Source organism: Uloborus diversus, chromosome 1 (assembly GCF_026930045.1).
Source record: "Uloborus diversus isolate 005 chromosome 1, Udiv.v.3.1, whole genome shotgun sequence".
NCBI lineage: Eukaryota > Metazoa > Arthropoda > Arachnida > Araneae > Uloboridae > Uloborus > Uloborus diversus.
In genome coordinates, this window is record NC_072731.1 from 230,775,777 (window position 1) to 230,919,955 (window position 144,179).

At 31.7% G+C, this 144,179-nt stretch overlaps 5 protein-coding genes across 6 annotated transcripts in view; 2 read left to right on the plus strand and 3 right to left on the minus strand.

The window, feature by feature from the left end:
• LOC129225765 (casein kinase II subunit beta) overlaps positions 1 to 5,645 on the minus strand; it is a 14,971-nt gene extending 9,326 nt beyond the window's left edge. Inside the window, exons 1-3 of one of the 2 annotated variants that reach the window (XM_054860274.1) lie at positions 5,520 to 5,645; positions 5,313 to 5,420; positions 3,729 to 3,829 (exon numbers count right to left, since the gene is read on the minus strand). In XM_054860274.1, the coding sequence (XP_054716249.1) occupies positions 3,729 to 3,800 (72 nt within the window). In that variant the 5' untranslated portion in view covers positions 3,801 to 3,829; positions 5,313 to 5,420; positions 5,520 to 5,645. The remainder of the gene's footprint in view (positions 1 to 3,728; positions 3,830 to 5,312; positions 5,421 to 5,519) is intronic. The other variant, XM_054860282.1, reaches the window with a different exon arrangement.
• A 6,769-nt stretch (positions 5,646 to 12,414) lies between these two features.
• On the plus strand, positions 12,415 to 20,384 carry LOC129225782 (DNA polymerase epsilon subunit 3-like). The gene is made up of 5 exons (XM_054860294.1): positions 12,415 to 12,579; positions 15,033 to 15,110; positions 15,237 to 15,322; positions 15,563 to 15,681; positions 18,725 to 20,384. The coding sequence occupies exons 2-5, from the start codon at positions 15,045 to 15,047 to the stop codon at positions 18,913 to 18,915; spliced, it is 462 nt and encodes a 153-aa protein (XP_054716269.1). The 5' UTR covers positions 12,415 to 12,579; positions 15,033 to 15,044; the 3' UTR covers positions 18,916 to 20,384.
• A 4,230-nt stretch (positions 20,385 to 24,614) lies between these two features.
• Positions 24,615 to 73,217, minus strand: LOC129225792 (E3 ubiquitin-protein ligase LRSAM1-like). Its single transcript, XM_054860305.1, has 25 exons — positions 73,151 to 73,217; positions 73,009 to 73,062; positions 72,859 to 72,903; positions 72,413 to 72,487; positions 68,692 to 68,760; positions 68,487 to 68,571; positions 67,207 to 67,374; positions 64,492 to 64,539; positions 62,669 to 62,766; positions 60,172 to 60,201; positions 56,716 to 56,838; positions 55,417 to 55,504; positions 50,005 to 50,101; positions 47,634 to 47,704; positions 44,867 to 44,954; positions 44,119 to 44,206; positions 43,942 to 44,016; positions 38,855 to 38,935; positions 36,825 to 36,920; positions 34,766 to 34,864; positions 34,049 to 34,180; positions 30,497 to 30,585; positions 30,054 to 30,249; positions 28,851 to 29,960; positions 24,615 to 27,753 (listed from the first exon to the last, which is right to left on the minus strand). Exons 1-24 carry the CDS (start codon positions 73,214 to 73,216, stop codon positions 29,838 to 29,840), a joined length of 2,184 nt encoding a protein of 727 aa, XP_054716280.1. The 5' UTR covers position 73,217; the 3' UTR covers positions 24,615 to 27,753; positions 28,851 to 29,837.
• A 14,266-nt stretch (positions 73,218 to 87,483) lies between these two features.
• On the plus strand, positions 87,484 to 136,240 carry LOC129219214 (cytosolic phospholipase A2-like). Its single transcript, XM_054853541.1, has 16 exons — positions 87,484 to 87,604; positions 89,424 to 89,570; positions 90,565 to 90,680; positions 90,762 to 90,799; positions 91,778 to 91,910; positions 92,724 to 92,860; positions 97,258 to 97,480; positions 101,876 to 101,990; positions 103,467 to 103,604; positions 104,797 to 104,967; positions 110,792 to 110,876; positions 114,994 to 115,169; positions 120,399 to 120,580; positions 121,959 to 122,151; positions 123,578 to 123,784; positions 136,124 to 136,240. The coding sequence occupies exons 1-16, from the start codon at positions 87,484 to 87,486 to the stop codon at positions 136,195 to 136,197; spliced, it is 2,256 nt and encodes a 751-aa protein (XP_054709516.1). The 3' UTR covers positions 136,198 to 136,240.
• A 5,875-nt stretch (positions 136,241 to 142,115) lies between these two features.
• Positions 142,116 to 144,179, minus strand: part of LOC129225803 (nuclear hormone receptor FTZ-F1 beta-like) — a 46,185-nt gene continuing 44,121 nt past the window's right edge. Inside the window, 1 exon segment of the mRNA XM_054860316.1 lies at positions 142,116 to 142,529. Coding sequence (XP_054716291.1) covers positions 142,285 to 142,529 — 245 coding nt within the window. The 3' untranslated portion in view covers positions 142,116 to 142,284.

Sequence of the window (144,179 nt, forward strand, 5' to 3'; positions counted from 1 at the left end):
AATATTTTTTTTTTCTAGGGTATAAAAACTGTTACATTATATGATAAAAATATATATTTTAAACTTATGAATAATATATATATACATAAAAATGCAATTTGCTTTCAAACCTAACTCTTGCATTGTACGTAATTATATTACACGTTAATTATTTCAAGTAAAAATGTAATCTCCATGATACATTATTCCATTCATTTTCTCTCTTAATATAAAGAGTTTGAGTAGTTGTACAACCCAAATTAAAAATGATAGAATAGCTTAACTGTTTGAAAAAAACTTGTCCCCGAGTCAGAAAAATGAACGCATACAAATTAAAAAGAATAAAACATGTTATTCAGGAACGGGTAAATCAATTTTAACAACTTAGCAGATATTATTTTAATAACTAATGGATCATTAACACATTGTAATATTTACTTGATTTTTTATGTAGGTCAAAAAATTTAGAACTATCCATCCCGGTAGCAGAAACTGCGAGACGCGCGTCGCAGATTTTTCGAAGGCCTGCAGATAATTTTACCAAAGAACAATAAAAAAAAAAAAGAACTAAAAAAAAAAATAAATAAATAAAAGAAAAAAAAAATCAACTTGGCAAAGATTGTTTGGAGATCGCTTTTTGAGCGATGGATGCTTCAGCATTTCAGCTAGAAACATAGTCGCCATATTTGGTCATTCACAAAATCAAAGTAGAAAAGTGCAAAGATTTTCAAAAACAAAGATGAATTGGATGCTTTATTCTTCTGCCAAGAAATGAAAATACCTTAAAATGTGCTGCAAATCATTTTTTTTTAAATAATTTTCTTGAGAAATAAAAAATTTCATGTGAAATTTTCACCTTATCCTCATTTTTTTGGACGCAAAAGCGCTAAAACTGTTCAATTAAAATTTAGTTTCATGAGGATTTTTATTTTTAAAATATTTTTTTGCAACAAATTCAGAAATTTATATCTTTTTAGCGTAGTCGCCATGTTTGGTCATTCCCGAGATGCTGGTACGCAAGACTCATGAAGTGCCTACGTTTTCAAAAACGGAATAGGATGTTTATTGCAATGCAAACTGTTGAAAATTATGCAAAATGTGCCATTTTTTCGGATAATTCTTTATTATTGTCGTTAAAAATGCAAAATTTTATCTTCAGAATATTATCTTATCTTTATTGCTTTAGAGGCTAATGTGCTAAAAACTGACTATTTCACCTAAATTGTAGTTTTTTAAGGATTTTGAGTTTATTACTACTTTTACATAACAAATTCAAATATCTATTTATAACCATGAATTTTTCGCTTAGACGCCATGTTTGGCAATTCGCAAGATGGAAATAAACGATACTCTATTACTTACCCAAGTTTCCAAAAACAGAATTGGATGTTTACCTCAACACTAACTATTGAAGATAACATAAAATGTTCAATAAATCATTTTTTTTTTCTTTTTATAAAATATTTTTTTGAAAAATGCGAATTATTATCTGCACAGTTGTATTTGATCCTCAATGATATACTTTGCTATATTTTCTCATTCATATGCTTTGCTATAAGCTAAATATTTCATCTAAAGTGCAGTTTCCTGCCAACTTCTCATTTAATAACTTAAAAAATTTAAAAACCTATTTCAACGCAAATTTTCCACATTAAAATCAATATGTCTCGAATAATCGTTTTTCATAGTGTGTAGAGTTCTATTTATTTTTATGAAAGTAGTGAAGGCTGCAGCCTCCCCCCCCCCCCCTTTTAATGCTTTAAAACTCAGCGACAGTGGTGGCCACTAAGTTTTTCGGGTCTAGTGGCCACTGGCCAGTTGGAAAATTGTCTAAGTCTTGACCTTCACAAAGGACTTGTGCATCAAGTCCTTTGGGACATGAGAGACATTAAGGACATGAAAACTTAAAATAAAATTAATAAAAATGCTGCAGATTATTTTCAACTACCGAAAATAGTGTCGCAGACTGGCTAGAAAGTTTCTGCTACTGGGCTATCCATTCATTCAATGTGAATTTTAAAAAAGTAGCGAAAATACTTGCATACCTGTTAACAAATGGTTTGTCACAAGCATGAAGCTTGACGCCCGGATAATTTTATGCTCTTTTAAAAGCCTCTTATCGCTCAAAGTGGATGGTCAAGGTGATAAATATGGGAAAAACAAAGTTGCATACTTTATCATTGCTTAATGTTAGAAAAAAACAATCCAACTCAATTCAAATGAATGTTTTACAATCTACGGTATGCAAGATTTTAAAAGACTGACCAACTAAAGATAGAACTGACCAACTACAGAGGAATTGAAGCGAATGAGGTAGAAAAATTGTAACAACTGGCAGAGATGAACCCAAATTACAGTGAACCGTTCAAAATAATAGTTGAAAAATGTTTCTGACGTCCATAAATGATGGAAAGAATCTACAGTTATTGTATCCATGCCAACTACATTTCGAGTTTTACATAAACTGCAGTTGCCAATAGTGGATCTACGAACTAAGACCAAAGATAAACATGAAGCAGAAATGTTCATGACACTCCTGAAGCAAAGAGAAGCTCATTCAGGGGTAACAAGGTTGGAAAAGTATTATATTCCGTGATGAATCTTTTTTTTTTTAAATATCTGTGAACAAAAAAGGTGTTCGGGTTTGGCGTTTAAAAAGTAAAACCTATGAGAAACCTTGTGTAAGATGTTCTCTCAAATTTGAGACATCCTTTATGTTGTGTGGGTGCATGAGGGGCTGCTGGAATTGGGCGATTGTATTTATCTTAAAATAAAACACTGTGTGACTTCCACTGTTTATCAATAATACTGCATGATACTTCATCTGAGGCACAGCAGTGACACATTTTATCTTTCAGCAAGATTCTACTCTGCGTCACATCTCTAAATCAACTCGTAGATTTTAAACAGAAAGAAGAATTATGGTATTAAAACTGGTCAAGTAACTCTACCGATCTCAATACGATAAAAAATTTGTGGTGATGTCAAATCGACCGGCGGCTCTAGACCAAGTGCCCTCCAACAAAATTTAACTAGTTGCCTCATTGAAGAGGGTATGAAACTATGTCAGAAGCGGTGAATGTAAATAGGTGGTAGAATCCGTGTGTGAAGGAGTTAGAGAATTGAATACAGCAAAAAATGAAGCATTCAAGTATTAATATTGTGTTTTTTTTAATCTTTTCTCCCCTTTAATTTGAATATTTTAATTTTTTGACTCAATTCAAACTCTCATCACTACAAACTTTTGGATTATTCTGTCTAAGATTATTTTTAATTAAGTATATTTGAAAAGAAATGTACACTTTAAGGTCTAAGAAAAGTGACATGTTCATTTAAATACCTAATTTGCACTTACATTTGGTTAGAATAAACTTTTTTCCAAAAAAAAAAAAAATGAAAAGCATTATATTATTTTAAATTTGGGTTGTATTTTTTTATTTTTCTAGTTTTTTTTCAATGAGCCGAATTTTCGATAACTCAATTTTTTCGTTTTCCCTGCAACTTTGACTTATTGAAGTTTCACTATATTTGGACAATGCGATTTGGGCACATGTTAATCTTTTTTGAGGTAAAACTCTGACTACTTTAACATTAAAAAGACTTTTAAGGAATATAGGGCTCAGGCACTTTTTTCATTTTAAGTCCTGGATAAAATGAGTGGATGTATTTACCCATCAAAGTTTAACTTTTGGAAGTGAGTATAGTATATATAAACAAGTTTAATGCAATACATGAATCAATATACTTACTTCACAAAAAAATTCATTTCCCCTCAATCCACAAAACCAAGAGATCCATGACACTTCCTCAGAAGAACTCATTTCTTCACTCCCCGGGGAATCAATTTTTGCTGAATTATTGAAAAAAATACAATTAGAATTTGTAGAAAATATTAAACTAGTTTTTATTATAAATAAGACGAATAACAAGCAAAATTCAGTTCTTGGAAACAAATGTTAGATTTCTTTTTCTTTTTAAAATATTTTATTAAACTTTTCACTCAACTCTTGTATCACTGAAAAAAAAAAATGTATCAATCAATTTCACTGCAGTTTATACTTAAAACAGCCAGAAATTCATGCTTTTGGATGTTGATCCAACCAGGGCACATGCCACTTAATATTTTCATGGGAGGGGTGCAGGATCTGTCCATTATGAAAAACAAATATGCCAATTTTTTGGATGTATATCTTCTTGTTTTGCACAATGAAAAATTCAAATGCAATAAAATATCACTGATTTGTTTTTGTCAAAAAATATATTTATTAAATATGTATAAAATACTTAATCAGGGTTCACATTTGAACACAGGATTGTACAATTTCTGCAATATTTTTCTCAAATCCCACTCAAAAAAAATCCATTTGCACGCTGTTCCTATAAATTCCACTCAACATTTTGTCAAGCTCAAGATAAAAAATCCCACCTTGGAATTTTACTTCGTGTGAACCCTGTTAATTAAATTAAAAAATCTTTCAAACATAATTTGTAAGCTACCTAACGTCTACAAATTAAATTCTCAAAATTTGTTACATAAAACTCCACAAGCTGCCAGTAATATGGAAGAAAACTTAACTTGCAACCCCGTTAAATTCAAAACATTCTCAATTATTCGCTTCCTAAACACTGGTCCTATTAAGACTTTTGTGTATGTTTATTTTTCTCTCTCTTTGTGTGTGTGGGGGGGGGGGGGATCTATCATTTGTAATAAACTTCTTTTAAGATATAAAATGTGATGGTGACTATAAAAAATAAATTAGCCTAGGAAACATAATTCTTTACCAGCCAAAATTGGTGAATCTGAAACGGCAAAGGATACACTTTAGTCTGACAGCAAGTGGATGGAAAATACAGTTTTTTTTCCACCACTCCCTCTCTCATGCAATTTTTTCCGAGCATCGGGTATGAATCATTTGAATGTACCTTTATATCAGAGACTTATCATTTCTTTAAAAAAAACTTTAATTATTACAATAGTGTTTTGAGATTAAACTGGCAACAAAGCTTTTTACAACTATGCAGTAAGGTTTTTGAGCGACTCCAAAAGGAATGGAAAAAAGTGTCACCAATATGAAAACTAATAATTTAAACAATAAACGGAGTTTGGACATTTTTCGCAAGTGGTTACTGCTTGAATAAAAGATGTATGCAAAACTGTTAAATGAAAGTTGATTACAAAAAGCCCTTGGTTACTAAAATAATTGAATACAAGCTCGTACACTACAAGCTCATAGCTACATATGTAAATTATTAGCTATAAAACCTTTTAGAGCAGAAATGTAAATTCAAACGCTAAGTACATTACAGGTAGGAAGAGTAAAAATATATCACACCTGTTTTGAGGAAACAATATTTTAAAGGAATGATCGTCAGTCTCCTTAATGCACCAAACCAAAGGTACTCTTTTTATTTTCGAGGGATACGTCTATTTAGATATGTGGCTGCAGAGAAGTGTAGAAAGACAGGTTAACTTTTAAATGAAGAAATACACAGCATGCTTTTCACTTTAAGGGAAGACGTTTATTTTTTTATTTTCTTACCAGCGTTATGCCAAAGTTTTTTCTAAATTCCAGAAAAAACAAGCGATGAACAACAATGACTACCAAAATGAGAGATCCATCATGTATGTTGCCACCGGAGTAAAATTCAGTGTTTCGGTGACGCAAAAAGCTGCAAAAAAGGGTATTTAAAGGGGTAAAATACCAGAGGTTTAAAAAAAAAACTTTCCGTTAAGAATAAACTATGATATTTACCTGAAAATCTACTTAAATGTGAAATTTTTAAGTAGCTCCTTTAAAGGGTTTCGTTTTTCGTATAACTGTAGACCGTACAGAAAATAACAATAACGTGAAGTTTCTAGGGTGCGTTCAGAGTAACGGCACGAGGCACTCGTGACACTCGGGTCATGTCCCAAAGCGTCCAGAGTAGCAGCTCGAAGAGCCCGAATGTCCCAGGTGCTGTCCAGAGTAGTGGCCCGAGTCACTCGGGACAGAGCGCAAGCAGCCCAAGAAATTTAGCTGGGCAGATAGGTCACGTGTTTGGGACATTCGCAGAGGATGATGTTCATTGGCTGAAAATTATCCCTCTTATTTATCAACTTTTCACACATTCGAGTTCGAAAATAGAGAAGTTTGTGATGGTTTATGCTGCGATCGTTAATTATTATTTTCGAATGAAGAAGATTTTGTCGCTCATATTTGTTTAGAAAGAAATGATGGAACTTTTGAGTGGAAAAACTCAGTGTATGCACTCATTTATTAGTATTTACGCAGCTCCATAATGAGAAAATTGACAAAATTTCTGCGACGTAATACTGACAACGTAGCTTTTCTTAAAAGCCGATAAAAAAAGTAAATGCATAGTTATGCTATCACCAAGAAAGAAGCTCTTATTTAATTCAAAATCGAAAAAGGTTTTTAAAAAAATTTTTGCTTTTCAGTTTGAAGTAGTAATTAGAATTTTTAGTACTGTTCATTTATGTTATTTTGTGTACAGTCCTTTTTTATTTTCAAGACAGCATCTTTTTTTTTATGTGAAGTAACACAACAAAGGACTACTGCATCAAACTAACCTTGTTATGGAAATATCAATTACAAAATGGGCAGCAAAAGAGTATGCTAGTATACTTTAAAATCTGCATACGCTGTTGCTGACCTTTTTTGTTCTATATGCTACTGAATGCTGTGACTGGTAGGTGAGAATAGCTCTTGTCCAATGTAATTTCAATTATGGTGTTTTAATGTGCTACTATTAAAATAAGTCTTATTTGTTTGTGAACTGTAATGACTAGGATATCTTGATATTGTTTGCTGTTTTGGTTAAAAAAACTCCATTAACGAATGAAATTACTTGTTTTTAGTTGCATGTTTTCAACTTCAAAGCCGATGGATTTCATTGGAAATTAAGAACAATTTTAAGTGCCACCTCAAACAGAGCAAGATAGAATTAAAACCAGTTGCAAACTTAAATATCTTTAAAATTTTCTGTAAAAAACCACTGTACTTCTCCCAAGTCTTATATTGTGGGCCACAGCAAGAATATCAAGTAGAAAGTGAATAGAGTTCCGCAATGAGTCCCGCATGTTATTATTAACTGGGGGAAAACTTGAAATTTGCAACCAACATTTGTTGCTTATCATAAAAGTGTAGTAACTAGTGATACATAAATTTGTTCAAATATAACAATTGTCTGTAAACTTTCAAAATTTTTCTATCAACGGCATTCGCCTGTTCCTTTATACTGTCTGGGTCTGACTCAATTATTCAAAACTCTTTTATATCAAACCTCATTTTCCTTGAGTTTTACTTAGGTATTGTTTATTACACTTTATAATTCTGATTATAGGAAAATTGACGGTTAATTAAATCAAAGAGTAAGATGAAGAGTGCCACTTGATGATTAGCCATATTCTACAAATGCTCAAATGAGAAATGCATTGAGTGCTGAAACATAAACTCAGCGGCAGATAGAAGGGGAGGGTCATGGGCCTCATGATCCCCCCTAAACCGTCCATATTGAGTTCAAACACTGAATAAAATGAAAACGATTTCAGATGTCTTTTCAATTCATTAAATATTTTTGAAATTTCTCTTTTCAGTGCTTAAATTCAGTGCTATATTAATTTGCAACTTTTATGCCAATTAGGAGCCCTATTCCTGACCGATCTTGTGCTTTTTATCGATACCCATGCATTTTTAGAACTTTTTTGTGCCCAAAACCGTAGATGCATTCTCCGTAAAATGGTAATCTGTATAAACAACTGCACAGACTACAGCAATATTCTGATGACATAAAAACTATGAGTTGATTTATAAAGGAGTTTCTGAAAAATTCTAGACAACATTTGACAATTTTTTAAAAATTATGTGTGTTTTTAATATTAATATTCTAAACATAAGATGAGCTTCCTCATTTTATTTTGAAAAACTACTGTTAATTCTTAAAACACAGTTGATTTAAAATGTGAATTTTGGTGATTTCATGATATGTTTCATATTAATTGGTTAGTTTTCCAAATCATTGTCTATGTAATTGCATAAGTGGAGACTACCATATGTATATACGTGTATACTAACATGTATCTGGTTTTGTGATTTGTAAATGACAAAAGTACTATGCATTGCAAAATTAAATTGATAAAATGGTATTTGAAAACTCTAAGCTTTACTTATTGTATGCCATACATAAACATATATATATAACTGAACTCCAATTATCCAAACTTCAAATTACCGATTCGCTTTAAGAATTTGATAAAAAAATTTCAAGTGAGTTTATTAAAGCACTTGTTGCAATTCACAAAATAATGATTCTGAAGAGGCATGCAATATCCTTCCCTCCTGGACAGCAATTGTTAGTACGCTGCCTTTCTACTGGATTAATTGAAAGCTCTTTCTTTTTCCCCCATTTCAACCTTCGCACAGTACTGATTAAAATGTACCCCCTTTTTCAGAAAAGTCTAGATATCTGAAAGGGGTCCGGTCCCAATCAATTCGGATAATTGGAGATGCTCTCCAATTTTTTTAAAAATTAAAATGAAATGTCCTATAATGTTGTGACCCCATAAGAACCTTTTGGGGTCACGACCCACAGGTTGGGAACCCCTGTTTTAAATCAACTATATGTCCTTATTTATTATATCAAACATTTTAAACAATGCATATTTCTAATTACCAGTATAGTTTCAAAGAAATCTTGAGCATAAAATGAAAATTTAATATCGTAAAACGTAAAGGATGGTACAGTTTTAACTTTAAGTAAAACTTGGTTTGCTGCAATTTGGCATAGTAACGAATTTGGTTATCCTGCAGATGTGTCCATGGTTACACTAAAAATATATTTAAGGGTGCTAGCGTTCCGTCTAAGTGATACAAATCTGGCTTTTGAAAATGTCCAAAGATGGAAGCAGGACTAAGAAAATTACTCTTGCCAAGGTGAATAAATTAGGTGGTCAGTGGATTAATTTGAGAGATATATATGATAAAGGTTCATTTTCAGGTATAATTGCAAAATGAACTGAAAGCAAATTCGTCTATGAGAATAACTGGACAAACAATCAAATAGCTGGTATTTTTTGCTAAATAAACAATGTACAATGCTGGCATACATTCAAGTATACTGCGGTGTGCATGTAAAGGGCAGTAACTACAAATTTTCCCGTTTTTTGCATTTTTGTTATTGGTTATCCACAAGCTCGCTTCCTGTCCAGCCATGGATTGCATGGAATTTTCAAATGTCCAAATAAGACAAATCTATGCGATGAGGGGGAAAAGTAAAAATTTGATGCCTGTATTCTGCTCATTTGAATGAGACTCTGCTTCTACAAAAGCCGACATCGGTAAAAAATAATAGATTCGTCCATTTCTGGATGTTTGTCTTTCCATACAATCCGTGGTCAGACAGTACTTGGTTTCCGCTGAAAAAAACATCTAATTCCAACATTTTCCTATAAGTATTAAATTCATCACACATTTCTTCAAATGTCTCAAAAACTCATTTCTGCAGATACTGCCGTTTACTTGCACACGGCAATACAATAGTTTATGTACCTGCGTTCAATTTATGGGTTGTTTTGTCTAATCCGTATTTGTATTAATTTGGATCAAAGAGGTTCTACTGTTTAAAGCCATAAATAAAGGGTGGCAAAATATTAACATCAGCAACTTAACAATGAAGTTTTGTAGAAGCTAAATACAGACTTAACAGTTAATTTTTGTAGAAGTTGGGGATGTGGAAAATGATTTTCGCTGTTTTTTAAAATGCTGCTCTCGCTCATTTTCATTCAGTTAAAAGTATATCGACATTCAAAAAAAATAAACAGCAATAGATTGAATTTGTCTTGTTGCAAAGGCCCCAGCTTGTTCCCCCATGATCCGGCACTGTATATTTATATAGAAGTGGATATTTCAGGGGCCTAGTTCCCCTACTCTTTTAATTTCCTTAACTAGCGTCTCCCACTTTTCTCCAAGACTACTAAATGCTACAACAGAAATCGGAATATGAATTTAACAGAGTTTCATCAAACTTTTCAAGTTTTTGTTTTGCAAACATTAATTAATATTTTAATTTAAAAGAGTAAAATGTGTTAGTTTTTTTTAAAAATAGGACCCTTAATTATCTCCCCAGTCAGATCAGCAGAGTAGGCTAGTGCATTGTGTGTGTTGTTTGTGCCCCTACCCTCCATTAAAAATTTGTCACTCACTACACAACTGCATGGCATGCAAGTCAAGTATCCATTTTTTATCAAAACTTCTTTTATTTTTATTTGCTGCGAAACATTGTAAAAGATAAGTGGCAAGATAGTGCACATTAGTGCAGCACTGAGTACTTGGTATATACTCAGTACTCGAACCAATTTCGACTCTTAATTCTGCCAATATCATGTAGTTAAAATTTAATATTTATGAGTATGCCTGAAAACAATGAGTTTTAATTGCAGAAAAATATTCAAATATAGTTACTGTTACTTGAATCATAGAATATGGCTACTTTGTGTAGGGAAGATCAACCAGTGAATAAACACCTCAGACGTTTTGTAAAAAAATAAGGTTTTAAAATTTTTTAAGTAAATTGGCAGTGGTAACTTTCTTATACCCATCTCCAGAAGGAAAATGACAAAACAATGCTGTGTTTGTCCACTGGTTGGGGTGTTCATTTTCTGGGTCGGAACATTTTTTTTTTTCATTTCAACCCCCCCCCCCCCTCCCAAAAAAAACCTTGATGCAGAACCATAAAAATTCTCATTTTTTTAAAAAAAAATAAATATATCATTTGATGTGATTTTATTGTCATGGTAGCTGATACAGTGCAATTCCGTTACATTGAACTTTAAAGGGCCCTAAGTAATATTCGTTGTAACGGGAATTTCGTTTGTAATGGAATTCTAGAAAAAGGACTGCGAACGTATTTTATTGAAATGAGTATTTCATTGTAGTGGCATTTGTTGTAACGAAATTTCACTGCACTACATTTTTTACAAAATAAATACATCATTTGATATGATTTTTCTGTCATGTTGCTAATACAGTGAAATCTTGTTACATTAAACTTTAAACGAGCCAGAATAATATTCGTTGTAATGGGAATTTTGTTTTTATTGAATTCTAGTAATGTAATGGCAATTAAATGAGGACTGAAAATGTATTTTGTTGAGACGGTATTTCATTGTAGTGGTATTCGTTGTAAAGGGGTTTCACTGTATGACAATGAGTTTAAAATAAGTATAAATATAAGAAGATTTAACCTTTTGTATGAAACTTTTTTTAAAATTATTTCATGAGATATCTACTGATGGGAAAATTATAAAACAAAACAATTACATCTGTAAGATTTATTGAAAGCCTGTAGCTATATATTGTACTGTTATATATAAAGTAATGTTGAATGAACATTACATAGGTATGTGATTGAAATTGAGATGAATTTTGGAAACTTAGCAATTATAGGTTTTAAAAAAAATGGAAACACTGAATGGTAGCATTTTTTAAAAGTTGGCTGAATCGTTTATCACTTCATCTGCAAAGAAGCCAATTAAAAGTCACTATTTTTTCAAATTTAGCAATATTTTTTTCATTTGCATCACCGTCAAAATTAGAGCTACATACTACTTTATAGTTTTTTTTAATGCAAGTTTCACAAATACATAGTAACCAGCTTTTGTGGCTGGTTAATCAGTTCTTCTTCTAGGTCGTCACAATTATTTTGTATTTCATCATAAACATTTCTTCGTCAGAGTTGCTTTTCATTATAAAATAATCACCCTTAGGAGGGGACCTACTTATCCCTTACAGGGAAAATATTTGCAAAATCCCATTGCAGTACGTACTTTAGGCTAAACTGCACGAAAAAAAGTTCAATGAACATAAAAAAAATAATTAAAAATAACCAAGAAACATAGAAAAATGTGTTCTTGAATCCGCTAAAAAATATTCCGCGTTAAGTTCTAAGACCTAGAAAAAAGTTCCATGAAGTCCAAATATATGCAAAACCATCAATCACTGTGATGAAATGTGACATGATCAGTGTTACATATTTTCTAATCCACCAGTAAGTTCATTGTACCATTCTTCCCAACTCTTTTAACACTTTCGCGACCGATTCGAAAGTGACATCTGAAGTCTGTATTCAGCATTTCAGGAAATTTTCTCGCAGTAGCCCTGAACTCTGGGGACGTCAGTTCTTCTCCTTGATCCATGTATAATTACAATTTCATCCTCAGTCGATAAGCTTTCTTCAGAATCGCTATTATCTTCTAGTAATTGCAGCGCTATCAACATAACACTATTTCCCTTCGTTGTCCGCCATGTTGTTTTCCCCCCAATGGCCCAAGCGCTGTCCAGAGCACAACTGCTCGGGCTCTGCCCCATCCGATTTTTATGACGTCATGATTGGGACACTTGGTCGCCTCGTGCCGTTACTCTGAACGCACCCCTAGTTTTTGCGAAATTTAAAACATAGAATTTTATTGTTTATTAGATTAAAAGTATGTTTGTTCATGATAAATAAATAATTTTTCTTATGGTTGTTTATTGTACTTGATTTCTGATTTTTTATGTACAATTGTCTGGGAAGCAAGAAGTTTTACGTAAGAAGAAAAAATACGTGAGTACAACTTTCTATCTGAAATATCTTCGCTGTGGATTTCTCACTGCTTTGTATTCTGTTCACGTTCGTGTGATGTAAATACTCTCTATGGGGGAAAAAATGTTGAGATTAACGTGGGCAGAGGCGGCGATTGGGAATTATAAGTGCGGGGGCTAGAAATTTTTGGAAGCTGAAAACTTTACTTTTGGCTTTCTTAGGGTGATTTTAGAGGGATATTTCGATAATTGGGAATCTGGCGCGGTCGACTCATGTTTGGCGTAAATAATTTTATTTTGGTAACCCTGCTGATTTATAGTAACCCTATGTGAATAGATGTTTCTGATCTCTTTGCAAAGAAAAATACCTCTTGCGCAGGCGCTGAACCCAAAAATTGACGCCAATGAAGAAAGATCGCCAGATTCCCAACTATCGAAATATCCCCGATTTTGGGGAAGGGGGGCCTTTAAAAACTTTTACCCAAAAAATTTTCGAAGAAGCTGACGTATCCAAAGAAACAACTTTGGTGGGTAACTTCCCGAAAATAATCAAGCAACTAGACTCTTAAAAAAGAAAATTTAGGGCATCTTTAGCAAACTGAGGGCAAGGCGTTCTGGGGTTGTCTTCCGAAAATTTTGCAGAGTTGAATCATTTTAAAAACGCTATTTTTGGATATCTTTTAACGACTATATGAGGAAAGAATGAGTTCGGAGGTTTTCCCCGGTAAATCTTTTGGAACTGATAAAGCCTGTCTAAAAGATCAATTTCACACTTCCTTGGGTGACTTTAAAGGAAAATGCGGAGGACTACTTCCGATTTTGTTTCTTAATTGGAGGTTTAAAAACCCATTTTTACTGATAATAGGGAGAAGCGGGTTCACTTCCCAGAAAAAATTCCGAAGTTGGAATCGTACAATAACACAAATTTAGGCCCTCTTTGAAGATACAAGAAAAAGGGAGCATGTTTACTGGTTCTTCTCTAGAAATTTTTCGAAACCAAAGTCTAAAAAATGTTGTTTTAAGCTATCGTCGGGTGATCTGCTCATATTTTTTTTTCAAATTAAAATCTTAAAACGTTCAGGCGATATTTGATGATAAAAAATGCGCGTGCAATCGCCCCCTCCCCTTGTCTCCCCGAATCGCCACCACTGAGGTGGGTTGTGAAAATGCAATGCCTTTACACTTTTTGAGAGAAATTGTAAAATGAATCCCATCAAATGCACAGAAATGCATGTCTTACTTCCACTCTAAATAGTTGTGAGATCTCATGCAAAATCAAGTCAGTTGTTTTAGTTGTTATCTTGGAAATCATTTATTATATTACTTTCGTCATAAACTGCTTTCTAATATGAGTTACATCCTTTCTCTTCTTCCCAACTCATCACAACCATAACTCAAAATTGATGCGAAAGAATAAGATAAATATTTCTTCAATTTTGCCATTTGAAAAATGCGTACTTGCATTTTTTTAAGCAACCAACAAATTGCTTTATTGCTCTCTCTTGATCGCAGTTAATGTTCCCTAGATTTTCAGATCTGGGCTCTTTGCGAGCTCCACTGTTCACTAGCACTTCCAAGAGCAAGACCACTCCTCTGGTTCTGAGCCTCCGCTAGCAGCATCATCCACTGGCACCCGCTAATCCTGGACAGTGACCTTCATGTCCTACACGCCACCACCACAGAGGAGGGACATGTTTATTACTCTCACTTGAGGCCCCTGGATCAGAGGACATGGACACACTGCTCAGAAGGAGGGACATGCACATGTTATGTGCTGGTTGCTGTTTTTATCTAAAGAGGATTGTGTAAAGTGGAGAGGGTCAGGTTTTTAAAAAACGTCGATTTTGGGGGACAGGAGCCATTTGTAGAAAGAAGAAATCCCACAACCCACAAGTAGGGTCCTATCTCGACATGATTGCAAAAAACATAATTTTAATTCAAGATGTCAAAATACAAATTGCTATTTTATACATTATATTTTCTATTTAAAGTTTTTTTTTTCCTTTTTTTTTCTGAGCTTCATATACAGTATAATCCCGATTTAACAATTGTCAAGGGTCTGTAAAAAGTCTTTAAATCAAGGACTATATATATTCAATGCGGACAAGTGAAGTGTATCATTGAATTGAGGAAATCAATAAATTGGATATCGTTAAATCAAAGTTACTGTATGTCCAATTTATTAAAAATTGCACCTAGAGTTTTCTTTTTGACACCTGAAAAATTTGTTTATGGCATCATCATGATGCCTAGATTTGAATTTTTATTTCTAATCCTGATTTCAAGTCATAAATTTTCATAAAAGACTAAAATGTTCATAACGAGGACTATCTTTTTAAAAAAATACGTTATAAGTCAAAAAATCTAAATTTTGTGTGAAAGTGCACAATTTTTCATTGCTTCAAAAATTTCTTACGGTTCTCTTTATTTACTTATAAATTAGTACTAACGGATGTATATTATGTTGTATTTCAGAAAACAATAAAAATGGCCCAAAAACCTGAAGACTTTAATTTGCCAGTTTCAGCTATATCAAAAATTGTAAAAGATGCTGTAAGTATTGTTATTTTGTACAAATATGCTCAGACATGATAACTATTAATTTTTATTAGCTTTTCTCTTTCTTTTCTTTTGTGAACCAGAGCCACTTGCTAATGTGAAATTTTACTTTTCTTAAAGATCCCTGAAGGTGTTCGTGTAACCGATGGAGCAAAAATTGCATTATCAAAAGCTGCAAGTGTATTTGTACTTTTTGCTACATCAAGGTATGCTAGTGACATTAAATTTACTTTATTAAAACTTAAATATTTCCTGCTGCCTTTGAATGTTATACTTTTATATTGTGCTAATAAAGCTGAATTGAATTTGTATACTTCTTTGTAAAGAGCCTAACTACTGTAAATTATGTTCATGAAATGAAATAACTGTTTATTACTTCTTATCTCTTAATTTTTCAACTTGATTATTGACTGGAATTATTTACTCTAGAAACTTAATTCTTTCAGTGCTAACAGTCTTTCTCAAGATGCTAATAGGAAGAGATTACTTGCTAAAGATGTTTTTGATGCTTTGAAGGATCTTGACATGGATTTTTTAATTCCTCCTTTGCATAATTCTTTGCTAGGTTAGTACAACTTATGAGATTTAGAAGTCTTAACTTGAAAAGTTCATAAAACCATGAAAATTGATGTAAAGATCTAAAAAACTTTTTTAAAAAATAATTTTAAACTTATGTTATATTTATGTCAAGAGATTGAGCAGAAATACACAAAAAAAAAAATTATACCCACAATGTAAATTTTCTCGTACATGTGAACTGACACAATGTATAAAAATTGTAAGAACGAAAAAGCAAGCCTGAACTTGGCTTCATAGAATAAAAAAATCTAGATACAATTTTAGTGAAAATCTCTACATAGTATAAAATGAAGTCCCCAAAAAGCGTCTGTGTGTTTGAACTCGCAAAACTCGAGAACTACCCGGCCGATTGTGCTGAAATTTTCAGTTTGTTCCTTTAAGTCCTGAAAAGATTTGCAGACCAGTTAGAATAAAATTCGATGAATAGTTCTTTTTTTATTCTAATTTACTTCTAATTTTTACATAAATTGTCAAATATGGGGGTAAAAAATTACTTGCACATACAGGGTGGCGACAGGAATTCTGAAAAAAAGTTCCCTGACTTTTCCCTGATTTCCCTGATTAAGTTCACCAAATTTCCCTGATTTACGCTACCAATGATAATGGTTTTCTTTCTTTACTCTACTTGAAATCCATTGTATGTTTGTATAAAATGCAGTATTTTAAACGTTTTAAGTTGTGTAAAGTTGCTAAACTAAAGATATATTTTAAAAAGATGCTACTTTTTTAATAAAATGGTTAAAAAAACATATCAAGTCAATTTTTTCGGAGAAAAAAAAACTTATTAAATTTTTCTAGATGGAAAGATTATAGAAAATTAAGAAAAAAAAACTTTACTTCCAGAAATCACTTAGCATAAGAATTTTAAGAAACTATTAAAATTACTCTTAAAAACATATGTGTATTTAAGATAGAACTAAAAAGTAATTGAAATTATTTTGAACTAAGTTTTCAAACAGTATAATAATTATTGCAAGAATAACGAGTAATAGTGAAAGAATAGAAGTAATGTAGTCATTCTTATATAACTAATCGACATATTGATGAAAAACAGATGAAACCATTTGACATCCATTCATAGTTAGCTTTTCTCTAATCAAGAACATAGGTTTTAATGAATGAATACAGCATTTTAACAATAAAAAATAAAGATATTTACTTAAGTACACGAGTTAATTCCATTTCAAATGATTTCAGTATGTAACGAAAAAAAATATTAGATTACTTTTGTAACAAAGAACTTTGAAATGCAAGAAAACAAAAAGAAAAAAACAATTAGTTAATTTCAAAATATATAAAAGAAGAATACAACTTAGTTATAAAATTAAAGAATCACTTAAGTCTGAAGAAAAGAAAACCTTTATCATCTGCGGCGACAACAAATAGTATAACGGCAAAAAAACGAAGTTTTTTTTTATTGAAAGTTCAACTTTAGCAATTAAATTACAAACACGAAGAAGTAATAACTTTTAAACTTTTATAGTATTAATTCAAAAACCAAAGATTTCTTATTGAAATCGTGATTACAGTACACTAATTACTTCGAGACAATGGAATAAAGGCCAAGGAGCTAAGGCATTAATGAAGGCTTCCTCTTTGCCTGTATGATTGTTTATTTTATGTAGCAGTGAAAGCGTAAAAGGAAATTTCAAGCTAAGTAAAATAAACAACCTAACAGACACAGAAGCAATCTTAGGAAGTTCATCCTGTGGTTAATAAGTAAGATTCAATACTTTGACGTTGAGGGAAAAAGATGCACAAATATGCGGCAGTGTATAATCGCATCTCATTTTACTTTTTCTTTTGAACAGATAATTGACGGAAAATGCGTAGGGAATTAGAGTACTTAATTTTGTAAAGCAAAAAAAAAAAAATTTTCTTCATAAAATCAAATTTCCCTGATTTTTTGTTATTTTTTCAAAATTCCCTGACTTTTCCCTGATTAATAAAGTTCCCTGACTTTTCCCTGATCTTCCTCATTTCCCTGATCTGTCGCCACTCTGACATATTAATATTACATATCGTTAGAAAGGGTAGAATTTTCCGCGTTCTACGCAGTTTGTTTCAATGCTCTAACTTTATTACGACGGGAGTTATTTGCGTTTTTAGCTCGAATTTTTTTAGGCTTAGCTGAAATTTAGGTACTACTTTCTACATTAAATAAATCAATAAAAAGTGAAAGAATTGTCCCACAGTTTTCTTTTTGACGCCATTGGACAAATCAACCTTTTTTACTCCAGATCTAACTCGACCTATGGTCGAAAAAATAAGCTTTTATCTCAAAAGGAAAAAAGTTACAAGCCTTTTTAAATCAAGTTTAAGGAATCACGATTCCATTCAAATTGTGAACCATTTTCTTTCGCATTTTAATTCCTTAATCTTATTTTATTTTGTGTTTCCATGGTTACGCATTTTAGATCATCTTTCTGGATTTAATTTCTTAAAGTATTTTAATATCTGTCGTCATTGTTTGGAAGGGAAATCATGATGGTTTTTTTTTAGTTATTTTTACGCCTGATAGTTGAATATACGTCACTTGACGCAATTTTTATTTTCAAGGTAGACCGGGCAAAGCCGGGCAAATCAGCTAGTGAATAATAACCGTAACATTTTATGTGTTAATGAAGTTTATACAGAATTTACCTTTTTGAGTGTACAAAAAAAAAAAAAAAAACTAGTCAATCATACTTGAAAAAAAATCTACAGTAATGATTGAAAAATTCCAAGTGTTTGAAATTCAATTTAGTGATGTGAGAAATGTTTTTTTTCTAACTGCATAGTTACAGAAAATTTAAAAGCATGCACAGTATAAGCAGCACACAAATAGATCAACCTTTATAAAACTCATAACTTACCTGAAGAAAGGATGATAATAGAGAAACTAATTAAGAGAGCTAGTTTGTATCCTGTAATTAACATATTATAGAGGTTCTTACTGATAGAGTAAGATCGTTGAATTTTCATTCATTGCCTAAACAATGCAGTGCTTATAAAATATTTAGTTCTTAGAGATTTTTTTTTTTACATAGCTTATCGTCAATGTTTGGAGACAAAAAAACAAGTGAAAGAAAATAAAAGAAAATCTAATCAAAAAGAAGATGAAGCAGAAGATATTGAAGTTGAAGTTATTGAACAACCCGAACTTATCGATGTTGCTTCAGATTCTGAAAGTGAAAATGAAGATGATGTGAATGTTGTTTCAGACAGTAGTGATGAATAAAATTATAAGCAGCTACAGTACTGATATATTTTCCATTATGAAAATACTTTACAGCATGTAAATTCATTACACATTTCGAATCACAGCAAATAATTTTTCATAAATATTTTTTTTTCATGGACCAAATCATCGCTACAGCAGTCTTATATGATTGTTTATAAATGGAGTATTTTTGGAATTTAAAAAGAATTTCGTAGTTTTACAATAAGTAAACTTTTCTTCAATGTAACACACTATTAATGAACTGTAGGCGCCGCTTAATGTGATCACGGTAAATGTTATCAGAATGACGAAGTTCCGGAACACTTGTACACTAACATGTGTTTCAAAAATCGGATATTGTGATTAGCGTCGTCGTTTATTGTTATCACGTTTTCATGAACTTTGAAATTTTTCCCTTTTTTTGTTCCTCAATCAACAGAAATACAAAGGCAAACATTGACATGCAGCTTCTGGGAAAATAAGCTCCCGTCTTATCAACAAAGCAGAAGAATTTTTCTCCCTGTCCAGTTACACTAAAAACTTCACTCTAAACGTGAAATACACCACCAGCTCAGTTAATTCCAGCCGAGGACTGCAGTTTCGTGCTTATTAGCACTCATTAGCCCGGCACAGAAGTGACTGAGCTGGAGGTGAAAAACCTAAACGGTCAAACATTTTAGCCATAGAGAAAAAGTGGCATGATTTAACTTTTACGGGAAAAATTTAAAACACTTTGAGAATTTAACCATGATGAGTCAAAGCAGTACAACTAAAAATTTCTTAGCCATTACTTTGTAAGTTACAAAAAAAAAAAAAAAAATGTGATGAGATTAAAAACAAAGTGAAGCTGAATGAAAATTTAAACAAGCGAAACCGTGCTAGAAAAGATGGTGAAGTTCAGTCTGCTTTGAAACTGTAGTTTCCGAATGCCAGAGTAAAGGGTGTGTGAGTAAACGTTCTGTTCATGCAGAAAAAATTTTACTTTAAAAACTTTTTTTCTTATTTTTAAAATGGGCAAAAAAGAATTTGTTACATCGGACGAATCAATGGAAAAAGGAAACTATTCCATTCTGCTACTTTATAATTTTAAACTGCGTTTAATTGAGTCATTGTAATTTTAATTTGTAGTTGTAAAAATAAATACTTCTTAACTGATTAAATCTTCATTTTGAGCATCCTGGATTCTTTTCGACTATTGTTATCAATCGGTTATTGTTATCAAATTATATTTGTCCCCAAGTGATCACATTAAGTGGCGCCTTCTGTACTGTATAAGATGATTTTCCTGTTGTAGAAAATATTGCAATAGCATTTTCTGAAAAAGCTTCTTCTATTTTCTGTATATATATTAAGGTGCATATTTTCTTCATTGCCTTTTTTCTGTTAACATACAAAAAATGATCTTTGTAAAATATTAGAAAAAAAATGTACCTGTTCATTCTTCGTCTAAAATTCATCTGTTATTATGTGTATTTTTCAATTATTAAATCATCATCTTTCTAGAATGTAGAAATGTATTCTTTCATAAAAATGCAAGCCTTCAAGCATAAACAATCCTAGTCCTTTAAGAACCAGTAGGTTCTTGAGTTTACAATGATTAGTTAAAGTGAAACTTCTTTTTCTGTGTAAATACAGTAGAAGACCGTTATAACACACACTTTGGAACCAGAGCTTTTGCGTTATACAGGTTATTGCATTATATAGATCATATCACAAATTTTGAAACTAATACTCGGAATATATCTATATATTAGCACTTCAAAATGCATTTTATCTGCAATGAGTATTAAAGCACCAATATTACTATTAGTCATTCACAAATAAAATGTTCCAGAATCAAAAGAAAGTGCGTTATCCTGCTCTTCTGCTAGCTTCATGGTTCGCATAACAGCTGTATTTTCAAGAGCCATCTGGTATTTTCTGTTAACTATGAGTACTAATTTTCAATTTAAAAGCTTTAAAACTAAGATGGCAAGATGAAAAACTTTCAAGATTTAATTTGCCTAGCACTTTTTATGTTTGCAAAGCAAAACAGAGGGATTTTTTAAACTTCAAAACCTATTCTTTACATCTGAAAAGTTGTGCGGTTTATAGAGAATTTTTTGTTATATATGTCGGCGTTATAACGGTCTTCTACTGTATGTCAATATTCTCTGATTCCCTGCTCACATAGTGATAAATATTTTAAACTTTTTTATTTAACCTAAAGGTCTTGGTATGGGTTGTCCTTAGTGTTCAAACAAAAATTCTTAAATGCACAATTCTTATTCAACAGATTACTGCTGTCAAATGTTTTTTCAGTAGGCAATTTCTAATCCTGTTGATGTTACCTAACGTGATATAGGAGTTAGGGAAGCTCTCAAGTTTAAATTAAACATATCTCAAAGCAAGAGTTTTACTTGACCGTAACTTGAATGTTGACAATAATTTAAAATTAACATAGCACATTTACCCAGTTTTAAGATAATTTTTATTTAAAAGTTTGAAAAGATGCAGGCACTCATCTAACTTCAGATCATAAATTTTGTTTTGTCCTATATGTTTATCATATTGCTCCCTTTAGTCTTGATCACAGTAGCAGCAAGGTATTCCTTCAGCATATGATAATGCTTCAATGCAATACTTAAAAGTTCATAACTTTACATGTACAGTCTATTTTTGTAGGTTTGTTCAAAGGTGCTTTAAAACTTTGTACTTTCTTTTTAAATATATATATATATTTTAATAATTAACATTTTAAAACAAACTGTGCTATAATAAACTTAAAACTCACGAAAATCTATCTGATCAGGAAAAGCTTTTAGAGACATTTGATAATATTTTTCTGCCATATAATTTAAAAAAAAAAAAAAAAAAAAAAAACACAAAAAGTTACATAATATTCATGTAATAATTTCCCATTTCTTGCAAAAAACATGTAGTCTCTATAGTGTAGTATAAAATGAATCAAAATATTAAGATTTTATGGATTTATTTTCAATATACAAGTATTTAACAATGCAATATGTTAAATCGCATAAAAATACTAAGAACTTCATGTGACATAATATAAGAAAACAATAATATTTATCACAATTATATTACATAAAACTTGGTTCACTGGTATCAATTTTGGTTTTTAACAACAATAATAAACATGTTATGAAAGAACTCGATATTTAACATAGAAAAATTTGAATATATATTTTAAATGGTGAATATATTTGTATACAAATAAATCATTTTATTTTCTTATGTTAACTGAATGACTAAGAATCAATTGTTTTAACTTCTCTGATCATTTTTATCTGAATAATTGCTTTGAGGTTTTCTCAAAGCAATTAGTCGTGCATACAGTAAGTGAATGTAAAAGTGTTATAAGCTTCAGATTAAAAAAATCCAATTGATCAACTAGCCGAATTTGATAGCTCTCATTTTTATGAGAATGAATGTGAACCTACTTTTGGCAGCTGTGCAGATGTCAATAATTGAAATCATTAGTTTTAACAGGTTGGGATATAACTTGTACATATCAAACCATCTGAAAAGTGCAATAGTACAAAATGTTATTTTAAAATGCCTATAAATGTATTAAAATAAGTTATGAAATGAATTTAAATCAGCAATGAAATTCTGCGCTTTACAACATACATTTCAAATTCGCTCAATAGATATTTTCAGGTACCCTATAACAGTTTATTTTATAGTAATTCTGCATTCAACATATTCCTTGTTTTTTCATACTTTGCATTTAAAATTGTAATGTTATATCTAGTAACAATGGGAGGGATGTACCAAAAAAATATTTCTTAGTTTTGTTTTATAGAAAAGTCATTAAAACAAAAATATTTAAAAACATTTCTAAGAAAAAATATAAACTTATATATCTTTGCCAAATTTCAAGACTTGACAGCACGTTATATCAGACTTTATCAGAATTGTGAGTAGGCTGTGTCAAATCATAAGTTCTTTTTTAAAACTTTTATTTCTATACGATTGTAATGATTTTGATGTTTGATAAGAAAAAGTATTCGCTTTTATACTAATACAAGTTTTATAAACAAACAATATCTGAAGGAAAACACTTTGTACAAATAATTAAGAAATATTTAGTTGCAAATAAAGTAGCAACTGGCAAGACGTAAAATTATTCTACAACAAGCTCATTTAACAGATGAACATAATATTGCTGCTGTGGGATAGTAAAGGGCAGTACCTACAGAAATGAATATTTGAATAAAATATTTTGGATACCGAAATTAGACATTATTTTCAGCGGAAGCCAAATGAGCAAGCTTGTACAATAAAGCTAAAATACAATAGATAACAAAAATGCAAAAAATAAAAGATTTGCAGATACTAAATCTAAATTTTCCTACAGCAGTATGACTGCAAATTTACAATTGAATATCTTAATGAATATTTAGTAATACAATATGAATAAACAAGTAAAATGTAAAGGAACTACAGTTCAACTGAAGTCATTATGCTTCATAACAAGGCTTATTTTTGAAATAGGATTACTAAAAATGGGTGGGGGAATGAAGTAGCAATCATTGTTCTGCAGAGAAAAGTGTTTATTCTGTGCCATAAGCTGCAAGGCATATTTTGCTTTTGGGCTTAAGGTTTTTAAATATTCCATTTTTTGATGGACTAGTGTTAATGTCCTAGAATTTTCATTCCCCCTTTCATTTTTATTTTACTGGTTCAGTGCCCATCTTATTGTAAAGATTTGAGAGTAAGCATTTTCTCTGCTTCAACAAGTAACTGTAGAGCAAAAGCAAAACCCTTGCAATGCATTTGACTTCCGCCCAAGTATTTTTTCTTGAAATAAAAAAGATGTTGACAATTGAGGAGTTTACTTTCAAAACGGATTATATCCACTTTTTCAAAAAAAGCCCTTTTTTTTTGTTTTCAGAATCTGTAATTTAAATCCTATTGACCCATGAATTTCTTTCTTCTCAAAGTGGTTTATATATACTATTAAAAAATGCGTAAACATTGGTTTTATCGCCTAAACGGTGTATATCCATCCCCTTATTTCTCGGCAGGTCTTTTACAGCAAAGTGGAACCTATCACTTATTTGCTGATATCCACTCATTTACTTTCATATCAAAAGGGCACATATCCAAATTTCAATTGCCATTTCTAATTCGAAAGTAGTTCACATAACAGAGCGAGGCACTGGCTGAGCATTTTCACTCATGCATGATACCCGTTCGTATTAAGAGATCCCAGCACCTTGCACCCAGTGCAAGTCTTATCATTTAGGCAAGTGTGACCTCAAATTGTGATTACTAAATTAATATTAAATAATTGATATTAATATTAAATTGTGATTAATTAATGATTAGTTGTGATTAATTGAAAAACTGTGATAAAAATTATGATCTATTAATACCTACAACATTGTTATTTGAATTGGCTTGGGTGGTTTCATTGTTCATACTTAATTGGATCGAAGGTCCTTTTTTTTTTTTTCGAAATGTTCAATGAAAAGAATAAAGTAAGTAGAAAGGAATAAAGTAGAGTAAAAAATATATATATATTTAAAAATGTTGAATATTTTGTTTCAGTTTTAAAGTTTATTTCTGAAGAAAATGCATGTTTTTTTTTTTTTTTTGCAAAAGGGATGATATCCAGTGTTTTACACCAAAAGAGAACATATCGAAAATAAAATTGGCAATTTAGGTCTGATAAAATTGAGGAAAAATTCCTAGACTTATACCAATAGTTACTTGTTATTCTATCAAAACACTGAAAAATTTGAAACTTCGTTAGTGTTTGTTCGAAAACGTTTTTTTTTCGTTTTGCCAAAATAATATAAAACTGGATATAATCCGTTTTGAAAGTAAACTCCTGAATTATCTAGCTAATGAGCATTATCCCCTCTTCAAAGGCTACAAGATGCTCCATCACAAAATATAGTCAAAAAATGCAAAACATATATGAACCCTTATCTTCAAGCAAATTGTTTTTGAAAAATTAAGAAATTTTGCTTTAAAAAGATTTTGTGCTGTTGCAGATTTGTTTGTTACAGTAGCTGCATTGAAACTGGCGTAAATGAATGTTAACAATACAAAAACTTACTCTGCAAACTATTCACTGTATAGATTACACTAGAATAGATTTGAGATAAATATGAAAATAATATCATAGAAGACTTATTAACAATAGCCTGAGCAGAAACCACTAGCAAGGACAAAGGGGTAAAAGGGGCAGCTTTAGATGGAGGGAAAAGTACTTCACAAAAACCTTTTAGTCATTAATACTGTAAAACTTGAGGGGGGTCACATGCATTTATTTCCCTGAAATATAAAGAGTTTGGAATGCACAAATAAAGAGCATTTTAAAAGAAGTTACACATCACTGGACTGGAAAGAAAACAATATTAAGAAGAACAGTTCTGCTACTTTTTTTCCGTCATAGGTACTGCACTTGGCACATTTCCAATTTTGGTTTTTCATTACACTTTACCCCTCATGTTTGGTCAAAGTTACGTAGAAACCTTTTTGTTTGGTAACACCAAGGACTATTTATTCTTTTTAATGGAATTTTAAACAAAAGAAGCCATTAAACAAGACTAAAACTTCCATTAAGATGAAAAATAAGCCAGCTAATAATAAAATTAATCCATAAAAAAGCAAAATAATCTGGTCATTAAATAACATGAAATGTTCTATCAAAATAATCTGTGAGCGAAATAAAGCAACACATTAAAAACTTCATCAACATAAATTTCAAACGTGGTGGGGACCTAAATGAAATTTCTCTGTTTTCGCCAGTTTAGAACATAAACAAGTCGCAAGTGCCATTAAAACGAGTGCAGTACCTGTAACAAAAAAGAACAAAATTTCTAAATGGTTGGGGGACATGATGTATAAAAAGGCACAGTTTAACAGGATTTTACTATACGCTATCTCAACTTTGCATACTATTTCTAATTGATTTTTTTTTTACATTGGCACTTGAATAGAATTAAAAAAAGTTTCATGCTGTACAAAAGTTATTATAAAATACTAATCAAAAGTTTGCCTTACAACAAATTACTGTGGGATTTAGAGGAATTAATTATGAAAAGAGCATTTCAGTTTTGCTAATTTCTTAATATTTCATATAAATTGATGATATACAAAAGACGACCCTCGTTTTACTCGGGTTTATTTTAGGCGGTTTCGATTATACGCGGTTTAAGATTTGACACCTTTATTTTATTTAACGTGGATGAGTTTCGGTTTTATGCGGATGCAGCAGTGCAAACAGATAAAATTTTCCCCTCTTTCAAAATCCAAACTCCTAAAGATTGCAGATTACACATAATAAACTGCATTTTGAAGTGCTAATAATCGAGCTTGGGCCACTGGAGACATTTTATGCAATCAGTTCTAGAGCTCTTTCCACAAGTAAAGTTATTAAACTCACACAGTTCAGAACTCACTGGAAGAAGAGCTTTTAGGAATGCCAAAGGAAGCTAAAACCAATGAGGATACCGACGTTGACGCACAAATCAAAAAAGTTTGCATTGAAAATTTTGAGCCATTCCTAGATAATAGAAATGATCTTTCTGATTTGTTAGGGAAGGAAGATTATTATGGAAATGATGCAAGTGATCATGGATGCGTTAATGCTCTGCGAAGAATTACAGAGAAAAATTCTTAATGACTGCCAAAAGACTATCATAGCCAGCTTCTCTTTATAAACAGAACACGAAATTAATATATGTTTTCTTTATGAATGTTGTGCATAAAAGTCGATATAAGTACACATTAAACTTATTATGCAATTAGTCATCACTAGAATGAAGTATTTTGTTATCTACGGAACCAAATCCCTATTTTAACACTAGTATTAGGTCTCAATTTACGTGGTTTCGATTTACGCGGCATTTCCATGGAATGTAACCCCCGCGCAAAATGAGGGTCTACTGTATATCTGTTAGTGAGCATTAGGACACTACTCTACTTGAGCATATTGCAAATCCCTTATCCTTTATCTCTTTTATTTGACTTCATGATAGAAAATTTTTCTAATCACAAAAATGAAGAATTCAGTCAATAATTTCCTGTTGGGTTTTTCCTTTGATTTTCATACTTTATTTTTAAAATAATTTTACAGCAACATTTTTAAAAGAAGTGTACATTTTTCAAATTGCCATATAGGGGAATGTTTTCCTTTAAGAGTTAATTATTTCTAGCATTTACATTTACCAGGTTACATTTTTAAATATGCACAAGCAGTCCTCTTTGATGTACAAAACTCTTTCTTTATTCCATCATGTTTTATTTTGTTCCATGCCTTCACAACTCTGTGTTATAATGGATTTTGTTCATTTTGATTGTAAAGGAAAGAGGATAACTGCTAGTTTTCTGACTTATAAACTTTTTCTTTTAATTTGTGAAGAATGTATAGCATTTCAGTTTCAACCCATTAGACAGGGCACATTTTTTTTTTTCAAATAATAGGTAAAATAAAGGTATTTCTTTCACTTTTAAATTCTTGGAATGTTTCAAACAAAAACAATGTAATCTTTATTTCCTTGAGTAGTATGGAATGTGCCTCAGTCTACTAGTTTTATGAGTAATTTTGCTGAATGATTCTCTTTTTAGTTGTACGGTCACAATTCATTTACCGTCAATATTTTTTTGATTAAAAAAAGTGCCTGAAGCCTTCAACCCTTTTTAATGAGTTTAAAACTATCTAGAATAATAATATTGTTTAAGAATTTAAATAATTCAGGAACAAAAATGTGCTTGTTTTTAGAGTTTAATTTAAAATAACATTTAAACATTCAAACAAAATATATTGTTCAATTTTGCAGAGCAGAAAACACATTGACTTTATTTTCTCTAATTTAGAACAGTTATGGCACTATATCCCTTTCCGGCGCGGTGGTCACAAAGAAGGACACCAATTTTAAAAATTTCTTTAAAAAAAAGTTTTTTCTTTAAAACTCCAAAAATCGCTGCGTTAGTTGCTTTTTTTTCTCTTTAATGCACACAGATGGCAGCACAATTAAATATGACTCTTTTTGTTGGCTTAATTTCTTGTTTAAAATACCTCGATTTTCAAGCTCAAATACAATATTTTTTTCAAGATTTTAAAATTTACACCATAAACTAAATTAGTCAACCATTTTCCCTCAGGAATCCTGAGCTAATCAATCATAATTTTGCAAAAGATTCGAGTTCTTTTTGAATGCATAAACAAAGTTTCTTTCCAGGTGTCCCCAAATGTGGACACCGCCTGTCTAGAGCATTGATCTCACTGTTGTGGGTGAAAGATGTAATTTGATACATTTCAGAAAAGGAGGACCAAAAGAATAGTTTACAATGGGCTTTTGTAAATTTATTTTGGGTTCTTGACCCAGAACAGGTGAATTTGAATGTCCATGACTGTACACATTTGAGATCTGCTTTTCCTACCAGACAGTTGTGTACTTTTTTTATTATCAGCTTTGATATTATTTTTTCTGTAAATGGTATTATACAGTCGTATTTTTTCATTTAATATTTTATAGCACAAAAGGAATGCACATAAAGCAAGAACAATGTGCCAAAAATATTTTTAACATTTTAAGTTGCTTATTTAGATAATTTTGTATAATCTATATGAACTTTCTTGAATTTTACTTCATCTTTATCTTGGAATTTTTATAGTAAAAATATTGAATTTTGTGTTCTAAATGTTCTTAATGGCATGAATTATTGAAATAATTAGTAAAAATGCTTAAGAGCTTAAAATATTTGAAATTACTCCAATTGTCATACGAGGTAAACATAACCACTTCAGAAAACAATTTCTGCTCTAGGAGGGCGGTGGTCACAAACGGGGACACCACCCCCCAGCTGGAGGGGGTGAATTTAAAAAAATTTTGACTGTAAAATCTATGTCCAGATAACCAATTTATCCCATCCATTGTGTTTTTTAATTATATTTCTAAAATTTTAATGACCCGCGCCTGTAAGGGATATACGACTGATAGCTGATATTTAATTATCTCAGCAAGTTTTAGGATTTTTTACTTTAAGTCATGGCCCCCACATGGAGGAGCCTACGGGCCCAGCAACAATGGGGCCAGGGGTGAGATTAAAACTTATTTTGTACATATCTATTTCTAAGCAGGCCCATCATTTAAAATTTTTCCAGGAGGAGGTGTTAAAGGGCATATACTCAATGCATATTATACCGAAAAACAACTAAAAAACACGCCCACTTATATGGAATTAGTTTTCAAAGTCAGGGGAGGGTCAATTTCCCCCTCCTGACCCCCCTAAATGTCAGGCCTGTTTCAAAGCTTGACAGAACTTGAAGGGATGGCAAGATCAAGCCCTGTAATAAATGTACTTAAGCCATACTTTAACTTGGGCCATACTTTAAATAGCAATCAACCTTGACCTGAACATACTATTAAATTTTGAAAATATATTGGTGTAAACTACATCACTGCAAAATAATTTTATCAATGTAATAAATCATAATTTGTTCCTTTGTATTGAACTTAAATTTCTTAGTTTTTTTTTTTTTTTTGTGAGATGCTCTGCTTGCATAATGCAATACAAAGGTGCCGTTCACAATATGCGTAATTCAATCACCAACATTAGCTTGATATGAGAATATTCAGAAGCATACCTATGGTATTTGGCACCCATGGCAGAAAAATCAGTTTTTTTTTTCCTTGTAATCGGCATTACTCACTGCTTAACTCTGGGGCTACTTTGTAGTGCATGACTAGAAATCTCGTTCAATATGCTATTGAAGTTGAAATTCAAAGGACAGTTAATTATACCAAGTGCATAGCAAGAAGTGTGCTTTTTGGATCCGCTTTCAAGCAGCCCTTAGGGCATCTGCTCTACCTGCCATACCCTAGATAGGCTGCTAGAGACATTCTTTGCATATATAAACTTGAAGGCACATAGCTGTGATTTATTTCTCCATTTTATGGCAAAAGGCTGTTTAAAACTTAGCACATAGTGAGTATGAACCTCGAAGCGACAGCAGTGCGGCACATAGGACATAGTGAAATTGTACTTGAACAATTTTGGCAGCAGCACACATGTCCACATGGCAAGAAGACAGCAGTACTCTAGAAAAAAGAATATAAGATGCTGAAACTATTACATTTTTTCTTTTCAATGATTCTCTAATGGTAAACTGGAAGAAGTAATAAATACATTACTTGTACATCCATGCAAACGACACATTCAGCTTGACGCCAAAGCTTAATTTCACTATCAGGAGATAACAAAGGTGCAGATGGTTGAACCCCTTCAAGAAATTCTGCCGCAGATGGTGTTGATGATTCTGAAAGCTCCGGTGAACTTGGATCAGAAACAGGCGGTGCCGATGGTTCGGGAGTGATACCTTCTTTAAACCTGAAAGAATTACATAAGAGCAGTTGATTTTAAGAGTTTTAAAACATACATTGCGACTTCAAAATTCTACCTTTTTTTTAAATGAAAGCTCAATTTAATAAAGTTTAAAATTTGCATTGCCACAGGTTTGAATTAAAAATATTTTATTTACAACTCTGTAATATTCTTGTACAATAATATTTTGCTATATCTACAATAGTTAGAAATAAAACTTTTGTTCCCGTAGTAACAAAATCATTACACTTACAATGGAAAATCACCTCTTTCGTTCTTTCTCTGAATTCCTTGTGTTTCTCCTAAGATCCTCAAACATGCCGATTCATCAAGGACACCTATCTGCAAAATAAAACACTGAAAGTTCAATTAAAATGCAAAATTAGAGAAAGAGGAGCATCCATCACGAAAACATAAGCCTAAATTTTTAATTTTCGCCAAGGTAGAAAGAAAATAAGTTGCTAAGCCAAGTGTGCAAGCCACTTTCTGGAACGGAAGAGTGCCTAACACACTGATGTCCTTATTCTATTAAAAATTGGTAGGTATTTTTAAAGGAATCGTTAATACTTATTTAGGAACTGTTGTATTCCTTCTGATGGGTATGTTAGGGACTGTTTCTCGCACTCTAATGAAAATTTTTAGAGCTTTTCTAATCCCTTTAATAGGGCTTTTCAAAAACTGTATTCAAAAGAGGACTTACAGGATCTGTTGACGCTATTTTGGGCATTACCTTTTCTCTAAACTGGTAATTTTTAATGTATTTCTCTTACAGGGTCATGTAGTACATGATGTACAGAGAGCAATCAACATAGACAGCGCAGTCCCAGATACGATATGATGTGGTTCTGGATTTTTAAGGGACATCATGATTTTATTTTTTAACTGTTGAACTTTTTGGAATGGATATTTTTAGGAACAGCCGGTGCAACACCGGGTGCAATTTTTAGGGATTGCTTCCCTTAATTTTATGATAAATTAAACTCAAAATATTTCCGTTTTCATGTAAGGATCCGTGTTAAACATATGTCATGTGACATAGGTGCTTTCTTTTTCCTCCCAAAAAACATTATCGGCTCCGTTAAATATGAGCAATCTTGCCAAGCAACCACGTTTTTGTATTCACAGCTCTAGAGCTTGAATTAAGAAACTAGTCAAAGATGTAAAACATTGCAACTTGGAGCAGACAAAACAGATATCCCCCCCCCCCTGTAAAGTTTGGCAAGATTACATTTCAATTTAACATTTTATTCATGAAATATAAATACAGTGACTGCAGCAACAGTAGTCTCACAGGTATTTCCCATTAAATTTTATCACAGGCAAAGCCATGGCAGGTAACCCTAGTCTTACTATACTATAAAAACCGAAAAATGGTGTCACAGCAGGCGATAATTTTTTTTTAATGTAATGACATAGGAAAAGTCTGACAGGACTTTAAAATTTCACGCAAAGGCTGAAATAGATTAAATGCTATAGTTTTCAATAGATTGAAATAATACTAGAGGAGCACTTTTGTACAATGAGTTTGCATGATATCTTTGTACCGTCAAAACAAGTGTTTGCAGATTCCAGCAAATTTGTGCATGAAAAGTTGTATTATTATTTTTAATTATATGTGACTTCAATTAAAAAAAATTTCCTATGCAATTTTGTTGCATTAGAAAATTACCATTATTAATGAGGTAATTAATAGCAGTAAAATTAATGTATTCAACAAACTGTTGAAGCTATGCAATGCTGTTGAAAGAATAGGCAATATTGAACCTATTACAGAAAAAGGTTCCAATATTTGGTTTTTCTTATAGTTGATTTTTCTCTATCCTAATATAACTACATGTTTTGCATTTCTTCAACTGTTATAAACTGTTTTCTAATTTCTTATTTTACTAACCAGGAAACATCACGATCAAGGAAATTCAAAAAAATTCCAAATTGGTGGCATTCGAAAGAGCATTGGAAAACATGTTTATGGCACTGAAACTACGTGCCCTCGTGACCACGTTATCGAAATATGAGGTCTTAAAAATTGCCGAAATTTTTAAGTAAAGTCGCCAAATTTAGCGAGTTTTGTTCAGAAATGGAAGGTACGGCGCAAATTCATCATCTGCATCTGACAAGACATTTCACTTCCATATTTGGTCACCACCAAAGCGCGTGAGAAATATCGCATTAATTCTTTACTCGGGGTGACAACCATGGCGCGGGGTGTCGTGGCACAGACTGCGGCATTGAAATTTTTAGGGGCTTGTGTTCCGGGATATTAACGTGCAACTGTATAGGGGAAAACGCCACAGCCCGAAATATTTGTTTTATTTTATTGTAAAAACAATGGAATTTTTTGTTATTCTTAAAACTGTCTGTTAAAAAACTGATGTTTAAAACTTTTATGCTTCTGCGGGTGAAATATTTCCACTGAAAGAGTTCATTCGATGATGAAACTGTTTTGAAAAAAATATGATAACCGTAGAGAAACGGTAAACACACTTTAAAGTCTTTTTTTTTTTTTTTTTTTGAAAAGTCGTAAATCTGAAGTTTTCAACAGTATCTAAATACGAAGAAAACGACATTTTTAAAGATTTCAAACCATGTTCTCAAATTTAAAAAAACTATTTCTGTCAGTTATTTCCAGTGTGTTTTTCGTTATGTGTATCGTTTCCAAGTTATGTGTAAACCCTCTAACAAGTCAAAAAAAAAACTGTATTGATTTTTATTTTGCTCGTATTTGAATTCCCTTTTAACGTGAAACATAATTGGTAAAAGTGACTTCAGTATTTTTAAAAATGACTAAATAACATGCAATATGATGTGCATTTACGTTATAGCAACTTTCAGTTGCAGTGACAGACTTTTTCGAACTACAGGGGTTGTTGTAATGAACGTCGACTATAAAATTTTTGATAAGAATCTGTTATGAAGTAATTTCCGACATCGTTAGTTTTGCTGTGCAAATTTTTGACATTTACTATATCCGTTGTTTTCTTTTTTTTAATGATTATTTTTTTCGATTTTAAATTAAACATTTTCGCTAGCAGTGGTCAGACAATAAAACTTCATGAATGATAATAACTTTTGAAAAAATAAATAAGAGCTGGGATACTACAATCCATGATCATGTTCTTTCAACATCAAAAACTATCCATTTTATTTTCAATATATAAGCTTTAATAAGCATGTTTTTTTTTTTTACTTATTCATATTAATTCTCGTACATAATTATTAATTACTTACAGCACATTTCATTACAAGAGTATAAACTTAAATTAGTTAAGTAAAACACACTTGAAATGCACTTAAATTCTGAAATGCATTATTATCACGATTACAAAGTTAAATCCTACGTTCAATTTCGTTATAAAGTTGTAGCTCCTCTGGATAAAGCTCTCTAATTTCCATTTCACAGGCTTCATAGTTACTTTTTAATTTTACCCACACAAGTAAAGGGTTAATTCGAAACATCGTTTACGCGCTTTGCAGATGACCAGAAATGGAAATGAGAGTCTTGCTAGACGCAGGCGATGAAATCACGTGGTATTTTCCATTTCTTGCCAAGTCTTTAAATTTGGCGAATTTTCGTAAGATTTCGACAGATTTTGACCCCCCATATCTCAAAAACAAAAGGACGAGGGCACACAATATTTGGGTCAAATTTTTTTCTAAAGATACTCTTTCGAATGCGACCATTTTTAACTTTTTTCATGATTACTGAACTCGTGATGTTTCCTGGTAAGCAGATCAGCAAAAAAAAAAAAAAAAACTTATCCAGAATTAGAGAGAAATCTACATATATTCAAAGAAATTTACGCACATTTTTTAAGTCTTGAGCAGTAAAGGTAAGCAATTCAGAAAAGGTAATCCTTTTGACAGCAAATAAAGGCAAGTAATCCACTGCCAAAGCATTCATTAAGGCTCTTTTAACATCTGGATCCATTTCCAATTCCTAGTTTTAAAAAAATAAAATAGAAATAACTAACAATACTGCTTATAAATACAGTTTTCTCACATATATTTCAGAGAAAAATAATATTTTTGTAATGCTTCTTTAAAACACTTTAAAACTATATTAGCATATAATATAAGGACTACTTTTCATTGCAATATTTTTATCATGCGATATTAACTGCAAATAGTAATTAAAATTAACACACCAAACATAAACAAAACACATTTAAATAGAAATATTGAAATGTGTCGTTTGAATTTTATCATTAAATTTTTCTATTAGCAGATAAAAATTCATTACGATGTTGTAATAAGGTAGATGAAAATAAAATTCTCAATTGTTTTTGAGAGCATGCATGATCACAAAAAATCTCTTATACTCATAGTTAAAAACAATATAGAAATCTGGAGTTCATGTATTTGGCAACATTGGCATTTCTGTAGCTTAAATTGGATTTCATTAATTTTCTGAATGCTTAAAAATAAATTACAGCAATATTTTTCTATGTTTAGCATTAAAAGTATCTGTATAGCATCAAATGTATAGATAACTTTAACAAATCGCAAAAATTCAAGTACTTACAGCATCCACAACACCTTTAGGTTTACTATCTAGAAGTTTTTGATACTGAATCAGCCAAAAATCTTTCATTTCATCAGCTCTCTTCAATTCCATTTGTTGCTATAAAATAGGAAAAAACTACAAGTTTGGATCCATAAATATTAAAACTATCCCAGTGAATGAATTTTTAGTAAAGAACAAATAGCAAAACTTTTTATAGTAAGTTTTTACAGTAAACTCTCGAATAGGGTGGCAAGGTAAATGCAGATAAGCCAAAACCAGGGATAATCTGGATAATAGGTAAAAAACAATGCTTAGAGTATACAATAAAAACGAGCTGATGTGTGCCTCACATGACTTCCTTTTACTCCAATTTAATGTCATTTTCCCATTATTGATAATTTTAATAGTTGATTCTCTAAATATCACCAACAATGGCCAAATTGAAACCAGATTTAAAAAAAAAGAAAAATTAATTTGAATTTTGTCATCTTGAATTCAAATTATGTTTTTCGCAATCACAAGTGTGTGTGTTTGTATGTGTGTGGGGGGGGGGGGGTATGTGTATGAGTGTAGGCATGTGTGTTTGTGTCTGTGTGCAGTCATGAGTGTGTGGGTAGTTGTGTGTATGAGTGTTTGTGTGCGTGGGGGCTGGATATGTGTATGTGTGTGTGTGTGTAAGCATATGTGTTTGTGTCTGTGTGCAGGCATGAATGTGTGGGCAGTTGTGTGTATTTGTGTGTATGTGTAGGTGTCTATATGCATGCGTGTGTGTTTGTGTATGTGTGTATGGTGGTGTATGTGTATGTGTGTAGGGGTATGTGTGTGTATGGTGGTGTTTGTGTATTTGTGTGTATGTGTAGGTGTCTATATGCATGCGTGTGTGTATGTGTTTGTGTATGTGTGTATGGTGGTGTATGTGTATGTGTGTAGGGGTATGTGTGTGCATGGTGGTGCTTGTGTATGTGTTTGTGTGTGTTGGTGCGTGTATGTATGTATATGTGTTTGTGTTTGGTGGTGTTTGGTATGTGTGTGTATGTGTTTGTGTGTGTGTTGGTGCGTGTATGTATGTATATGTGTTTGTGTATGGTGGTGTTTGGTATGTGTGTGTATGTGTTTGTGTGTGTGTTGGTGCATGTATGTATGCGTGTGTGTGTAGGATATGGACGCAACCTGGAGACGGTTTTCGCTAGAGGAGCAGCATCGTGAGGCCGGCCGACGCGACGGGTGGTGCTGGCAGAGGGTGGCGCCGCGCCGGTGGGAAAAATGATAGCACGCCAAAAACAGTCAAATGAAAGCAATAAGCAATCGTGATTGCTCAAAAAAAAAATCGCCAAATTTGTCACCAAGTTGGCGACCAAAAGACTGGCGATATATCGCCAAATGTACACCAAATTGTAACACCATTCGAGTATACATCGAAGTTAAAAATGATTTCCAACCAAAAAGGGCAAAAGACCAATTTAGAAACACCCAAATGCAACCAAAAGGGGAGGTGCACAACCCACTAGGAGTCTACATACTAAATTTCAACTTTCTAGGACACACCTTTCTAGAGTTATGGAACATACATCCACACATACATATGTACATACAGACGTCACGAAAAAACTCGTTGTATACATACATACGTATATACAGACATCACGAGAAAACTCGTTGTAACTAACTCAAGAATCCTCAAATTGGATATTTCGCGTGTCTATACGTTCTTAGGCACTTATCCACGTGTGGTCGAGTTGAAAAAAAAAAAAAAAAAACTCATCGTTCATTCGGGGTGAGTAAAACAGAAATTAAGATTGATTTTTGAGTGAAAATTTTTTTGCGAATACAATACTTCCTTTTTGTAAAAGGAAGTAAAAATATAAATACTCACACATACATTTAAATTATAACTAAAAACATTGCTACAGTGCATCTACTAATATTGAATATGAAAATATATGTAAAATCTAAAAGCGAACAACTATACAATCAGTAAAGTTTTTAGAAAAAATTGTGAAAAGACCCGGGGATAATCGGACAGCGATAATTGGGAGTTTACTGTAGACTAAATAAATAAGAAAAAAGGTTCAATTACAAGTCTATCTCGTAGTTGTTTTTCTCGTTGCTCTTTTGCAGACAGAAGCTCCGTTAACAAGTATGCTAGAGCTGTTCTGTGTTCTGCCAAGGAATTCTAAAAAAGAATATTTCACAAAAACTATTATGAAGGAATAAAAATCATTTCTATTTAACATAAAGAACTTTAAACTGAAACTAACATGTCTTCTAATCAGTAAAAATACTTTTTTACAGATGAATAACGAAACAATTAATAGAAGTAAAATAAAAATACCAAAGAGTTAAAAAAGCAAAATCCTTTCCCCTGACCTGTATACAAAATTTCAGTTTGAAAGCCTTAGTTTGAGTTTGCCTAGGTGCAAAAACATTCCACTAAGGCAAAGTAGTTATATTTTAATTTTCCGAATGTTGAATTCAATTAAGTCAACTCTTTGCATAAATATTCTTCACTTCGATTTTTACAAAAATTTCATTATTTTATGTGAATTATTGATAAACTTTAAGCAGATACGGAAATAAATTACATTTTCATAACAAGAGGTAATGGCATTTTTGGTGTGTAATTTCTTCATAGAGACCTAAATTCACCAACTTTTCAGAAACTGATTTGTATGAAAAAGCATTTCATGAAACTTTCTGCACATTATTGAAGAAAAATATTCCAATGTGTATATTGGTTTCGGAAAAGGAATTGCACCCATTGTTTAAACCCAACTTAAAAAAAAATTTCTACCTTATTTGCTGGTCTCCCCCCCCCCCTCAAAGCACATCAAGCATGATATTGGTTGCTGTATGCTACAGTTAAGAAAGCTGTTATATAGAAGCAGATGAATTTTCCTGACAATTTAAACTAGTATGTTGTGGCCATTACGAAACTTTCTTCTATATTTTTCTTTTTTTTTTCTGATCCCTCCCCATGCTTGACGAGGAAGCAATACTCCCAACAAAAACAAAATTACACATGAAAAAACTTGACGACCATCCCAATGTCTGCATTATTGCAAAAGCAAAGCAAGAGCAAAAATTGAAAGTTATTTTAAAAGCCTTGCTTGAATTAATTACAAATATTTTATTTGTTAACAAACATAAGATGGAAACAGTTAAAAATTTTAAATCATTGAGATAATATTTCCGATCATTTCCATACAATTAAAATCACGAGAAATACGCAGACGACAATCTATTACGATTTATCTTTCTTAGTGTTGCACTAATAAAGCTATTTTTATTCGCTAAAAAATAATGATAATAAAAATAAATCAGCACCTCTTGGCGCGATTGGCGCCAAAATTGAACCAAAGCCTGTTTACCTATGGATTCACATATATTCCAAATTTCAACCAAAACGTAGCATTACTTTTTGAGATAGGGCACTCACAATGGAAAAAAAGAATGGGCGATTGCGCTACCCCCTTTTTAGCTGTTGACACCAATATAAAATCAGCTTTTATACCCACTAAGGGCTACTTGCCGATCAATTTTTCTTTCATTCCGTTCATTATTTCTTGAGATACAGCAGTCACAATTGACGACAAAAAACGTTCTATAGCTCAACCCCCGTTTGAGTTATTGACACCAAAATTGAATCAGCACCTGTTTCTGTTACTGGCAACATATGGACCAAATTTTGTTTGATTCCGCCAGTTACTTCCTGAGGAATAGCAATCACGCGTAACTCAAAAAACGTCCCATAGCTCCACCCCCCTTGGAGGAATTCGCGCCAAAAACCAATGGGCACAAGTTCACATAGGGGCACATATGTGTACCAAGTTTCGTTCGATTTCATGCGGTAGTTTTTGCTGTAGAGCGGCCACAAAAAATTGGTCACACAGACGTGACACACATACACACACACACAGACAGACAGACATTTTCCAAAAATAGTCGAAATGGACTCAGCACACCTCAAAACGTTTGAATCCGTCAAAATTCGAAAATTTGCACGAATCCAATACTTTCTTCTATATATTAGATATAGAAGAAAGTAAAAATATAGTTGCTTTTTGTTTGAAAACTTCATAGTAAAAACACAAACAAAATTATACTCACCACTTCTGAATCAATTTTTAAATTCCTCTTTTTAATTTCTGCATGCGTAAGCCCAGAGAGTTCCTTTTCAATTAAATGAATCTATGAAGAAAAAACAATTTGCACTATGGTTAAAAAACAAGTATATTGGAACTTAAATAATTTTTAATGTGAACAAAAACAAAGGTTAAAACTAATGAATATGTAAAACATCTGCTTTAGTGCATCCATTCCTGGAGTTTTCTGTCTATGTCATGAAGAAAACATGCAGGTTTTATTCTTTATGTCTTGCCTTTTCTATCCAAACCTCACTTACTTACCGAATTTAAATTGAAAGAGACTTTGTTTATGAACTGCAAGCAAGCAAATTATAGTTCAAATGAGTTTTGAGAACAGATGTGACACTCATGGTTAAATAGTCTGTCATTAAAACCACTGGTCTAGAGCATTTTAAATAATGTTTATACAATTTCTTTAAACAGTTAACAATGTATGCATTATTTATCAGCACAGAATTTACAAGTATTTTTCTGTTTCAATCTTTTGAAAAACTGCAAGAATGGATCGGACAACATTCCTAAACTTAGGAACAAAAGTTGTTTCGATATCTACATAGTGTTTTTCTTCCTTCTTTTTTTTTTTGTTTTTTTTTTCTTTAAACCCTGTTTAGAACGAAATGCTTGACAAAAATATTACTTTTTTCAACCTGATTACATTGTAAGTCATTAAAAAGTAAAGATATGATTTAAAACAATCAATTATATCACACAAAAAATTGATTATTACAAATTTAAATTCAAAGACAGCATGGGTGTCCATATGCAAAATTTCAAGTGGGGGAGGAGGGCTCAGATATTTTCCTTATGGTTTAGCAGGATATTTTTCCCATGGAAACAAATTTCAGTACAGATTAGAGTTACTAAAACTTGACATTTTTAACAACTTATTCATTAACGGCTGAAGAAAAAATGTTTTTACATTTTTGCAAAGAAAAAAGTACTAATAGCAAGGAAGTTCTAATTTCTAAGGGGGGGGGGGAGCTTGAGCCCTCACTTGCCCCCTATATGGGTGCCTATGAAAGGCATCTCTTTCAGAATTTAGAATAATTTTCACTATTATACACATATTTTAAACAGTTGTACTGAGTTATTTTCTAATTCCCAAATTTTCGATTATCGTGGCTTTAATCATTTTTAACTTATTGGGTTTTTTCTTCGTTACAAATGACACTAAAACTATAATTTTTATTTCAAATACAAATGTAACTACCAGTATCAGGCTTTTGACCCAGCTAGGCTGGTTCTAGTCGGCTTATTGACCAACAGCTTCTATCACCATTAATAGAGTGGTTTGAAAATGGGCGCACCCTCTTTTTATTTTCAGCATTATGTCAGTTATGGTTCAATATTTCTCCCACACAGATGCCTTAAAGTCTTAAAATTCTTAAACAACAGTGAAACATTGTCTATGCCATCACATAATTGAATTCTGTGCAATGTTCTCCAAGATGTTTAGAGTAATTTCAGGGATTCATATATGTTTTACCACATAACATTTGCAATACTATGGTGCCGAATTCATTTGTGTTACGACATACACAGTGTACTACCAACGTTTATGACTCTTCATAATATTTAAAAAAGAGAAGGGGTGTACATCCACTCTCAGACCACTCTGAACCAGTGGCGTAGCTACACTTTCTGCCGCCCGGGGTGGTTCCTCAGTTTGACGCCTTTTTGATGGGAAATAGTTAACACATTAAAAAGTGTAAAGTTTTTTAATGAGATTTTTATAAAGAAAAAAATAAAAAAAAAAAATTCCTTCTTATTTTTCCTGTAGAAGAAAGAAAAAAGAATTCAGAGTTCCATCGAAAATTTCCAAAAGTTAAGTCAAAATTCGGAATTTTAGGCAATTTTTAGTAACGGTTTATAGAAAAAGGCTTTGAGCTCCCTCCAGATTTTTTTTTTTTTCCAAAATTAAAATCAGTTTTATGCTTTCTTTGGTGACATTAAGGGGGATTGGGAGTTCGCAAGGAAATTTTCCGAAATTGAAAACTTAAAAAAGCAGTTTTAGGCTGTTTGGATACGTGAAAACCTGGGGAAGGTTCAGCGGCGCTGTCCAGAAAGCTTTTCAACAGAACTGAAAAAGCACGTAAATGTAGGCTGTATCTAGTGGTGACTAGACAAAGACGGGATTTTCCTCCCGAAATATTTTCAAACTTGAAATCAATTTTAGTCTACCTTTGATGACATTAAAATAAAATACGGAACGCACGCGAGCACTTGTGAAATTTTCCGATGCCGAAGTTTCAAAGACGGAATTAGTAGGCTATCTTTGACCGCATAACGTTGACAAATATTTCCAAAATTGTTGGGAAGTCAGATGGTTTTCCATAGGCGGATTTAGGACTGAGTTCCTGGGGGGGGGGGGCAGGATTTTTTTTTTTTTTTTTTTGGAGCAACATTTTTAATTCCAACCCCCCCCCCCCCCATGTTTTTGTCTGTTTTCTGCAATGCGTAAGGCCATTCTTTACTTTTTATGTGTTGTTTTCATTACTGTGTGTAATCATGCTGTCCTTTTTAAATTGACCTTAAAAGAGAGGGGGCTGCTATTAAGAGAGTAACGCAGTGCTCCCTTTTAAGTGGGATATGGAATATCTCCAGCTTTAGGGGGCCAGGGGGTTACTCCCCCGGAGGAAATTATCTAAAATGGATATAAAATTCTGCATTTTGAAGTCTTATAAGGGTTAATTGGAAATAATAGGCAAATAATTTTTTTTTAAGATATACGCTTTAAAAGTGCTTTGTGATGCAAGTTAATACTTTAAAAGAAATGGTGCACAGATTTAGAGAATAGGTATCAAGAGAGTAACATACTACCCATTTGAACAATTCTTAATTTATACACTTGATAAGAAATAAAATTGAAGCACACTTTGCTTAGGAGTTTCAAAGACTAGTCTAATTATTTTCAAGGTTTGGTTGGTTAGATTGGGTTTTTCATTCAAGAGCCCTTGTAGGCTATACTGCGCCAATTCTTTTCAGGGATTATAGAACCTATCAATAATTTGCACTTTCCAGCCTCTGAAATTGAGTAGTAGACTATACACTTGTACAGTAGTGTTCAATCTTTGTAAGAAATGGCTATTTTAAGTTTAAAAGAAAAAATAAACTTTAATTTCCTATTCAAAAAAGAAAAAATCATGATTTTTTTTTGTAAGATTTTGGAAGATGTTTTACTATATAAACTCTTCCCAAAACTGGGGAGCATTGTCCCCTTTGCCCCCCCCCTATAAATCCACCCATGCTCTTCTGAACTATTCAAAAACGAAAAAATAATGATTTTTTTTTTTAATTTTTGGAAGATGTGTTGTCACTACATAAAGTCCTCCCAAAACTGGGGGGCATTGGCCCCCTCTGACTCTCCATAAATCCGCCCATGTGGTTTTCCCGTCTCCCTATGAAACTTTTTGAAAAGGACATCCTAAAAACACGACTTTAAGCAATATATATGCAACATTCACACTGCGTCCGCACATCCCGTCACCGACGTACTTTTCTCCCTAAAATCAGTTTTCGGCCGGCGTTGCCATGAGAGCAAACTGTATTGTACGGGACCCGTCAACGGAACTAGAATCTAGATATCTGACGTCCGTAGAGATGGGAATCACATTCATTGGTCTCCACAAGATTCTCTCTATTGTGTGAGCACTTAACGGGCGTCCGTAATATGAATGCTTCTCCCCTTTCGGAAAACGTTCGTTTGTCCACTTGATGTAATTAACGTGATGTGCGGACGATGTTTGAATTTTAGACGTCGTCCGTACGGCACGTGAGCTCCACTTCTTTCTCCCTAAAACCAGTTTTTAATCGGCTTTGCTATGACAGCAAGCCGTATTGTACGGGACCCGTCAACGTGACGAGAATCTAGATAACTGACGTGTCTGACGTCCGTAGAGTTGGGAGTCGCATTTCATTGGTCTCCACGAGATGAGCGCGCTTTCGCTATTGGATGAAAGTATCGACATGTGCTTTACGCGCGTTCACAATATATGAATGCTTCTCCCTTTTCGGAAAACGTTTGTCTGTCCGCTTTACGTGGCAAACGTGATGTGCGGACGATGTTTGAATTACGCCTTAGCCGTGTTTGATGGACAACATCATGAGAGAGAGTTCAGAGGGGGTTTCCCATCCAAAATCTTTTTCGATACTGTTGCTCATTTTAATCTCTTCATCACTGAGAAAAGAAGGCTTTTCGATCTTCCCTTAGAAATTTCTAAAAACGAGATTTGGAACCAACTGTGATGACGTTAGGTTCGTGCACATTTGGGGTCCCTACCTTAGAATTTTTCTGAAATTTAAGCTTCAGAAACCCAACGTTAAGCTATTTTTGGAGATATTGGATGCGATGGGGATTTTAAAGTTAGAAGTTGATGTCCTTAATACGCACATTAAACTATCTTTAACCACGTAAAAGGGTGAGGGCTTGACCGCACTCAGGAATCTGTTGGTATGGAAATTTTAAGAACTCAATATTACAGGCTAAAAGATGAGATGTAAAGGGATAGGTTGGGCGGTTATCCTTTGGAAATGTTTCGAGACTCAAGGCCTAAAACTACACTTTTGGGCTGTTTGGAAACGTTAAGGGATAGGAAGGATCTTCCGGTTGCTCTTCACGAAAAATGTGACACCACCCTCAGTCTGCAGCTTCAGACGAAGGAAGAGAAAAAGCAAACAATATAATGCTGAGATGTCCACAAGAAAAGCACATGTTTTCTATTTGAGTAATTTTATTATCATAGTCGTACCACAACTTCAGAATTAAAAGACCTTTTTTTTGACTCCAAAAAAAAAGATCAAAAGCATGATTTACTTATTGGGAAAATGCGTTATAATTTTTCGCATCGAAAGTGTGAAATTGCCGCTCCTCACAAAGTGCCGCCCGGGGGGGGATCGCCCCCTCCGCCCCTCCCTAGCTACGCCACTGCTCTGAACATTCTTAAAATAGGAAAAACTCTTTTTTTATTTAGTTTTGACTAATATTTTTATCTGCTGCTACTCAAGGTGAATCAAAGAAATGTTGCCAGATCGTTTTTATAAAAAAAATACCTGGTGAATAATATCTTGATGCCTCAAGTCTTTTTGCAATTGAAGAGCTTCAAACGCTTCTTTTTGATATTGTTCCTACATAAAAGAACAGAAATGTGAAAACTCTTGGAAGAACTTGAAATTTTGAAGATCAATCAAATGTTTTTAATGTTTTTAAATAGATAAAGTTCATGGTACCTGCTCCAAAAGGCTGTTTATAAGAATCTGTTGATCAATTTCTCTTTCTTGGAAAATATTTAATAATTTCAAGTTGCTCTCATTTTCACTGAAATAAGTATAATACTCTTAGGTAAAATTTTTGCCTGAATTTCATACAGCTAAGATTCTATAACGGTATACAAAATGAAAATTCATCATTTTTAAGAAGTTTTTAGAAAAAAACTTTGCTAGTTATAATACGGTTGCAACCAATTTAAAAAATATCAAACATGCATGAAACAGAAATTTAATTTTTTTTTCTCTCTAGAACTGCATATACACACCGGTGGTATTGATTTAAGACCTTTCTCTTTTTACAAAGCCCTTGCAAAGTAAGAAAGAGAGGTTGCTGAATTTGGTTGTGTATTAAACTTGCTGTTCCGCTTTTATCTTGATTTATGAAAGAAGCGCTGCACACGCACATTCATGTGCGTGTGCAGCATCCAGAAAAGTAGTACGATGTTACAATGAACTAAAATAATTTTGAGCATATCAGTGGCAATATGGCTTAAAACTCCTTAATGTGGTGGAGCAATGATTATTCAAACTCTAAATTAAATGAACTAACTTAAACATCTAAACTTTATTTACTTTCCTTTTTTTCTTTTCTTGAGATTTAGCACAGAGAAGTAAAGAAAACACTTATCCAAACTGAGATCTTGACAGATTAGGACAATTAGTGCGCTACGGTAGTCTTAAAATGAAAAGAAAGAAAGAAACAACTTACTTATTCTGAAGTTCAGCTGCAATACTGTCCTTTTCTATTTCATACTTCCGGTGCTTTTCTTCTTGCCGAAGCATTTCTGTCATTGCCTCTATTAAGATAATTTGGAAAATATGTGAGTATACATTTTGCTATATTGTAAAGTATATGTTTCAATTGTAAATCATATTGGAAGAGTATATTTTTCTTTCACAACTTTAGTAAATGTACGAAAAAACCACATGCACTTTTACTATTTTCAGTAATTATTTTTGCTAATTATGAATGTAATAATTTTATATGTCCATCCATATATGTTATTAATAAATTCTGAGTAAAAAATACTAGAAATTATATCCTATAAAAAGAAAATTTCTAGTACTTTTGTAGTTTTTTTTTTTTTTTTTTTTGAACAAATTTTTTCAATGAACATTTCAAAACTTGATAAATGTCTATCCGTCATTAAAAAAAAGAAAGAAAGAAAGAAAAAAGCTGTTACAGCAGTGATTCGATTATTTACACATTTAAAAAGAGTGAAAAGTTACTTTTTAGGGGGAAAATAACTGTTAAACATCTTAATAAATAGTATTTCTGGAAAAAAAAATGTGAAGGGAACTCCAGACCTGAAAGAAAGTTTCAAAATGCTCACTGTCTAAAGTGTAAACAATCACTTTCTTTGATTCCAGCAATTATGTGTGTGATACTTCTATGGCAGCTTTTCTTTACTAAAAATAAAGCTGAAAGTCAGTCTGGATGTCTGTGACGCGCATAGCACCTAGACCGTTCCGCCGATTTTCATGAAATTTGGCAAAGTTAGCTTGTAGCATGGGGGTGTGCAACTCTAAGCGATTTTTTGAAAATTCGATTTTGTTCATTTTTTATTCCAATTTTAAGAACATTTTCAAGATCAAAATTATCATAAGATGGACGAGTAAATTATCAAGTTATCATAACGTGGAACCGTAACATGGTCAAGCCCGTTGGGGAGAAAATTCACCATCCATTATTTGTAAATATACAGGCGAACCAAAAGATCTTCTAATTTTCTACTACGGGCAAAGCCGTACGGGTAACACTAGTTTGAAATAAATCTAATATGCTTATAACTATGTTATAAACATAAAAAAGAAAAAGAAAATAAAGAAGGAAAAGATAAAAAAGAAATGCGTGAAGAGAAAATTGATATGTGTGCATTTTGGTTAGGATTATCTACTATTTTGATGCTTTCACGCAAAGCTGAATTAATATTCAATAATTTAGAAATTAAATGTTTCAACTATAGTTGGGAAAAATCTAACCTGACAGCATTGTAAAGGCTAGGCAGATCCTAACAACAGCATTATGACATTTCCAGGTAAGGTTTGCCTAAACCAGGGCTTCACAAACTGTGGTCTGCGGACCCCTTGGGAGTCCGCCGACCCTTAGTAAGGGGTCCGCGACAAACTTCGGGAAAACAGTTCAAAAAACGATGATACTTAAATAATACTTTTGCATTCGAAAACCCGAGTTTTTACCTTCAAAGTATGAAGTTGTCGATTGAGCACTACTTCCCAACATCTGGGGGTAAAATGCTGCAAGATCATGCATGGGTGGTAAAACCGTTTTCTGCTTTGACAAAACAGTGCAGTCTTTTGTCATGTGAATTAGAATATTTGATAGACAAAACTTCAGACGGCACCTTTAAATCTACCTTCTAGAATACTTTCCCCAAGGGTCAAACATATCTCGGGGGGACAGACAGGCCAGCGAAGGGACAAAGCGAGTGACAAAAAAAAAAAAAAATTTGACAGTTAATTATTTTAGAACAGTATTATTTCACAGAAACTGTTACAGTGAACTTTCCTACAAACAGTCAAATTTATCTGGAGACTAAAAATTTACACGTCTCCTAAGATTTTACAATTTTTGTCTTTCTCTGCTCCCCCATTTTTAACATCGTCTCGAAACAAAATCGCCATTCGTTCTTCGAAAAAGCAAAGTGTGTTCTTCCTTTTGCTGCAACTTACCGATGTGAATCCGGATTTTCACTGTATGCAGGCACCAAATGGAATACCGAAGCTGTCTACATTGCTGATCCCGATATTCTACTCTAGATATCAAAAGTTAAACCCAATGAAATAAAATTGTGCAAGGTAAAAAAATCTAACTCTTCCCATTACGTTGATGCTCACGCTTGAATTTCAATCTTTTCGTTTTCTAGTGGTTTCTGCCTGTTCAATTTGATTTTTCACTCAAGAATTTGATTAAAGTTAAGTGTTTTAAACTATCTACCCTTTTTAAAATTAGTGATGGTTAATTTAATTAGGTTCCATCAACTACACGTATCTATACATTGTAATAACAGGGGTCCACACTGAACATTGGTCAACGAAAGGGTTCCGCTCGCTATAAACTTTGGGAAGACCTGTTCTAAACTGTAGTTATGATAGTTTTTGCATGTGCAATAGCCTGACAACTATGTACTAGAACTTTTTGCTATAGGGTCAATTGTTTTTAATTTTACTTTTCTTGATATTTTTTATTAACATTCATTTCTTCTGATGTTTTTCCGTTTTCCAGTTCCATAATAAAACCTATTTTTAAAAAGCAAATACAGGGGTGCCTCCCCCCCCCCCTAAGAGCAATGCTGTGCTGCATCCTTCTCAAATACTGCAAAGTACTGCTGCCGTGAATGAGACCGCACAAAAAGAACCTAAAAAAAACTCTAAAACTTTAAATGATGCAGTCTGTGTAGTCTCCTTCTTGGGCACCCTTAGTAAATAAATTTTGAGCAAAGAGAACATATACACACCTAAAACTTCTTTCTTTCGCAACTGTTCCAATTCTTCCTGCTTGACTGTGAACATTTCCTCATTTTCTAACCTAATTCAAGGTTTGAAGAAGATGAAAAACAAAAATCTCAATTAATTTTCGGCATTTGCATTGTAGTAAAATATTTTCATAAAATATCTCAAAATAAAGCCATCCTTAAAATAAATAAATACCTTTGTGCTGAAAAGTAAAGTATGAAATAACAACATCAAAAAGCACAAATTGCAGATTACTGCAGACACGTGTTTCGGCGTTACAAGGAATGCCTTTTTCAATGCAAAAGAAATGAGCTTATGGATGAAAAGACATCCGACAAAAGCCCGAGTCAGATAAGCAAACAGCTTAAAAGATGAAAATAGTGGATTAACCAAACACCAATGAGAATATTATAAATCAATAAAGAACCAATAGAAATGCAAACAAAGGGCAAGAGCTCTCTCACAGGTACAATAAAACCAAAAGAAAAGAATTTAATTGGACAAAGATTAAGCCACAAAGCTAAAACAAAATGAAAATGTCAATAACGGTGAACGGCAAGAAAAGAAAAAGCTGAATGGAAGAAAAACATCAGGAAATAAAACAAACAAAAACAAAAAATTTTGGAAATGGAAAAATAAAGATAAATATAAAATAAGGGGGAAATGTGCTGAAGCAAATATTTTTAACCTACAAATTAATATTATTCTCCAGGTTGCTTTAAAAAACTGACGTGTATTTATTACATGAAGAAAGCCTAGACTTGAGATAGCAGCCACTAATTTAGTAATGCAGTAGCATCAATGTAAATATTAAAAGATGACTAGGGAGCCCCCCCCCCCTTCCCTAAGTTTAAACCTTCGCTACATTATTTTTTATAACATTGAATTTACTGTCATGAAATGAATATTTTTAAATTGCAATGAATTTTTTACTTTATTTATCTCTGGTAAGCTTTGGCTTAGATGGCTCTTGCAGGGGGGGGGGGGGGGACAAGGGAAGCAACTGCCCCCTGACTTTCAAAAGTAAAAGGGCCTTGCCCCTTTCCTTTTTAAGGGTTAAAAATTATTGATCGATTGGAAAATGATTTTTATAGGGTGGATTAATTTATTTCACGAAAGTAAAAAACTAATTATTCCAAATAAATGGACTTTCCTCATCTCATTTGATAAAACTGGAACTTTAACTTGGAAGGGTAAAGTCTACAGTGGCCATCCATCCCAATTTTTGAGGTCATATTCCACTTTTAATGAAGGTCATAGCATTAGTAATGTTAAAAGCCTTTAACCTAACCCAATTTTCTAAAAAAAAAAAAAAACCTTCAGGGGCCACGCCCCCTAACCCCGCACACTTCTTTTGACCATCCCCCCTTTTGGTGCACCAGCATCCTATGAGCATTTGTATATTTGGATTGGCATATGAAAGTATGCCAATGATTTTTTGTTTATTGTACCTTTCATTTTAAATGCAACTATAACTACAGTGAAACCTGTGTATAATGATACTGTATATAACAATAAACCTGTCTATAACAATATTTTCCTTGGTCCCAGCAAAATGTTAGCATGAATAATCAAACTGTCTATAACAATAACCTGTCTATAACAATACTTTTTTAGGTCCCAACAGTATTATTGTAGACAGATTTTCCTGTACAATACATTTATACTATCCAGAATTGCAGCAAAATAACAATAAATGATTTATTTACTACTGAAATGGAGTATGTAGCGATTATCATACAATTTTTTAAAATTTAAATTTAACATTGATTTGGAAAAAATCAATTATCTATGTAATGAAATGAAGCAAAAAAAAAATTAAGCTTGTGGACTCCAACCCCCCCCCCCCCCCTCTTTTTCTTTACTAGCCCTATGTTTTCTGTGAGTATCAATGGCATGGAAAGCTTTCTTTTCTCTAGCTGAAATTACCAATTTCTTATTAAGGAATAAAGAAGGGGTGAGGGTAGGCATTACACAGTACAGTTCAATTCATTCATACCCAATTATCTGAATTTCTCAATTTCTAAATTTAATTATAGTAAAAAGCTGAATTAAAGAGTATTAAACATCTAAAAGGAACACACAAAAAAAAATCACTGACTATGTAGTATGTATGTATATTTCTGTAGAAATATTACCATGATTTTCATGCAGTATTTTATTTCAGATTTACATATAGTAACAGCCTTTTTCAATCACAAATAATATGCTTTTTTGATTCCTAACAATATCCAAACATCTGAAATCTACCATATCCAAAAAGGATGTATTCCAAATAACTCATTTTGATAGAGTTATGCTGAAAAAACTGTGGAACATTAGATAACTTTGGTAGAAGAAATAATTCATGTATGATATGATGAATATAATTACCTGTCTTTTTCCAAAACTGCTAACATTTTATCAATATTTTTTGTTCGATCGTTCAAAATCATAAGTTGTTCTATCAATTGTGCTGAGTGATTTTCAACTGAAAATAACAAAAAATATTTAAATAAAATGAAATTGAAGGTACTCAATCTTTACACACAAAAACTAAGAACATACATAGATAAATAGAAATTTATCAGAAGCTCAATCCATTTGCAAGGGTATGATATTTTTACACACATATTTACTTTATTTCTTGAATTAAAAAGTTTGACTCGTAATTCTCACATATTCGAAGATAAAGAACCATTATGTATCATGATATAAAGTTTCAACGTTCATTTTTTTTTTTTTGGCATTAAAAAAAATAATGATTTGTACCTGTTGTGGGTGTGACCAACACAATGCGTACAAATCGTTAATTTTCTGACAAAAGGAAACTTTTTAGAAAGTTAATGCTACACAAAGCACAGTGAACTCCCAATAACTCGAAGCTTTAAAGGACTGGCTGAAACCTTCGAGTAATCGGTAGCTTGAGTTATAGGAAGTTCCTTTCCCAGCCTTTTCAAGAATAATTTTTTATTTTCTTTTTCTGGAACAGTGCATTATAGTTTGGATAAAATCATTAGTAGTAGAGCACTAAGTAAAAATATTTTAACAGAGAGTAAATTTTATTAAGATACTTCGAAAAAAGAATTCTTTTCAAGTTCAAGTGTTTTTTTTTATCATTTATTCATTTGTCTCTTGCACATTCGATACTTTTTGTACGCAAATGTTAGAGCACCTGCTGACATTCTATTTTGTAAATTTAAAAAATTTAGTCTGTCATTACAATCCACTGGTTTTTACCGTTTTTGTTGAGCATGATAATTGAGCCCGTGCCAAAAAGTTCCACTTGTGAATGCAATGCATTAAGATGAAAGCATGTGAATGCTTCAGTTTTCTCTTTATGATTGCAAAATTCAACTGAACTTGATGGAAACATTATATGGAGCATATGAGAGCATTTGAAAAACCGTATTTTTGTTAAATTTTCTATGTTTAGTTTCTTTACTATTTGAGTGCAACGAATAGCATGCCGAAACTCGCATTTTCTTCGCCGAAAATGCGAGTGACACAATAAGTGCAATGGCACTGCTGTTTGTTGCTATAATGAGGTACATAGTAAAAAAAATTTTAGAATTAAAAAATTAAAATTTGCACTCTATGTAAAAAAGGAATTCAGAGGCAGAAAACCTCTCTTGTTAAAAGTGAGCATAAAGACATTTTTGTTGGTTAATGTTACCGTTTATGTAACAATTAGAGTTAATTGTAGACGTTTCTATTATTTTTCAAAAAAAAAAAACTATGCATTTTATTTCGCACTTTTAGCATAAGGAAAAGAAAATTCTTCAGCACTCAAACGATTAGTGTACACAATGTATCCTTATCAAACAACTAGATTTTTCTGGAAGAAAAAAGATCATTATGTAATCTGAGACATTTTCTATAAAAGGTATTTTTAAAAATCATTTTTTTTATTGACTGATTTAGTGTTACAGTTTAATGTACTGTTGTGACAGAAAATTTTAAACTTTACTACCCCATTCGGACAAAGTTTCCATGAGAAAAATTAATTTCAGCACTTAGAGATCAATGCAGAAGGAAATTAAATACTGAACCTAAAATAAGAGTAAAACTGTCAGACAAGACATTTGAGCTAAACTTTGAAATTCTTTCTTCCACATCCATTCCATTAAAAAAATTTTCAAAGTTTGCTAAAACTAAAAGAATTATCCTTGGGTTTGTGTGTGTTTCGTTACATTTGTTTTGTAATAGTTTTTTAGCTATCATTTTAGCTTGTAGCAAATCATCTTACCTTGTATTCAGTAAGTTACAGCCTTATGGCTAGGGCCAAGGCAAAAATACATGAAATACACTGCCAGCTCAGTCAATTCCAGCCGAGGACTGCAGTTTTGTGCCTATTAGCACTCATCAGCCCAGCATAGGAGTGCTAATAAGCACCAAACTGCAGTCCTCGGCTGGAATTGACTGAGCTGGTGGTGTTCATGTGTCTTACCTTGTAGCAATGTTTGTACTTCTATATTTTGCAATTATTGTTTTCGTTTCTCAATCAAAAAAAAAAAAAAAAAATCTCAAAAATTTTACTATGTCTGGGAGGAGGGGTGTGCTTGTCACTTAGTGCACAAGGGGTTTGCCAAACTCGTACAGATTTTGAAAGGGGTTCACAAGGCAAAAAAGGTTGGGAACCACTGGTCTAAACTTTGGTTTTTAAGGCTTCAATTTCAAAAAAAAATTCTGTTGAAGCACTCGCAAAAATTACCAAAGAAAGGCCACTAAACCTCTCCTCCCACGGACATTACCGAAGATGTTCTAAAATCTGCATTTTAAAGCTAACTTCAAAATGTTTTGGGGGAGGCATGTTTCTCTGCATAATCTCTCATGAAAATCATATTTCTTGGACTTTGATTGCAAACAATTTTGTCTGGGGAATCTCTTTCAGTTGTTTAACGTTACCAAAGAGAACTTTAGAATGTGTTATAAAAAGGGAAAGCTCCTAAATTTCCATCTCCTTCCCATAAACTCACCCAAAGAAATTTTGTAATGATGTTTATAAAGTCTTATTGTCAAAAATTTGAGAGCCGCGTGAATCTCTTCTCTTCTCACCCAGCGTCATCAATCATAGACCTTATAACCTCGAAAAATTTCCGAGTTAGAGCAGTCACCTTCTCCCCTAATATGTCAACATGTATCCCAAAATTGCGTTTTTAAAACTTCAATGACAAAATTTTCCGGGGTCAGCCCTAAATGCGTTTTTAAGGCTTAAAAAATTTCTAGGGGAGTGTCCACAAACGAAACCCTTTTCCTTGTGTTATTACCAAATTTACCCTGAAATTGCATTTAAAAAAAATGTCTTTTGAAATTGCGTCTGAAATGAGATACCGAACCCAGTGTCAGTTTGGCATGTATTTCAAAATACTAAAAATACTCATAGGTCTGCTCCTCCCTTACAAACAATAATTTAGGCGCTCCTGACCTTCAAAGCTCATGAAAAGTGATTGGTGGTACATATTACTATTTCATGTTCCAACTTGAGGGCCAACTAAAGGTCCTCTCTTCATGTCATTGGTATTTTTCACAATTGTGACATTTGCAACACCACACATCATTTTCTGTACCAACAAAACTTATTTATTATTGAATTTTGATTAAATGATATTATAATAATAGATTTAAATTTCTGAGGAAACATTTGCTCACATTTAAACATTTTGATAAAGCAACTTTAACTCTTGGTAATTCAGTAAAATTACTGTTCAAAAGAAAAAATTAAAACAACCAATAATTCTGCCTACCTCTCCCCTCCTGAATTTTTTTTCATTTTTTTTTTTGTTTTGCCCCCCCCCCCCCCCCCACCATTACCACATGTCTCTAACAATGCGCAAAATGCTTCAAAAACCATAGCAACACATGACTTTTTCGTAATTTTGTCGAAAATTTAAGCTCTCCCCCCGAAACAAAACACTGACTGTTTCCTTGCTTACCAGGAAACATCACGATCAAGGAAATTCAAAAAAATTCCAAATTGGTGGCATTCGAAAGAGCATTGGAAAACATGTTTATGGCACTGAAACTACGTGCCCTCGTGACCACGTTATCGAAATATGAGGTCTTAAAAATTGCCGAAATTTTTAGTAAAGTCGCCAAATTTAGCGAGTTTTGTTCAGAAATGGAAGGTACGGCGCGAATTCAACATCCGCATCTGACAAGATATTTCACTTCCATATTTGGTCACCACGAAAGGGCGTCAGAAATATCGCATTAATTCTTTACTGGGGTGGCTACCATGGCGCGGGGTGTCGTGGCACAGATTGCGGCATTGAAATTTTTAGGGGCTTGTGTTCCGGGATATTAACGTGCAACTGTATAGGGGAAAACGCCACAGCCCGAAATATTTGTTTTATTTTATTGTAAAAACAATGGATTTCTTTGTTATTCTTAAGACTGTTAAAAAACTGATGTTTAAAACTTGTATGCTTCTGCGGGTGAAATATTTCCACTGAAAGAGTTTATTCGATGATGAAACTGTTTTGAAAAAAATATGATAACCGTAGAGAAACGGTAAACACACTTTAAAGTCTTTTTTTTTTTTTTTTGAAAAGTCGTAAATCTGAAGTCTTCAACAGTATCTAAATACGAAGAAAACGACATTTTTAAAGATTTCAAACCATGTTCTCAAATTAAAAAAAAAAACGATTTTTGTCAGTTATTTTCAGTGTGTTTTTCGTTATGTGTATCGTTTTCAAGTTATGTGTAAACCCTCTAACAAGTCTGATAAAAAAAAACTGTATTAATTTTTATTTTGCTCGAATTTGAATTCCCTTTTAACGTGAAACATAATTGGTAAAAGGGACTTCAGTATTTTCAAAAATGACTAAATAACATGCAATATGATGTGCATTTACGTTATAGCGACTTTCAGTTGCAGTGACAGACTTTTTCGAACTACAGGGGTTGTTGTAATGAACGTCGACTATAAAATTTTTGATAAGAATCTGTTATGAAGTAATTTCCGACATCGTTGGTTTTGCTGTGCAAATTTTTGACATTTACTATCCGTTGTTTTCTTCTTTTTAATTATTATTTTTTTCGATTTTAAATTAAACATTTTCGCTAGCAGTGGTCAGACAATAGAACTTCATTAATGATAATAACTTTTGAAAAAATAAATAAGAGCTGGGATACTACAATCCATGATCATGTTCTTTCAACATCAAAAACTATCCATTTTATTTTCAATATATAAGCTTTAATAAGCATGTTTTTTTTACTTATTCATATTAATTCTCGTACAGAATTATTAATTACTTACAACACATTTCATTACAAGAGTACAAACTTAAATTAGTTAAGTAAAACACACTTGAAATGCACTTAAATTCTGAAATGCATTATTATCACGATTACAAAGTTAAATCCTACGTTCAATTTCGTTATAAAGTTGTAGCTCCTCTGGATAAAGCTCTCTAGTTTCCATTTCACAGGCTTCATAGTTACTTTTTAATTTTGCCCACACAAGTAAAGGGTTAATTCGAAACATCGTTTACGCGCTTTGCAGATGACCAGAAATGGAAATGAGAGTCTTGCTAGACGCAGGCGATGAAATCACGTGGTATTTTCCATTTCTTGCCAAGTCTTTAAATTTGGCGAATTTTCGTAAGATTTCGACAGACTTTGACCCCCCATATCTCAAAAACAAAAGGACGAGGGCACACAATATTTGGGTCAAATTTTTTTCTAAAGATACTCTTTCGAATGCGACCATTTTTAACTTTTTTCATGATTACTGAACTCGTGATGTTTCCTGGTTAGAACTACACCACTGCTAATCATTATAAATAGAATTTAGCATACCATTTGCAAGGATTGACAGCAGGTTTTGCTTTTCTTTTTCCTTTTTATTTTGTAATAGCATTATTTCTCCTTCCATTCTCTCTTGTTCCTACAAAATTAACATACAAACTGAAATAATGATTTTTATAACCATAAAAAGATAACCATATCACATACAAGCAATTAAAGTGAAATGCAGCCCTTGAAAAAATTTTGTCACATTAAATAATTTTTATATAAATCAGTAGAAGTATACGACAAAAATAACTATTCTAAAGCTAATGCAATTTTAACGTAAGGTGAAAATAGGCAATTTTAAGTAATTTAAAGTGGTATTTTTACCTAAAGATAGTTCTTAGACTTAGATAAAATGAAAAGCTTTCTGCAAACAGAAATCCTAACTGGAAAATTTTCTGCAAATAATTATTTTGCCTAATTTACCCTTGAATAAAGAATTAAATTTATATTCAAATATGGAAGAGACAAAAAAAAAGTGCTTAAAATACACCGCCAGCTCAGTTATTCCATCTGAGGACTGCAGCTTCGTGCTTTTTAGCACTCATCAGCCCGGAATAGGAATCACATGAGTTGGAGGCGAAAAAACTCTTAAGGGAGTCAAGAGAGCCAAACAAACTGGTAGCTAATGCAGAATTAGCAAACCAGATGAGCGACCACAGCAATGGTGGGGTTCAACTCAAAGATTGATGGCAAAGCTAAGGTATATACCTATTCCGGGCTGATGAGTGCTAAAAAGCACGAAACTGCAGTCCTCGGATGGAATAACTGAGCTGGCGGTGTATTTTAAGTATGTCTGCCTTAGCCCTGGCTTAAGGGCGGTAACTTAATATAAAAAAAGGGCTTTAAATCATTTAATTTTTTTTTACAATAACATATAGTTTGTGCTTACTTTTCACCAACTGAAGAAAACTGCCAAAACCATTATTTTTTCACACATGTGCTTTAAAAGACCTTCGAAAAAAGGCTTCAACAGAAATAAACTGGGGTTTTTTAAAAATTTCCTTATATATATATGTTTTTTTTTTTTTCGTTTTTTAAATTAACGTTAGCAGTTTAAAATAAAATTTCTGCAGAGCCAAAAATTTTCTGCGAACGCCGTTCACCTATGTTATGCAAGACTAGTGACAGCATAGGAAGGAAAAATGTCATTTCTTGCAATTTTAATTGAAATTAGTGACCTCTTAAAATTGGAATTTTTAAAATGACAAAAGGAGAAAAAAAAAGACAGTTGAAAAAATGATGTGATGGGAATTATGGAACACAATCCAATATAAATTTGGAGTACAAGGGGAAAAGATGAACCTGCACAATGTCTTCGAGTAGTTTTTGTCTCCTTGAACTTGCATTTACAGATGATGTAGACTGAACGGCAGAATTTTCTTTAAGAGCTTCTTCCATAAGAATGAGATCTTTTTGACGCTGCTCCTATTTAATAAAATTGCTTCAATTTTAAATGAAATAATCAAAAATCAAGATTTTAAAAAATAGATTAAAAACTGAGTCTTAAAAACAACAAAGCACCAAAACATAAATTAAGAAACTTATTTGATTATTTTAGTGCAGAAAAATTAAGAAATGAACAAGGGTAAGATTAAATAAATAACAAATACATAAATAAAAAAATGTAAGACAATATAATTTCAAATCTATATCTCTGTAGTGGAAATGTACATGATTTTTAAGCTGATAAGGAAAAATGTTTTATGCACTTAAAACATCTTGTTACACATTTGTTAAAAAAATTTTTTTTTTTTTTTTTGCTCAAAAAAAGCTGAGCTAAATACTTCACTGAAAAAAAGAAGAAAAATCAATTAATTAAACTTTGTGACAGAAATGAAGATAAAATATTTTCAATGCAAAAGAAACTGGAATCTTAAAAAAAATAGCACAACAATCTATTTTTTCAATGAAAAAAGTAACTGAATGTGAAAAGTTCAATGGAAATTTATTTATATTACGCTTGTCCAAAAATAAAAAATATAGCCATTTGCAAGGGAAAGGGGGAGAAATGTAGATATACTTCTAAAATATCAAACATCAGCTTCAAGCCCCATCAAATGGCGCTTTGAATTTTTTCAGGAAGCAATACGAAAATGAATCGTTAATAGTTTTGAGTATCCTCTACTGAGTATCTTTTCTACACTATTTTCTTTTAGTTCTTTACATGTTGCTTGAAAGACTGCTTGAACTTCGTTAACAGTTTTTTAAGGTAAATGTTAAAAAGCATCCATGTTTTGAGTAATATGAATTATATGTAATCATCGAGAGCATTAGTATTTTAGATGTAGTATGTACGGTGAAAAACAAGCTAAAAGCGATGGTCTAGCTTTATTTATGCTAGCAAATATTATGCTAACAAAAAACTAAACTCAACTCTAGATGTAATGTTAAAATTGCTGATCACTTTCAATAGTGGAAAAATGTTAAAAAATAGTTTTGAAAAAGTTAAAAATTAAAATATTGTTAAACAAATTATACTTGAAACACATGAGATATGGAAGAAAATTGCTAAAACGTTGGATACATCTGTAGAATAAATACAGTCGGACCTCCATAGATCAAAGTAGCAAATTGCCGGGGGAAAATTTAAAATATAGAAATTTCGAGGTATAGAAACTATCTTAGTTTATCATAAAAATCTCCTAATACATTATAATTAAAGCTAATTTTCGTGTGAAACCAATTTCTAAAATAAAGGAACATCAGATTAAATAAAAGTTAATAATTAAAAAATTAAATGTAAAAAATGTACTGCATAGTTTCTAAAAACCAACTGTAATGTTGTTTTATGTTTCTTTGTGAAAGTTTTCTATAAGTTTCAGTATATTTATTACAGCTTTCCGATTTCTCATTATAGCAGGTACTCTGCTTGCAAAAATACTAAATTTACAAGAAATGTCATTTTTGCGCCTTCAGACATATTTATTCTTCGGCAATGCAACTTGATCTGCAACATAAGGGGATTTTCATTTTGACAATGTAATCGAAAGAAAAGTAAAAAATCTACTTAACTTGAATGATTTTCACTGAAGCTAAAAAGACTAGGAAATATAATCAGCAGACAATAGGGATAGCTTCAAACTGATTGTACTGTATTACTGGTTGCAACTAAGATTTAAAATAAACTTGTAGGAATTTAAGAACTCCAGAACGGAACAACCCCCTATCTACACACCCCTCAACCCGATTCCTTGTGAGTTTCCTAGCCACCTTTAGTAAACATAAATTTCTCTTCAAACCTTCATTTTTCATGAGACAAACAGCCTAAAGTGGAAAAAAAAGTCTATGAATGTCTCAAATTTTTTTTCGATACATAGAGATTTTGTCGATAAATAGAAACAATTTTTCGATGTAATGGACATGGAAATTCACTGGAATTTCGATACATAGAAAATTTTGATGTGTGAAAGTTTGATCTATGGAGGTTTGACCTTGTAACAAAGAACAGTTAGCTATGTAGGAAAAACTACACATGCAACTAAATTTTGAAAATCATTTTATAGAACACTAAAGTGTTGAAATGGGATAATAAAATGTGTTAACAAACTCAATTTTTAAACACATAAGCTTTAAAAGACGAAATAATAATAAAGTAATAATAAATTTTAGAAATGAAGACATTATAGTTGGAACAGTGACTGAGAAGTTTGTATACTTTTCAATACATTAAAAGACTACTTAAATTGAATTTGTAAAGAATAAAGCTCAATGCAAGCAATCCATCAAATTATTTTGTCCTAAAGCATAATGAATAATTGAAGTAAACAGTCAAATTTTTATACGTCAAAAAGAAAATTAAAAAAAAATATTAAGCAAATACTATACTAAAAACTTTTTTCAATAATAATAATTAAAAATATATATATGAAAGATTCAGATGCAAATAACACTCATTCAGGATTTGCAACTGTTGGTTTTACACAAAGAGAAAAATTAAAGGTTAGCAATTTAATAAAGAAAATGATCATTAAACAAAAATAAAAATTAAAAATTGAAAAAACTCATTACTACTGATACGACAACATAATTGTATGCCAAAAATAACTCTTTCTTTTGCATAGAAAGTAAAAAACTTAAAAATTATTTTAAAACAAATATACTAATATTTTAGCATAATATATTTTTAAAAAGCAATTGAAAGAAAATCTTTGAAATCATACACAGAAAATGATCAAAGCTTGATTTTATGACTAGTTTAAATAAACATTAATATAAAGTAATGGTTAACTATAACACACAATTTGAGATTAAATTATGAACAAGATTACTGAGAATTGCAAAAACAATTTTCTTTTTAATGTTGATCCATAGTAAGATGATACGACATTAGTGTTATGTACAAAATACATAACACGTTATTTTACAAAATACGAAAAATAAAATATTGTGTCAAAAATATTCACTGGGTAAAAATTTATCTATTAAGACATGCTTCACTATACTTAATCTCAGTAGCAGTGAAAATTGGTACAATAATATTTTCATCTGTGTAAGCTTCAATTTTAATTAGTGAAAACGTATAGAAATAAATTTTTGCAAAAAATTTTTGTAAAACATTAAACACAAAGAAAATATAAAACAATTTCTTTCTCATGCAACTAATTTAAAAAAACACTCGTAAGAAAAAATACTAGCATGCCTCAAAATCATCATGTCTTAATTTGTTCATGCAAAAGCAAGCAAAAATCCTATTTAGAATCAAAACATTTTGAGCAATTATTTAAAAAATAAAACCAAAATATATAAGCTGCTACATGCCTTTGCTCTTTGGTACTGAAGATAAGGTGCCTACAATGATAGTAAAATAATGTCAGCAAAATTAGTCATGAAAATTTTACAAATTATTTTAAAAACACATGCAAGTGTGTTGGTTTCACAATGAGCAAGTGCGTAGCGTAGTTGTAAAAAAAGTAAAATTATTTTTTATGACACTTGTTTATACATTTAAAAACAAAATAACAAGAATGAAAAAAATAGGGAAAAAATCTGCAAACTAAATTAAAATAAGAACATAAAGCAAATCCATTTTTAAAGTGATATTAAATAAGATACCACAAAAAATAAAATGATGACATCATTATAAATTCTTCAAAAAATAAATAACTAAATAAAATAAATAACTATAATATTAATAACAAAATAAGTTAGCAAAAAATGGAATTAAACTACGTACTTTAACTTACAATTTTAATAGTAATATTATTAAGAAAAATAACGCACAATGAAACATAGATACAGCACATATTACAACAGGGAAATACTAAAAAAAAGTAAGACACTTAAAAATTGTATAACTATCAGTTATGTTTTTACAAGTTTTAGAAATTGAACTAATTAAAGTTAAAAACCTGCAGAAAAATACAGTAGCACCTTTAATAATAAAAGTTTTTAAAATAATTTTTTGTAACACAAAACAAAAGCCTTTGGTATCAAGCTTCCAGTTTGTCTCGATTTGTGAAACTTAGTTCCATTTAGTTATTCATACAAAGTTCTTTGACTAATGACTCTCTCAGTAAAAATATTGGATATTTTACCACTTCAATCAGGCAAGAAAAAATTACATTTCAATAGGAACTCATTTCACATAGCTTGAGTTAGTTTCTATTTTGTACTGTCACAACTGATTTTCAAGAAATTTATATTAGTTGCATAATGTTTGAAATATACTGAATAGTAATAAACCTAAAACCAAACTTTAAAACCATTTAACTCTAAACTCAGTAAGCTTTAGAGCATAGAATTAATGTACTACAAAAAATTGAAATGCTTTCATTATTTATGAATTTGTATGCATAGCACAGTAGCAAATACAAACAGCATTTTTATTTGTGAAAAAAAAAGCTTAAAATTCATTCTCTTGGAAATGGTCACTTTTTTGCTCACCAGGAGCAGTCTTGTAAATTTTTATATTAATACAGTGATCTCTCGCTTATATACGCGATCTCTGTTATACGCGTTTTTCACTTATGCGCGTTTTTCTCACGGGCCCGGCCAGCGATATAGGAAAACAATGTTAACTCTTGTTCATTTATACGCGAAACCTAAAGTGCACCTTTCACTTATGCGCGATAAAAATTTTTCAAGTTTTAGTTAAATCGCCTATCCACGCTTTGCTTATCGAAAGATTTGTACCCTTCTTGATGTCTCTTGGAATGCTTTTACACACCTTTATTCCAATGTTCAAAATGTTTCCAAGAACGCAATTGGGGGTGCAGTTAGTCTTGTGATTGACATCGAGAGGGGAGAACGGGTTACATGCGAAAAGGTTGACGTTCCTAAAAGTCGTGGTCAAGCGGAAAGCATTGACATAGCGTATCGAGGATCTTTTGTATCCTCACAAACTATGACACTGATCACGCGACAGTTTTTAGGTTTCGTGGAATTCGCTTACATACTGTACAGTGTATAAAAAATGACAAAACATACAACTTCAAATTTTACATTTTTATTAAATTACAATGCATAAATGGAAATTATGTGCGTATTTATTCATTAGTATCAGTAGTGTACTATTAGTATTACTATAACTGTTGATAACTTACTGTATTTAAGCTTATTTTTGGGGTGTTTCATTTATGCGCGAATCTCACTTGTACGCGAAAATTTCGCTGTCCCCTTTGGTCGCGTATAAGTGAGAGGTCACTGTACATGAATATTTTAGCCTTGACATGGTTTGTAAGAAAATTTTGAATTTTTTTTTCAAGGAGTATTTAAGGACTTTTTAAGTATAAAATAAGATTCATCAAGGACTTTTTAAAGCTACTTAAAAGTGTGCACTTTTCACAATAGATAAATTAGTGCTGATTTTGTTTCAGTTCAAATAAAAGTTTCAGTATTAGAAAAAAACCTTTTACACTACACAATAAAAGCTTCAAAATCAATCTCTAATAGTGGGCAGTAAGATGAAACCGACTACCCACTAAACTAAAATAATAATAAAAGTGTAATATTTAAAATTAATAACAAATGTAGTACAATGCTGTGATCTAAAATAATTTGTATCACTAAGTACTATATAATTACCTAAGCAATATCAATATATTTTCATCAGCATACTAGATTATTTGTATTTGTTTTAGAGTTTTTCCCAATAGAAACTACATAATTATAAACATATAAAACCTACATGCACACATATACATGCAATATATACATATATCGACGCACATACTAAAATATACATTTTACCGTTTAACAAAGAATAATTAAAACTTCAGAACTAACAAAATATAATAAAGAATTCGATAAACTTTACAGATAAATCTGATGATTCACTATCAGGATTTGAGCTTTCATCATCAGTTTGCTTTTGTGGCACTTCATATTTTATCGCAGAATACTCTTTTCCCATTTCTGAAGGGGAAAAAATAAAAGATATATATATGTGTGTATATGTATCATATCTACATACATATACATGTAGTCACTGTAAAAGTCTAAAATCTGGTAAATGTTGACATTAGCTAGTGAATATCAACATTTACATACCAAAGATAGTAACAAAAGTACAAAAATTTTCTGGTGAATGACCGGTGAAAATCGACATTCTCCACTTTCAGTCTTTCACAGCAACATATAGACATAATATATCATTAAACAGTAAACACTCGATTATCGGCCATTGGATTATCCACGGGTCTTTTCATTTTTTTAAAAACTTATGATTGTGTTATTGTTTATTTTTACCTCTTAAGTATATTTTTTACATTCAATGTTAGTAAATGCAATGTAGCAATGGTTTTTGCTAGGATTTAAATGTAAGTGTGAGTGTTATTCATATTTTTTGGCTATTCTGTCGTGTGCGGGTAAAGGGCAGTAACTGCAAATTTTTCATTTTTTACTTTTTTGCATTTTTGTCCTCTATTGTACGTTGGCTTTATTGTACAAGCTTGTTTATTTGGCTTCCGCTGAAAAAAGGCGCGAAAAAAGCGTCTAATTCCAAGGTTTCCTTATGGGTAATATTGAAGGCGACACACGTTTCTTCAAATATCTCGAAAACTCATTTCTGCAGATACTGCCGTTTACCTGCACACGAGAGTATCGTCTTTTACCTATTTTTCGGATTATCCATGGTCTTAACTTATCTGAGGTTCTCATGCGACCCTATTACATGGATAATTGAGAGTTTATTGTACATACTGAAAATCAAAAGAATTGATATCAGTATTGAGTAATCGCATCCAATAAAAATCAAACACTTTCATAATAATAGTACAGGTTCAAAATCTTAAAAACACCCCAAAACTGAATGAAAGTAAAATGTCTATAGTAACTCATATGATTTTTTACAACCAATAGTAAAAAGATTTTCTGACGGGCAACCCTACAGATGTAAAACTTCTTCTCAAGTCTAACATAAATAAAAAGACTTACTCAACAAAAAATAAAATTGTTTCTGAATCATTACTCTTCTTGCTCATTCAGGTATTTTCTTTCAAGTTGAAAAATGAATTTCAATTATATTCTATCACAAAAGATTTTCTTTTCTGAACTTCTTTTTTTACTTATGATGTTTGACAATTTCATTTAGATAACTTTTGTGTTGCACAGCTTTGAGAAAATATTATATTATAAAGGAAGTAACATAATATTTACACTACAAACAGCACTTAATCACAGTATTTTAGATATTATAAGCAAAAACATCAAATTCTACCATGCAAGGCTTTTCCTCTCAATTTAATTTAAAAGCAATGGCTGAACCAAATGACATGAAAAATGGCACATGAGGTTAAACTTTGAGGCCGAATAGAAATATATGAGATGGGGTTGCTACTTGAAATTTTGAAGTTGTCATTCATTTTGATATGAAGACGACCCATTAACAAAATTATAAAATTGGCATTTTTCACTGAACATTATTCCTAATCAATTGGCAATTTATTTTGCCTCTACTGAATTAATATTAAGTAAGAAAAAGTTTGCCCTTTTTTTTCTTCCCAAAACTGGACCATTATATCAATTTCCTTATCACCAGATTATAAATTACTTTAATAATTCTTATCATGAATACCATAAAATTATTTTACAACCATTACAGATAGGGTGAAAATGAGGAGTTTTCAACACTCTACATACCATCACAAAAAAATTTCATAATACATTCAAGCCCATTATTGCACACTTCTGTAAGAAAACAAAAGTAATGTTTAAAATTTTCATACATACAAAAATACAAATATTTAGAATTAAAAAAAAAAAAAAACAATATATTTATAACAGGGCAATGGAGTCGGAGGAAAAATGATCGACTCCTTCTTTTCCCCTCATGGAAAGGGGAGAAAAAAAATCCTAAACAGAGATTGAAAAATATTTATTCCTTTTAAGAAATTTTCACTCTGTACTTTTTTGTAAACATCCTAAGATGCATACAACCTTAGAAATTCCATTTGGAAATTAAAGCTTTCAATAGTTGCAATTTTTAGTGATTACACAAAACTTCATTTATTTATAAAATTAAAAATTCATTAAATTGAGCCCCTTTCATTGCTTAATAATCAGATGTCCATTCAATCACGGGCTTTCAATTTTTAAAGGCTACAACTGAAGACAAAAAAAACTTGTAGAATATTTATTATCTCCATTAATTGCAATCCTAACTACTGAAGTCATTTTCTTTTAAATCTATATTTTAAATAAAACAGAGAATATGTGTGTGTGTGTATGTTCCCTATACAAATCTAGTTTTTGTCTGATCTCGACCGAATTCGACTTGGAGTTACTTGGGCACCCGAGAAGGAACATAGAGGGGTTTCCGAACGCCAAAAAATAACCAAACAACTCGAATTTTAATTTTAGGACCCGAAAATGGCTCTTTCTACAAGAAATAATTATCTGATTTCTTTGATTCAGGTCCCATTTGAAAGCCCACAAAAAAAATCCCATAGGGTTCATCCACATCCTTCGAATTTCCAAACAAAAAGCTGTAAAATCACCGGGAAAAAAATTTAAAGCACTTTTAAGCCTAATGGAACTCCATTTTTATATCAGAAAATTATTGTTTGCGTGATCTCCATTTTAAATTAGCGTGAATAAAGTTTCAGAAGGTTGCCACTTTTTTTTCTCGATTGTGACGAATTAAAAAGGTAAAAATTTCTTTTTTTGATTATTATTTGGCAATTTATCTTCTTTCCTTTTTTTTTTGTACCGCCAGCAGAAGAAAATCAGGACAGTTGCATTTAATTTGTTCAGGAATTTTTTATTTGACGTTTTCTTTCTTTAAGAATGATTGTTTGGACGGGAAATTTTAGTTTTTTTTTCCTCCAATTAAAGCCTGATTGTTGAACATGTGCGTCACTTGACATAACTTTTATTTTCCAGGTAGACCTTGCAAAGCCGGGCAATGCAGCTAATGCTATAATAATAATGTGAAATATCCTGCATATAATCTGAAATGGATCTATATACCTACAAAAGCAGGGTATTTTTTTTTTTTTCAGTGTAAAATTATTATTAGATGTAACATGAAAAATATGAAAAGAAAATTGAAGCAGATGTACAATGATACGAATGTATATGTTTTTTATATAAAGTTAATTAGGAGTGACAAGTTCAAAAAAAAAAATGTACAGTAAATGATTCAATGAAACAGAGAGAAAAACAAATAAAGAGAGAGCAAACCTTAAACAACAACACCAACAGTGATAGTACATAATAATAAAAATGAAACAAAAAAACATCCTTTTTACAAAATGGACAATTTTTTTGAAACTGTGGAAATAAATAAAAAAACTGTTGTAAAAGAAAGTAAACAATAATGGATAAAATGATAATTATATTACTAAGGGGTAATCCAAAAATCAGGACCAACTTTATAAATGAATAATTCAAAACGATGATTATACGAAGATATTTTTTACTTTGGGTCAATTTTAGAACTTCAATTTTGAAAAGAATTTCACCGGAGAGCTTCTTCCCGTAAAAATCCCCAAAGTTTGAACAGAATTGTTCAAGGCATCTGCTCTGCCACGTACATTGCAGAGCAGATTTAATTCAAAACGATGATTATATGAAGATATTTTTTACTTCGGGTCGATTTTAAGACTTCAATTTTGAAAAAAATTTCACCGGACAGCTTCTTCTCGTAAAAATCCCCAAAGTTTGAAAAGAATTGTTCTAGGCATCTGCTCTGCAACGTACATTGCACATTTAGTAGCATTCTGTTTTGGGGGCTACAATAGTGATATAATGTTAAAAGTCTAATAAAACAGCATGTTTTCCATTTATTCGGAAAACCCTCCCTCCCTCCCTCATTTAAAAACTACACTCCGTGCATACAAAAATCAGCCCTTAAAATGCAGAATACATTTAAAAACTTTCCCTCCCAACAATGTAACTTTGAACTGTGCTGGTGTACAAATTTGAAAATAAAAATTCATAAACAGTAATGAAACTGAACATGGTCAAAACATGAGAAAATTAAGATAAGCAATTATTTTAAAATTTAAAAATAAACTCAAAGATTGATGCAATACTTTAAAAATATTATAAGTTATGATTGTAAAAACTTACATAAAAACAACATTGATCAAATGTAAACTTATTAGATTAGGTGGCAGATTTTTATCAAATATTTCCTTAGAAGAAAATAAAAAGCATCTAAAAGTTTTACATTCAAATAGGCTTTAACTTTACACATATTATAACTTCAGATCTAAAGTAGATCTCTCCAAAGGATATAATAATTTGAGCTTTTGGCTCCGGCATAATTACATACTTTACAATACTATAGCAATTCAGCAACATGACACAATAGTTCATTTAAATAATTGTTTTACAAAAAAATTTACTCACCATTTGGTGGATAAAGTATACTGTTTGTATCAATATCAAAAGATTTAAGTTGATGCAAATTACAAATAGCTTGCGGTAGCAATTTAATTTTGGAATTACAAAGTAAATTTAAATCTTCTAATGATGTCAGCGAACAAATCTGCTCAGGGAAAGCTGTTAACTTGTTATCTGAAATGAAAAGCAAATACATATAATGAATATGTAGATCTATAGTGAACAAATAATGACATGATAACTTTAATATATTTTGCCATTTCTAATATAGTATTTTATATACATGTAAGCAGGGCCAGATTAACCTGAAGGACCAACCTGTGGAAGCAGGGCCTGAAGTTTGGGGAAGCTAAGTCTCATTTCAGGGCCCCTCACCTTTTGTTTTAAAAATTCTACGCACATTGAAACAAAACTCACTAATGCTATATGTATTTTTTCCAAAAACGGCCAAGCAGGCTTCCGATTAAAGTTTACCCTCCCGCCCACAGCCATATTGAACTTTTGTACATTAGATATTTTTGTACTCCTGTTCGCAGCAATAAAGGTGGTTAGTTGTTGTTTCAGATTTATCACTTCATAAAATTTATCAAGTGTGATAAAAGTATACAGTAGACCCTTGTTTTACGTGGGTTCATTTTATGCGGTTTCGATTATACATGGTTTAAGATCTTACCTTTAAGGTTTATATGTGGTTTAAGATTTTAAGTTGAAGATATTACACCTTTATTTTATTTTACGCGGATGAGTTTTGGTTTTACGCAAATGCGGCAATGCAAACAGATAAAATTTTCCTCTCTTTCAAAATCCAAACTCCCAAAGATTGTAGATTACTCGTAATCAACTGCATTTTGGCGTGCTAATAATCGAGCTTGGGCCACTGAAGACATTTTATGTGATTGGTTCCAGAACTTGATTGATGATATGTAAATTGTAGTTAAATATTTTTTCAGTATGAGGAAATCTTAAACGTTTATAAAAAATGGTAATAATGATTGCATTTGGAAATAATGTCAGTATTTGACTTATTCGTCAGGTATTTGAGTTGTCTACTAGTTTCTGACACGTCCCGTCAAAATCAGGTTTTGGGTATCAAAAACTCAACCCCGGCCCTGAGTCAAAGTTGAATGTTTTTAAAACCACATGAAAAATTCAATTTTCACTACATTTTCATTAAAAAAAAAAAAAACATCGAAACCTATTATAATATTGGCTTTTTGCCAATTTTCAAAATACTTTAGAGTATTTTTAGATAATATATACAGAAATTCTGAACATGAGCTAATTACTTTTTAAATTCAGACAACGAAGATTTGCTAATCTGCTAAATGAAATAGGTAACTTTTTCAAACGATTATTCTCGAGATTCAATTCCTGCAATGAAAGAAACACAACAATCATGTCAACAAAACTGAAAGGAGATTATTATTGAAAATATCTTTACCACTTTAAGTTTGAAATAATGATATTCTTTTTAAATTTAAATTGTTTTACCTGTAAAGAAGCTAGGTAAGAAAAATCTTCGGGTAAAGAAGCTATTTTGTTATCCTTAAGATTAAGCACCTAAAATTTAAAAAATATCAACAGATTAGTTTAATAAAAAGTATTGCCAAAATGAAAAGAAGCAAAGGTAGGACAAACAAAATACTATTTTTTCTATAAATTAAAAACTCGACAAAGCAGCACATTGCATGTATCACATCTCACTCTAGGGTCTTTCCTACCTACTACATGTGGTTTAACTAGTTGGGTGAGGCCCCAAAGACAGCCTTATCTTTTTGATCCAGACCAAGAATTGATCAATCATTTATATGACTTACCATCGGTTACTACATCATAGTGAATACTTTAAAAATATTTGAAACCTACATTTTGGCCATCTTTAGTAAAGTGTTTCCATTTGGCCCTCGGCCATTTGAAACAAAAAATAATCGGTCATTGGCTGACTTTAAACAAGCAGCCAACAATAGGCATCGGGCAAGTATTGCCATTGGTTGAGCCCTAATATGTGGATAAGTAGGGGTAAACAATATGGAGTGGGCTCCGTAAAAGTCATTTGTGAAGGGTCCCAAAATTTCTGTGCAGGCCCCTGAACAGATGTACTGGACTCTGACAAGTAATGAAATACATGCGCATTGGCCTAGCCCGGATTTAATTTTGGAGGGGTCCAATACATTAATATATTAATAATACTTAATATTGTATAACCATAATTGAATATATATAAAGTTTTAAAAAAGTAAAGAAAAACCCAGCCTAATAACAGACGTCCTAATATCTGGTTTAGCTTAAAATCATCTAACACAACTAATAGTTCTGGTGGTTAAAATGGTTTTACCACAGCCTACTTGTTACAAAAGGACTGGGACCATACTATGGCTTTGACTGGTTGGAAGTTGCTTTTTACCAAGTCAACACTGTAAAGAGTACTTTAACGTGACAGCAATTTTTTGTAAATAATAATGTATGGCTATTCTTTTTTATATTTTTAACGAGAAACAGAGGGTTGGAAGAGTATGTTTTCAAATCATTCATGTTATCAAATTATTTCTTTTAATATTATTCCAGGAGTAGGAAATGCAATGAATTCTTTCGACAATATGATACTGTTGGGAAAGGGAACCTAAAAAAAAATATTGTTATAGATAGGTTATCATTATAGACAGTTTAATTACTTATGCTAACATTTTGCTGGGATCAAGGAAATTATCATCATAGACAGTATATATATATAGTTATACACAGGTTTCACTGTATGTATTCAAGTTTTCTTTTACAATAAGAATTGGAAAGTTCTGTGGGAAAAAAGAACATTTTTAGTTTTGAATTTTTTAAATCATTTCTGGGGAGGGTTCAGACCTTGTGGACTTTCCCTTTGGCTATGCCATTGCTACTAAGAGAGCGGTCACACAATCATCCTATTTTTTATAACAATGAGTGAAAGAGGGTCATGTGCCAGTAGCAATAGATAATTCAACTTTCTTCATCCTTTTCTGCTTCTAAAATGTGAATTAAGTTCAGTGCCATAATTCAGGTTGAGATAAGTCAGTTTCAGAAGGAATAAAACATGAACAATAGTCCTACACTCAGATTTTACAGTACCATTTTTTGCATATTACGTGAAATGCCACAGCAAAACTTGTTTAAATTCTCCAACTCAAAATCTTTTTCTAGCTTTCAAAGCGTTTTATATGACAGCCTGTATATGTGTATATTTATCTGAAAAATTAGGGAAAGATTGCTCCATCCGGCACAATCCAGCAGGAAATTCCCTAACCGACAGCAGCAGGAAAATATATGTTAATACCAATATGAATCTACTCACAAGAGATGAATTGTATAACATGAAACAGTAAAAGCTTACATAATTAAGAGAGAAAATTTAGCCTATGCAAATTCGTTGCGTCTTATCCTCATATACACTATATGACAAAAAGTTATTGGGACACTTTCAAAAATTCACATTTTTAGGGGTTTCTAGAAAAATAAAAGACCAATTGCTATGTAATTTTAATACACATAAAAAGTATACTCCAGCTCTCATTTTCCATTTAAAATTAAGTCTACTATTCATTTAGGGGACCAGCAACAAATTGAGGAAACACAAAAAAGTTTTTGATCATTTTTCATTGTAAATAGCTGAGAATAAGCTTTATAAGCATTTTTTATATTAGAAATGAGTAAAAACTTATCTAGAATTTATTTTTGTATTTTCGTGAAAGTATCTCTTATACCCACAGAAATATAAGCATTTCTTTCAAAAATGCAAATATTTTTTTGAAAGTTTTTGGCTTTTATCACGCAGTTTTCTGTCAAACGTTACTAAACTTGCAGAATATTTGACAGCATATTAAAGAGACATATTAATAAAATTTGAAGTTAAAATATTGAAAATTTAATGAAATATGAATGTTTAAAGCAATTTATTTTTCACTGCGCATGCACGAAAGATAGCAATTTATAACTTTCATAATCGAAAGCCCAGATATATTCTACAACTCATAACAAAATTCACCTTGATATTTTTAAACTGTAAAAAGTTATCAGAGATCTAATGAGCCGAATTTTTATATTTCTTGGATAGGCGAGGAATGGTAAGGGTTCGTTCGCAAACTGGCAACACTTTCCTGTTATTGCTGCAGAGTGATTTATAACAAAAACGGATTATTTGCGAACTATACCTCACAATTCGTTGTCTAGCCCAGAATTATTAAAATTCTGCTCATTGATAGCTGATAACTTTTTACATTTTAAAGATATCAAGGTGAAATTTTTTTTATGAGTTGTATCTGGGCTTCCGATTATGAAAGTTATAAATTGCTATTTTTCGTGCATGTGCAGCGAAAAATTAATTGCTTTAAACTTTCATATTTCACTAAATTTTCAACATTTTAACTTCAAATTTTATTATGAGGTTTTTCTAATATGCTGTCAAATATTCTGAAAGTTTAGTAACGTTTGACGGAAATCTCTGCGAGATATGAGCCAAAACCCTTTTAAAAAAATTTGCCTTTTTGAAAGACCGTGGGTAAAAGAGATACTTTCACCAAAATATAAAAATAAATTCTAGATAGGTTTTTAACTCATTTCTGAAAGTTATAGCTCATTCCCAGCTATTTACAATAAAAAATGATCAAAAATCTTTTTTTTTTTTTTTTGTTTCCTCAATTTGTTGCTTGTCCCCTAAATGAATAGTAGACTTAAATTTTGCTGGAAAATGGCAGCTGGAGTATACCTTTTATGTGAAAAAAATTGCAGAGCAATTGATCTTTTATTTCTCGAGAAATCCGTAAAAATATGAGTTTTTGAAAGTGTCCCAATACTTATGGTCATATAATGTATATAATAGCGAATGCTTGAGTAATGCTGACGTCATCAGCAATGAAACTTGCCCCACGGCATGATCATTTGATAATATTTTTTGGTAATATTTGACATGCAGGTAAATGCTTTATTTTGACAGGGCTAAACTGGATCTGGTAACTTAATTGTTTTACTGGTAAGACTCACTTTAGGAGCATGAAGAAACATAAAAATGGTCAATAATGACGCTACCTACTGGATTTTAGGGTTAATCCATTGGATTCAGTATTAAAATTTAAACTATCAAAATATCACCAAATATGCAACTGCTTTGTTCAAATGTAGAAGCAGTTTTCACCCATCATACCTTGACGGGCAATTTTCCAGTAAATTAAGAAAGAAAAAAACTCACCAGTAACTGGTTAAGATCTTTTAATGATCCACCACCACGTAGGCTTGTAAGTTGATTACTTTGTAAAAGAAGAGACTGCAGAAAATTTTAAAAGAAAGAAAAAATGAATACATAAAAATAACAATTATAGTTTGCAAAATTGAAATACTGTAAAAGTAAAATAAAATTGTCAATGAGTTAATTACCCTAAACTTAGCCTAGAATGAGGATTTAGAAGAAACATTTTCAAGTACCAAATTATATATTTAAGTTTTATTTTCTAGTTTAAATGAACAGTATAACTTGATTAAATGTTAATAAAAGGGGAGAGGGATTTTGAGCAGAAATGAAAAAGTAAAACATCAATCATTACTTAATTTACCTTAATGTGTTTGCGTACATTGAGCTATTTTTATTTTTAATATGAAGTTATTTAGCTTTTTAGACATTTATAAAATGCATTTTACCTTCTTCAAAAAAACTCTGCACATGGAAAATACACCTGAAGGAATCTATAATAAAAGGAAGAAAATTAATATCAATAAATAATTGATGTAAAAATGCTTTCATAAAAAATCTTCACAAATTACAAATAGAAATATGAATAAATGTTTTACCTCACTCAAATTACAATCAGATAAATCAAAATCAGATTCTGGGGTTTCTTTAGCCTAGAAGAAGAACATTTTTTAAATTAAAAAAGAAATATTTTTCATGCTTTTTATAACTAAGAATAATCCTTTTTGAGATAAAACTTACAATGCACATTTTATGCTCTAATTTTGCTTTGAAATGTTCCTTGCTTGAATCTCCCCAAAACGGCATCTGAAAAGAAAGTTGTTTCATCATTTGACTTTAAAGATATTACTACACCCAGGGCTGCCCACCTAGACCCCCCCCAGCCCCCCGCTAGAATTTAGTTTTGAAAGTTTAGCAGTTGATTAATTCTTGCAAACCATGCTACAGTAGAAAATGTTTAGTTCTTATATTTATTGCATTGATACGCTTTATTTCTTAGCAGGGTTAAGCCCTGTAAGTTTCATTAAAACTAGAAACCCAGTGAACCTAATTAGAGGCAGTATTAACCAATCAAGAACAAAATAGAGAAAACTCAGTAATCTAATAATAAAGCATCAGAATTTATTAAAAGACAGTGAGTAAGTCTTAAAACATAAGAAGTACAATAATATTTCTTTCTGATAAAAATGTACTAGATAGTAACTAAGATTGGAAGCAGCATGCTACAAGAAGCAAAACTACTATAGCTGTTACATATTTTCGTAGTTTGTAGCATAATGCACTACTTTTTAAAAAGTAGGTTAGTGAGATATAAAAATAGGACTTTGTAGCAATTTTTGGCAACTACTCAGTGGCGTAGCTAGACCCGACTTTTGGGGGGGGGGGTTACTTCTTTTATATATATATATATATATATATATATATATATATATATATATATATATATATATATATATATATATAATCGCTTGGAATTTTTTCCTTTTCTTCTTTTTTTTTTCTTTCTTTTTCTTCTCTCTTCTTTTTCTCTTTTTTTTTTGAGACTAACTTTTCGGGGGGGGTTTTGTCCCCAAAACCCCCCCCCCTTAGCTACGCCCCTGCAACTACTTTTAACATTAGTTTAGTATATAAACAAAGTTTAAAATACTATTTAATCTAGATATTATGAATAATAGCTACAATTTATCAACGCTTTTATTGGTCATAAGTAAGCTTAAAATGCCAATGTGCATTCCTGACAGTAAAATGTGTGTGCATGTTATTTCAATTTTGGAAAGGTATAATTTGCTTTGTAACTTTAATTATTTCTTAGAAAAAATTAAAGACCCTTTAAATACTAAACAAAACCAAATGCTTGATATGTTTCTAACACTTTTTGAATTAAGTATTCATCGTAAAGAGAGATGAACAAAAAGTTGAAGTTTGAAAGAAAAAAATATATAAAAGATGGTTTAGAATTACAAATTAACTCCAAAAAATCATGAATATGCAATTCTAAAAACAGTATAATAACCTAAGTAGTAACAGTATAATAACATTCAAACATTCAAAGGCGTATTCAGCTCACTATGGAAGGTGGCATGTGATCGGGACAATCAGTGTGGGGGCAATTGTCCCCTTCCCCAATATCAGAAACAAAGCAATTGTGAATATAAGTATTATGTTTTCCCCTATAAAGTGCATTGAGAATATACCCATTACTGCCCCCCCCCCCCCCCCCGAACGTAACTAAGGACACCTATCCAAGTTTAAACTCCTTTATCGTGTAAGGAGAGGGTATGATGTGTGATAACAAACTTTTGTTAAATAAAGATCTTTTTGTGGGGAGTTTGTGGAAAAAGAAAATGCTTTTGCCATTACAATACAGTGCTGCCTTCACAGCGGTATTGTGACAGTAACCCAACTAAACACCAATAAATTTGCCCTTTTAATGAGCTCCCAAAGCAGAAATATATCAGGCACAAAGTTACTAGAGCCGAGCTCACTGTTTTTAGTAAATGAAAACAGTATCAACACAGAACCTCCCCCCCCCCCTCCACGCCAAGGGCACCCATATGCAAAATTTTAAGGGAGAGGTGGGGCTCAAAAATTTTTCCCATGGTTTAACAGAATATTTTCCCCATGGAAACCGATTTCAGTACAGATTAGAGACATTAAAATTTGACATTTTTAATAACTTATTCATTAACGGCTGGAAAAGAAATTTTTATAAATTTTTGCAAAGAAAAAAGTACTAAAAGTAAGGAAGTTCTCATTTTTAGTGGAGGGGGCAGCTCCCACTTGCCCTCTATATGGGCGCCCATGCACCCCCTCCCCCCCCCCCATAGCTTTGAATAATTAATGTTTTTACACATAAATGGACATGGTTTTTGTTATTTCTCAAAAAAAAAAAAAAAAATGAGTTTTCACTTTTAGGATCTATCTGCTGGAAAAATTCGAAAGGAAGTGCCTAAATAACCTACAGTTCTAAAAACATTTGAATTATATATTTTCTTGTTCTTGAGACTACGAGCATGAAGCCTTTTAAATGCAGGACAGAATAAGCAGTAATATTAAAGCGGTGCATAAGGAGGAGGAGGAGGATTGTAATTAATAGAAAGTATGGTGATTGCGGAAGGATGACTATAAAATAGATACTAATGGTTGCTCATGTTTTCATTTGCAGAAATTCTTCTGACTCATTACTCTTAAAGCTTAATAAGTGTACGTTTTAAAAAAAAAAATCCTCTTCTTGTTGGCACACAAATCCAGCCATACCCGACAGAATAAGTAGCAATAATAATTCCCCTTATTTTCTATAAGTAGTAATAATAATCCCCCCTGATATTATATTTATTTATTACTTTTCTGAAGGTACATAAATCAAGTTTGACAAAAAACCGGGGGATATTTCGATAATTGGGAATCTGGCACGGTCGTCTCATTTTTGGCTCAAATAATTTTATTTTGGTAACCCTGCTGATTTATAGTAACCCTATGTGTATAGATGTTTCTGGTCTCTTTGTTTAGATTTGCAAAGAAAAATACCTCTCGCGCTGGCGCTGGAGCCAAAGATTGACGCCAACGGAGAAAGAGCGCCAGATTCCCAATTATCGAAATCTTGCCAAAAAACCGCATGATTGGAAAATAAAAATGCAAAGAGCATGAAATAGTTGACTTCAAAAATTATATAATAGATTAAACACTTTGCTATTTGAAATCTTCGAAACATTCATATGTTTTTATACGTCATCTCTTACGTACTTTGAAATCACAGAAGAAAAACTAACTGTTCATTCATTTATTTGAAATCCAAACAACACATGATTTAAAAGAATTGAAATAGATAATGATCATATTTTTCTACCCAACAGATGACTTTTTGACAACAAAAATTTTTACCACAAAATCAAAACAAATACTTTCAGGTACAGTTTCAGTTAATGTTTTTTTTTTTTTGATTGGTGTTGGTGAAAAGTTTCGGTGTCAAATCCCTTTTTCAAGTGAATTACTTGAATATTTGACATATGATAATACACTTTTAATATTTAGCATAGCGCTGAGAACTCAATAATGATATCAAATAAAAATAATAATAATTTTAAAAAAAAGTGCAAGTATCGTCTGCTGCATGTCGTCACTGCGCAAGCGCAACCCCAATTAAAGAACCACAGACGGTAACTGTTTTCATTTGGTAAACAACGGTTACCAAAGTAGTCAAAGCCGAAGTTGTGGAGCAGCAAAGACTTGAAATTTCATAAAGAAAATCTAGCCAAGCTTTTATATTTGTAAACTATGTCGTCCATTTCTTTAGATGACCAAATGTAAGATAATTTCTAAAACTTTTCTTATAAAAATATTGCAAGATATTTTCTGTTTTTCTTGGAACAAATGCGAATTGCAGAAATATTTTTATGCCTACTTAATTTATTTGTGTAATGTTGCATTTTTCATCTGTATTTTACAGCGGTTCCACTAGTATTCTACTGAATAGCAGATTTTATGTATGTAAAAACACATTTATTCACATTGAACCGGTGTTGACAGTTGGTATTAATGGGGCCTGATTACTGAATCGACCAACTTGGGCCAGGGTTTTTAGAGTATAGAGTTTCGGCTCATGATCAGTCACTATTCATTATTTAAATAAACAGTTCATTTTACACCTTATGCAAGTAATAAATGATGGCATGTTCCAAAAGGTTAGTCATCTCATAGGAGAATTTTGTGGTATTTTTTTAAAAATACGTTTCAAACAGTGTAACTAGTACAATATATACCTACTTGTTTCATGGTTTTTTTCCGGCACAAAAGGAATTTCAAAATTGAGGCAGTGAGAAGCAAAGGCACGTAAGTGGACATTTTCAGGTTTCGAGTAAAACTACTATAAAAATAAAGTTCTAGGTAGGCTTTCATTGATTTTTTTTTTAAATCATGCTGCATAGCAGCACCTACCAGGGCCACTAGTACTATCTCTTGCCCCAAGACATAGGAGAGGTTCACCTACTATGTGTACTGGTTATCTTCAAATGTTTAGTTTTGGCACTTACATCTCTTTGCTTCGCACTGCCTCAATTAATCAAAGTAAACTGAAAACTAATTTTTTGATACATGTAAAAACTAATTTTTCAATACATTGAAAACATGTTGTAAGTTTTGTGAAAATTATCTATTAGTTTATATTGCAAGCTGTTTAGTTATTCCTAATAAATGAGTCCTTTGTCTTCGTTGTGAATAATTTTTAATGCAAAGAAAAGTTGCATTTAATTAATAAATTAGTTTTAAAAATTATTCCATTTATGATAAATACACATTCTATTTCTTTTAATCATGCAATAAAATGTGCACTATCATGCATGCAAACTATATGTGTTGTACACATATTAGTGCGATTTTATACAACACAGTTTTGGTCAGCTCCATGGTGGTTGAATCCACTTTTGGCCGGTTTTAACTGTTTTTTGCCAGTGGTATGGCCAAAACGAGTTTTGTCTAGCCAAAACTACAACCCTGACTAGGTCTTGGCCTTGAGCCCCTACTTCTTAGGAGCCTCAATATGGTTAAAGCTGTTTTAGCCAGTAGCTGAAATTGTAATGTTTGACTACAGAGGAGCCTCCAAGAAGTGTTTGGCTTGGGGCTCCTCTGATATCTTAACTGGGCCCTGGGTGTTACAATCCATAAAAGAAATAATTATAATGTGTTATACCTTTTTATGAAATCCCTCCTCCTAAACAGAACTATTGTAATTAACATAACTCTATTATAAAATAATCTTTAAAATTTACGCTACCACTATTTGCTTACAAACTTGATAACAGTTAAAGAACTGATATCCTGCCCATCTGCCCACAAACAAAACTTTGAGCTATGCATAAAGCTGTTGCAGAATTACTTGAGGAAAAATCACTCACATTGGATTGTTAAGCACATTTCCCAATATTTTGATGATGCCGCATTTTTTTTAAAACTTGCTTGTGAGTGTAGAAGAGGGGGAGAGATTGTTTAATGTTCTTTAAATATTTAACAACTATGGACAGTTGAAAATGATTAAAATAACTGACAACATTAAATGTGATATACCAAAATTTGAAAAGTTTAACTAGTTGCTTTACTTTATTTCAACCGGCTTTTATTTTCTCAACTTTTAGCTCAAAAGCTTACTTTCTCTTTTGATTGTTCTTTTATGCTCTTGGCTTGGAAGGGCAAAATTTAAAACTATGCCGCCTATCTAAAATCTGCAATCTATCTTCTTTCTAAACTAAGTATCAAACCTACCTTATTTTTGAAAACCCTAGTCAAAACCTTAATAACAAAGAGATATCCTTATGGACAGTAAAAATTTACTGATGTATTTTTTTTTTTTTTTTTTCAAAATAGTAAAAAGTTGCATTAAACATGAAATTTTCTGCTTTAGAGAGATCCATTGCCTAGTTAAAAATTCAGCATTGATTTTCAGTTCTATCACGTGAACACATAATTAACTTGTTTCTCAGAAACATTTTTAAAACCGGATGAAAATACAAGAAAAAATTGTTGTCAAAAATGAATATAACCACAGCAAAATTTTTAAAATCATAAGATTTTGGAAATAAATCATTGAAATAGGAAGGATAAAATGTATTCTCACCTTGTACGTATCTAGTTACCAAATATCCCTAATGCAGAATACTTTGATGTTCTGCAATGTAAAATCATTTGCCCAAAATTGTTCTGCAAGTAATGCTAGCATTGTACATGTAGAAAAGTCATAAAATAGTTGATCATGAAAACTGTAAAGTCCCCAAAACTTGAACAGGCTATTAAACCTAAACCGTGCAAAATTCTCCAAATGCATAGAAAAAGCAAACATATGAAGTTTTATTAAAATCCTAGTCTGGGTGTCAAACTAGGTTTTTTTTTATTTTCAAATTAATTTTACATAGTATGAATGAGCAATTAAAATAATGTTATTAAATAAATGAATTACTAAAATAATATATTAAATGAGTGTTGTTTATAGTAGCATATAATAAAATACCTCAAAACTTTTAAAATAATTGAAATGTATTAAGGATGCAAGATGCAAAGGGATTGAAATCTCATGCAAGACACGCAATTTTCATCATGACACATGTTTCAATGTTGGCATGTTTTCAAAACATGAGTTTATGGCAAATTGTGGTGGATGAAGTTGAATTTGGAAAAAATAAAGAAAAAGAAACCAAAAATGCAAGAAAAAATCAGAATTTTTTCAAATTTATAAGGAGTATAGGGTCGCTCTGAGGTCTGAAAAAGTAAAAGAAGGAGGAAAACTTTAAAAACAAACATAAAAGCTAAAACTTTGGAAAAAGCTGCAAAAATCTAATCCTGTATGTCGATTAAGTGTATAAAACTGGTGCAGGCAGTCAAAAATGATTTTCTGCAAAAACCTGTGGAATTTCGGCAAGTATCTTAATGTTGCACACATTTTGCAGATTTCTTTTCAGAAGTAAATTTAAAGTTTCTGAAAATGACCCATGAAATTCTGACATTTTGCTCGAGCTTTCTTCTGTAATTTGTTAGAATTTCAGGTTTTCTTCTAATTTGAAGATTTCTACAGAGTTATATCTTTAGTTGGAAGATATTTGAAGAAAATCTGCAGTTTATTCAGAAATTCTACAGATTTGTCTAGAATTTCTGCAAAAAAATTTGTCTGCTTTTGTTCTGCACCTCAGGGATCTGTCCTGCGGCGTACATCACAAATTTAGTAGTATTCTGCTTTGGGGGTCAAATATGATTTTCGAAAACATGTTTATTAATTAATTTATTTATTTTAAAATCTTTAGAAAAAGTTTTGGGGTATGTCTGTGGATGGAAACACTGGCCTGTTTGGGAATTAAATTTATTCATGGTTGTTTACGAATACAAATACAAAAGTGACGACCAGCAACAGGCTCTGGGCCCAGCTAGACTGGTCCTAGTCAATTTACAATTCCCAGTGAAGATCAATGGCCCTCTTAAAACTGTCGACTCCTTTGCTCATTACCACTTCTTCCGGTAAGCTGTTCCAAGGTTCCACTACCCTGCTAAAATAATAATTTTTCCTAATATCCATGTTAGCCTGAGATTTAAATAGCTTAAAACAATGACCCCTTGTCCTGTTTTCAGTGCTAAACTTTAGCCCCGTAACATCTTTCGTTTTAATAAATTTAAACAGCTGAATCATGTCCCCTCGGTCTCTTCTTTGCTCAAGACTGTACATTTTTAGCCTTCTAAGCCTGGAATCATAATCTAAGTGGGAAAGTCCACTTATTAGCCTTGTAGCCCGCCTTTGAACCCTTTCCAATACATTAATGTCTTTCTTAAGATAAGGAGACCAAAACTGAACAGCATACTCCAAATGGGGTCTCACCAAACTTCTATATAAGAGTCATTCCATGTCAAGTGATCCAAAATTTGGGAAATTTTTTCCCTCACCCTTTTGTATTTCTTTGAAATTTGGCTCATCGATTGTACCCTTTGAGATAATCAAAAGTCCAAATTTTTAGATTTTTATCTCTATTATTTTTTTATTTATGACACTTTGATTTTTCGAAAAACCCTCTTTTTTTCATGGATGTTTGAACATAAAATGGACGATAACTCACCCCCAAATATAGATAGAAAGATTTGGTAAAAAGCATTTTAAAGTACATTAGTTGCTGTTTAATTGGATATGCAACATGACTAATTTCAGAAAATTTTTAATTTTTAAAAAATGAAATTTAAATTTAAAATTTTCAGAAAAGGTATAATGAATTTTTTTGAAAAAATTCTCAAAAATTTGTGTGTATTTTATCTTCATTTGTGCAAAGTTTCTAGTTGAGATCTCAATGGGATCATATTTTTATGAATTTTTAAATAAAATTTGACTTTTGAAATAATGACATTTTTCAGATTCTAACTAGTTAAATATGGGGTTTTCTTACTGGGGATGGTCTAGTAAGTAGTAATTGATCATGATTATGCTTGAAATGAGCTGACATGAATTTGTCGATTAGTAAGCCCCCCCCCCCCCACCACTTTTAATTTTTTTTTTCAAAACATTTCGAAAATTAAAATTAAATAAATAAATAAAACAAAATAAATAGTGAACTTATTAAAAGTTGGTAAATAATCTTCTTTAAAGCAAGAAACAGCCCCCCCCCCCCAGCACCACTACTTTTTTTTTTTTTTCAAAACTATTTTCAAAACGCAAAAAAATAAATTAATTAATAAAATAAAACGAAATGAATAGAAAGCATATAAAAAGCTGGTAAATGTTCTTCTTTAAAGCATGACGAAGTACATCCCCCCCCCACCCACACGTACATACGATTAACACTATAATAGTATCACGCCTCACCTGACGCTTTTTTTTTGGACCAAGTGTTTCTTTTTCAATCCGAACTTCACAAAATTTACTTGATTAATTCACTATCTGATAAGGAAAGTTATGATTCATTTCATCCCCTACCCCTGCGCCAACTTTCAATTTTGGAGGGAGGAAAGAAATAGTTTGCCCCAAGATCATAGCAAAATAGGAGTGTTTCCCCCCATTTTGTTTCATTCTTTTCACACTTAACTAAAAATCAATCTAAGTATCAGATCATATGTATCTCCAGATAAAAATGTCTTTCTACAACATTTGGAGTGTGGCGGTCTTCTTTTCTTTAATGCTAGTTTTCTTTTTAGTTTCAGTTGTAAAGGAGAGCAATGCAGCGAGATCTATTTATGCATATATTAAAAGTAGTTATAGATCAAACAAATTTTGCTAGTTTGAGCATAACCTTCCATGTTGTTAAGCTTCATTCCAGATTGCTCTTCCCCCTCCCTTTCCCCCTCCCCCTATCGTCCCACTTTTCGAAAGAAAAAAAAAGCTGCAAATGAGTGGTTCTATATGTCTGTTAAAGTTTTTCTGACTTTTAGTTCTTATGACCCCCCCCCCATTTATAAGCTTTAGTCACTGCTGATGTTTAGCAGCGTGCATCCCAGTTTATTATAATTATAACTCTTACGTGCCAGCTTTTTTTTTTTTAAATACAGTTTTGAAAAAAAAAAGATAAAAAATGGTTGTGTGGCAGGGGGGGTACCAATCTACAAATTCATGTCAGCTCATTTCAAGCATAATCATGATCAATTACTACTTACTAGACCATCCTTAGTAAGAGAACCCTATATTTAACTAGTTAGAATCTGAAAAATGTCACTATTTCAAAGGTTAAATTTTATTTAAAAATTCATAAAAATATGATCCCATTGAGATCCCAACTTGAAACTTTGCACAAATGAAGATAAAATACACACAAATTTTTGAGAATTTTTTCAAAAAAATTCATTATCCTTTTCTGAAAATTTTAAATTTAAAATTTAAATTTCATTTTTTAAAAATTAAATTTTTTTTTGAAATTAGTCATGTTGCATATCCAATTAAACAGCAACTAATGTACTTTAAAATGCTTTTTACCAAATCTTTCTATCTATATTTGGTGCTGAGTTATCGTCCATTTTATGTTCAAACATCCATGAAAAAAAGAGGGTTTTTCGAAAAATCAAAGTGTCATAAATAAAAAAATAATAGAGATAAAAATCTAAAAATTTGGACTTTTGATTACCTCAAAGGGTACAATTGATGAGCCAAATTTCAAAGAAATACAAAAAGGTGAGGGAAAAAACTTTGGATCACTTGACATGGAATGACCCATAAGGGCAGAAGAACTTCTTTAGATTTATTTGAAATAGATCTATTGATAAACCCAAGCATCTTATTGGCTTTGTTGCTAGCAATGCTGCACTGTTGATTGAATTGGTTATAAATTTTGCAAATGCTTTCAAAATATTTCAAACTGTTCTTCTGATGCTTTTTTTTTTCTCTCTGCAGGCTAGAGCTTGAATTGAAAAATATTAAAACAATACCTCGCTCACCACCACAAATGTTTCAGGTTCTGCTTTTTCTTTTTCTATATTACTTATGTAATTTATTTTCCTGTTATTGGGAAAGAAATTTTCACTTTAGTATGTCTTACCTTAATGTAATTTATTTTATATAGTATATTTCCAACTGATTTCATTCTCATAATTTTACATTATTGCATTGCTTATGTTTTGCTTATTTTTCATGAATAATGATGTTCCACTTTATTGTGATTTACTAGAACAGATAAACGGGAAAAGGAAGCATTTCCTGCTTTGTTCTTCTGCTTAACTTTTGTACTTCCTGTTTGCACTATGATCAATGCAGCCATGCTTTCTACAAGATAAAGTTTTGAGGAAGTTTTTTCAATTTATGTTCAGATGGATAACTACATCAGTTTTTTTTTTTTTTTACTTTTTTGTAACAAATAGTTTATTGTTTTTTATTCTTTTTTTTTTTTTTTTTTTGAACTAATGTAATATTTTTATTCATAACATGTTTAATAAAATTCACAATTAAGTTTTTTTTTCGATCAAGTTAATTTTAAGATACTACATCATTGCAAACTAAGAGTGTGAATAAAAATTTTGATAAGCTAGGTCATTATAGGTCTAGGTTTGATACGCTAAGCTTATAGATCTTTGGCATCAGTTTTCTAAAATTTGATTTTAATTTTCCCTAAATATAATATCAATGCACGTTTCTACCCAAAATAATATTTGGCAAATGTGTTATTTATATACTGTAAGGGTTGAGCTATTTTGCATATTTTTAAGGTGTGCCCGTGGCGAATCCAGGATTTGTTCTGGGGGCGGCTGAGGTCATAAAATTGTGTCCCCCCCCCTTGACATCACCGAAGGTCATTGAAGTAAACAAAGGCACTTTTTAAAAACTATATTATTATTTTCTACTGTCTCGGTGTGTTAACAGCGAATGAAATTTTCTGAGTCACACTTGAAATTGTCTGAAATCTGGTATTTAGTGGTAAAATTCGAAAATTGAAAGGCATGAATAAATAATATGAAAGAAATTGGTTGTGTATAAGAACGGAGACAAAATTATAACAGTTGATCAGACCGAGATCACACTGTCAAAAAAGTAGGGCTATGTAATAATTTGGCAGTCCTTAAATTACTTCAAATATTTCAACTAGAGAGAGAGAGAGGATGTTTTTTTCAGTTTCTGGTTTAAAAGGAGGCATTACTAGATCTAAGTATAGACAATAGAGCAATTCCACAAAAAAGTGGACATGAGGGTTCAAATTTAAAAAAATATTTTATTGCTATGAGTAATACATCAAATTAAGGCTAATAACATGAGGTTTATAAAATTGTAAAGAAAATTTTCATAAAAGTTACCTTTTTGTTATTTTTTTGAGCCTAAAGTTAAAATAATATACCTAACAAACTTATATTTGGGAAAAACATAGTATTTTCATTTGCCCAAGTTTACTATTTAAAACGGGAGCATTTTTATTGCATGTGTCTGTATACTATTTGTAACATTTGTCTATCCTTGGAACACTTAATTTTTCATTGCAAAATATTTAACAGGATTTTTAGTATAAAAAAAAGTTACGATCTCGCTATCACACCCATCACAAAAAAGATGCTTAAGTTACCATAGCAAAAAACATGAAACTTTCCAAACTTCTAATGTTTTCAAGTCTGAATAAGAGTACAATGTTTAAATTTGATCAAATATTTGTTCTCTGGGACAATTTGATGTCACGTGTGTGACAAATGCTTGTGACATGTTTGACAAATCATTGGGACAGGTTAATAGGCATTTAAAATAGCTTTTAAAAACTTACTAAATGACCATTTTATTTCTTAACAAATTGGCATTGTAGTTTAAAAAATATCTGAAAATCTTTTAACATGACAGATTTGAATAAATTGTATATCAGTAGTTTTTTGGTTATTAAGTGAGTTATTTTTATTTAATTCTTGAAACATTTCAAAGGAGTAAAATAGCTTTAAAGGAAGTAAATAATCCGTTGCACATTTCCGTAACTACTCTGCTTTGTGAAAATGCCTCAGTCAATTTTTTTTCATGAGCTAAAAAGTAATATCGGGGACACTGAAATTATACAACAAGTAAACGTAGCCCAAAATTATGACACAGGTTCTCAGGATGCAATTTAAAATCTCATTAACCAATTATCACATTTACAAGTTATGCATGGTTAAAAGATAATACAATTTGCTCCCTTATGGAACTAAGGTACTGCGTTATGAGAAATATGCTCCATGGGACGTTTTAAAATGCTAGCATAATCAATTGACCGATAGCTACCGGTCAGTTGATCACATGTCAGCCAATGACCTCAGCGCATGCTAAAGCACTGGATAGAACTGCTATATAAATATAGGGGCCTTACATTGGACATAGTAAGCGCTAATGTCATTAGCTGTCATGTGATCAACTAACTGGTAGCTCCTGGTCCACTATGGGAACGCAGTTATATAAGTGAAAGATTACTATATTTGGTTTTAGGGTCATTTCACGGTATTTTTGACATTTATGTAGAGTCCATAACGTGACCTTTTTTTGCCATAACTTTTTAATTTACTGTTTGATTAGCATATTATTGTATTTTGAGTTTTTCCTTCCAACATGACACTAACTCATATTAAAATAATTTGCAAATCAAACATTAAATTTAAAAGTTATGGCGAAAAAAGGTCACGCTACGGACTCTACATAAATGTTAAAAATACCGTGAAATGACCCTTTAAATAAAAAGCATTTTTAAAAGAAATAGTTGATTATCTCCGTACCTCCCCCCCCCCCTTCCTTTTTTTTTCACCTGAGTGTTTTTTATATTTTCTGCTTCATTTTATATACAAAAGAGGCAAATTACTCTACAAGATCATTATGATCTTGGGTTACAACAGTTGCTATTTGTTTAAGTCGAATGTTTTACTGGTTAAATTTTGATATAAATTACCTTTATCTCTTATTCAAATCGTTGATAAAATTAAATACAACTACTCTGCATTTATAAAAATTCATTGATGATGCCGTGTCTTAAAGTCACTTTTCTTTTGTTATTTATTGTTAATATAATCCAATGCAGCATTTAAATTTCTTTTATTTATTATGCTTGATTAATGTTACTTTTTAAATTTCAGATGCTTTTTGGATATGATTTTTGCAGTAAGTTATGATATTTTTTGCTTGTTATTTTTTTCATTTTCTATTAAATCTTATTTTAATGCAACGTAAAATCGCTTTTTAAACTTTTGTTGCTTTGAATACAAATACAAATGTGATGACCAGTAACAGGCTCTGTGCCCAGCTAGGCTGGTCCTAGTCAATTTATTAGTTCCTAATGAAGATCAATGCCCCCCCCCCTAAAGCTATCCACCTCTGTGCTCACTACCACCTCTTTCGGTAAGCTGTTCCAAGTGTCCACAACCCTACTAAAGTAGTGGTTTTTCCTCATTTCCAGGTTAGCCTGAGATTTGAATAGCTTAAAACAATGACCCCTCGTGTTGCTTTCTGTGCAAAAATTTAACCCATTAACATCTTTCATTTTAATAAATTTAAACAACTGAATCATGTCCCCTCTGGCTCTCCTTTGGTCCAGGCTATACATACTAAACCTAATAATAGTATCATAATCTAAACCTTAAAGTTTCCTTACTAGTCTAGTTGAACCCCTTTCCAATACAGAAACATCTCTCTTCAGATAAGGCAATCAAAACTGAACAGCATACTTCAAATGAGGTCTTTTTAACTCCTATACAAAGGCAGCAGAACCTTCTTAGATTTGTTTGAAATAGATCTATTGATAAACCCATCCTATTGGCTTTGTTACTTGCAGTGCTGCACTGATGACTGAACTTGAACTCCTGATTTATTAAGATACCCAAATCAATATGAAGGGGATATAGTAGACTGACAAGATTTTTTAAACTATTAATTGTTTCTGCTGTTAGTAAAATATTGTGATAAAGAGAGAATGATTTATTTCATTTCTGTGAGTAAATTTTGAGAATTGAAGTAAAATTATTTTTTGTTGGCCTCAATTTGTTAGTTTTAATCTTATTTGTTATTTAACTCTTCAAATAAACTTGTGGTCTTCATATATGTTAGTAACTTGAGGGATTTTTTTTTCTTTTTTGTGTATATTAATAATTGTTTTTTCTTAAAATCGAATTGTATCAAAGAAATCAACCTCTGCTTAACTCTATCAATGCAATCAGTTATTCATGAAAACTTCTATATTTTCCAGGTGAGCCCTGACCCTTGTCATGTATTAAATGTAACTGTTCTTGATGCTCATAAAATTACAAAAGGGTGGATTCGTGATTTCGGTAAGATATATGTGTAGTTTTAGAATATATTATTACTTGTGTAATAGGTTTCTTATGGTAATTGCTGCTTGAAATAAATTTCCAAAAGTTAACAGTTTTTTGTTTTTATGCAGAACAAGTTTAGAAATTATTTTTTGTCAAGTTACTGTAAAAATTCCTGAGTGGAGAAATGATGCGCATGTAGAGTCCGTATAAATTTATGAAGAAATGTTCTAGTTTGATTTTAGTATGTGTGCAGTGTGATGTAAAATTTCCAGAAATTTTGAGGGAGCAAAAAAAATATTAACTTTTTTCTGTAAAAATTAGAGAAAATGGAAAAAATTGGTTTTAACAAATAAGTAGTTTTTTAATGCGGCCAAACCTTGATATTTCAAACCTTATCTCAAAGCCCTTGATAACTCAAAAAAAAAAAAAAAAATCCCCAGCATTTTACATAAAATTCTTATGTATGTTCCATAGTTATCTCGAAATTTATTTTTCAACACCCTTGATGTATCGAAATTTTTGCACTCAAATAAGCATTAATTGTCATTTATCCTTGGTGATTTTTATAGTAGAACTAGTTTGATAGACATATGCTTGTAGTTTTTCACTGGCCCTTTTCCTGAAATGTATAAGAATGGAGGATTAGGGACAATATAATGGGGGGTATAGGGAGGGGGAGTGTGGAGTGCTATGGTCCTTTTTTTTTCTACATGGATTAGATTTTTTGTGCTTTTCCTCAGGATATGTGGCCACTTTGAGGACAGTGTGTAAGTTTTCTTAGCTGACCAGTTTTCAAGCAAAAATGGGAAAACATCCTCGTAATTCCGCATTTTTAGTTTTAACTCCTTCAAAATGGTGGCTGAAAAGCTGAAATTAAATATGCTTGAACATAAAACTAGGACTTTGAAGTTTGAAGCTACAAAAAGAAAATCAAATTGTTGTTCTTTTCAAAATAACTTGTTAATTGTTATGCAAAGTGGTTGCATGGTGCATAAATAAATTACTTATTTCTTATGTTTACGTAATTGTGAGACTTTCTAGTGTAATTTTTTCAAAACCTTGATAACTCGAAAACTCGATTTTTCCCCCTCCTTTTTCTTAGAAAGTATGAAGTGTTAATTATTTAAAAATATGTATGTATACAAATGCAAAAATTATGACTAACAACAGGCTTTGTGCCCTATATTTTTTTCTTCTTAATCAGGATAGTACATTCAATATTTGCTGTTAAAAAGTATCCTTTCTGTTTCATAAATACAATAACTTTCCTCATTCAAAAGTACCAAAATTTATCCAAATTGGCCAAATCATCATTGAACCATTCATTTGGAATAGAATTCATTTTTGTATACTTTCTCAATCAACCATTTTGACAGTTATTTGCAGAGGCTTTTTTAATTATTAAATTAATTGAAATTTGATTGTTTGAGAACAAATAGCTTTTTTTTTTTTTCAGTTTGTTACATGAGAAACAATTTTTACACACCTTAAAACAAATATGTGTACATTTATAACCCACGTTAAATGGACTGTATTCAGTGGCGTAACTTTGGAAAAGGAGGGGGTTTGGGGACAACCCCCCACCCCCACCCACCCTGAAACGCATGTCTGAAAAAAAAATTGCACAGAAGCAGAAAAAAATCGAAAACTTTTTTCCTGAAAGAAAAAAAAAAGATTTTCCTCTGAGCAATATGTTAAAAAGAAGTTTTCCTTCACACATCTTCCCTTAATGTAGAATTTTTAGTTATTTGAAAGATGAGTGAAAGCAAAAGCAATTTTAATTTTTATGTTGTCTGTCCAGTACTCATATGACTTTACTTTTTATGTATCTTAGTTGATAAGCCTGACCCCTATATAATCCTAAGAATACCCGGGAGCTCCAATGGCAGAAAAAGAACTGCACATTTTAACAATGTTAGTAGTCCTACATGGAATGAGAATTTTTCGTTCATCCTTGATCCTGAAAAAGTGTATGAGCTTGGTAAGATTTTAATTATTTCCTTGATTTCTGCTGTTTCTGTAGAACCTTAAAATCAACTACTATTAAAGCATATATATGTGCATAACGGTAACAGCAACAGAATTCAGAATAGAGTTAGTAACAAAATGCTTATAGGAGCAATTATTGATTAGGATTTTGAGTAGGGACTCATTGATACTCCGTTACACGTTCGTATGGCGCTCTGCGTTTTGGACGAGGCATATTGAGTACTAGAGAAACATCTACGATCGGCAGATAATCAAACAATGATTCCGAACGGCCCTTTATATACAGAATCTACGCCGCAATTCAGGGGGCGTAACTCAGTCCACGCATGTGCGATGTCTATGTAATTTTAATCATTTGCATATCTTATCCTGCTATACATTTCCCGCAAATTTCAGTTCATTTGCATAATTTCTTCTTGGTGTTGCAATTTTCACAAACATGAGTATAGCTATCTGCTGTTTCTTCAGAATTTGCGCTTTATTTACGTTGGTTTTTCACTTTAATCATATCAACAAAGATTTTCTAAAACTGTTGTTTTGTCTCCAGAAAGGGCGATTGCCCCCATGTCCCCTCCCTTGTATCTGCACTTGAGAAAAATGACATGAAAGTTAAGTTTCACTTAACCTTAACAAAGGTTAATTCTTATAATTTATACTAAATTTTTGTTTCTGTCATTGATCAAAAATCTGTAAAATGTTTATAATCGTAATTGACTAATTTATTCTTAATTCAGTTTAAAACCACCTCAAGACTTATCTTCTACCTTTTATTTAACTTGATTATAGTATTTTACTATTTTAATGAAAAAAAGTAGAATAATTTTGCACAAACATTTTATGCTTCATGTTTCAAATTTATTAATATCTTTAGCTATTCTACTATTTTATCTTACTACTTTAAAATTATGTTTGTCATTTGATTTATTTGGTGACATTTCTATGAAATAAGAAATAATGCAATGTATTTGTAATATTTATATTTTTAGAAATTACTCTGATGGATGCAAATTATACTGTTGACGGAGTACTAGGCTGTGAAAAAATCAATCTTGAAAGCTTAGTACTTGATGAAGAATGTCTAATTACTCTAAAATTTGGAAAGGTATCATGTAAAATGTAATACATTCTTCTATTTTTCAATTAAGTTTCCTCTTTTTCTTTAATAATCCAGTAAATTTTATAGGTAACTGAACTTAATTTGAAGCTGTTATTGACTGTTAAGTAAGTACTGATATTTTCAAAATGAACTGTCATTTAGTTTTAGTATATTTGAGTATGTGACACTTAATGCTTTGTATTATGACTTTATTTTATGTAATAAATATTTAATCCTCTTTTTTTTTCTCAATGTAGTTGTGCAAGTAGTAGTGTAACTAGGGGTTGGCTGGAGTGGCTCTCACCAGGAGTGCAGCAGCCAGGGGGCAGCATTTTGACTGATTAAACAAAAAAAATTTTTAAGAGTTTTTTTCTTTTTTTTTTTTGATCATAGAATTTGAAAAATGCTTTAAAAATTGTAAAGAATAAAACTCTCTAGAAAAAGAGCCAGACAGGGTATATATATATATATATATATATATATATATATATATATATATATATATATATATATATATATATATATATATATATATACATACATACATAACATCTACTGACAAGTGCGCCCATATGCAAAATTTTAATGGGGGGCTCAGATATTTTCCCCATGGGTTTAGCAGGATATTTTCATCATAGAAACCGATTTCAGTACAAATTAGAGTTATTAAAATTTGACATTTTTAATAACTTATTCATTAATTGCTGGAGAAGAAATGTTTTGCAAAGAAAAAGTACTAAAAGCAAGGAAGTTCTAATTTCAAGGGGGAGGCTTGAGTCCCCCTTGCCCCCCATATGAGCGCCCTTGTCTACTGAGAAGGAACGTTGGGCATCATTGAAAACAATTCTACAAAAGAAAATAAGAAAAAAAAATTACAATGCTGCCTCCAATTTGTCGAATAAATTAATCAAAATGTTAAAAAAATAATAAAAAAAATTTTTTTGGAGGTCACAATGAGTTTCCATGTGGGCGATCCTGGAATGGGGGGGGGGGGGGGCGCAATTTCTTTAGTTCGCCAGGGGTGCTAGACCCCATAGTTACGCTACTGAGTGTAGTCAAGTTAATTTTGTGCTCTTGTATGATTTGAGCTCTTTTATTTTTAGTAATAATCCTGATCTGCGTTATGGATTATGTCTCTCTGAGAGAGAAAAAGAATTCAGAAAACATCGTCAGAAAATTGTTATGAATGCTCTTAAAGATATGTTTGCTAATAACTATCCTGAAGAAGATAATGAGGTATGTGAGTATTTTCTTAGTTGACTTACAGCAAATAATTTTATCTCCACATATAGGTACAGATTTACATTCCTCAGGTGAAAAGTATAATTTTCTGCTTTCAAATGAAACTTGTAAGTTTTTAATACCTTTTACTTGATGACATTAGATAAATCAGGCTGTGCGTTGAAGGACTAGTTTCCTTTTAAAACCATGTTTTTATTATATATTTTTTCCTTAATTTTGTCTGATTAGGCTTTTCATTCGAAATTTATTGCTTGTAATAGAGATAAATTGTTCATGAATGAGTGGGTATAAAGAACCGACTCCTTGCTATGAACGGTGCATTACAATCTCCAAAAAAAATGAATGGTTATTTTTTTGAATGGTGAATGGTTTGGAATTTGAAACATTGTATTGATGTTTTATGTATCTAAATAAAATATTTTTTGATGAAGTTTTTCTTGACATGTTTTTTTACATTTAAGTAGTTTCAGTTGCTTTTCCTGAAAAAAAACTTTACTGATGCAATGAAACATTTTCAAATGTAACGAGAGAGATCACCTTCAACTTTTTTTATATGAACAAAATCGTTCAAATGAACAAGTTCAATGTGCGAGTTGAAAAAAAAAAAGTATGGTCCTTCTGATGAGTGGCTCATTGTAAAGAATGACATTGCCCATGTCTAGTTTGTAACACATTCAAAATTTCTATTTTTGCATTTTTTTGTTTATTTATGTATTGTATTTAATCACATTGTGTTATAAAAATATGTAAACAGTTTTTAAGATGTAAGTTAGAACCATTATACTTTAATGTGTGTTAACTTTTCAGGTCCCTACTGTTGGAATTGTTGCCTCTGGAGGTGGTTTTCGAGCATTGGTAGGATTTCATGGTGTCATGAAAGCCCTTTATGAAACAAAATTAATTGATTGCATAACATACATTGCAAGTTTATCTGGATCATCATGGTAATTTCATATATTTATATTTATCACTTTGGTTTACTTAACACAATAAAAACTAGAGAATTACCTATTTGTGCTGGAAAGACCATAGACTAATAATAAGAGTAGACCAAGCTATGGCAACCCTTTTGCTGCTCATAAACCAAACCATGTGACTGGTGGATATCCTAGCAACAGCGGGCATTAATCGTAGCAGACGATCAACGCCAGCGCAAAATAAAATAAATAGAATTGATAGAACACGGAAGAATAATCTTTTATGGAGTCCGATTTGTAAATTTGTTATTCTAAGTTGTAAATATTTTGTTAATATAGTGAGTTTTTCGTTTAGATAGTATTGTGCATTTTCTTTAGTCAATTTCAATAACTCTCTAAGCAATAAAAGTTGCAAGCGACCAAGAAGAATCAGCAAACGGTAAGATTTTTACCTACAGTTTCAATTTAAGATACCGATTAGTACATTTTTGCGTTAACGCAAAACGTTTACGCCATTTCGTTCACGCCAACGCTGACAGCTCCAAATGAAATAAAAGTTACCGAAAACTGATCGAAAACTATTACTAATGTCAAAATAATGCATAACTAAAAGAAAAAAAAAAAACAGTTCAATCTCTGCACCTGGAAGTTTTTTTTAATGAAAACACATTGTCTTAAAATACATGCTGAGTGTCAAACTATAGATAATGCTGCCATCTAGCAACCATGCTGCCAAAGTCTTCGCCAAGTCCTTCCACTAGTCACGTGATACATCTATGAACCAATTTTCTTCATCAGCAAGAATGAAAAAGCTCGGTCTACTCTTATTATTAGTCTATGGGAAAGACATAATGCTTATGTCACAAAATCTCAGACAACATTTTATACATGTCAGGAGATAGTTATTACAGAAATAACGAGCTGATGTGTGCTTCACATGACTTCCTTTTACTCCAATTTTAATGTCATTTTTCCATATTCGGCAATTTTAATGTGATTCAATAGTTTACTCCCTAAATATCACCAACAATGGTCAAATTGAAACCAGATTTTTAAAAAAAAATCGCCAAATTTGTCGCCAACTTGGCGACCAAAAGACTGGCGATATATTACCAAGTGCCCTCAAATTATAACACTATTTGAGTATACATCGAAATTAACAATGATTTCTCCCCAAAAAGGGGCAAAAGACCCCTTTGGAAACACCCGAATGCAACCAAAAGGGGAGGTGCAAACTAGACCCCACTAGGAGTCTACGTACCAAATTTCAACTTTCTAGGACATACCCTCCTTAGTTATGCTACATACATATGCACATACGCATGTACATATAGACATCACGAGAAATGATGTGTAATTAACTCGGGGAACGTCGAATTGGATATTTCTGGTGCCTATACGTTCTTAGGCACATATCGGCGTGTGATCGGGTTGAAAAAAAAACTCAACATTAATTCGGGAGTGAGCAAAAAGGAAATTAAGGCCGAATTTTGAGTGAAAATTTTTTTGCAAATACAATACTTCCTTTTTTGTAAAAAGGAGTAAAAAGACTTACTCAACAAAAAAGTAAAAATTGCATGCATGGCTCATTGTCTTTGACTTCTAATGCTTTATATTTCAAAAAAGTGGATGTGGACCACTGTTTTGAGCTTAACAGCTTCGCTGTCCACTTACTTAACCCCTTGCTGTGAGTTGGTATACACATTAGACTGATAAATTTTTCAAGGAGACAATATTTTCTTTTCATAGTATACGGAAGTAAACAGTGCATGTCTTAATGTAGTCCAACTAATTTTTTGGATAATCCGAGTTTTCAGTAATTGGAGGTGGTGCAAGCCCCGATTACCTCGGATTTTCTAGACTCGACTGTGTTGTAATAAAATTGTTGTCACCAAATATTCGGCATTTGGTCAAATATGCTGTTTGAATTTTAAATGAATATTCGGTATTTGGTGCATCTCTAGTCTCAAGCAATTTTTTGACTTGGAAGTTTTTAGTCATATGTCATATATTAAAACAAAAGAGGAGGAAGTAACTTTTTCTTCAGAAAATTTTCAAAATTGAAAGCCTGAAAGTGCGCTCTTAGACTATGATTGGTGACATTGGTAAAAATTTCAAAAGTCAAAGAGGGAAAAAAATGTTGTTTTTGAAATGATATGAAAAGAAAAAATGTTACTAAGCATAATTTCAACGTGATTAACTATTACTACATCAATAAAAAACATTTCAGAAGGGGCTTGGGCCCTTGGCTGTGCCACTGTAAATACCACCTAAAATATAACTTGCCAGGGTTCGTACGGGTCATGGAAATCCTGGAAAGTCATGGAAAAAAAATAAGCAAATTTCAGACCTGGAAAAGTCATGGAAAATTGAAATTTTCATTGAAAGTCATGGAAATTTATTTCAAGTCATGGAAAAATGTCCTGAACAAAGAGAAAGTAACAGTAACTAAAGGAACATTAGAAATCTTGAGAGATTTAACAGTATTATACATAAAAGCTATTAAAAGTGGAAAATTGAACGATCCCAAAATCAAATCTGAATTTTGAAATCTCATTGCATCCACTTCTGTCGCAGCCGCTTGTCTTTTTTTGCGATGTGATTTTACTGCTTGGACATCATTTACTTTGAATTTACTGTTATTTTCAACACTTCTTATGTTTCATATTCTGTAGTAGCGAAATTTCACGTTCTTAGTTTTGCCACGCCCACTCAAAAAAAAAAAAAGCAATTCAATTGCATCCGAGTTTGATTCCATCACTCTTAAGAACTTCATTATTAAACTTATCAGAGTTTATCTTCATTTGTTGAAGGTTTCAGAAAATAAAGGTCTTTAGTCAGGCTATAGAATACAGAAAAAGAGGAATTCTAATGCTCTAAAACAATAGTGCCCAAAACTACGGTCCGCAAAACTAATCCATGTGACCCACTGCTTCGTTCAATGTCAGGAATCAATCATGTTCTGGAATTTCTGTTTCTATTAATTTATATGCATTTGAAAATGTGCAAATAAGTAAACAAAACAAGTATACTTTTGAATCAGAAGATTGATTCATTACTAAATTGTTTTTTCAAAAAAGATCTGATTTAGAAACATAAAAAACTAAACTATGTGGCTTTACTTTAAAGAATCGAAATACTGTCAAGTAACGTGGATGATTAAATGCACTGTTGACACTAAAAGGCAACTTTTGAAGCAAATTTATTAAAACTTAGTGGTGACTCTTTGTCCCATTCAATATTATTCTGCCTGTTTATAAATAAAATATCTGACATTTAAGCATCATCATATTCGTTTCACTGCATTTTTACTTCACTTAAATTTATATGATGAAGACAAATAAAAATAGTTTAGTTTTTTAGGTGTACACTTATATTTTTCCCATTACAAGTAAGTGCTTCAATGAGGCTGTGGCATTCGTTTAGATGTTTCGCTAATGCTCATTTCCAAAAATTATCAAGTTTGAGATTAAATAGTGCTATTCTTTTCGAGTAACGAGGTCATGAAAATTTTCATTGAAGTCATGAAAATGTCTTGGAAAGGTCTTGGAAATTTTTCATCCAAATAGAGTATGAACCCTGACTTGCTTCTACTCCAAAGCCATTTAATTGAAACTTTATGTCAAGGGCGCCCATATGCAAAATTGTAAGGGGGGCTTGGATATTCTCCCCATGGGGTTAGGAGGGTATTTTCTCCATGGAAACCGATTTCAGGATAGATTAGAGTCATTATAATATTTCATTTTTAATAACTTATTCATTAATGGCTGGAGAATAAATGTTTTTACATTTTTACAAAGAAAAAAGTACCAAAAGCAAGGAAGTTCTAATTTCATAGGGGGGCCCATTGCTCCCCTATATGGGCGCCCTTGCTTTATGTAAAAAAAGGACCCATCCCTATTAATAACTGAGACTAAATAAGTATGCTCGTCTATACTATTTTTTGATAAACAGACATTATTGCAAAGTTGCGTGCTAAAAATGGTTGGTAGCAGTGGAGTACTTCTCATTCAATGGGGACTTATTTTAAAAGTATAATGTTGGATAAAACAGATTTGGTCAATATTATATGAACCATGTGACATAAGCAATGCACTGTCTTTGTCATTTTGCATTATATTTTTTTAAAATTATGTGTGTATTTTAACTTTTGAATTCAATTATTTAAGGAAGGGATAGTACTTTTTATTGCTATTTTAATGCTAATATTGTAATGATTACCATCAGTTTTATATTTTTAAACAGGTTAAAATGTCTCAATCTCTTGTTCTAAAGTTTTCAATGTTATAGCAGTAGAAAATAATTTGTTCAAAATATGTTTGTTACAGATGACCCATCTCTCTCAACTCTCCCCTATTTGTAACTTAGTCATGATTTTTTTTAAATAAATGACTGCTGTCCTTTATTTTGTATCTTCATTTTAGGTACTTGTCTACTCTCTATTCTCACCCCGAATTTCCTGAAAAATCCCCTACTGACTTACTTGAAGAATTTAAAAGAAGTGTATGTCGCAGTCCTTTCTGGCTTCTAAGTCCAAACTCCATGTATCGATATATTTCAACTATAAGAGCAAAATATAAAAATGGTCAGCCTGTGAGCTTTACAGATTTCTTTGGACATCTGCTGGGAGACACACTACTCAAAGATGTATGCTCTTGATCACATACTTTAGTAATCTTTTTACCATACAAATTTTTTGTGAAGTTCTTTTTTTATGAACAATGCCAAAAGCAGGTTTTTTTATGCTTGAACATTATTGCCTTATCTCAGTTATGCTCTTATATAATGCATGTTAACTTTTTTTTTAATCAAAAAATAGTTTACAATGAATCTTTATATATAAAAATCTCGTGCCACCAGGGTCAGATTTGGAAGTGTGGAGGCCCCTAATCTCTGTTTAAAAAAATCATCATATTTTCGAAAATATCCAGTACTTTGATATATATCAGAATATTTTGATATATAGAGTGCTGGTAAAAAAAATTGCATCACCTTCACATTTTCACAACAATGGGATCATGTGAGAAGTTTTGGTCGACCGATCAGCGATGAATGTATGTGAAATTCTGCAAAACTTATGAAATAAACATTTAACAGCAGGAATCTGATAATTGTTTATGTAGATAGGGGCTGTTTCCAGGCCAAGGCAAACTGCTGACCCCATGCGAATTTTTCCATTTCTGAACCTGCGTGAGTTTAGAAAAAAAAAAATTACTTCACCCCATGTCAATTTAAGTCTAATGGCAGGATAAAGGTTTTTGAGTTGTTACTTACCAGTTTTGCCCTATGGCAAGGAGCAGAATCATCCTAGAAAACGACATTTGAAACTGAAGTAAAGTGATCCCGGATAGTAGGAAGCAATTTCTCCTCCAAAATGCCAATATACATCTAAGCGTTTTCTGTTCCTTGCACAAAGTGAAGCCCACCAACTCCTTGATTAGAAATACATCCCCAAATCATCTGGGATACGGGATGCTTGACTGTGTGTTGAATGCAATCGGGATGATATTCCTCTTCTTTGTGACGTAGGTGATGCAAATTTTTTTAACACCACTGTATGTATATATACTATATTTTCGACCCATGAAAGTTAGGATATTTTGTAAAAACTTTATTGTGGGGGCCCTGGGGCAGTAGCCCCGCCTGCCCTTACCTTTAATCCGGTCCTGCGTGTCACAATGTATGTTCAGGATAAACTCCAAAACTACTCAACCGATTTTTATCAAATTTCATAACTATCTGTAATTTGTTCCAACTTAAAAGATAGGATAGCTTTTATCATTTTTATTGCAAATTAAATGATTATTATACAGTAAAAAAGTGTATTATTTGTTTAGTTCTATGAATTTCTCATAAATGGTAGTCTAAGTTTCTTAATCAATACAACTCTAACATCGTTTGATAATTATACTGTAAATAAAAATCCAAAAAGTTACTCATTATTAACATAGAATGTCTCAAAGTTATTTTATTTCACAGTTTTTTTATCCACTTTCTGAGAAAATCAAGTATCTTTGTCAAAAGTTTCCTGAATTGCTTCATGTTGCACAAACACAGATTCTTCACTGATGTGAAAAATATTTTTCACCATCAGTATAAGGATTAACTGAGCATATTTAATATCCTTAATTCTTGCAAAAATACGGTCACAACGGAAAATTGCATTGGCAATTGCAAGTCATCAGGCATTGCTGCCACTTTAATAGATAGTGGAAGAACAGCACATTCAACTTCAAAGTTGCCATTAGACATTCAAAACAAACCAAACGTAATGTGTAAAATTTAAAAAAAAAAAAAGAAAGAAAACAGAATGGCTGCAATATTGTAAAAGAATGCAATTATATTTTGGGATGAGTGTACTATGGCCCATAAGCATTCTCTCGAAGCACATCGTAGGAGTATGCAAGATTAGAAATGCAACGGTCAACTTTTCAGTGGTACTGTCTTACTATCACCTAGGGACTTCCGTCAGACATTGCTAGTTATTCCCACTCTAATTCTGTCAATGAAATCAATGCATGTTTTAAACAATCGTATTAATGGCGAAATGTTGAGATACTGCAATTGACCATGAACATGCGAGAACAAGCACAAAATGATCCCTCCGCACAATTATATTAGATAATGAAAATTGTTAAATTGAACTTTATCAACACCATTGGCAATTGCAAGTTGTCAAGCATTGCTGACACTTTAATAGATAGTGGAAGAACAGCACATTCAGCTTTAAAGTTGCCATTAGACATTCAAAACAAACCAAACGTAATGTGTAACATTAAAAAAAAAAAACGGAATGGCTGCAATGTTGCAAAAGAATACAATTATATTTTGGGATGAGTATACTATGACCCATAAGCATTCTCTCGAAGCACATCGTAGGAGTATGCAAGATTTGAAATGCCACAGTCAACGTTTTGGTGGTACTGTCTTACTATCACCCGGGGACATTGACAGGGGACATTGCCGAGAACAGTCAGACATTGCTAGTTATTCTTCACTCTAATTCTGCCAATGAAATCAATGCATGTTTAAAATAATCGCATTTATGGCAGAATGTTGAGATACTGCAATTGACCATGAACATGTGAGAACAAGTGCAAAATGATTCATCCGCACAATTATGTTGGATATTAGAAATGGTTAAATTGAACTTTATCAAAATACACAATACATCAAATTGCCAGACAATTTCTGCATTGCCGTTGAGATGAAAAGTGATCTAATTGAGAGTGTCTTCCCGGGTATATTGAATAATTATTTATTTCATAGTTGGTTTTGTAATTGTGCTATTTTGTCAGAAAGAAACATTGATGTAAAAATGAAATTAACTTTCAAATACAACAGTTGTTGCCCATTGATTTGAAGTCTTTTAAATCAATCGATACAGTTGTTGATGAAAACCAAGTGGTAAACTTTCCAACTGAATGGATAAGTTCTCTGGATATACCAAGAATGCCACCACACAATCTCCGGTTTAAAATTTGTTCACCAATTGTTCTTCTTTGTAATTTAAACCCACCTAGATTATGAAAACGGTACACGTATAATTATCAAAAGGCTCAAGTTCTCTGAGCAACAGTTTTGATGAGAAGGTTTAAAGGAGAAATCGTCCTGCTACCACGCATTCCATGAATAGCATCAGAAATCTTCTACACTATTTAGAAGGATTCATTTTTCGATTCGTTTAGCTTTCACTATTACCATAAATCGATCTCAAGCCCAAACAATGTATATTTGCAGTTTGGACTTGGAAAATACGTGCTTCTCCCATGGGCAACTTTATGTCGACTGCTCACGTGTAGGAAAACCGTCAAATCTATATGCATTAGAAAAATACAAATTAACCAGGAATATTATGCAGAAATCAGTACTAAGATAATTTTCAATTTAAATATTTAAAAAAAATAGAAACAATATTTGGAAATCAATGGTACCTACCTCATTTATAGAATTCAATTTTTTTATATGTTATCAATTTATTTAGTATATTTTGTAAAGAAGTCATTGATTAAAAATTATAGTTAATGCTCAGATGAATAAAATGTGCATTCAAAAAGTGTATTTTGGTTAGTGCTTAATTTCAACATTCTGATACTTTACCTAACACTCTTAAGTTATTTTTCACGTTTGGGCAAAGATAGTACTTACTAAATTTACTAAGCATAGTAAGTATAGTAGTATAAGCATTGTAGTAAGTAATGCTTTTATTATAAAAAAAATGTAGTAAGTGCTTACTGAATTTAATAAGTACCTACTTTGGCCAAACACGCCCTTTCTCTGAATCTCATATGATTTAAAATTGACTTAACTAATTTCAGCTTCATTAAAAATATTAATTTAATTTTATCAAAATGAGTAAAAATTTAATTTGATCTATTATAACTACTGGGCCACAGCAACACGTAGCTGGGTAAGCTAGTATTTTATGATTATAACAATTGAACATACTACTGGGCTAAATGAATGTTTATATTAAAGAAAAATCTATTCTGTACATTGTGCCTATAATGTAAATTGATTTGTGTTTTGTTTTAATTTTTTCTTGTTTTTCATCAAACTTGTTAGAAAGTGTTATTATAGTTTTTGTTATTACCCAACTCTTTCTGTAAAGTTTTTTTTCTTCTTTTATTTTTTCTTTTTCTTTCTTTCTTTTTTTAGTTTAAAACTACAAAAGATTAAAAGCATTTTAGCTCTGTATTCCTTAAAGTAATAGTAGAAATAATTTTAACAAGATCAGAATTAAATATTATTAGCATATTATATAATTTATTTATTTATTTATTTTTTTAGAAGTAACTACAACTTTACCGTCGCAGCAACATTAATAATTCTTGCTTTAAATTAAAAAGTGCTGGATGTAAATTTCTTTCTGTGTTCTCTTGTTTCATAGACCATTTTATGCAATTCACAATTAATCTATGACTGCTTCACAGTAAAAACTTTCTAACAACAAATAAAAAAGAAACAAAATCTTGGTATACATATTGTAAAATATCTTATTCAATGAACTGTATTTTTAGTCATACTACTAATCTTTTGCAGAGAATAGACACACGACTATCAGATCAAGTTAAAAATTTGGAGGACGCTAAAGTACCTATGCCACTCTATTCATGCCTTCATGTCAAAAGTAATGTTTCAGCAAAGGTTTTCCAAGGTACTGAACTATTTAACTTCAGAATAAGAAGAACATTATTATTGCTTCATCCAAATTTCTTCCAAACAAGGTTTGGATTTCATACAGGATGTTCATCAGAAAATATGTGAAACGGAATGTTTATGCCGATTAATAAGTGTCTGAATTTTGAGAATTAACAAAAGAAATCCAAAATATCTTATTTTAAATTTTTGGTTATAAAAGTGCTCTTTTCTACTCTTTCACATGAAATTTTGCACTATCTTTTTGTTTATTTTATCTAAGCCTAATTGCTGAACATGCGTCAATTAAAACAACTTTTATTTTCAAGGTAGACCGTGCAAGGCCAGGCAACTGAACCTTAGAGTTTATATTTTAGATGATTGAGATTGCATTCTTTAACATTATTTTTACAAGCATCCTCTTACAACTTTTTCGTCAAAGAACTGGTGCTTTAAATTTTTGTTTATAGAAATGTGCAGTGGCGCACACAAGGGAGAGGTCCAAGGGGTCCGGACCCCTCCCATAGCTCTTGCCTTTTTTTTTCGATTGATTATGATTCGATGTATTTTATACGTATAATAATTCCAAGCAAAGATAACAATAATTTCAGTTTTTATAAGTGAAAAGTAAAATCCTCCTGTTAAAAGATTTTTTTAAAAATGTGCAGTTCTCCTATAAAGAATTGCACAAGCAAGAGATCTTTCTCGACTTTGAGAAAGCTAAAAACATACTTAAGGACAACTAAGTATAATGTAGGTTTAATAGGGGTTCTTGCACACTACTGAATTCAAGCAACGTCACCGTCACACACTCAGGAAGTTATAAATAAAATCGAAAAACAAACTAGAAAACTAGAATTTATTCTACGATATTTTGTAAGCCTATAGAGACAGACTGGTGTCTGTAAATGTAATAATCAGGTTTTAAATTTTGTAATTACAGATTAAAATGAGATTTTTCTTGGTCTTCAGACTCGGTGCTTCTAATAATGAATTTGCTTCACCATTTTAATTTTTGAATAATGAGAAAAGTATAAATTCTTGTACTTTCTGATGACTTAATTTAGTGTCTCTAATTAATATTTTTGTATTAATTAGTGCTAATTAGTGATCAATAATTTATTTTTCAGTTTTTTGTTGTCGAGAATCAATAAAATCAAGTGAATATTCAGTAAGTTACCGCCCTATAGCCAGGGCTAAGGCAGAAATACATGAAATTGACGCATATTGGGGGGATGGAAATGGGACTTTAAACTCTGGACCCTCCCCTTGCAAAATTCCTGTGTGCGCCACTGGAAATGGGCTTTTTTTCCCCAAAAACAATTTTCACACATTTATACGATATTTTTGTTTTACCTAGTTTTCAATTGTGGAAGTATTTTTCTCTTATAAAATCACAACAAAATATTAGATTTTCTTTCTTTTGCATTATAGATTTTTCTTCAGTTGTAGTCAGTAATAATGTAACTTAGGTATGTAATTTTGTATTCTTCAGATTGGATAGAATTCACACCATACGAAATTGGAATATCCAAATATGCTACTTTTATGAAAGCAGAGCAATTTGGCAGCAAATTTTTCAAAGGTCATCTTATGAAAGAATTTCCAGAGTTCCCTCTTCATTATTTACAAGGTAAGATTTTTTTTTTCCCCTCTCAATCTTAAGGTTGAAGGTTTTTACCATCTAAGAACATAACTTCTTTTCATAAAAAAATACAAGTCAGAAGTGCTTTAAAAATTCTCTAGAGGCCAGGTTTAATTGTTAATGGCATGTTATTTAATTTTATTTGGCCAGAATAGATTACTGTGTCAGAAAATCCTTAATCTAATGAGACACCTTTCAGGTAATCCAATGTTGATAAACAAATCAGAGTAAGAACCAAGCCTGTCATTTTGAATTTCTCTGGGGGAGGATGTCAAAGGGTGAACACACCATGTCATACTAACTGGAGCAATAGGAGCTCCCCCCCCCCAATCGATAAGGATACAGGAAGGTCCCTTTGTTCCCAAGGAACATAACCAATTTGTTCACAACCACTTAGACTCTAGACTCCATGGATTCAGGTATGGAACCTGGTCCAGTAGTGCCCATCACCTGCTTAATTTTCCACCCCCACCCCAAGCCTCTAACTAGATACAAATCTAGCCAAACCTATCCTTTGGGAGGGAGGGGGGGGGGTGTATTCCAAGGAAATTTTACCTGAGGATGAATCTCCCTCAAATGAAAGGCCTGGTAAGAACAAATCACTAAAGCACAGAAAATAGTTCTAAAAGCATGACCGAAAGAGTGAAAGCAAAATATTTGCAAAAAAAAAAAAACCAGTAGTGGTGATGTTATTTTTAGGGGTGATTAAAACATCCAAGAATGAAAGAGTGCCAAAGTAAATGGAGTATGTATCTGTGGTATTAAAACCGATAAAAGCAATTGTGATCTAGAAATTATTATATTCAAAAGAACAAAACTGTTATCCGCATAACTGTAAAAACCAAACGGAGAAATGTAAAATAATTTAAGCTTGAAATTTACTCTGTAAATCCCACACAAATTAGATCCAAAACAGCTTTTGGTAGGAATTGTTTTTAATACAAATGGTCCCTCTACTGTATGATTCTTAATATAAATTTTGATGCTGGGCTTTTTCTTCCTTTTTTTTTTCGGTAATGTGAAAATTTTGATCATTGCTTATGTATTTACTTACTGATTGTTTCAATGCATAATTTTTCACTTTGTATAGCAAACGTCTTTTCGTAAAAGTTTGACTTTTTTTTTTGGAATACTTTATCACGATTCATTTATATTTGAAGCTCTTACTTGCAAATCCTAGGTGTCTGGGGAAGTGCTTTTTCAATATTATTCAAGCGTCTTTTTCAAAAGAGTACTCAGCTGTCTTTAGATTTGGATAACTATTTTACTGAAGAATCTGATGATGAGGAAGAAATATTCTATGATGCAGAAGATTACCTAGATGATGAAGATATACTACGAGAAGCATTTGGTAAGTATTGTCAGTTTTCCTCGAACAGATAGAAATATCGCCCACCCTCTTACTTTTGGTGAAACTTTTCACTGTCACATTTGTTTGTAAATCATAAATTTTGTGCATTTTGCTTATTTATTTGTTTTAATTATTATTATTATATTTATTTATTAATTTTTTTTATAATTGCTTGACAAAATCTTATTGCTCAATCCATTTTCTGTGTCATTTTTATGATATATTTGCACCTTATTACCCAAATTTTAAACGTTGATTTTTAACTTCTCATATATTTGAATATAAGGAACCATTATGCATCATAATACCATATTACCCCGCATTATCCGGCATGCAGCAAAATTCGGGGGTTACCAGATTTTCAATAACACTTGTCTGGTCCTTCATGCAGGAAAAATCAAGGTTGGAAAAAAAATAACACTTTAAAAAACATTTGTTCAGCTTAAAAATGAATATAAGTTTTATACATATCTCGTTAGTTTTAATAAACAGTTTGATTTTGTAAAAATATTTACTAACAATGTCATTTGTTATTTTAACAAAAAAAATATTGTTTAATAATGAATAATTTTATAAAAAATAAATTGAAACTAAGTAAGCAAACAATTAAGCAGTAAGTTACCGCCCCTAAACCATGGCTAAAGAATTTACCATGTAGCTATTCAATAAATAAAAATTAAACTCACCTTGTCTAAAAGGAACCTAAAATAATTTATTTAAAAAAAAATATGAACAAATTGCAGTAACGATGATTGCTTCTGAATTGATTATTTTATTGGCTTATAATTAAATCCATTAATGACTTATCATAAATAAGAAGCACATGTTGTATGCAATACACATTTTTTTGAAAGAAAGTTACTTCGGGATTTATTATTATTTTTTCCTTACAGTGGTTTGCTTTCTGATTGGAACTGAATGAGGAAATTTACATTTGTTTTGTTGCAAAATAAACCTCAAATTATCCGGCATGCTGGAAAATTCGAATTTCCCGGCATGCTGGTCAACCTTGCTTTTTCCCGAAAAAGTATGAAGAATCAACTTTCTTAAAAGTTATCTTGTATTCAAAAATAATAATTTGTATGTGTTGCATGCGTCAGTACAATCATTATTTTTCAGGTAAAAATTTTTTTTAGAAAGTTGATACAGTAAAACCTGTGAAGTTGACAACCCTTGTAATTTGATTGTTTTTGTCAGGTACAAGATTAGTCCTATATCTTATATCTGTACCTCAGAACCAGATGGACGTAAGTCACATTATATTCATTTTACAGGAGAGAGGAAAACCTTTTTCCTGGTGCATGCAGAGGATGGGATGCAGGTTCTTTTAACCCTGGTTAAAATTTAAAATATTTTTTCTTTTTAAGAGCTATGTTCACATGGCTCGATGTGAATTAGACTTCTATATACAATGCACTAATAAACAGAAAATTGCAGTTTTTGGACTTGTGTCAGTCTGAATCTGAGGTACACAGATATATCAACCTCTATAAGTTGACCACCTGCTTAAGTTGAGCACTTAGATACTGAACCGCAAGTGGTCAACTTATGCAGGTTTCACTGTACTTCATATTATCATACATAAGGTTGCTGATATTCGATTATATGAGAATACAGGGTTTGTGCTAGGATGCAGGATTGCACTATTCCCTCAACTTTTTCTAAAATCTTACTCAATAAAAATTCCTTTGCAGGCAGTTCCCGCTGATCACCATTAGCCATATAACCGGAATGACTTGCAATAATTTTCAACTGCCTTCTTATTATCAATTAACAGAAGGATTTAGGAGTTTAGCCACATATAAACAAGAATCAAAGAGGAAGAAACAGCTTTGCTCTTTGCGTTTACTGAATGCTCGTACACCTTTTGGAAGTTGGAGTTTTTCATCTGCTGATAGTTGCACCAAAAAAAAAAAGTATATTTTAACCCATTTTGCATCAAAGCTGCACCAAAATGCTTTCATCTGCAAAATGGCTATTTTAGGACTTTTTTTTAAAGACATTGATACATTTTTAATAACAATTGAGAGTATTTCATTAACACACCATTTAGTAAATGATTGATTAAAGAAAAAAAAATCTTGCCTTTGTCGCAGAAATTAAGAGACTTCTCTTTCAATGTTATGCTCATTAAGTAAATTTTGTGCAACATGATATGTAAATACTTAGTTCAAATAAATATTTATCAATAACATTTAAAGGCCATTCCATAAAAAAGTCAACCTTTTGTCCTGTACACGATGGTTCATATATTTCATTAAAAAGATATAATTTTAAAGGGTCAGGGGCGGTAAATAGGGGTCGCGAGAGGGGGCAGTTGCACCCCCAAATTTTTCACTAAGAATAATAAAAAATGGGAAAATTCAATTTAGATAACTTTGAAAATCATTTGCCTGAATTTTCAGAACAGAAAAAAACTGATGGAGGATAAATGTTTGCCTTAACTAAAGAAGTAATCTCTTCATATGGGTTAAATATTTCAAAATTGAGTAATCTATGTTATGATGGTGCATCTTGTATGAGATGCCCATACAGTGTAGAGACTGCGCAATTTTTACGCGTAAATTCCTTGTCATTTTACATAAATTTTTATGCTCATATTATAACTTAATGTTTAGTTGGTAAGTGTTCATTGATGCCATGTACTAAAAACACATTTTAGCAACTCAGTGTATCATATGATTTCACGGAAACTTTTTGTAAAGATATGCTATTTTTGAAAAACATCCCACATCAAAAAATACTTTCACATCAACAAATGCATCTTGAGGTTCTTTACTTGACAATCTCTGAGTGACACAAGATGGTCTTCAAGAGTTTAAACTATAAAAGATCCCTGGAAGAATTACTGGAAAGCGACCTTTTCATTGATAAAAAATTTGATGTCATTTTAATATGTATGCATTTTTGTTTGAATTTTTTGTTTACTTTGTTTATACTGCGGAGCGTTTTTTTGCGAAATGCTACACTATCACAAAAATTTTGATTCGCTAATCTTAATTCTTGGATCGACAATTGAAACTGTTAGTAATTATCGCATTAATGCATACTTGAACCAGGTGTGGAACTTTGTGACAGAACTTTTCATAACTGTTTTTACTGTTTGCCAATGTAGAAGAGGTGACAAAACCTAGATGAAGTTTTAGTTAAAATATTAAATCAATATTTTCAATAAACTGATCAATTCAGTTTCTCAAGAAATTGAGACAGGATTTAATGAGATATATTTATTATTGGTCTTAAGTTCAATATTATGTAGGTCGGTTATAGAAAGCGAAAAAGAAAATATTACACTTATAAGTAATAGCATGAGGGAAGAGGAATTGTTTTGTGAATTCTGAATTGTGACTATACTTGTTAATGACACAAAATAAATACTAGCCCATTTAAAAAGCTTTCTTGGTTATTTTAAAGAGAGGAATCTAAAGGAAATGTGCTTTTTTCACATAACTTTCTTGCTTCCATTGTTTTTTGACTGTTTAAATCAGGTCAGTCATTTGAAAGATGACTTTCGCGATTAAATAGAAAAACCAACGTAAATAAAGCACAAATTTACATGAAAATACAGCATATAGCTATTTCAAGGCTACAATAATGGAGCCTCTTCATCGGTGTAAAAAACTCCGCACACAACCAGAAAGCTGTAGGAGGACTGAACGTCAACCAATTTTGACTTTTGTGTCTCAGGAGGATAGAGAATTGCCTTCTAAGCGCAATGAGGCAAAGCAAGACCTTCCTCTTTAGCTATACTGGAAATAAATTAAGTCATTGGGTATTGATTAACTATAGTTACAAAATTTTCTGTTCTTCTTGACTCCAAAAATAGCAGATTAACACTTTACTAAAAAATAAAAACTAGTACCGAGATATTTTGTGAGATAACTTGTAACAAAATTAATTTAAAGCTTCGGACACAAAAATTTTAATTGTTCTTTACAAACCTAATTATTCTTAACACTAAAACCAGTTAATTATCAGTTCTTGTAAACCAATATGTATTTTATACCGTACTGAGGAAATTCATGTTCAAGAAACTCGACCCCCCAAACGAAATGCTGAAATGCCGCCCCTGTAAAGGGTAATGACGAAATTTTTTGCTCCAGAAATCACACATAAGTTTGCAATTTGTTAAGCAGAAAAAATATGTTCATTAATATTTTAAAGTATTACTTTTAACCCGTTCGCACCCAGCGTCACGCGGACGCTACACAACAATTCCTCTCTTATCAGCCCAGCGGCACGTATCCGCTACGCGCTCTGATCGACGCTGACGTCCCAGCGTCACATATATGCTTTCTCGAAATGGAACGATTGAATTGAATATTTAAACGATAATAGATGGCGCTAAATGGCTATAACTTTGATCATATTCGAGTCACATGGTATTTGACCTTCATGTACACGCTTTAGTTTCTTATTTGGACCTCTCAATGGGATAGATTTTTTTTTTAATGTAAACAACAGTGAATCACTGCTCTGCGCATATGATTTATGAGGTCTCAATTGCTCTTGCTTATATCTTTGCTTCTCTTTTTTTTACGAGTAATTGAAAGAGATATACATCTAGCTGCATAAATTATGGGGGAGGGAAGGAAGGTTAAAATATTTTTGCGTATGTGTTCCAGACTTTTGGGATTCCCCGTTCAATGAGAGTACAGGAATGAGTTCAAGAGGCCTGAAGTTTATGATTATTTTTGAATCCTTTCTGATGTTGTTCTTCTTTATTTATTCTTTTTTATTTGGAGACTGGAACATTGCAATAAAAATGGTTAGCGAAGTGAGTGAAAGGGAATGTTTTCGAGAGAATTATGAAGCAATTTTGAGACTTGTTGCGTGGGAATTTAACTAGTTTAAATTCGTTGACCTAAGTTGTTTTAATTAAAATTACATAAGAAACATATTTTTTTGCTACATTTCTTTATCTTTGATTGCACACTCACGATGTCTAACTCTAACTTTGTTTTTGTGCACATATTATTTAACTTCGTGCACATAGTTAAAGTTTTAGTATTCTACTTATTTCACTCCCTTCTAATAATGTAATAGTCTTTATATTAATAATTAGTAATCAGTAGTACATTGTTTAAGCAAATTTAAAATTTCAAGTCATTATTTTGAAATGCTGATTTTATATGAATATATTTGTTCAGTTAGGCTTAACAGCTGTAAATGCTCGGGCCGATGGCGGCGTTCCATTTCGGAACGTTCGGACCCATAGCTGCGCTTCGTTTTCCATGCGCTGGTCCTCAAGGGGTTAATGAAATATATGAGGCGTCACGTGCGAGACAAAATGTTTGTTTTCTATGGAATAACCCTCAAGCAATTTTTTTTAAAGCTATTCCCACTTCAATTTGTAAAATCCCACTTAAAATTTTGGTCAGAGTGGGAGATCCCCCCTTACTTTTTTCCTTAGTGTGAACCCTGTGCAAATTAAAAGCCGAAGTTTAAAATTCCGAGACTAAAGTGCAAATATATGCGTAAAAATGATGCAAAAATTTTTAAAGGAAGTTTTCCATCGCATGCAGTTTTTCAACTTCCTGAATATGACAAACTTGATATCAGTCTTCAGTGCAGAACTCTTTAAACAATGTGGTTGACTTTCAGGCTTCAAATTATATCATCATTCATGTTAAAATTTTATACATGGGATAGCAATGCATGATGTTGATTGATTTTCCATTATCATGTTCACATGTTGAAGGAACAGTGTTATTGATTTCTATATTGCTGTAATTTTCCTAGGTTCTTATTTGATTTTGAATGGTCAAAATTAATTAAGCACATTTTTGTGTTTTTAATTACAATGTTTTATTATTGTTGCCAGAGGGTCTAGACTTGGACCAAGAAGAAGGGTACGACATTCAGTCTGAAAGTGAAGAAGACTTGGATGAGAAGAGTGACAAAGAAGGGTAAATAAAAAATTTAAGAATGAATTAACTGTTCTACTCCTCTGCTGGAGCTTTTTTTATCACACGATTCATAATTTCATTCGGAAAAACAATATTTAATAAATGGACTGGATATTTTATTTTTAAATCCTGATTAAAATTAAAAGTAATTGTAAGTCATTTTTTACTTTAAGTATCAAAGTTCTTTATTGGATTTGTGAACAGCAAATTTGGGAATTCAGACAGCTTCTCTTTACTAAACAAGAAGTTCTGTCTAGAACTAGACGAGCCTACTTTCCCGTATATCCATACTACTTTCTAGTACCTGATCAATATTCTCAATTTTTTTCAAACATATTTTAAAAATATTTTAGCTGATTTCTAGGAATAAAATATTCCTTACTTTTCTTTAAAAAAACGAACAAATAAAATAGCAGCACCTTTTAAACAAAGCAGCTAATACACTTTTTTCCATTTAAAAAATCTTTAACAGCTTTCAAAAGGAAAAAATAATGATAATAAGTCCATTAAAATAAATACATCATATAAAAAAATCGTTTCTTTTCCCCCTGTTGCCAAAAATAATTTTTTAAACGAATTAATGCACTTACCAAAATAAATTTAAAAAAATAAATAAAAACAATAAAATGTCAACTTAAATAATTTTTATTGTAAAAAAAAAAAATAGTCTGCGCATATCTTTAACATAAATGACTTCGAGTTTATTCGCCGAAAACTGAATACCTAAATTAAAACTTTAGCGTGAAAATAAAAACAAGTCATATCAACAATAATTATTCCACAGCAGCGGAGTTGGAGTCGGAGTCAATCTCATTTTGGGATAAAAGAGTCGGAGTCGAATATCCAAGAATCGGAGTCAGTCATTTGTCCTCCGTGTATAAATGTTTGCCAAAGCTACGAAGTCAGAGTCGGAGTCTGATTAATTGTCGGGAACAGGAGTCAGAGTCGGAGTCAGGTGCCCCTAAATTCTCGGAGTCGGAGTCGGGAGTCAAGAGCTATTTCCAACAAAGTTTGTTTGAAGTAAATCTGCCTTTAAGTTTGGAATCTATATTGACTTTCAGAATCCCCTTAGGCGCTAATGTTAAGAGATTTGAACTGTTCAAAATTGAACGAAAACTTGTTCAAATCAAAAAGATATTTTCGATACATATTTTTCATCAAAAGCTTTTCCCTACAAAGTTTGTTTGGAGCCACTTCGCTTCTAAGTTCAAGATTTATTTTTGATTTGAATTTCTTCCGGTATTCGCTAATGTTAAGTTTTTTGAACTGTTCAAAATTAAAAGAAAAATTTTTCAAATTAAAAAATGAATTATGGGAATGAGATGTCCTCGCCGAAATCTTTCTAACAAAAAAAAAATTGTTCAAATCGGACTATTCATTCAAAAGTTATTAGGGGGGGGGGGACAGGCAGACCAACAGACAGACAGACCGACATTTTTCCCCATCTCAATACAATACTTTCCAATTTTTAGTTTTTCAATATTTATCTAACTATTTTATTTATTTTTGACTTTTTTTTGTTTTTTGGGACATTTTTAAGATGTATTAAGCCTTCTTTCATGCTTTTTTCTTCTTTCTCTGATTTTTACTGGGAAAGTAGGCTAAAAATGCATAGATTCACGCAAAATGTTCTCCAGAAATGTGCAAAGTTTGAAAAGTTTTGGATATAGTGCATTATTATTTCCAGATTTAATTACAAATTATTTAGTCGTAATTTTAATAATTGTACTTAAGATATTCATGTTTATTTTATCACTCACATATTTTGTAGCTTTTGTCTCGGAAAACAAGGACTTGGAATCTGCCAAGCTTCCAAGTATATTGAAATGGAAGATATTTATGGGTTAAATTTTTGCACGAAAAGCAGGAAAAGGACTCTTTGTTTTAAGCTTTTCAAATCTAATCCGGAAATTAGTAAAAATAATTACTTTAGTAGGGTTGTGGGCACTTGAAACAGCTCACCGGAAGGGGCTATAAAAAGTTCATTGATCTTCATTGAAGAGGAATAAACTGACTACTACCAGCCTCAGAGCCTGTTGCTGGTCATCACATTTGTATTTCTACAATTTCAATTCTATGACAATATCAACTGCTTGCAAATCCACTTTTGTATTAGATGTGTTCAATTTCATAAAGGCAGTGATTACCATGTGGAGCATTATGTGAGTTTTTTTTTATTCAAACCCACAAAGTTTTTTTATCTTGGCATTGTTCTTTTTCTACAGGGGCTGTTTCAGATAAATTTCACTGTGCTTATTGCTCTTTACTATTTGGAAAATTTGTCTTGGGTGCTGTCTATAACTGAAGTTTTTTTTAATCTTTGTCCAATTGAATTCTTTCAATCTGGGTTCGTACCTAAGAGAAAGCTCTTGGCCTTTGCTTGCATTCCTATTGGTTCCGGATCGGTTTATAACTTTGTCATTGGTGTTTGGCTAATCCGCTGTTTTTATCTTTTAAGCTGCATGCTTATCTGCTCTTGGCTTTTGTCGGATGTCTTTTCATCCATAAGCTCATTATTTTTTGCATTGAAAAGGGCGTTCCCTGTAACACCGAAACACGTGTCTGCTGCAATTTACAAATTTGTGCTTCTGCTTACGTTGTTTTGTCTTACTTTATTTCTCACTAAGTGTCATGCTTTACCTAACACCCTCCCTCATCTTTCCGTCACGTGTCACTCTTTTTCAAACTTTCTTATATGTATCTTTACTAATAATAAAGCAGAAAGTCTCTGTCCGGAGGATGTCTGTAGGATGTCTGTAGGATGTCTGTGACGCGCATAGCGCTTAAACCGTTCGGCCGATTTTCATGAAATTTGGCACAAAGTTAGTATGTAGCATGGGGGTGTGCACCTCGAAGCGATTTTTCGAAAATTCGATGTGGTTCTTTTTCTATTCCAATTTTAAGAAAAAAAAAACTATCATAAATTACGAAATTATCATAACGTGGAACCGTAAATGGGCACAAGCCAATTGGCGAGATACGAAATTATCATAGCGTGGAACCGTAACATCGGTACAAGCCAATTGGCGAGAAAATTCACCATACATTATTTGTAAATATACAAGCGAACCAAAAGACCTTTAATTTTTCTATTACGGGCAAAGCCGTGCGGGTGCCACTAGTTTATAATATAGGGCAAAGGTAATACTAAAACAAATACATGAAACACTTAATTTTTGATACAAGCACTTCAGCAAGTCAAAAATAATTCAATTGCAGTTTTTCTTAATGCTCAAAAATGACCATAAATTATATTTGATACTGATTCATTATTGAAGTAAACGAAAACGAGCTGATGTGTGCATCCCATGACTTCCTTTTACACCAATTTAATGATAATAGTGACTGGAGTAAGCAAAGAAACTTTAAGTATTTTTACCCAAAGTTTGTTGGGAACTGAAGCGAAAAAAAAGTTTTATACAGATTAATTTTCCCAATATTGGAGATTTTAATGTGATTCAATGGTAAACTCTCTAAATATCGCCAATAGTGGCCAAAATGAAACCAGATTTAAATTCAAAAAAAAAAAACTAATTTGTCGCCAAGTTGGCAAAAAAACTTGGCGACTAAAAGCTTAGCAATATATTGCCAAGTGTTTGCCAAATTATAACACCACTTGAGTTTGCATTGAAATTAACAATGATTTCCCTCCAAAAATGTGTAAAAAAACTCCTTTGGAACATCCGAATGCAACCAAAAAAGGAGGTGCACAACTAGACCCCACCAGGAGTCTACGTACCAAATTTCAACTTTCTAGGACATACCGTTTCTGAGTTAGGTAAGATACATACACACATACGTACATACATACATACAAAGATACAGATGTCACGAGAAAACTCGTTGCAATTAATTCAGGGATCGTCAAAATGGATATTTCGGGTGTTTATACGTTTTTAGGCATATATCCACGTGTGGTCGGGGTGAAAAAAAAATTCAATATTCATTCAGGGCGAGCAAAATAGAAATTAAGGCTGTTTTTTGGGGGGGAAATTTTTCGCGAATACAATACTTTCTTTACTTCGTTAAACAAAGTAAAACACGTGTATCTAAATAACAGGAATTTCATAAGAAAGTATTGAATCTTTGTTTTAATGCTCTCTTCCTGTTTTTGTAGATCTAGTGACATAACAAAGGAAGGATTTTGGCTGCAGTTTATCAATAACATAAGCACCTGTCCTGCCTTAGACACGCGAAAAGGCAGAGCTGGAAGGATTTTGAATCCATTGAGAGGTTTATCCCTTATACCATGCTTTCCACATTCACCTGTGTCACCAACTAAACCACGTGATGGTAATGTATCTTTTTTTTACTGAAAATATTTACATTGCAGGCTGGAATTTAACTCAAATGATTTTTATATCGATGAAATTGCTTTTAAAAAAAGTACCAGATTTATATTATTACTTATTTTAATTTATTTTATTAATTATTTTATTAATTACTTATTTTAATTTATTTTTTTAATTCTGAAACTTTTGATCAGTTGAAATATGAAGCATTCAGAGCTGAAGTGTATCAAGTTCATGAGCAACTTAATCCACTTTAGCTCTAAACGCCTCATGTAACAAACGCCCAAAGTGTTTTGTGTTGAATGAAGCATTCAGAGCTAAAATGGATCAAGTCGTTCTTGAACTTGATCCACTTCAAATCTGAATGCTTTACATATTGATTTAACATATGAAGCGGCCTGATTCAGGGGGCAAACTATTTTTCCGGCAGTGGACTACTGCCATGCCAAGCACAGATATGATATCTGCAGTAGAGCTCAAAATGAGAAATTGATGATTAAAGTTTTACAACTCGTTTTTTTTTATTTGTGTCTTAACTAAATGTTCAACTTGCGGTAGTCTTTTCGTAAATAACTTATCTAACATACATAAGAGTGCATTTTTGTAAAGGCTTTATCTAAAATTAATGAATGTAGTTATGACAAATTTTCTCTTCAAAACCTTTTCATATACTTAGTTAATTTCAGGGCCTGATTACCACACAGGTCTACTAGGCCTGAGCCTGGGGCTCTTTCTTCCTAGGGGGCCCCATATTACTTAAAGAATTATGCATAGCATTACAACTATACAAAAAATACACACATTTTTAAAATAATAGCCTTCAGGGGGCCTCAAAATTATTGTGGCCCTTGGGCCTCACTTTTAGTTAGTCGGGCTATGGTTAATTTCACCGTAAGTAACTATTGCTAGTCACTTTTAGTAGTATCTGCACAGATACGATAAAAATAGCTCAGTAAAACGCGCTTAATGTATCATTAAATAATGCGGAGAACATCTGCTTTATTTGCATTTTGCTTTCGCTTTGTTTTGTTAATACAAATCGAACAGAATCTGCTTTTTAAAAAATACCATTTTCAAAATTTTGGACAGTATAAACCATAATAATTTTCTGTTCTTTATATTCAAAGAATGTATTAATGCTATCATTTATAATGTTTTGTTTTCAATATTCATTTTTACCGAGCATAAAAATAATTTTGACAGCAGACGATGCTTAGACAAAAATATAGTTGGCCCTAGTATGAAATGCTTTATTTTTGCATAAAAGAATTAGATACAAATATTTTACATGTACAGTTGGCTCTCTGTTTAACAACTTTCAAGGAACCACAAAAAATCGTCCTTAAGTAGAAAGTGTCCTTAGATAGAATGCTTTTAACACTATAGTGGACTATCTAGGACCGTGAAAAGCCCTCATTAAATAGAGAAAGTCGTTAAATAGAACGTCGTTAAATAGAGAGCTTACTGTATTTCATTTTTAAGAATTTGCATTTTAAATAAAAATTTAAATAGAAAAAGTTGAATATTTACTGGAACATTTATGCAAAGTTGTATTAGTTTTTATTATCGACCTATATCAACTATTCAAAGGTAAACTAATTTTTATACTTTGTTACAGCAAACTGCTACATTGTTAAATAAGCTGCTTTACTAAGAGAAAAAAGGGTAACTTCAGATATCACTTTAAAGGCTTAGTATTTGTCACTTAGGTTCAAATTGCTTTTGCAAACTATGCAAAATATGGAGATACCACTTTTTTGCTACAGCTTTTTTTAATATTTTGCATTTACAAACTGCCCAAAAACTTGAGATTTAGGTAAAATAAATTACTAATGACCACCCGAAGACAATAACTCAGTTTTGACAAAATAGATACCACATCGGTGCTTAGCACGGCAGTGTATATGTATGATATCCGTCATCTAGTCAAATGGAAGGTTCCTTTAGGCACAATTAATTGCAAGCTGGCTCTCCTCCGGTGAGACTTGATCAAAATGAAGCCGCCTGATTCAAGTGGAAAACTAATTTTCCGGCAGTGGACTGTATATGTGTGATATTTGACTGCATTGATGAGTCTTTGATGAAAACAAACAATTTATTTACAATTTAGGCATTATATGAAATATGTTCTGTCGAAACGTACAGTACGCGAAACACCAAAACACATACCCAAGATCACATTAATTACAATTCTTTAAAGAAAGAAACAGCTTTATTCTTACTAGGTGGCATGGTTAAGATGCAGCATTATAACACAAATACAATTGCAAGAATAGTGCTTTTAAAAGAATTTAAAACTACTCCTTGATCAAATACTGACTCTAAAATTAACCCCCAATAAAAGTTAAAATACATTAGTTATCACACGGCCAGAGTTTCCGCCTATACATATCTACAAAAGCACCAAGCCCAAATAACTCTCTGCTTAAAATTAACTAATATGAAATTTGCATTTTACACACATTAAAATGACATTAGCCTATAACAACATAATACCACCATTTGCACAAATTAAAAAGTTCTCATGTAATACATTAAAACATTACTTCACAGGGGTTGAATTCTACGACGAGGCATCAAACACTAAAAATCTCACACGCTGTACAAAAGGCACATATTCGACCTTGCTTCAAAGATCTAGCGTTGGCTGAATGATTTGAGGATTCGCCCGCTGCCGGTAGCTCCGAACTCCGATTCCTGCTATCATTTTCACGGGCCACAAGACTTACAATTTCCAAACATCCGATGCGTTCATTAGCTCCCAGGTCTGGTCCATGGGGCCTCCACTTCCGACACAGCGATGAATTTAGTCTGGCAGAAGACTCTGATAGATTCTTGGTTCACTTATGTGATGCCGAGACTTCACATCTTAGCGAGGAACATTTATCTGCACTTAACCTTGCAAAGGGCCATCCCCACATTCACCATTTTAACGAAACTCGAGAGGCTGTTTCAGCCACGCACGCAAGGCGAGATGATATGCGTAAAAAAGGAAACTTTAGCTCTTTCGTACTGCCTTATATCCATTGCGTCATTTCCAACTGTTGCCACTACGCTTTTGGGCAGTACATAGAGAATCCTTATACAAATTACCCTTATACTTATACAAATACCTCATACCTATATACCTTATACAAATCCTTATCCTTATATCCTTAATAAAAATTGAGATAGGGAGCGAGAGCCCTATGGCTGCTACCGCTGACGTTTGCAAAGCATCTCACGAGGGGTGACTTTCCCTCACCACTCCAAAAACGGGGGCTTAAGGGTTGCTTGGCGAAACCAAGAACCAAGGTCCAAAGCATTGATCTTTATCGCTCGGGGATGCGCACAGAGGCATTAGCAGCATATATAATAGGAAAGGCAGCAAAAGGTTAGAAAAATTCATATGCACTCAAATAAACATAATCAACCTTCGGCTCTATTTATGTAAATTTTGCAAAAGTTTTAGCCCGCAAAATCTCCAATATCTTCATTTTCCAGATAATTATAGCTCACAAAGATAAATGCTTTTACAGTAAATAAATTTTTTGTTTCCTTTCTTTCTTCTTGCTAAGATGATATAAATCCTTTCACATACATGTAAATGCAGTTCAGGCTTATGAGGAAAACGTGTTTAAAAGTACCCAGTAAGCAAAATATCTTGCCTCAGTATTGCATAAAGGTTGACATGCAAGAAAAATCATCTTGCATTAATACTGCCTCAATGTTGTTATGTTACTCCCTTTATGCTGTCAGCAGGCTGCCACAATATTGACTGACAAGGTGTATGCAGCATAATATCAGGAAAATATCAAGGTAGGCTGCTTTTGTAACATTGCATACGTATTGATATGACAGGATAATATCAAGATGTTGTCATGACAGCATGAAATCAAGGTCTAGGCAAGATGATCTTGCTTTTGTAATCTTGCATACGTATTGATATGACAGGATAATATCAAGATGTTGTCATGACAGCATGAAATCAAGGTCTAGGCAAGATGATCTTGCTTTTGTAATATTGCATACGTATTGATATGACAGGAAAATGTCAGGATACATTGACATGACAGTATGAAATCAGCACGTTTGCAAGGTGTTTTATTCATTTATTTATTTGTATTATTTTCACTTCAAACTCGAGAATTAAATTTCATTCTTTAATTATTTCTGTTATTCTTCAAGATAGTTTTCTAACCTGAGAATATTTTCTTAAAGCTGACATCTGATCGGAAATTCATATAAAGATATTAATAGTACTCGCAATTTAATTTAAAAAATGAAAGTTTCTTCGTTTTGCGTAATACTTGACTTATTTTTTAAATTCATGCTTCTAATTGTATTATAAAGACATAAAATGCCTAGTAAGGAATAATTGCGGAAGTTTTTATATTACATTTAAGAGTAAAGGTAGCAAAATAATAAAAAATAAATAAATACAATAAAGTACATTTTCAAATGGATGTCAGCATTGAAAATATCCCATGGACAAAACATATGAATTTATCTTAAAGAATAACATAAATACCATTGAATAAAATTAATCTTACGTGAGATTGAAGTGATAATACGAAATTCTGGGCTTCATGTCCTATGTTTCAAAGTCTAGGGACGAAAAAAGTTATTATCGGCCATTTCTAACATTGATCGCACATCGTCTGCTATATGATTTGTTTAGTACTATATTAATAAACAAATAAAGTTATTAGTCATTCATAAGTTTTTCCTAAAACAATACTATTCCACTCTAATAACTAAGCAACCAACTTAACGAAGCCTAAAAGAATGCTACGCCACGTGCAGCACCTCTGAACCGATTGAGCAATGCGAGGGACGATGGGTAGAAAGAACTGTGCGCATGCGCAAATATCAACGAAGGTCCACCTGTTCTATTGTGTACTAATTACCTTGACGGCGACAGCATGAAATCAATATCATCTTGACGGCGACAACATGTATGCAATGTTGTTATTGTAAGGTAATATCAATATTGATATTTTAAGATGAATGCAATGCTGCATACGTGTTGTTACTGTAATATTGCTTTTTAATCTTTATGCAAGGTTTATGCAGTATGAAACACGTCAATATTGACGCCGTCAGTATAATATCAAGATCTATCAAGGTTGATGCAAGAAATTTTGCTAGTAGGGTATCTTCTTTCACAATAATTTGATAGTGTAAGTATTTACAATTTACTGTGTGTTTTAAAACCTCATTGATATTGGCTCTTATATTTCATGTTTAGATACGCTGTTCAAAGGACTAACTGAACCTGCATCAACCAACAAAAAAACTCTGTATTTAGTTGACGGAGGTCTAAATTTCAATTTACCATTTCCTCTTTTGCTTCGCCCTCAAAGAACTGTTGATATGTACTTGACATTTGATTTCAGCAGCAGAGAATCAGATAATAAAGCTCCGTTCAAAGTAAGTGTTTTTAAGAGCAAAATTTTTCCCCCCCCATAAGATTTCAGTTTAACCGAGTTCAGTTTCAGGTTTTTTTTTTTCAGATCTAAATTGAACACATTTGCCTAGGGGAAAAGAAGGCACATGTGAACAATTTCTTTCATTTCTTTATTTTTCAAAAAATATTATCAATTTCTCAACGCAAAAGTGTCCCCATGATTGAATAACTTTTTTTTGTGTCATGGATTTTTTTTTATTATTTTTTTTGGGGGGGGGGATTTTTTAAAAAAATATTTCTTAACTTTATGGTATTTTTATAAAACATCTGCAGTTGTTCACATGTGTCCCTAGAGGGGGCACATGTGAACAGGCCTGGAGCACATATGAACACAGGTAAAAAATTCAGGAGGAACACAGTATTTTAAAGGAAAATTCTTCATTATGAAACATATACCTAAATAACAAATATGTTGAAGGGTTTGTAGCCTATACTGCATCAGTTTCAATTGTACGGTAATTGTTCCACTAAGAAAATATTTTTCCCCGAATATATAACTTTTCACAGTCAAATTCTAAAGTCTTGTAGTCTGTTCTGATCACTGAATAGACTAGGGGGGGAAAAAGTGTTTTTGCATCCTGTAAACATTTAATTATTTTTTTTAAATTGAAAGTTATTCTTACTTGTACTACTTTGAATAAACTTTTTTTTATTACGTTAGGTACTATGATTTTTTTAATAACTTGATTTAACACTGCATTTTTTACCTCCCATGGACATGCCATTAAATATTTTCAGAGCTTCCCAAAAAAAAAAGAACATTTTCAGGCATATGAAATATTTTCAGTTTTATACTTCAACATTATTTTATTTTTGCATTGTAAGTACTGTATTGTCATATTTTGTTACAGTCAAAGTTTCTGATTTTTCAAATTTGTTTTTTCAGTTTTTCTTTGAGTGAATATTCATGCTTTGTATTTACAAAGAAAAAAGAAAGAATGCTGATAATTTTTCAACAAGCTAAATCTAGCCTTGATAAAAAATAAATAAAAATATGATTGAGTAACATAAAATATTCAATAAATACATCATCTTGCTCTTAACAGGTCGGATGTCTTTTCATCCTTAAGCTCATTATTTTTTGCATTGAAAAAGGCGTTCCCTGTAACGCCAAAACACGTGCTGCTGTAATTTGCAAATTTGTGCTTCTTCTAACGTTGTTCTGTCTTACTTTACTGTTCAGCACAAAGGTATTTATTTTTCTTACTATATCTAGTATTCAGTAAGTTACCGCCCTATTTGCATTAACAAACAGATATATTTAAGGATTTGCATTGGAGATGATATTTCAATTTTTTGCACCTATGTACATTCTGATTGTGGAATTTTCTCTTTTTTAAGGAATTGTTACTGTCTGAAAAGTGGGCTGAATTAAACGATTGTCTTTTTCCACCGATTAAGGAAATTGCAGCTGAGTACTTAAAGCAACCTTCTAAGGAATGTTATGTATTTAAACATCCAACAAATGAATTGTGTCCAATAGTTTTGCATTTTCCTCTCTGCAATTTGAATTTTAGAAAATTTAAAGAACCAGGTATTACATATTTTATTATACAATATTGTATATAGTTAATTATTGTATTATTACTAGTTTGTATTTTTGTGCACTTTTTATTTCACTTATTTATTTTGTGGCACTTTTCTTAAAAACCAGAGATTCTTTGGGAGAAATGTGTAGCCCTGATCAGGGGAATGGGTGTTTTTGGATGAAATTTGCATTGAGTATACACTCTGTTTCCCTTCCCCCCCCTTGCCAATAGGAAAATTTGAAAAACAGACTTGCATTGAAGTGTGAGTAATTTTTTTTTATTTAGGGTACAATCAAGGTTATTTTTAATGAATAGAAATGGTAAACTTTTTTCTACCATCACACCCAAATAAATCATTTGTTATTATTAAGTTTGTACAACATTTAAGGTATAACTAGCTGCTTCGCCCGACTGTGCTCGATCTATCTCAAAAATAAAAGTTATGTTTTGTGACGTGTGTTCAACACTCAGGCTTGAACAAAAAAAAAAAAAAATCAGTAAAATTTTGCAGCAGATTGCGGAAAAATTCCCAACAGTAAACATTTTAAATCCCCCAATTACAGGAAAAGCCTTTAAAACAAAAGAAGAAACTTTACTTGTTCATATTCGAAAAAAAGAATGGCAACAGTTCTTTCGTCTAAATGGTTTACTTCACACTATAAATTTTAATAAAAGCATTGTTGCGGAAAGTTGAGATGAAGCACTGAATACTAATTTGAATGGAGGAAAGCCTTCGAAAAATAGGAATTTTATGTCCAAATCAAAGTGTCATAATTAATATAGTTTTTATTGATATTTCTGCTAATTATTATCGGAGGATTATGTTGAATAGCCAAACATAAATAGGGGAAGATTACGAATCCATCGATACCAGGTTTGATGGTCAGTTCACTGTCGTTCGGGAGAAGAAACTTGGACATAGATACATAGGTACATACGATCAGTTTTTAATTATAAAAGATTATTTGAAATCCTAGACTTTTACATGTTGATTATTATTACAATGTGGCAATTTTTCAACATCTCTTTTGTAAATTTCTTATATGTTTGACAAAATATTGAATGTTGGTGAAAAGAATTTCCGCACCATATAGACATAATGCTCAAGTTAAGTGAATTTAGTTCAAGAATTTCTTATTCAAGCAATTATTGTATTCTTTATTTCTATCATACTTGAAATGTGTATTAGGTTCTGATTTTTAAAAAAATATTTATTACAGAACTTGTACAGAGTAAATGGAAAATGAAATAATGACATTCATTTTAGAAATTTATTACTTTAATTTTATTCTTCAACACTCCTTTAAATGGAGATACTATTCTTTGAATATATAATTTTGGTTGCAATTTTTTTTTTTTTTTTTTTTTTTATTATTTTCACTTAAAAAATTCTGAAATTTTTTGAGTATCTATTAATTTTTCTTAAAACAGGTGTTCCTCGTGAAAGTGCTGAAGAACTGGAATTTGCTGATTTTAATATTTTTGGTGGGGAACAAAGAAAAGCATACTCAACCTTCAATTTTAAATATCCCCCAAAGCAGTTTGATAGACTGTCTCAACTAATGGAATTCAACGTTCTTAACAACCTTGATATTATTAAAGAAAATTTGGACTTGATAGTTTCAAGTAAAAAGCAAGGTAGTTCATGTGACTCAATGGCACTATCTGATCCTCCTAAAAAACAATAGCACTGATTAACAAAATAAATTTTTTATCCTTTTAAATTTCTCCAGTTTAACAAGAGATAAATTTTAAAGATAACAAAAGTTATTGAGATCAATTCTAAATTTTAATATAGCCAAAGCAACTTTGTGTCAATTTTTATCTCTTTTAGTATTGGATCACTCTAATAATATTATAATATAATAATAATTGGATAACTCTAATAATACAATTAATTTAAAATTAAAATAAAATAATAATAAACTCTTATAATATAATAATAATAATCTGGTTCAGTGGCATAGCAAAGAGGGGTATAGGAGCCATGCCCCCTTTCCCCCCACTAAGAAACAAAATTTATAACAGTCCAGTGGAAATAAAGAAATTACTTTTCAAAATAATTATTTCTAGAGATTATGATCCAAAAGTTCGGAGCAAGCTGTATGAAACCTTACTCTGAATACTTCACATTACCGAAGCGTATCCATCTTTAAAATAGTCACCTTGAGCGACCATGCACTTCTGCCAACGTTTGTATAACTTTTAGAAGCACTTCTGGAAGCCGTTTTTCACAACCTCCTGTAAGGTCTCCTGCGATGCAGCTTTAACTTCATCGTGTAAGGCCTCCTGGGAGGGCCTCATCGTGGTGAAGAAGCTGACTTCCATGTTAGATGTCAAATGAAAAACATCATGTTTCCTTGAACTTAGCCCCGTGTGACTTTTACATGTTCCTAGCAGTTGAAAAACATTCACAGGGATCCCACTTTCTTTCGTCAGATAAAGTTAAAGCTGCATCCCAGGAGGCCTTACATGAGGTTGTGAAAAGGGCTTCCAGGAGTGCTTCCAAAAATTATATGAACCAGGGTTCGAAAATATCATGATATTTTTGAAAGTATAGAAAATATCCATTATTTTCACAAATTTAGAAAGTATCCGATATTTTGATATATATCCGATATTTTCAATTAGCACAAACTAAGGTCTTCAAGGCAGTAAATGCCTCTTCAAATCACTTATTTTCTTATATTATAATTAGAATATATAGACTTAAAATTAGGATTTATTTGATTATTTATATCTTTACATTTCTATCTATTTTAATGGAGTTCATTTAGCACTAGCTGTTTTACTCATTCTTCTTCTGTTACTGTCGTCCTTCTTCTCTCTGTTAAAAACATTTGCAGGGATACCGTTTTCATTCGTCAGATAAAGTTGAAGCTGCATCCCAGGAGGTTGCGAAAATGGCTTCTAGGAGTGCTTCCAGAAGTTACACGAACCAGGGTTTGAAAATATCATGATATTTTCGAAAATATAGAAAATATCCGATATTTTGATATATATATCCGATATTTTCAATTAGGACAAACTAGTCTTCAAAATAGTAAATGCCCCCTCTAATCACTTATTTTCTTATATTACAGTTACAATATATAGACTTAAAATTATGGTTTCTTTGATTATTTATATATTTTATTTCATTTTACATTTCTATCCATTTTAATGGAGTTCATTTAGCACTAGCTGTTTTACTCGTTCTTCTTCTGTTAGTTTCTTTTACAGTTATATGATTCAGAAATAAATAATAGGCATTAGTCGTTGCAGTCATAGGATGTTTTCTTTTTTCTGAGCAATGTTTAATATTTAATTAATAACTTTTAATATGAATTAAAATTGTTACATTACTAATGATTTTATGAATATAAAATACAAGTAAAAGAGAAATATTATATTAATTTGTTACATTAATGATGCATTAATACATCATAAAAATATAGTACATAATGTTTTAGTCATTTTTAATAAAAAATTAACACTATTACTATGATTAATATACTTTTTGTATTTGAAATATCATAGTTCAAAAAATAAATGTAAAAAATATCAAAATATATTTTCAAAATAAATATCCGATATATATCGTGATATATATTGACTGATATTTATATCGGCTAACCCTGATATGAACATCGACAGAAGTACATAGTCGCTCAAAATGACTATATTGAAGGTGGATGTGCTTCGACGATGTGAATTATTCAAGGTAAGGTTTTATACAACCTGTCCCCGAAGTTTTGAATCGCACCTCGTACATGTATCTGCCACTCTATCTATTTATCGAGAATTTTTCTGTCTCTATATTTATATATATCTATTGTCGCCTCAGAGCAACTCTAAGACATCTAATCCCAGGAATGATACCAGTGGCGTAGCTAGACCCGACTTTCGGGGGGGGGGGTTACTTCTTTTATATATATATATATATATATATATATATATATTTTATATATATATTTTATATAATATATATATATATATAATATATATATATATATATATATATACATTTTATATATATATTTTATATAATATATATATATATATATATATATATATATATATATATATATAAACCTATTTATATCTATATGCCACGCTATCTTTATTTCTACTGATCGAGCATTTTTCTGTCTATATATTTATATATATTTATCTATATATTGATATCTATCTATATCTATCTATCTACACATCAAAATTTACCTGTTCATTAATCTATCAAATTATTTATTAATATCTATATAGCTGTCTAACTATTTACATCTATATCTACCTGTTCACCTATATATATATATATGTGTCTATCTATCTGCATGAGTGTAAAAACAAAGAAAAATTCCCTCCATAAAAAATGTCCTGCTATGCCACTGTATGGCGTGTTCTGTCAACACTGTATAAGCTCTGGGCCAATAAGTTTTCACTTAAAGTATCTAAAAAAATCTCCAAATAACTGCATTTCTAGGACCCTAAGTTTTCAAGCAAAATGCAAGCAAAAAGTATGATATACAGTAGAGAGTAGACCCTCGTTTTACGCAGGTTTATTTTACGTGGTTTCGATTATGCACGGTTTAAGATTTGACACCTTTATTTTATTTTATGTGGATGGGTTTCGGTTTTACGCATAATGCGGCAGTGCAAACAGATAACTTTTTCCCCTCTTTCAAAATCCAAACTCCTAACGATTGCAGATTACACATAATCAACTGCATTTTGATATACTAATAATCGAGCTTGGGCCATTGGAGACATTTTATGCGATTAGTTCGAAAGCTCTTTCCAGAAGTAAAGTTATTAAACTCACACAGTTCAGAACTCACTTAAAGAAGAGCTTTTAGGAGTGTCAAAGGAGGCCAAAACCAACGGGGATACCGACATCGGTAACACACAACCAAAAACATTCACATTGAAAATTTTGAACCATTCCTAGACAATTTAATGATCTTTCTGATTTGTTAGTGAAAGAAGATTCTAGCATGGAAATGACGCAAGTGGTCATGCATGCATTAATACTCTGCAAAGAATTACAGAGAAAAGTTCTTAATTGCCAGCTCCTCTTTACAAACAGAACATAAAATAAATTTATGTTTTCTTTATGCATGTTGTGCATAAAAGTTGATATAAGTACACATTAAACTTATCATACAATTAGTCATCACTAGAATGAAGTATTTTTTTATCTATGGAACCTAACCCTACAACCAACAGCTGCAAGAGGATTTAGATCATATTACTAAGTGAGCAGATAAATGGGGTATGGCAGTTAATGTAGGGAAATGTCAAGTGCTACACTTAGGTCATGGAAATAAGCGTATGAGATATTGTTTACAGGGTTCAGTCATAAATCAGGCAGAAAATGTTCTGGATCTTGGTGTCTTTATAAATCAGGACTTCAAGTTTAGTCAACAGTGCAGTATTGCTAGTAACAAAGCCAACAAAATGCTTGGGTTCATCAATTTATCAATCTATTTCAAACAAATCTAAGAAAGTTCTTCTGCCTTTATATAGGAGTTTAGTAAGACCTCATTTGGAGTATGCTGTTCAGTTTTGGTCGCCTTATCTGAAGAAAGATATTTTCGTATTGGAAAGGGTTCAAAGAAGGGTAACTAAATCAGTAAGAGGACTCTCAGATTCAGATTATGATACCAGACTTAATAGGCTTAACATGTATAGCCTGGAGCAAAGGAGAGTCAGAGGGGACATGATTCAGTTATTTAAATTTATCAAAATGAAAGATGTAAATGGATTAAATTTTTGCGGGGAAAGCAGGACAAGGGGTCATTGTTTTAAGCTATTTAAATCTGAGGCTAACTTGGAAATCAGGAAAAACTACTACTTTAGCAGGGTCGTGGGCACTTGGAATAGCTTACCGGAAGAGGCGGTAATGAGCAAGAGAGTGGATAGCTTTAAGAGGGCCATTGATCTTCATTGGGGACTAATTAATTGACTAGGACCAGCCTAGCTGGGCCCAGAGCCTGTTGCTGGTCGACACATTTGTATTTGTATTTAACGCTACTATTAGGTCTCAGTTTACGCAATTTCGATTTATGCTGCATTTCAGTGGAACGTAACCCCGTGTAAAACAGGGGTCTACTGTATTAGATGTAAGACGAAAGCAAGTGCAACCAGCCATGCATGTATTCATGACTCGTGAACAATGGTTATATTGAACAGCATCCTATGAAAACTTATGCATACCAATGTTTGAGTTTCTATTGCAGGCTTCTTTTCTCCTTCACCAGACATGACATCACATTTTCTCAAAAACCGTGGGTCATAGAGATGCAGTTCTATGGGGAGTTTTTATGTACTCCAAGAGAGGAATCTAGCAGTGCAGTGCATCCGGTGTTGATGGGACATGCTATTATATATGCAGTGGCCGCCGCTTATATGAATCATGTTTGTTCTAAATAGTTTTGATTCCATAAAGCGACTTATTAAATAACTAGCAGTACCCGCACGGATTTACCCGTAGTAGAAAATTAAAATTTCATTTGGTTTGCCTGCATATTTACAAATATCGGATGATGAATTTCTTGCCAATTTGCTATATTAATTTGCTCGCATATGTTACGGTTCCACGTTATGATAGCTTGGTAATTTACTTATTACATGTTATGATAATTTGATTGGTAAAATGTTCCTTAAATTGGAACAGAAAAAGAACAAAATAGAATTTTCGAAAAATCGCTTCAAGGTGCTCACCCCTATGATACGAACTAATTCTGTGCCAAATTTCATGAAAATCGGCCAAATGGTCTAGGCGCTATGCGCATAACATACATACAGAGGTCCAGACATCCATACATCTGGTGACACAGTCTTTCAGCTTTATTGTTAGTAAATAAGATGGATTTTGTTCTGTTTTCAAAGATTTGATTTCATTTACGAGGTTGATTCAATTAACCACTGATCCAATTAACTGGCGTCCACTGTACTATATACATTTACATAATGTGTTATAAGTGATCAGGTCAGTTTCAAAGGAATCCATGGTTTTAATACAAACTTCCTTTCGCAGAATAAGTTTGTCCAAAAGAAACTTGAAATGGTAATGTGAACTTATATGTTTTTTCTTTTGTTTCCTCAGCATTAAAATGCAATGAGGGTTTAATGAAATGTAATAGCTGTGTGCATTTATTCAAATAATGAAGACAATTTGACGATGATACGCACACAGAAAAAAAGTTTTAAAATTTGTAATTAAATATTTTTGATAAGAAAAATTGGTCTATTCTCTACAATCAATAAGCACAGTATGCAGCTGAAGCATAAATTTCTATAAATTAAATTATACATCTAGAGTAATGAAGAAGGCTAAATATGAGCGTGTAAATAATGAAGGATTTGTAAAAACAAGAAAAAAATTGAAGTGTATGAATCAGTATTGCAAGTAAAATATGGAAAAAAATTGCTGCTTCATCATTAAGAACTGAGATTTATGCTTTCTGGCATGCTTGCTTCAAGTTATGTTTTATTTCAATGATTAAACTAACTTGCTTTGAAGTTAAATGAGTTAGCCATAATTAGCATTAAGCCTTTTGTATAAAGGTGTCTAAATTATAATAAAGTTACTTTTATATTCGAAATTTTTATCTTTATTGGATCTAGACTGAAAAATTATTCCCAATAGCATGGACAAATTATATAATCGTCTTTATGTACAATTTAGCATTGAATAATATTTATTTAAAAACTCTTTTTTTACATTTCTAATAACTTCATGAAGGATATGTCTTAGTTTTTTTATGGTTTTCTTTGTTTTTTCTCTGGTGAAATAGTATTTTCAAAATTTAAAAAAAAAATTTTTTTTTTTACTTAGCAGACGATTATTTACTGACTTAGTTCAAATGAATTTTTCAGCAATAAAAAATATATAAATTTGTTAAAACGCAAAATTACAAAAAAAAAATCATTTTAATTTCTTTTGTATTGTTCTACCACTTCAAAAAATTCGAAAAAATTCCTGAGTGTAGAGGAGTATAAAAGACATTTTCTGACAAAATTTGGTGGTGACACTTTTCAGAAAAGCATTGAAAAAAAATATTTAAATTTTATTTCTGTTGCCAAAAATCAGCTTTTCGTTTAAAAATTGACTATAAGAATTTTTCATGTATTTTATTCCTAAGAATAAGGGGGAAAATTACCATTCATCAATTTTGAATTTTACTGTGAAAAACAAAATAAAATCGAAAAAGCAGGTTTTTTGAAAAACTCAAAGGATGTTTGAGATAAAGAGCTGAAAATTTGGCTAAATTATTTTTATTTGATACCAAAATGATCTCCCAAGTGCGAGTCAAAAAAGCGGCAAGGGCAGATTCAACATAGAAACCCCGCTACGGCCGTTGTAAACACTAAAAATTATTTCTGTCTGGTTTTGGATGCTCACTTACAGTTTTGTTAAAATTTGTGTCTAAATTATTTCAAGTTATAGTTTACTATTTGGCTTGATGCCGGGTTACATCTTTTAAAATTTGTGAGATTTAAAAACTTTCTAACTGCTTGCTTTTGTTTCCTGATGATTAAGCAACTAAAAAAATGTTTTACTTTATTTTACATTGTAACATTGTTTCACATTCTTATAACATTTAACTGTTTTTACAATTTTTCAGTTTTAACTTGTTTAATTGGTGATTGATTACTTTCTCATAATTATTCTTTTTCATTATTCCGCAAGTACAATTATCGGGGTAACGTTTCTGGGGCTTACCCCCAAATCTCAGGGTTTTTCAACCGTTGATTCCCGGAATTAAAAAAACTTTTGTAAAAAAAATTTTAATTATTAGAAATTTGCATGTGTTTGTTTACATGTATAAAACTTTCCTTTAGCACAGTAGAAATTTTTCCATGAGAAATAATCTAATCTGATGTCCAACTTGCATCAAACTAGTGGTTTCAAATGCAGGGCAAGATTTTTTAAAATTTTATTTCTCTTGACTTATTCTGTCCTCGTTTACATGTATGTAGTACTTTTCAGGTTTTTTTTTTAATCTTTGAGTTTTACCTCTAAAAAATGTATATATGATAAAGTAATTGTTTTTAAGAATGCAGTTTTAAAAAATGATACATGGAATCAAGTGCAATTATGTACTGTATAAATAAATCGAAATTGAAAAATATATATTTGTAAATTTAAAAAATGGTCTTGTGTTTGTCCTGATTGTACTTCATAAGATTTATTGAAGCATCATAAAAATATATTTTTTCCCCACATCTATGTATTCTTATTTTATTCAGCATTTCCATGGAAAGTTAATTTAATATTTAAATTATTTTACAGCACACAGTAAGTTTTACCTATTAATATATAGAGTGCACAAAAAGTCCTTCACACATTTTAAAAATTCATAGAAAAACTATAAATTGTCATATGAATATGCGATTTTCACAATACTTTACAGGTTCATGAATATTTTTTGAACATAAAATATATATGGTCGGCACAATGCTAAACTAAGGAATGTGAAAACTAGCACTTCTCAGGAGAGCCAAACCAGTTTTTTTTTTCTCCAACAGACGCTTTTAGTTACAGTGCAAACCTTTTATCCGGGAACCGGGAACCAAAAAACTGGGAAACCAGAAAACCGGCAACCTTTTGCCGATTTTCCCGCCATTTTTTAAAAATACGCATTTTTGGCAATTTTTGAAAAACTGAGCATTTTTTTTTTTTTTGAAATACCTAAAAGAAAATGAGTGGTTTCTTAATAAATACCATTTTACTCATCTATAACTCGGGAAAATGTTTACAAAAATGAACTTTAAAGGATTGTCTTTAACGCAGGGGAAATTTTCCGGAATATTTTCTCGAACTAAAAAGTACACACAAAGTAAGTTTAAAATTTTTGTGTTTTATTTCAACTAAAATTTAAAAAAATGAATATTGTCACATTATAATGCAATATTTTATTGAATGGTCTTTAATTAAAACCGTTTAGAGCGGAAGTGACGTTGCAAAAGCATGTGGAACGCCGCGATTCTCGAATTTTATGGATAGTTGATGGTGGACTCTAGAAATCGTTAAACGCAAGACTGTAAAAAGGCTGCAGGAACTCATAAATTAAATTTCAATTGGTATTAACTTAATGGGCAAAAGCAATAGTTATCAATAATCGCTAATGCGAAACCTTTACAAAAAAGTGAAAAAAAAAACGCGTTCATGAAAACAAATTCTCTTATACACTATAGTAGAAGAATCGCACATTTACGTTCAAAAACTTGTTTCTTGCCCTTCCCTTCATTCTCTTTCATTTTGAAACATCGAAAATTGGTGTTTTTTTTTCCTTTTCAAATTGAGTGTGAGGGTCTCAGGTCTTATTAAATAAGGTTTTTGGTTTTTAAATTATTCTCTCACTAGTAGTTTTTTATGTTTCGATATTGATAAGCATTTCTGAACTGTTTTCTTCTTATTTTAATACGTATTACTATTTATTATAGTAATTTAAGTTTTATAAACAATCGGCCAAAAGCTCTTTTTAGCGATCCAGAAAACCGGGAAATTCAGATATCCGGGATAGCTATGGTCTCAAACTTCACGGATAATTGGTTCTCTACTGTATTTTCTATGTTTAATTTTTTATAGATAACTTTAAGCGTAAAACTACCATTTGAAGTATTTATAACCAGTAGATAGCCCTTTTTGAGTATTGTGGCAAACCATTGAATTTCAAAAACGCAATTCGCGATTTTTCGCATTAGCTAGTTTTAGCGTGGTGCCTGTGATGAATTTAAAATGAACCTGTGTTCTTGTGCAAACTGCATATTCATATCACAACTTGCTGTTTTTCTATAAATTATTTAAGTGTTCCAATGACTTTTTGGACACCTTGTGTTTTTCCTACTAGATAAAAAAGTTTTATTAATTTCTGTGTGTGTGTGATTCCTCCCCTCCTTTTTTTTTAAATTGAAGAATTAAGTTTTTCATCACAAAATGATGTGTTGGCAAGTCATGTCACACTCAGTTTTTCTAAATTCTTAGAAATTATTTTCCCTGATGCCTGAGGTTTAACAATTTTTGTCAAATTCTGTGGCAATCCTATGGATCTGGGTTAATAGGTAGAGAGTTGGTGGAGATATAAGGGCTTTTGTTTTCGAGACTAATAAGCTGAATTTGTATCAAAGCATGTGAATCATATTCCTTGAAAATAATCTATGTTTATCAATAGGTTTCACTTTGTGTAATAAATATTAATTGTTTTTTGTGCGCATTAAAATATTAGAGAAAATTCACGGACTTCAAAAACATAAAATATTTTACCCCTATTTTGCATCAATATAACTTCAAAGCATTTCATTGTTTTGCAAATATTAGAATAGTAGAATGTGCCACATAATAGCACCACCGGTTAATCGGGCTAGCCACTTATTCGGACCAAATCTTAAAGAACTGAAAAATCCCATAACACAAGCCTAATATTATATGCTTATTGAGACCAAAAATCCATTTCATCAGACCAAAGAGCGTGAATACAAATTGGAAAAAAATTAAAAACCGCCCGCCTGAAGCAAGTTTTTTAAGTGGGTCGATGAACTTAATAGTAAGTGCAGTAAAAATTAATAATGGTTCCTTGTAACTTTCAATAAAACCCTGCAATACTAACAAGAAAAAAATGGATAAGGAATTTCCCATTTTACGGTGGCACTATTCTAGCAGAAATCAAATTTTCAGTGAAATTTCAAATTTCTTCAATTTAGTTGTAAAATATATAATTTATATTTCATTAGAAATTTATAACAACCGATTAGTACTTTATAGCACTTATTTATTCACTTTTGCTTGTTGAATTGAATTGATACTAACTAGAAGGAATAACTAAAACCATATCGGTGTGGGATGTGTGTAAAAAAATTATTCGCTTTACTTTAATTTTAATGAAAAAATTTCGTAAACAGCACTTTCTTCTTTATATGCTTACCAAACACATGGGGCTCACAATAATCGTAAGAGCATTTATATGCTTTGTGTATAGCAGGTCCTGTTTGCTTAATTGGACCAGCCAGTTATTAGGACTAAAATGGTCCCGTTCCAATATGGTCCTATCTACTGAAATCGACTGTATTCTCAAACGTGTTTTTTTTTTTTTTGTAACGAAGCCATAACCATCATTTTAAATATTTTCTTACACTGCTTTTGGCAAAAGATAAACAGACAACTCACATTAGGGTAGTTTTTCAAAAAAATCAGTTTATTGTTTTTTCAAAGCATTGTTTAATGTATAGAGCCCCAGTGAGAAAGATCATATACCTCAGTTAATTAGATTGCAAAAGCATAAGATTGTTGCTTCCATGGCACTGTGGGTTTTGTCGTTTTTGAATGACTTTTTTTCTCCAGTTAATCTTGATCCAAATTTCCAAGAAAATATAATCTAAAATCATTGCAAGATTCTGAATCACTGTTGTAATACTTTTGTATTAAAATCCAGAAAAGAGAACATTTATCTTTGCATGATGAATCAGTTTTTTTTCCCTTTTTTTGGTGGCTGCTTTCTTAATACTTCATAAAACTAAAAAAGTAAGGCAACATTATTTAAATTTTCACCGACATCAGTGAAAAATAAACAATTCACATTGTGGGTGTTTTTTGAAAAATTGCCATTAAAAGAAAAGGTCTTTTGAATTGCTGCTGTCAAGCCCGACTGCTTCACACAGGTCAGCTCGTACTACATATTTGTTTCTGTTTTATTCTTTCCCCCAAACAACTGGTTGTTTTTGTCGTAAGATGTCATAAAAAAAACACTCAATTTTGTATGGTTCATTTTATATACCTAAAAGAAAATTTCAAGGACTTAGGTCCCTGCACAGTACAAAAAATCCTCTGCATGCCATAACCTATTTAGAATAGGTATAACTAACTGTAAGTAGCGTACACTAAAAAATATTATGTTCTAGCACAGGGGTTCTCAAACTAGGAAGAGGCGAGGGGCGTCGCGAAGATTTTCTGATATCAAAAAAGTACAAGAAATCTGGGTGCGCCAAATAAGGCTATGTAGACTAAAAACAGCACCCAGAGCCCTGTTTTTTGATATAGCATAGTAAGAATTTGTTAGATTGAGACTTCATTGTCATCAGATTGATGATAAAACATTTTCAAAACACAGTTTTTAGTTACCAGTGAAGCAAAACAGCAAAAAAAGAAAAAAAAAAGTTATACATAAACTGTCTGATCTTATTTTCAGTAAGTTTTGTTTTTTCATTTTTCACTGTAGTTAAATGGTATAAAAAAGTTATTTGTTCTTGAATCTCAATTTATCAAGTTGGCAAATTGAAAAAAGAAAAATATTGTGTACCGTGTAATGTGACACGGGAGTATGGGATGGAGGATCTGATCGAGTGGCTGCACATGTGTATTAACTGTGCGCAGGAGTTTCAAAAAAAAAAAAGAAAATACAAATTATCAGTTGTTGATGGTTGACCTTTCTCTTTTCTTTGGAAGTAAACATTGACTTTTTGGTAAGGTTTTTGAATATATCAAATGGAGTTGAATGTATTTTCATATTGATTTTTAAGAATGTTTATTTTTTTAACAATTGTTTTTAATTTGATAGTATTTTTAGCCCCCCCCCCCCTCTTTCTACTCTACGTGAAGAAAACCTTCCCCAGGGTAGACCTTATTATAGATCCATGTTCCTTATGAGATCAAGTCACATTTCTTTGTTAAAACTGCTTTAAAACTTGAATATTCGCTTGGTTTTTTTTTTCTGATTTTTTATAAGTCATTTGATGAATATGCAAAAGCTGGAGCCAATTTAATCATAAATATGAGAGATATTAGATTTCGAACCTAAGAAAGGCTTTATTTGCCGTACTTAACTTACATAAGAGAGATGGGCTGGGGTGCCATGAGAACATTCTTCTTCGTCAAAGGGTGCAGCGAGTGGAAAAAGTTTAAGAACCTCTGTTCTAGCACAAACTAAGCAGCCAGATGTTTGTATCAGTTGTGTTTAAGATTTAATGTTTGTTTCTTAAAACCAAACATTTTTTCAGATACATTTCAATTGAACATCTCGATGCAAGAAACGGATCGCTCCACTCATTCCCAGTATTGTGTTTTGCTTTGAAATACATGAGGAAAAGTACCTTTCATTCAGTACAAGAATGAGACATCTCCGTCAATATTCCACAAGATATTAAATAAAAGGAGCTGTAACAGGTTATGTTTCAGAAGAATTATAATTATATTGTGTTCTTGTTAGGATCTAGTTAATTACTTCGATTATTATTGAATGTCCAAATTGTATTTGGGTAGTTATATGTATTTGGAGTAAGAATGGGACAGCTCCAATACATGACAATTAATTACACATAGGAAACATTTTATTAAGATGTCATTAGGTTTCGTAGAGGCAAACTATGACATATTTATTTACAGCATGTCCCCATTTAGACTGCAGGACCTCTGTGTTCGCAGCCGGTAGTCCTAGATGCATACTTCCAATTGCAAAACTGGTCAAAAGAAGATACAGAATTAAAATATAAAAAGTTAAAAAAAGAAAAAATATAAAATTTTAACCTTTTATGGTTTCCAAATCATCTACATATCATTTAGGGAAATCAAATACATGAAAAAACAATTCAAAAACAAAAAGTTATAAAAGATATTATTACGACCAATATACACTGAGGTATGAAACAGAATTTGTAACGTACATCACTCTGCACTGGCAGTCATTAACACCTTTTTTTTTATGGGGGGGGGGGGATTAGTGTGGATAACAAAAGGCTTTAAATTAAAAATGTGCATAGTGTTTTTTTTTTCTAATTGTAAAAGCTTTTGTTGTGTGTTTTTACATATCATAGTAAAACATTTGCATTTATTTTTTAATAGCAATGAAAAATATACTTAGTTTCCAATCTCATCTTCGGCACTGTCCCTTCAGTAGTGTAACTAGGGGTTGGCAGGAGTGGCTCTAGCCAGGGGCGCAGCAGCCAGGAGGGCAGCAATTCGTCTGATCGAGTTTTTTTTTAATTATAAAATTTGAAAAATGCTTTAAAAATTAAAAAAAAAAACCTTGCAAGAAAAAGAGCTAGAAGGGGTATATAAAAATACACATACATAACATCTAGAGAAAAAACATTGGGCATCATTGAAAATAATTCTAAAAAGGAAAATAAGAAAAAAAAATTACAATGCTGCCTCCTATTTGTCGATTCAATTAATCAAAACATTCCAAAAAAAAAATCTTTTTTTGGGGGGAGGGTTACAATGACCTCCCATAACTTCCCATGTGAGTGACCCTGGGGGGGGACGCATATTCTTTAGTTCGCCAGGGGTGCTAGACCCCATAGTTACGCTACTGTGTCCCTTAAAACTTTAACCTCAAAAATACCCTTGAGTTTTGCTAGCTTTTGTGTTAAGTAAAAAACCAGAATGACAATTGAAAAAAATAAATTTCAAGAGCTGATACACATTTTATTTTCATACTACATAAAAATGAGGTAAATTACAAGTTTCTCCCAGCTTTCCCTATGCAAACACTGATAAAAGTTTGAAAAAATTAGAAGAAAACAAAAAGCTGAAAAACCGCCACCAAGAAGCAGCTGCAGCTAAAACAAAAAAAAAAAAAAAAAAAAAAATGCACCGGTTACATTCACAACAAAAACAAAACTCAGTATCAACAAAACAACCAAGCATTCATATTCATAAAGATTATACAAAGAGTGTATATAATCTAGTTTGGAAAACAATTTTGATTACAGTTAAAACATTTAAACTTTGCAAAGATCTTAAGCAATATATTCCATTTGATTTTCTTAAGTACAATTTTATCTGAAATCGCAGGAAAAAAACAGGAATGATCTAGCTTTAATGCCACAATTATCTCATGCATTAAAACTTATGCTCAAAACTTGAAATATTATTATATTAAGTACTTAAACTACTTAAATCTTAAACTAGTTTAAGAATTAAGTCAACTAGTTTAAGATTTGACATTATTAAACTGTGAATCAAATATTGTGACTACCTTTTAAAAACATCCTTTTCATTATCAGTGTATTAAGGCACTATAAATTGCATAGAGGATTTATACATAGCTAGCTAAATCATTCCTGTGATTTAAGTTGATGAAAGTGAGCAAGAGCAAACCTATTTGTTGATCTGAATTACAAAATTAGGGCGATGTTATGAATTACTTAACGAAAAAGTATTTTTCAAAGTTTGCTTAGAAAATCGTACATCTAGTTTAATACTGCCATCAGTGCAAATTTTTGATTTTATGTCAGTATTAAACTGGATGTACAAAATTTACAAATTAACAATTATTCAATTGAACCACATTTATTTTCAGCCATGAATAAGTAGACATGCCAGTCCATCTGTTTGATCATATAATAAGTAAATGCCATAACATTTTACAATATGAAAACGTGATTAAAACAAAGCTTTAACACTTAAGTACTTTTCAAAAAGATTTCGGTCAAATGAAACATTACATATTCAAATGCTATTTAAAAAAAACTATTTTGACAAAAACTTTTTCAGGGCGATTCTTGAAAAAATGTCTTGTGTTTAATGCTAAGTTTTTTTTTTTTTTTTATTATTTCAAGCTAACCAAAGCCTTCAAAAAATAAGGCTGTTGGGGAATAATACATGCTTTAATATACTATCAAAGCATAACACTCAATCCCATATTTAATTAATATTTACTTGAATTAAATAAAAAAAACTTAGCGTTAAGCACGGGACATTTTTTCGAGAATTGCCCTTTAGGTCATTGGCCAGTAACTTGAAAACAATTTAATCTTTAAATTTTTTTTAATATTCAACATTTAAGGAAGAAGGAAAGTCTGAAAAAATGCAAGAAGTTTAACATAAAAGCTTTCAGTTATATTTGGTACTTTTAATTCATTAATTTGTTTTTCAATTGTTCAATAATATTTTTGTATAGAACTTGCCATTTCAAACAAATTACAACATTTATGCACACCTATGCAAAAAACAAACAGGGCAACAAAAATGCAAGATTACAATACCATAAAAATTTTGAATACACAAATGTATTATTACTAAGCGAAAACAAAAAACTATGTACATAGAGTTCTAACACATAACATAATTAACTTATTGAACATTTTAAATTGTTTTAAACATAATATGCGAGAGTCATGGCAGTACAAACTTGGCACTTCAGGCATTCATGATAAAAAAATTAGGTAAAAAAACTCACTGAAATATCAATCTCCAGAAACATTTTACGTATGAAAACAATCGTGAAACTATGTAACATTTTTGCATCGCAAGGTTTTCAAGAATAATTTCAACTCAAAAAAAAAGAATAAAATTAAAAAAAAATCTCTTGGCAGTATAATTTTGGGAAAAGATATTTTCAGGAAAGTAAACATTCTAATTTCGTTTATATATAAATATATTTTTTTCTTTGCTTCTACTTGTGATAATGTTCATAGAATAAAAGAACATGTTCCAGTAGTAAGCCACGAAATTATACATGTTAAACAATATATCGAATGGATATAATGTAAACATAAATTATTCAAGAAAAACATTTTTTGCTAACCATTATATTATCAGCAGTAAGTTACTATCCCTAAACCAGAGCTATGGCAAAATCACATGCAATAACCAGACAGTTCGGTCATCCCATCCAGAGACTGCAGTTTCGTTCTTATTAAAACTCATCAATCTGGAATAGTGACTAACCCAGCTGGAGGCAGATGTCATCTCATTGAAGCTGAGAGTGCCAACCAAGTGGTGAATAAAGTAAATTTATCTTCTTTATCTCTGCCAGTTTGTTGGCGCTCTCAAATTCAATGAGATGACATCTGCCTCCAGCTTGGTTATTCACTACTAGTGCTACCTGCACGGCTTTGCCCGTAATAGAAAAATTAAAAGGTCTTTTGGTTCGCCTGTATATTTACAAATAATGTATGGTGAATTTTCTCGCCAATTGGCTTGTATCCATGTTACGGTTCGACGTTATGATCATTTCCTAATTTACTCGTCCATCTTATGATAATTTTGTTCTTAAAATTGGAATAGAAAAAGAACCACATCGAATTTTCGAAAAATCCCTTCAAGGTGCACACCCCCATGATACAAACTAACTTAGAGCCAAATTTCAAGAAAATTGGCCGAACGGTCTAGGCGCTATGTGCGTCACAGAGATCCTGACAGACAGAGAAACTTTTTTATTATTAGTAAAGATTCCAGACTGACGAGTCCTAGTAAGAACGAAACTGCAGTCTCTGGATGTAATAACCGAACTGTCTGGTATTTTGCACGTCATTGTAGTTTTTTTTTTTTTAAACAAGCACATCATGAAATGGGAGGTTTTGCAGATCAAAGATTGAATCTATATGCACAAAAATATCAATTTGATCTTCAATGTAATGACTTTTATTGTGTTAAGTAGTATTCCAAATGTTATATTATGCAGTGTTGAAAAAGCATATTGTAATTGCAATAAGTTCAATTTCTACACTCTACTCATTTTAAAAAGATATTTATGTTGAAAAAAAATCTAAATGCTGCTCTCAAAATAACAAAGGGTGATAAAAAGCTATAAATATTCAAAGCAGACAACACTAAGATCACAAAAAGCTAATTACATATTACAAAAAGAAAGCCTTAAATACAAAAGGAATGTAATAATTGGAATTGTGGAATGTCATTTAAGAAGACAAAGCTTCTACACTAAAGTATTAAAAGTTATCATTTGGTGTAAAAGGGTGCATATCAACTGCCAAATGTGTAATGCAAGAAGTTTAAAAATATTTTTCAGAACTTAAGAAAGCTTCTTTTGCATTTTTAAGCATGTAAGAGGGAAAACAATTACTTGTGTGGAGAATAAAAAAAAAAACAAATAATACAGGGTATCCAAAAAGTCCTTGACACATTTAAAAAATTCCATAGAAAACCAACAAACTGTTGTATGAATTTGCGGTTTGATTCAACAAAAACAATTTTAAAGTTACTTTTATATTGTTTTTGTTGACATGGGAAAACGCAAAAAGGAATGAAAATTACTAAACGAAGAATTACAAGCATAGCACATACTGACACCCTGGCTGCGAAATACCTTTCTTCTTCTTTTTTTCCCCTTTTCATTCTTTTTTCGATGACATAAAAACTCTTGAACCTGTGAAGTATTATGGTGCAAACCGCAAATTCATACGACAATTTGTTGGTTTTCTATGACTTTTTAAATGTGTCAAGGACTTTTCGGACACCTTGTATATTAGCAAATAAAATTATCTTAGGCCTTATTACACATTTTTTTTAATAGTGCAAATCTCGTTTTCAGTGCGCTGAAAATAATAAATGTCCCTAATGATTTGTGATGTTTTACCATTTTGGTGGTAGAGAAAAAAAATACCATAACAAGCATTTTGGCAAAGAATGTAATAACTTCAATTAACACTTAAAAACATTTACACATATACAAAGTTGGCACCGTATTTTTGACCCAGTAGCACCGTTCTTGCGTAGATAGCATTGCATACTACATCTCCTGACCATCAAAGATGTTGAACTGTGAAACATGGTTGCAAAAGTTAAACCCCTTGAACTTTCATTACATTTTCTTTAAAAACGACACCTTGCACAATTTACGTTTTTTAAAATTCAGTAAATTTTTAAAATATTTTCCAGCTTGAAATTTATAATTCAAAACCGAGTGTCAATAAACGTCCCTGTACAAAATACAATTCCCATTTACACATGTATGGAAAAAAATATTTAAGAAAATGCAATTGCATATTCTTTTTTTTTTTTCTACTCACCAAAAGTACATGCCTCTTTACATAAATTTGATAAAAATCTTCATTTTTACCCATTTTTTATAAAATATTCAAAAACAAACAACAAAACTGTGTGATGCACGTGAAGAATCAAATCGGCAGATTACGCATTCTGAAATTTTACAACATATAAAATAACAAAACAAAACACTAATAAAATTTTTAAAAAATTTCTCCATAAAAACAATGTAATATATTTGATAAAATTGGTTTTAAAATTTCACAGCACAACTAACAACTAAAATTCCAACTTCAAATCATTGCGATAACAAAACTGATAAAATTCAAGGGGTCAAAAATTTGCAGAACGATTTCAAACTCTCTTTGGGTAACAGCAAATGATAAGTATGCCACCGGTTAAAAGAAGTTGAGAATGATGCATAGATTGATCAATGGTCTCCGCGAAGAAGTTCCATCAAAAGGTTAAAACTGGGCATGTCACCAGTTCTTTGTTTCGTTGTCAAAGAGTCTTTGCCAACCTGACAAGCCCTTTCGAGTTCAGGAAGCCGAAGCAAAAGTTCTCCAAATTTACTGGGTTGATGAGGGTAATGTGAAGCAGTGTAATTTTGTAGTGCCTCCAAAACTTCCTTTTGACAAGCGCGTACTTTGTCAGGTTCTTTTAAACCATGAGCATCTGGAAAAGAAAGGAAAAAAAAAAGGTTTACTATGTGAAAGATTTAAAACATTTTGAGCCTATAACCTGTCAAGGTGTGACAGTGGAAAATTGCTTCTTCCTTTGGTTTAAGGATTTAGGACCCCAAAGTGATAATGAACCCCTTTAAACTGCACCATAGTGGCGCTATCAGAAGCCCAAAAGAGGCTCGTTTACCTGATTCCGAAGTAAAAATGACCCCCCCCCCAAAAAAATCTATATATATCAAAAGCCGGTGTGAGCAAGTGTCGATGCGTTGTCTTTTCTCATCTCTCTGTTGATCAATGTCAAGAAATTGTCAAATCAAAAACAATTTTATTTTACATTATCTTAATTTGCAAAGGAGTGTATAACTTATAAAAAGCTTTGGTCTGTCTATTTTTTTTCCTGATATTTTTTAGTCCAATTCTGCTTTATAACAGCCTCAAATTGCAGAATTTTATATATTTTTTCCAAATTTTTCCCGGGGGGAGACCCTGGACACCCTTAAACTAAGGATATTCTATATTGTATTTACTGTGGTCCTTGAATCACTCTTCTGATACCCTCCTTTCCTAAATGTACATATGAACGATTGTATTGAGAAATTTTTTTTGTTAATTTTAATTAGGTATAATTAAGATTCAATTATATTAATATACATTCATTGTATTTTGTATTTATACTGAAAAAGGGGACCTCCCAAGCTGAAGGCATGACTGAAACTGGGTCATTGAAATCTGCAAGACGCTGTTTCTAGATCTTTTCCCGCTTTTTTGAGGGCTCGTTCGTGGGGCAGGGCAAGGACATCAAAACTCTCATCAATGCATTTGCTGCGAAAAGGAGATGAGAGGAAGACACTTTACCCTTCATTAGTGCCTGGTTAAATCTGTGTTGTCCGCATGTATGTTCGCATTTGTTGGGCAATTCAAACTGATAGCTCAATCAAAACCCGAAGTTCAAAGAACTAAAAGAAGGTTTTAAGCAAGCAAACCCAACTGAAAATTTGTGGAATGATCTGCTCGGGAAGAAAGGACAAACAGACACATATTTAACAATTTAATAAACATTTTATTAAACAATAAATATATCGAAACATGGAAATATTAACAAGTGTAAATAAAAATCACATTCCCCGACAATTGAATAAAAAATCCCCCCAAAAATATCAGTAGGAAACATTTCTTAAAAATAGTATCGTTTAAAGTTCCAGTAAAATTTATATGACTAGATTAATACAAGTACAACCTTGAGTCCAATGCCAAAAACAGAATAGTTCATACGAACGAATTAAAAGTTCATACCAAACAAGCTTTTCCTTCCTTAAAAGTTGGCACAAAATGTGAGGGCGCGATCCACCTATTTGGATCCCATATCAAAATGTCAACCATTATAATATATACTCTAGTATGTTGTGGCCATCACGAAACTTTCTTCTATATTTTTCCTTTTTCTGATCCCTCCCCATGCTTGATGAGGAAGCAATATTCCTAACAAGAACAAAATGACACATGCAAAAACTTGACGACCATCCCAATGTCTGAATTATTGTAAAAACAAAACAAAGAGCGAAAATTGAAAGTTACTTTAAAAGCCTTACTTGAATTAATTACAAATATTTTATTTATTAACAAACATAAGACGGCAACAGTA

Bases quoted from the DNA above. Each gene is read 5' to 3' on its own strand.
- LOC129225782 (XM_054860294.1), top strand. From the start codon at position 15,045: ATGGCCCAAAAACCTGAAGACTTTAATTTGCCAGTTTCAGCTATATCA. The intron at 15,111-15,236 runs GTAAGTATTGTT...CTTTTCTTAAAG, and splicing joins CAAAAATTGTAAAAGATGCT to ATCCCTGAAGGTGTTCGTGT. The intron at 15,682-18,724 runs GTTAGTACAACT...TTTTTTACATAG, and splicing joins TTTGCATAATTCTTTGCTAG to CTTATCGTCAATGTTTGGAG.
- LOC129225792 (XM_054860305.1), bottom strand. From the start codon at position 73,216: ATGCCGTTTTGGGGAGATTCAAGCAAGGAACATTTCAAAGCAAAATTA. The intron at 64,540-67,206 runs GTGAGTAAATTT...GTTTTCTTACAG, and splicing joins TATACTTTATCCACCAAATG to AAGTGTGCAATAATGGGCTT. The intron at 50,102-55,416 runs GTATGCTAAATT...TGTTATTTTCAG, and splicing joins GCTGTCAATCCTTGCAAATG to TTGAAAATCACTCAGCACAA.
- LOC129219214 (XM_054853541.1), top strand. From the start codon at position 87,484: ATGCAATCAGTTATTCATGAAAACTTCTATATTTTCCAGGTGAGCCCT. The intron at 104,968-110,791 runs GTAAGTATTGTC...TATTGTTGCCAG, and splicing joins TATACTACGAGAAGCATTTG to AGGGTCTAGACTTGGACCAA. The intron at 110,877-114,993 runs GTAAATAAAAAA...CTGTTTTTGTAG, and splicing joins GAGAAGAGTGACAAAGAAGG to ATCTAGTGACATAACAAAGG.